Raw genomic sequence first — 114,021 nt, 5'->3', positions numbered from 1 at the left:
CACACACGGGTATGTACATGCAGACACACACACACACACACACACATTTAAACTCAGTTAACTCCGCACTTGCCTCATGTACACATTTTCAAGTTAATATTTATTTAGTGCTGGCTTATTGCAGGTGCAGTTCCAAAATATCTCTAATATGAAATTGAAAATGTAGAATGATTAACTAGATGTAACGGAGTCTACATAGGTAAGTCAGATAGACAGTTTTCCTACTGCTTTTGAACAAGGGCAGATGCCTCTCTCTGAATATATTCAGAAAAGATAGATACAGGAAATTCCATTTTTCCTGTTTTAGTAATGATGTGGTTGAAATTTGAGATGCACTTGCTTTAGTGCATCTGGGCCTGAATTGTTGGGAAAGTGAAGGTTTTTTCCAACACTTCAGTTTCAACCACCTGAACCTGAGTTTGAAGGTTATTCACAGATTAAATCTACATAGACGGAAGCAAGCACAGTAAGTTTTTTATTGTTAAATTACTATGTTATCATTCGCAGAGCAAAAAGTAAAGGGACTGATCTACTTGTGCATTCACATTTTAAATTCTTGAATAATAAACAAGTGAAGAAATAATCAGTTAGGAAAGGAAAACTGAAGCGAGGGTTTCCTTACAAGTCTTCTAATTTCTCTAATAATCATAGAAAACATGCTCAAAAATTTTAGAAAAAACTTTTTTCTACATGTGATATTATATTAATAAATAAACTGTGTTTACCTCATGAAATTGGAAAGACTTTCAATATTAGGGGCAGTCTATTTCTGGCTAATGCAATTATCATCTAGATATTAATATAGCATCAAAAAATAAAGAGGTGGCATAGTTTAAAATTTTCCTAAATGTTAACACTCTTAATGCTGAGTTTCCAGTTCCAGAATTGTCCATTCCCCTTGAGGTGAACAATCTTCAGAGGAAAAACTAGCCATGGTAATGCTCGCTGAGGAATCATCAAGTGGAGATGTTAGTTCGCTCCATCTGTTCAAAGTGTCAATATGTGCTATACCCTGAGGTTTTGAGCTGTCTCGTGCTAAAAGTAGTGTCTGATTGATTAGATACTGTGCTAAGTTTAAGTCTTCAGGAACAGAATTTATAACATCTAAGTTTGAATCCTGTTCTGAGAGCAGTTGCTTTAATAGTGTCCAATCTTGTTTTGCAAAGTGTTGATCATCTTCAAAATCCGTGTCTGTAACGTGTGTTTCTGATTCCATTTTCTGCTCAAATGCTTCTATTACATCCATCTCATATATTGGAGAGAGGGTTTTTGAAGGCCGATGGTCATACATGCAGGTTTGTGCCAGTGTGTCACAATCATTTATGTCTCCTGAAATAATTCATAATACTACACAATGTAAAAATTGCACATGTTGGTACCCCTCAGAGTTTTGTAGAACAATATTAATACAATATAACAGGGATAGTCCAAAAAAAAAAAAAAAAACCACACAGAATGGGAAAAATAACATCTATACAAAATTGACAAGATTTCTGAGGCATTTTTTTCCTATGTTAAAAAATTCAAAGGTAATGTTTAGCAGCAAAATCCAGATAGGTAACTAACAATAATTCTCCATACTTTAATTTGAAAATTTGTGATACAGAAAACAAAATAAATTGTTTAAACATAAACATAGAATGTGCACATATATCTAATTCACTACAATAGAAACTTAAAGAGAAAAAAAAGACGTAGTTATTTTATGGTGACTCTTAAGGTAAGTCAGTTCCAAAAGGGGGAATAAATACATTTTATCTAAAGGCTATTTGTATATTGCACATGCAAAGGAAGATGCAAGCAAAGACAAATAAATAAAAAAGTACAACTTTTAAAGATCTCTTTATTTTTATGATTTTGCTGAACGAGGAACTATTGATCAGTATTTTTCTTAGTTATGATACACAATAGTTACTCAATTAGCCACTATTGCATATTGTAAATGTGGGTCATTAGCTCTAATTACTATAAAAAGGAAGACAAAAACATAAAACAATAAGACAGGAAATCATCTAAGCATATGAAATAAGCCTGAGCTTTTTTCATATATTATCATTGCATCTAAATATAATCTCTTTTAGGAAATTTATCTTTTTACTTGAAAATTTTAGAATAGAATTATAGTGATCGTGAAAGTCTTAATCCCTGTAAAATGCATACAAATTGTAATAATCTAGCTGTTAAAATAATTCAGTGCTTTTTTAGTTACATATTACTATAGTTATTGCACAGCCCTCATAGATATATACTAGCAAGTCCATAAATCATATCCAATGTATAATAAAATTTCTAATAGCTAAGTATTCTTATGTTAAATTAGACATAAATAACTAAATACCAACAAACTAAGTTTTTTTCTTTATTCTTTCAAGTAAAACCTCTTAGTAGGTTAGCTCTATCTAATAAAGAACCAAAATTTTTACTAGATATTAATTCTTTACTAGGATTTTAAGTGAACAATAAAGAATGAGTAACTAGCTAATTTTTATATTATTAAGAAATTTAAGTTTTCATTTAAAATTTGAATCTGTTACATTAAGTAATTATTCTATCTAAATATAACATTTAGGGCTAGATACAACTTTAAAATTCTATAAATTCATTTCCTTATGAATTTACTGTTTCTATTTCTGTACATTACCTGCAGATAAAGCAATATTAGCTTTTTCAGTAGCTGTAGAATGGCCCTCTTTCACTTGACCTTCCTGAGGCAGAACTTGACTCCAAAAGGAGTCTAGAGATTTTGTAGAGCTGTTCTTTGGTATGTCAGAATTGGGTTCTCTTTGATGAAGCTCCAGATGACATGGTCTTTCTTGAGATTTTATATCACTATCCAAGAGTTTGCTGCATTGCTGGAAGTCATTATCCACATTGCTTTTGCTGTTTAATTTTTTATCTTCCAGAAGAGGGTGTCTGCCTCCACTGGATAGGACGTCTATTGCGTTCTTTTTTTCTGTGGCTGAAATACTCTGTTTATCTTTTCTTGAAGAATCAATACTACTAAGATTTGAGACAGTGCTTTCACTTTTACATACGCTCTTACTTTTATCTTGTTGCTTACATTCTAAAACACTATCTTCATTTTCTTGTGAGAATCTGGAATAGCAGGCCCTTCCATGATGTTCATGAGAAATGCCATCAAAAACATCAGAAGGTGAGAAAGAATCTCTAGAAGTCTGAAAGGGAGTATGGACTTCCCCTTCATCGGATCCCAGTTCTTCACATTCATCTACTGAAAGTAAAACTGACCTTTTAAACTTTTTAGTTGCAGAAAACTCACGGCTTTCATTTTCAGTTGCATCTTCAAAAGCTAAATTAATGATTCCCTGAAACTGCTGAGGAGCTGGGTTAGATATAGAAAAATTTTCTGCAACATTTTCAGCCTCAGACCTTTCATCTTCTGTGTCATCTGCTGAAGAAGAAATTTGATCTATTTCCTGAACAAATTGGACACTGCCTCGTGGAATATTTTCTTTTTCCCTAGGGTGGCCTATTGCAGATCGAGACCAATTTTCTGGCCTTTTTCTAGGAATCTCATCATCACTTGTCGAATTAACTTGGAAAAGATCATTACTGCTTTGTTTTTTCATTTTTACTTCAATTCTTAAGTTACTATCGTAAATTTTTAATTCTTCAGGAGTACTGGTATCACTACTACTTCTTCCAAGAAAATCATGGCACAGCATGGTGCCACATTTAGAAATACCTCTGTCATTTGATCCATCATCATCCTGGGACCCTCCAGCATCATAGTCTTCAGATCTGGGCTTTATGTCATCAGAGGATGTGGTAGCACTGCCAGTGTCAGATTCAGGACTCTCTCTCTGATGCAGAACACTGGTACTCAAATTCCAGTGACCCACAAATGGAGTTTCTGGAGTTTCATGGCTCTCTGGAGAGTGTGATGTTTCCATATTTTTAGGAGAATTTTTCCCTGATAGTCGTCCCGAAAAACATTTGGAGGAAATATCTGAGTCTGCTGCAGCATGTTTGTCTTCATTCATAGCAGAGTCATCAGACAACTGACTAAGAATTGTCAGTTCTTCTACATGAATTTTAGATTTTTTGTCATCTTGAACAGAATTTAAGGTACCATTTGTCCTTTCAGGAACACAAGGTGATACATCTTTTACACATTTAATACTTGGTTTTTTGTTTGTATCTTTTCTCCCTACTTGGTTCTCCCTATCTGATATTAAATGGATTTGCCCTACATTTGTTGAATCACAAATTGGATTACAGTTCAAGGAGTTTTCATTTGGATTCGAAATCATGGATTTTAGGGCAGTGGTGCTATAAAATTTTGAATCTACCTGATCATTCCCATCAGAATGACAATATATGTTAGCTGCATTGCAATGATCTGTTTGCTTGTGATTGGGAAATTTTGCTTCACTTTTATTTAAACAAATCTGTTTTGATTCCAGTTCACGTTTTAATGATTTATCCAGCTTTGAAATATTTTGGCATTCTAACACCAGTTTCTCTTTTTCTTGATTGTTTAATGGCTTTTGTGGGTCAGGTCTACATGATGACTGGAATGCTTCTGCATCACTGATTTCAGATGTGAGATTAAGTAGATGTTTGTGAGGTTTCTGTTCAGAAATATTGTCCTTGTTATTATTAGCATGTATATCATGAAGCATACTTTTTTGGACAATAGACGTTTCATTTTTTGAAGATCTTTGAGAAGAAGGCTGAGTTTTCAATGTAACCTGTCCAGGAAGCATTTTCTGTTTTGACTCTTTATTATTCAAAGTTTCACCTTTCTTTGACTCATTTAGGTTTTTAGGCACTGCCACTATTTTTGCATTAACCTTAGGCAAAGTTGTGTGTCCTTGTTTGACAATTTTTCTCTTAGGTGTTTGTTTATCTATAGTTGTACTGTGGTCCAACTTTGTCACATCAGACTGCTTTGGGGATACTGAAGATTTTACTGAATTTGATGACACTCCATGGGATCCTAAGAAAAGAAAATTCAGAAATACAATATACTCTCTAATTTGTGAGTGAAGTTTAACATTTGTTTTTAAATTACTTTATTAAAAATAAAACCAATAAAACAATGAAAGGGTAATATATCTATGATTAAATGGACAATTACAGATTAGGAATCGCATCATCACTTGTTGAATTAACTTGGAAAAGATCATTATTACTTTGTTTTTTCATTTTTACTTCAATTCTTAAGTTTAGGAATTAGTTACATGATAAAATTTAAAAAGAAAATATTTTTCTATTAAAAATGTAGAGGGACTATTCCATGGTCTTAATAAAAATTATTAAAATAAAATCTCTCTTCCTCAAATAAAGAGCCTTAATCCTTATGCCAAAATTTGATTTGCATAAATATATGAGGGTGAAAAAAATCTGATTTTCTTATATCAAAGGAGCAAGAAGGGTCTCCTTTGAAGATCCGGAGAAAAAAATTACTGTGTTCTACACAGCTGAAAAGGAGAATCAAGCTAAGCATAAAATGTAAAACAGAATTGTTGAAATTGCTATAGTTTCTTTCTTCAAACATGAATAAAACCAATTTACTTCTCATAACCAGGTCATTATTATTGTAGCTTATTAGGTTAACGACTTAGATCTGAAGTGGAAACTAGAACAGCTGACTGGAAAGAAAGAGGGATTAATTTGAGAATCCATTTGTTTACACTGGTTAAAATCTTAGAGATGATATTTTGGACATTCAAAACTGTCAACTAGAATATTTTAAATGTTTAATTTTTAGCTACTCATAGAATATGAATAATTTTTCTTGGCGTTATTGTTTAATTCATTTTAAGTATTAATTTATAATCTAAATCAACATTGTTTTTAGGATTTTACAAATAGCTCTTATATATGTGAATGCTTAATGAATAAAGCAAAGTAATTTTTAAAATCAGTTGTTAGCAAATCACGCATTCTGATCAGTACTCTTTTCTTTCTTGCAACACTGAAAAACAATGGACACAGCACAGATTTTGGAAGGAAAATTCTTCCTCCCTACATATTATAATACAACTGTATAGACTGTACCATTACTTTTTAAAGAGATCTTTAGTGCTGGTTTTACAGATGGAATTCCTATAGTCATCACCAAAACTTTTAAGAAACATGGGCATAATATATAAAAGAACCAGACATATAGATAAACTAGTGATTCTTAATTACTTATTTTACAAAAGACAATAAAAACCAACCCCACGCCCCTAAACTCCAAAATACTTGTCTAAAAAGTAAAAGTATAAATTCTTTATACTGTGAAACATATATGAGTAAAGCTGTATTTTGCTTATTTGCTACTGACGTTCAAATGAGAGTTCTGCTTAATCCAATTTAAACAAGAAAATAATATTCATGATACCCAGGACTATTTCAGCATTACCTTGAGTTTTAGCAAGGTTAGGTGGGGTGCTTTTTGTCCTCTGCTGAGCTGTAGCACATCCATTGCCGTTTCCTCTTTTCTTCAAAATTGCCTGTGGTACTGGATCACTATATCCTTTGCCACTGACCTTCTTTGGTACACTAAGAAAAATTATTTGCATCCAGTATTACACTGAGATTCCAAAACAAACTTTTTAAAGACCCATACCTGAAACAGAATTTTTCTCAAGAAATAAAAAAAAAAAAAAATCTCGTCTGAAAAATAGAAGAATCATATGTTCATAGGTCTTTAAGTTTATAAAACTATAGATCATGTATAATAAAGCAATGCATAATCATGTGGCACAAGTATAAATCAAGGTATTCTTCTAATATTTTGCCTCAACCATCATTTTGCATAAATATACTAACTTCTTTTAATAAATAAGAAAACAGTTTAAAAATATCATTGTGTAAATACATTAAAGTTTTTAACAAAGAAGGAAAGATATTTTAAAAATATTTAGCTAGAAGTCAGTATATAATTAACTTTCAGAGAAAGCTAACATATAGGTAAAACATTAAATGAAGACCTACCTGTTACTGATATTAGTGTCTTGTTCATGAATACTTTTTTTATTGGAAGTTCCATTGGTAACTCTTGAAACAGGTCGAGATTTTGCTGTTGTAAATTAAGAAAAAGTGAGTCAGGAGATAGAACACATTAAATAATGTTACGCACGTAACAATTATGTGTAAATTTATTGGTCAGACACTATAAACAAAATTGTTAAAGTAGGAAGGACTATGTTTTCTCTCAATTTGCATAAAAACATATAAATAAATATTTTTTGGCATTTGAAACTAAATAAAAGCCCAAATACAGGATCATTTTTTTCTAGGAACTGTAACTGGCAGGAGCTACTAAAAATCAGAGTGCTAGAACCCACCTAGAGTAGAAGTTTTGACACTGTCTACACTGTTTTTCACTGTTGGTCCTGGAGAATCACAAAAGGATAGTTTATGACCAGACAGCTTCTCTTCCACTGATCCATTTTGTTTTGATTCATCCAGACATTCAGTGGAAGTCAATAGTTCCATACTTGAATTTGCAGATATGCTGGAGGGTTCTGTGATGCTCAGGCATGGAGAATCTTTCCCTGTCACTTTCTTCAAAGGCTTTGCTTTGGCTTGCATGTTTAAGTTTCCAGTGAGTACCTTGGGTCTGGCACCTGTAATTTGACCTTCCTGATTTCTCACTCCTTTTCCATTTAATGAAGTTTTCTGTCCAGTTGCTGCTGCTGTTGCTGATCTTTCCATAACTTGTTTAGGTGACATGTTTTCCAACCTTGCATGATTACTGTTTTCTGTTTTGGCTTTTATTACAATTTTGGGCTTTCCAGAAACATTTTTTTCCCCAGTTTTTAATTCCTTTGTAATCTTAGATGCTATTTTTGTGCCATCCTTTTCCTTTAAAGCATCGTGCTTCAAAGTTTTGTTTATACTATTTCTATTAGTACTTGATGAATGTCCAGATGCTCCTAATCCATCGGATTTCATCTTTTGATTAGTAGAGAGAAAACTCCAACACTCTTTCTTGTTATTTCCCCTCCAAGATTTGTTTTTTATAACACCAGAGTCAGAAACTTGTCTCCTTTGCTATAAAGAAGAAAAAACTACTTTGTAATTTGACTGAAGTCTTTGACATATACTACTTTATATTTCAAAAAAAAACAGTCTTTCAAAGAAAAAAATAGCAAAGTTCATATTATGATTTAGAGCCACTCAAAACTTGAAACAGCTTTGATTATTTTGATCAAATCTTTGTCTCTGATTATATTACCTTAATCAAATCTGAAACAAAGCATAAAATATTTATTTAAAAGTCATACTATTTTAATTTATGAAGTTATAGAGAGATAAATACCTAAAGGTTCAGGATGTCTTGAGTGAATGATAACAATATCTAAGATTTCTTGAGGGCCCACTCTCAGGTTCTGTGCTAAATATTTTTCATACATTATCTCAATTAACCCTCAAAACAATCCTATGAAATTGCTCCTATGGCTATTTCCATTTCTTAGACAAGAAATTAGGGATTAAAGTAGGTGTGTGATTTACCCAAGGTCACATGCTGGTAAGGATTGGAACCAGAACTTGGGCTCATGACTACTGCCTCAAGCAGGTAGTCATCTATCTGGCATAATTTGAGGGACATTATAAAGATTTTCACCAAAAATTCTCCTTCAATCATATCCCAAATGCCAGAAACTTTATCATTAAATATTTTATCCTCTGTGGTAAGAATAGTTTGCTTCTTGGAGTCCTCATTAAAAAAAAAAAAAAAAGCTCGTAAGAAACACAACATATTACATCTGAAAAGCTTAGTTTTGGGAAAAACAAGATAGTATTAGCTGTCTATAGGCAGGGGAGGAAAAATAATCCTAAAAATAGTTGAAGAAGGTAAAAAAGGGGCAAATATAAATGGGCACTGATGATAAATGCACCTAACTTCACCATTTTGCTTAGAACCAACCTTGACATGGAAGGCAACAACAAAATTTTAAAAGTTGGTAGAAATTTTAGAAAAAAATTTTAAGATTATATTGTCATTCTTTATGTAAGTATGTAAATACTTGGTTTTTTCCCTTTGGAAAGCTGTATGAGACTGTAGAGGTATGAGGCAGAGCCTGTGCTGTCTTCATCTTTTGTATCTAAAACCCTTAGCACCATGCCCGTCACATATTGGGTACTCAAAAAAAAAAAAAAAAAAAATAATAATAATAATGTGTGATCAGTGTTGTTAAAACTGGGCACGTATAGATATATAGTTTAAGGTATACTTATTTCTAAATATGAAAAGCTTCTAATTGCATTAAAATTGTTTAAGGCAAAATAACATATACATGTATGTGTATCTACACAAGAATGTGTACAGGGACAAATACTAAATAAATAAATAACTTGGCCAAATTTAGAGAAAAGCAAGGTATGGTGACAAAGGAATCACTAGATTCTTGAACTGGCATTGTCTCTAACCGATCTGGGATACTTAAGAAGTTATTAATATCTCTGGGCATGCCTACAGAGTGGAGAGTGGTCCTATTCACAGCAGTGTTCTAGGAGTCTATCTAACATTTACAAAGTTCAAATAGGCTTAGTCCTCATTGTTTTCTTCCTGATCAAATCTGAGCCCCCAAAATAATATTTCTCTATTTTAATACCTAAAACCAGGTATTAAAAGACTTCTGCTTTTAGAACTCTTTCCCACCCTTAAAACTGATTCTACTTGATTTACTCTATCCTTGAATCTATACATTTTAAAGTATTATGCTATGGGTGAAATTTGTGTAGTATATGAATGAGGTTACTTACTACACTGTTTGAAATTGCACATTAACATAATACAGCATGATAAGGATTCAATGAATACACATTTCTAGGCAGTCTCTACCTTATATCTACAAAGTTTATGTACATTTCTTATATACAAATGGCCAACTGGGAATGATCACCACATTTCATTAACAAAAATGAAGAAAAAGAAGGTAACCCTCTAAAGCAGCAGTCCCCAACCTTTTTGGTACCAGGGACTGGTTTCATGGAAGACAATTTTTCCATGGACTGGGAATTAGCAGGGTGGGGAGAAGGTTTTGGGGTGATTCAAGCTCATTACATTTATTGTGCACTTTATTTCTATTATTACATTGTAATATATACTGAAATAATTATACAACTCACCATAATGCAGAATCTAATGCCCCTGCTGATCTGACAGGAGGCAGAGCTCAGCTGGTGATGCGAGCAATGGGGAGTGGCTATAAATACAGATGAAGCTTCGCTCGCTTTGCTCGCCTGCTGCTCACCTGCTGCTGTGGGCCAGGTTCCTGATGGGCCATGGACCAATACTGGTCTGAGGCGGCCTGGGGGTTGGGGGCCACAGCTCTAAAGCATTCCTCTTGGACTCCATTTCTATTCTAGTGCTAGTCCCTTTTTTGGTTAACTTTTTATTATAGAAAAATTTAAATATAATCAAAAAAAGAACATTATAATGAATCCCCATGTACCTAATACCTGGCTTTAAAAATTATCAATTCATGACCAATTTTGTTTTGAAGCAAACCCCAGGTATCATATTTCATCCTTAAGTATTTTAGTATTAGCACTCTTCTTAAACCTTTTTTTCTGTCTTATCTGATTAACTTTCTCCCACCCCCTAATGATCTCTCTCTGTTTGGAAAATACATTTATTCGTTTCACATTTATTGAGTATTTACTACACACCAGCTAATTGCACATAAATTATTTCACCTAATTTTCACAATAATCCTGCTAGGTTTTATTATGTCATTTTATAGATTAAGCAAACTAAGACTCACAGATGACACAGATGATAAATGTGAAGTTGAGATTTGAACTCTTCTGATTTTACATCCAGCATCCATTTCAGTATATTACTACTTTTTGGACAGAAATTATTACCCTGTTTCCTTCTCATTGTTGTTAACAGAAAAAAATCCTCAGGCAACCTCAAAGTCAGGAAAATAAGGAAGAACAATGAGATTTTGTTCTATTTTGGTGTAAGGCAAGGAAGGAGGAAAAGGCTGGTTGATAAGAGGGGAAAAGAAGGCAGGTAGGCTAATTCCCTGGGGTCTTAAACATAGGGATTAACAGGGAACTAGTACATAGAAAAAAATGTCCTGCGGTACCATTTCCTAGTGTATGCTCTGTGGAACTGTATAATATGCTTAAGAGGGGTTGAGAGGGAGCCTAGTGGTTTTCCATAGTTATAAAACTGGGGGAAATTTTGGGTGAAACAAAATTCAAATGTATTCTTTACTGTAGTGTTTCTCAACACTTTTAAGGTATAATACATTATCTTTGGTCTCTAAAAGGAGTTATGGTGTATGGCAACTCTCAAACTTAGTTGATGCTAGATGTTCTTAGGTGGAATGCATAATGGAGCTAGTATATTGTGAAACACATGCTAGAAAATAATCCTAGGAGGTTTAATCCAAGAAGTTCCAGTATCCTACAGTTTCTTACTCAAGAAATGTGGAGCTTAACCTCAAGCCATGAGAGCTCTTGGTTTGTGGCTTGGAGCTGCGTTAATCAGTTGCTTTCTGCTGGAGGATGAGGAAGAAGAGAGGATTCCCTTATCCTGTTCTGCAAGAGCAATATGTTCTTTACGTTCCAAACTGGAACTCTCTTCTTAATATTACTGTAATACATGTAGTAGGTTAGAATAATTTTGTACTTCAAATGTATTATTGGTTAAGTGAGCATCTGTAAGTTAGCTTGGAACCCTAACCATCATTAATAATTTGGGGGAAGAAAAATGTATTTCAGATTATAATGAATACACCAAGTATTCACTCACTCCCCTTATCTCCTTCCCCCTAGTCCCAACAACCATAATTCTACCTTTGTTTCTAAGTGTTTGACTACTTTAGATACCTCACACAAATACACCAAGTAACTTTTAAAGCAAAACAAAATTATACTCTTTAGTACTAATTGCTTTTTTTTAACACCAAAATATATTATGTGAATTAAAATCTTGGTGTAGGAAAGACTAGAACAACTACAACCTTCTTTTGTAAGAAGTAGGTTAATTAGAAAAATAGACATTGAATTAGGTCTAGAATTCTAAACAATTTCTAATCTACTGAAATAGCTCCAATGTTAGTTGCCAAAAAGGTTTTCAAGGAAATGAAACAAGTAGCACTTCCCATGCCAGCTGGATATCAAAAATTCACTTCATTTAAAAATTATTAAATGTTCACTTGATTTAAAAAAGACAAAATTATTTTCATAAAGAAATAGCTTTAACAAATGGATAGATTTTAAAAACTTATTCTGAAATATAAAATAATAAAATTTAAATAATTTGGTATCTTTTTTCATTTAGACCTATAAGATTTAGAAAGTTTACCTGAGAGCTACTGAATATAGGCTTTTTGCCAAGTCTTCGATCATCACCTTTGTCAAATGCAGCTGTAGGAAGAAACAGCAATTTATTTTTATATGAAGCATTATTATTACCTTACAAGTAAAGGGAAAATAGTATGCTAGCAGAAAAAAGTTACATTTCAATGGAAATAACTTAAAAAAACTGAAACCAATCTAGTACACAAAAATAATTCCCTATTATATTTTAGAATTTTTTTTAAAAAGGCTCATTTTCAATCTTATTCTCTGGTTCCTAAGATTTTATGGTATTAAAATTAATAAATATGAAATGTACAATGTCATCGAGATCATATATTTATTTTAAAAACCATAATTTTCTCAAACTGTGAAATTTTAGATAACTGGTTCCATTTAGTTTTTCAAATTTCAAAAAATTACAGATTGTGGCAAATGTAGTATTTTGTAAGCTATTAACTATAAGAAAAATGTTTATCCTATAAAATGTAAAAATATTCTTGAAATTAACTAAAATATTTTCTGGTTTTGGAGATATATCATGAGGAAAGAGGAAAGAGAAGAGAAAAAAATAAGGTTCTCTTGAAAATAAAACAAGAAACAATCCTCAAATCAGTATCATACTTTTTAGAAATAAATAAATTCATTTTATAAGATAGGGTTACATGGGAATTATTAGGACAACTCATGTTTATGCTCTTCAAGTAAGAATTTGAATAACGTCAGGAAAATATATAGGTAGGAATAATGGTACAAGAGCTATAAATATAGTTAAGCTAATCTACTTCTTTCTTTTGAAGGTTACTGGGCTTTAAAATATATTTTAAAGAAAAAAATATAATCTCCAAATATTATTTGATTTTTATTAAATCAGCTAATAAAAAATACATTAAATTTATTTACATCCACTATGCATCTTCCATGACCTCTATTCCATAGGATATATGCTATAAGACAAAGCAGGATCCTAGAAATGGTATTAAAAGGACTGATTTGCAGTAAGCAAATGACTCTGCACAATAATATACAGGAAGAAATTAAAATAAAAAATTTCTCCCAAAGGTCAGTAGTAACTCAACCAGAACATAAATGTTATAATAAAGACAACACAGAATCATTGCTTTATCTGGGTTTCCCAATGCAGTAATTATGGATAAGTCAGGACTCATTATATTTCAATGTATTTAAGATTTAAAAAAATTATTATTATACTGTTACAATGTAATAGAATGGAAAGTTCTTTTTGATGATTAGTTGCATTGCCATAAACATTTTATTTAGATATGTGTTTGTATATATGTGTATTTACATGTATTTTTAATTAGCACTTTGAAGAATTAAAGAATATTGTTTAAAGCGCAACTTAACTATCAAATCCTTTAAAATAGAGAAAAACAAAGTTTATTACCAATCAGAAGAGAGTTGAAGGACACCTACTCAAGGAATGCTGATCTTATCATATTTCTTCACATTGTATTGATTTTTTTTAGTAAAGATAAACTGTCATCTAGAAATCAGCACAGAAATAGTCACAAGAAAAAAATTCCCAATTTCTAAAGAACTTCTTCTGATGGTTTTTGTTAAAAAATGGAATTTCTTTGAAAAGTGCTCTCAGATCACTCTAGTCACACTGTCATTTTATGTTTATAACGTAAGACAGAGCAGATCATATTCTGACTATGCCACTAAAGAATTAACCATATTTATGCATTATTAAGAATATATTTTATCACACATGGCTTCCATGTCATAGCACAAAGATATATGCATCATAAAATATAGTCTCTTAACTTAAAATGTTTTTAAAGTATACTTGCTGAATATGCCAATATTTTTTCTAAGGCAACTGCTTTAACCAGAAAATAGTCATGAAGCCATTTTTAGTTATACACCCTCAAATTTTTATTTTAGTATTTTTGAAACAAACACACACTGAGCAATATACACCTTTTGTTTAATGGTAATGTTTCAAATGATACCTATTAAATGTCAGAGACCACTGCGTGGCTCCTGAGGGACACTCTGCAATAGCACACACCACATCACTGAACCAATCAATTGTGAAATAAAGCCATCTATCTAGGCAAAACCACAAGAAAGGGCATCTTATGAAAAAGATGGAAAAGCTTTATGGCGAAATATTTTTTAAAAGGAGAAGAAAGTATGTTTGTACTCTGTTCTATGTGGATTACATTTTCTTATACTTCTAATCTCTTCACAAGAATGATGTTAAGCAAATTTGGCTAGAATATTGCTGCTAATATACAGTAGGATTAAAAATTGAAATATACATACATATATAAAGGAAATGAGTTTCATTTTCTTAGAACAGCAAAACAGCATGATTTATAAAAACTGCGTAAACATACAATCACTAGTTTCAGTTACACCCTATTATTGAACAGAAGCACACAAACATTAATCTTACCACTTAACAGAATGCCCCCAAAATATCTACTGTTACAAAGATCATAATATAAGAATAAACATATCTCAAGGCTAACATACCTGCTTGGATTTTCTGTTGATTATCTGTGCTCATGAGCTTCCAGCTTTCTGTGTGACGAACAGCATAGAAAGACTGAACCAGGAAGATCCACAGCTTATCACGCAGAGCCTGGATCTTGCACGTAAAACCCTGTGTTCAAGCAACAAATCAGCAGCTGGTGAGAGCCACATTGTCATAGCAACCAGTCATTATTCCTTTCCGAATCTACTTACTCCTAAGCTAGATCAATGATGTCATCACTTAGATTTTTCAGATCGTCGGGTACATGTTATTTATGAAGCCTTACTCATTAATTACACAATTTTATAATGAACATGAAATCTAGATCTTATCCTTTCAACCAAATGTTATTTTAAAATACCAATAGCCTTTATATGAATACCTTCCACTGTCTTTTCAAATCAACTATGACATTACAAGGTCAAATACTCTATGCAATAGTAATAAATATGATAAAAATTTTTATTCTTGAACATATACAAAATGCCAGTGATTTATAGTTTCTTAATAACCATTGATTAATTACACTTAAAAATAAGTAATATTTTAATTTTGCTTTTCCCCAGCTAATCTAATTTTAGTATGATTTTTAAGAGAAAAAAGAAGTAATATATTATAAAAATAAAATATACTGATGTTAAAAACTCTAAAATACACATTTTATATCCAGAAAATTTAATGTAGTGATCAGGCACACTTAGAGTTGTGCTGTGCCAAATAATATTGCTGAGTGCCAAACTATGTTTAAAATTAACCAGCCAACGTGCCAATTTCTAAACTTTCATAAGAACTCTATATTGAAGTAAATAGAAGTTTTAAAATTTTGTATTATGAAAAATTCTAAACATATACAAAAGTAGAAACCATAATCATCCCCCAGATATCCATCACCTAGCTTCAATGATCTATACAACATTTAAAATGCACATACTTTTTTTTTTTTTTGGAGACAGAGTCTCGCTCTGTCACCCTGCCTAGAATGCAGTGGCATCATCGTAGCTCATTATAACCTCAAACTCCTGGGCTCAAATGTTCCTCCTGCCTCAGCCTCCCTAGTAGATGGGACTATAGGCGTGTGCCACCACACCTGGCTAATTTTTTCTATTTTTAGTAGAGACAGGGTCTTCCTCTTGCACAGGCTGGTCTCGAACTTCTGACTTCAAGCAATCCTCCTGCGTCAGTCTCCCAAGTGCAAGGATTACAGGCTTGAACCACAATGCCTGGCCTTAAAATGCACATACATCTTTAAAATCTTCAAAAAGTTCAAATATTACATCATTTTAATGAATTTTATTATATTCAGTACCATTTCCTTTGTACTGTCAGAGTTCACTAATGTGTCCAGAGCCATAAGAAGAGAGCAACTATTTTCAGTGGTAATGTTTTCTCCAATTGCTTTCAAAATTTTGTCCAACAGATCAGCCGTGCTGCTCATTGCTTGTGACTACAAAACACAGAAACTGATATTTAATAGGAATACATGTAAAATGTATAAGAAATATGAAAGTCTGGATAACAAAACAATCATAACTAGCTGTATGAAGCCAACCAGAAATCATATTTGTTCTTTCCCTTTCCTTTGTTAAAAAAATCTGCAATATATACCCATACACTTCGTCTTGAAGAGCCAACATAACCCTCATAACACAACCTAGAAATAAGCAATAGGAGTTCTTTACTCAATGACTAATTAGAATTAGTAAGAAATGGAATTTTGCATGGACATAATTATATTACTGACTAAAACAGTATTTTTATGACTTTGGCTTCTAAAATGTAGCTATGCTGATTGAAGGCTAGAGTTGGCCAGAATTTCATTGTGCCTTGCCAGGGCACTCAAACCTGTCCCTCCTGCCTTCCTTATCTTGTGAGCCAAAAATCCTGTCCATCACTGCTCTAAATCCTGTGTAAACATGCCATCTGCTGTGTAATTTATTTAAATCATACTAATTTAATCAATGGCAACTTGCATTTAAAAACTCTTATGTAATTAAAATCAGAACACAAAGATGGAACTAAATATAGGACATAATTTTAGACATAGTACCTGTAAGAAAAGAGCAAAATTTTCACTCTGAATAATCTTGGAGAAGTTTTCTACAATAAATGAAATACATTCTTCTTGGAGCTGAGATGCCATAGTTAGTGCTGCTTCTGTCCACTTCACTCTGGGTAAACTCATGATTAGCCTGTCACTTTCCATCAGAAGAAAAGCAGCATTCTTATCATTCTTAGAATTGAAAAAAATATTGGGAAAAAAGTTAGTGTTACTGCTCATAAAATAACCTTCTAAGCAAATCAAATACTTTCATTTTCTTGGGATAGTTCCTGCAAAAAACAAAATTCCAGGTAGCTAATGTCTTCATCATTAGTTTTGGATATAATGTTTATTTATTTGCTCACAATTATCCAAAAGGGCAAACTTTGAGCTAGGAAGAAACCACCTTTAAAAGGCAGCTAAAACAAATCTGAGAGCAAAGTTATAACTATGAAGAAAAACTTGAATTCTCTGAGATTATCACTACTTAATTTTTGTGCTTATAGATATCATTCATAGTTGCATGGCTACACTGGCATAGCCTTAATTCTTTTATGACTATAAAATACATGTTCTTTATTCCAAATTTGGAAAGGCCAAAAATTACTTATAACCTCCAGTGATTTTCTTCCTCTTCTCTAATTAGGTAAGGCTCTATTTTTATATTTTATTCATTTAATGATGATTCGTTTTTATACCACAGGAAAAAAATGTTCCCAAATATTTATCTCTGGAAAAAAATGGAATGACGACAATTCACAGATGCCATATGCTCCAAGGAAATGGAAAAAATGGCAACTATAAACTATTGTTATGTTATTCATGTTTGATTTCTAGTTCTTAATACAATGCTAAATAACTATTTACTATAAATAACTATAGTTTACCTGGTAGACTATAGCAGATTGAAAAACATAGCCAAAATTCTTTGTAGCTTCATCCATCATGAGGTAGAATCTATTTACTCATGCCTTGAATCTGGACTGGCCTTTTCACTTCCTTTAATTGACAGTGGTGGTGTGCAAGTTCCAGGGCCTAGACCTCAAGAAGCATTGCAGCTTCTGTCTTTACCTCTTGGAATCCTGGGAACACCAGGATTGGAGCAGGAGGCCCAGCCTCCAGCTGTCACCAGCTGAACGCAGTCACAGGAGTGAGCTCAGGCAAGACCAGCAGAAGAATCACCCAGTCAACCCACAGAATTATGAGAAATAATAAATTGCAGTTTTACACCACTTAGTTTGGGGGTGGTTTTTTAGACAGCAATAGATAATTAATAAATCTGGAAATGACAGACTGAAATACCCAACACGGACTGTATGATGTGGACTTCGCACACCTTCTGTTTCCTTCAGGTGTCAACTAAAGCACTAAGTTTTCCCTGATCCCTACACCTACATCAGATACCTTTCATACCTGTTATCAGAAAACCTGTCCCTTTTTGTTAGAGCACTTAATTCATTTGTAATTAATAAAACATGAACATAACTATATGATTGATGTCTGTCTCTCTCACTAGGCTGTATGTGCAATGAGTATAAAACCATGTCTGTTTTTGCTCACCATTTTAGCCCCAGGGCCCAGTATAGAACTGGGTCACAGTAGACATTCAAATATTTCTTGACCTCTCAACATGATTAGAGACTGAGAGTCTATATGTGAATAACCTAAGTTGAATCCTTGAACATCAAAATTTTAAAAATTTTACCCATTTAGCAAGAATTCTTTAAAATGTATTATATTCTTCCACTGCTTTATTAGAGTAAAAAAATCATACTTTGCTCTAATTCAAGTCTTTTATTCTTTAAGTACCATTATCTTTTCCTCCTCCAGTGACTTCCTGAGTAACCGTGCAATTACTGAAAGTTTTAGACAATAAGCCCAATTTGCTCTACTGTTGGCAGTGCTGTGGTATTGGAGCCAAACGTAGAGTATTTAAATAAATTTGGCAGATATCTACAAAGTGCTTACTATATACATAATGTGATGTGCTCTGACAGTAATATCTTTTAAAAATACAGATATGGAATATAGTTATCATAATTTAGCTTGGAATCTGTGGAAAACTCAAATATGGACACAGTTAAATAACATAGTTGCTATGTGATCTTATTCCATACTGATCTGAATATATAATAAACATTAAATGTTAGAGTATCTAGAAATTCACAGAAGAAAAAAAGGAATACTTCTAGACCAAACACATAAAATTTTAGTTTAATAGTTAACATAATCACATAGTTCACAATTTTAAAATATATGAAAGGTATTACCAGGAAAAGTCTTTCTCTCCTTCCTATCCCCAAACCTCCCATTTTATAATCAATACTATTTTTTTTTCTATCTTTCCTGAGTTAGTTTTTGCATATATAAATAACATACATATGTAGTTTTACTCATATTTTATTCAGATGGAGGCATTAATATGCATACTACTTTATATCTTGCCTTTTACACTTAGCATACATCTTGAATATTTTCCTTAATCAGTGTATAAAGAGCCCTTTTATTATTTTAATAACTATGTAATAGTCCACAATATAGATATACCATAAGTCATTTAACTAGTCTACTTATAGACATTTACATTGTTTCCAATTTTTTGCTCTTATTATGTTGTAATGAATTACTCTGTATATAACATTATTTCACATATATGTGAAAATATCTGTAGGATATATTTCTAGAAGCAGAATTGGTAGGTCAATACTTCTTGTCTTAGCTTGGGTTCTGCCTAAAAACTGAGCCTGAGAAACAGGCATATATGCAGACAGCTTATGTGGGGAAGTGATCCTAAGGGGATCTGAGGCACTGGGAGAGTGAAACACGGAAGGAAGGAAAGCCAATCCAAGTGTGCATTTTCTAGCTTCTTGTTACTCAAAGTGTGATCCACAGCCTCAGCATCAAGCAGAATTTGTTAGAAATGTAGACTATCTGGCTCCTCCCTTGACTTACTAAATTAGAATCTACATTTAAACAAGATCCCCTAGTGTTCTGTACATACATTAAAATTTGAGAATTACCGATAGAGCATTCATTCACTACTATAGGCAACTGGGGCAAATATCATTGGGAACCCTCTGAAGAGCTGTGATGGATGTACTTAGAATTATCCACCCAAGGGACAGAATAAGGAAACACTAACCACTGGCTCCCATCTCCCATTGGTCAAGACTTGTCCCCTGGGGTGTTAACTCTTTTTCACCACAAGGTTTACACAGGTTTAGAATTGCCAAGCTGCAGGTATCCCCATGTGGAGGGGCAGTGAAGCTGCAGGACAGAGTGAGAAAGGTGTGTGTGTCACATAGCTTAGGGGAAGCGCCGTCAGATTACACCTTTACATAGCTAGATAGTGCAGCAATGGTTGGAGTGCAAACATATGGGCCAAGAGGATATGAAGTGGAACACGAGCAGTATCCAAAATGCTATCAACATAACAAACAATGGAGCACTGTTTTTCAAATGGTAGATTCCTCCATAGCTATGTAGAGAAATGTATTTAGTGGTTTGCAATGAGCATTAGAAAGAAATAAAGAAGGGGAGGAGAGGAGTGAGAAAAAGAAGGAAAAAAGGGGAAAAATAGAAAACACTAGTATATCATATGTAATAAGACTAACAGTTATTTTGTGAAACTTGTGTTTCAGTTCTACAGGTGTTTTTGTACTGGGTTACAATGTAAAAAGAACTTATTCTGGGTCATAGTCAAAAAAATCGGAAAACACAGCAAAAGTTGTGTTAATTTATACCCTTCCCAGGAATAAATAAGGATATTTACTTCCTATACTTTAACAGACATTGCACAAATTTCCTTTTTATCATTATGAAAGGTAGAAAATAGTTTTAATGTCAATTTTTCTTAAATAAATGAAGATGAGGATCTGTTCATCAAATTAAGAGGTATGTGCATTTTCTCAGTGAACTACTAATTCTATCCTATCTTTAGCTTTTGTTTTTTAAAATCAATTTGTAGAAACTCTCTATATTAGGAAAATTAGTATTATAAGTATGATGTGAACAGTCATTTGTTCTTTAACTTTGTGACAGAGAAAGGAAAACCTCAAAGTTCCTCACATAAAAATATATTCTAAAATTCTCCATATATAGCCTAATGTAATACTTTCTTTTTAAAATTTTATTCATTGTATTTTATTGTTATCAAAATATTAAGGGGGTACAAATGTTTTTGTTACATGAATATACTATATAATGCTGAAGTCGGGGTTTTCAGTATGCCTGTCACCAGGACAGTGTTAACTGTACCCAATTGGTAAGTTTTTAATCCCTCATCCCCCAACCTTTCTCCCTTCTTGGTTTCCTTGACATCTCCTTGTGCCTGTGTGTACCCACTCTTTACTCCCACTTATTAGTGAGAACATATGGTGTTTGTTTTTCCATTCCTGAGATACTTCACTTAGGATAATGGTTTCCAGTTCCATCCAAGTTGCTGCAAAAGATATTATTTCATTCCTTGTTATGGCTGAGTAGTACTCCATGGTATATACCATATTTTCTTTATCCATTTATGAATTGATGGTCACTTAGGTTGATTCCATATCTTTGCAATTGTGAACTGTACTGCAATAAATATTTGAATACAGGTGTCTTTTTGATAAAGTGATTTCTTTACCTTTGGGTAGATACCCAGTAGGGAGATTGCTGGATGGAAAGGTAGGTCTACTTTTAGCTCTTTGAGGAATCTCCATACTGTTTTCCATAGGGGTTGTACTAGTTTGCAGTTTCACCAACATTCTATAAGTATTCCTTTTTCTCTTCATCCATACCAGCATTTGTTGTTTCTTGACATTTTAGTAATGGTCATTCTGACAGGGGTAAGGTATCTCATTGTGGTTTTAATTTGCATTTCCCTGATGACTAGTGATGTTGAACATTTTTTTTCATATATTTGTGGGCCATTTGTCTATTTTCTTTTTAAAAAATTCTGTTCATGTTTTTTGCCCAACCCAAAAATGTGGTTGTTTGCTTTTTTTCTTGCTGATTTGTTTAAGTTCTTTGTGAATTCTGGATATTAGTACTTTGTCTGATGTATAGTTTGGAAGTATTTTCTCCCATTCTATAGGTTGCCTGTTTACTTTGTTATTTCCTTTACTGTGCAGAAGCTTTTTAATTTAAATAAGTCCCACTTATTTTTGTTGCTATTGTATTTGCCTTTGGGGTTAGTCATAAATTCTTTGCCTAGGCATATGTCTAGAAGAGTTTTTCCTATGTTCTCTTCTAGAATTTTTATGGTTTCATGCCTTACATTTAAGTCTTTAATCCATCTTGAATTAATTTTTGTACATGGTGAGAGACGGGGTCCTGTTTCATTATTCTGCATATGGATATCCAATTTTCCCAGCACCATTATTGAATAGGAAATCCTTTCCTTGGTGTATATTTTTGTCTGCTTTGTCAAAGATCAGTTGGTCATAGCTATATAGTTTTATTTCTGGGTTTTCTATTCTGTTCCATTGGTGTATGTCCCTATTTTTATACAATTACCATGTTGTTTTGGTTACTATAGCCTTGGAGCATAATTTGAAGTCAGATATTATGATATCTCCAGATTTGTTCTTTTTGCTTAAGATTGCTTTGGCTATTTGGGCTTTTGGTTTCAAATGAAGCTTATTTTTTTCTAGATCTGTAAAATAAGATGTTGGTATTTTAATGGGAATTGCATTGAATCTGTAAATCACATTGGGCAGTTTGGACATTTTAATGACATCAATTCTACCAATCCATGAGCATGGGATGTTTTCCCATTAGTTTGTGTCATCTATGATTTCTTTCATCAGGGTTTTGTAGTTCTCCTTATAGAGATCTTTCCCCTCCTTGGTTAAGTATAATCTTAATTATTTTATTTTATTTGTAGCTATTGTAAATGGTAGCGAGTTCTGGATTTGACTCTCAGCTTGACTTGTATTAGTATATAAAAATGCTACTGATTTGTATACTAATGTAGCACTTTCTTATCTACCTTGGTATATGATAGTGTTGGGAATATCATTGATGTCCAATAAATATTTGATGGATTAAAGTGCCTGCCATAGTACATGCAGTTGAACTGAATTATAACTAAAGAATACTTAAGAAGACTGCTTGAGGAGAAGTGACATCAACAAGATGGCAGAGTAGGAAGCCCTGGACCCTCTTTCTCCAATGAACATACCAATTTAACAACAATTAATAGATAAATTCTCTTTGTGAAAAATCCAGAAACTAGTAGAGAGGCTCCTGCACCCAGGATGATCTTGAAACAACAACACATTTTGAAGCAAATACGAAAATTTGAGACACCTTCTTACCAGAATCCCTACCCATGGCAGAGTTATATGATCATGAAAAAAGCCACCAGCTTCTCCCTGGGGAGGGAAACAATTGGACCATATCTCAAATATCCCAAGTTTTCTGGGGACTGCCCAGGTGACTGGCTTCTGTCTTCCAGTCTTGGAGTGCTGATAGGACCTGGCAAACTCTAGCCATCTGTGGGTGAACAGAGATGGTGGTTTAAGCTGGCAGTCATCATATTCCCTCCTCCCAGCTCAGCACAGAGCAAATGGATGAAAAAATACTTATTCCTAGCTTCTCCCTCAGTAGGGAGAGTTAGTTTGCATGTCTAATACCCTAACTTTTCTGGGGGCTGCACACAGGACTGGCTCTGTCTTGCTTATCTCAGAGCACTGACAAGACCCAGAAAAATCTAGCCACCAGCAGGCTAGTAAGAACAGAGATGGTGGTTTGGGCTGGGAGTCAGCATGGTTTCTCACTTGGGCTTAGCACAGAGTAAGTGGACAAAAAACCCTAGTTCCCAACTTCTTCCTGAGGAAAGAAAGAATTGAAATGGGACCTGGCATGCCCTAGCCACCTGGGGGCCAGTGAGAACACAGATGGTAAATGATGTAGCATGTAACTAGTCACCACAGCCCTACCCCCCTGACTCAATGAAGAGCAAACAGTTGAAAAACCCCAAGTTCCACCTTCTTTCTGAGGAGAAAAGGAGTTGGATAGAGTGTCCAGTGATTCAACTTTTCTGGCTTCAGCCACCCACAATTGTGAACTGGAATAAGTGAGTCAGAAAATGAATGAATCAATACAAATTATTATAAAATAAAAATTCATAAATTATATGATCATCATACAAATACATGACAATAAACAATGCAGTACCAAAGCAGTTAGCCTACCATATTTGTGATTGTTTTTGAACTGTATGGTGGTAGGAGGCATTCCTTACAATTTTTGCTTTGCAAACATCTATTCCTCAATTTAATCCACCACCATGACTGTTGTCACTCACTGATTCCCCAAGAATTGGGTAAATAATTATTTTACTATTTTTATTAATCTTTCTTAAGTGTATTTATAGTTTACATTTATTTTAATGTTCAATATTAGAAGCGTTTTGGGTCTTTATTTAGAAATTTAGTAATGACCAGAAACATGCCATAGGAACTTAACTCTTGTTTTTCACAATTAGCTTGTGGTAAAATTGTTTAGTTATATGTTGCTTAACTTAATGTCGCAGTTTCCAAGAACCAATCAATGACGTTAAGTGAGGACTTATGGTATAAAGAAATCTGTTACAGGGATTTGATCTTACACAATTGTGGAAGCTGGTTAAATAGGCTTTGTGTCTGATGATGTAGTCTGAAGTTCACAGGGCAAGCAGTTGAGAAAGGAAGATGGATATAAAAGTGGGGAGAGCAAGGACAAGCTGACACCAAGAGCACCGGCTAGAACCCACATCAGTCTCAACACCACCAACCTGGGTGAAAAAGCTGTCACCTAGGAGATGCTGGCACCTTTTATTATGGTGCTAGACACATACCTGGCCCACAGGTTACAGAAGCTGAAGAAGGATACATGGAAAGGCAGAACAGTTGTAGGTCTGGCTATGGTGAGCCAGTAAATAAGCAACAACATGTGAGTCTAAATGCACCTGCCCAACCTTCCTAGTATAAAAACCAAAAAGTAGCTGTTCTTTCACTTCCATCCTCCAAATCTCATGCCAAATTATCTCTTGTGGCCATTCTAACTGGAAACAGAGAAGGAAATTTTGGGCAGCATAGTTCACCATTGACAAGCTAACATGTTACAAAGCCACTATAATCAACCCCTTGTCAACTTGGCAACCATACACACCTCTTAAAACATACTTAGTTCCCAGGTGGAGACAATAACAGTCATGCTTCCACCTAACATGATACAACTATCCCCCATACAACAACCCTTTTCCCAAAAGAGAGGATACAAAGTTCCTTTTTTTGTTTTTGGGTGATGTTCATTCTTTTTCAAATAGATTCACAATTCTCTTTGATATTTATTAATAGTAACTTCAATGTGGAGATATAAACTGCTATTAATAATAACATGTCTTACATTAGATGGTAGGGGGATGAGACAATGGGGAAAAACCCAAAAATGTTTGGTTAATTCATAGACAAACATTCATGTAAAAAAGGGATATGAATATGTTTGCATCATAACTACTGCAGTACTCATATCTGTAACTGGTCACATGATTGTAGGTGTTATTTATAACTACCTTCTTTCACCACTCACTTCATATTCCCTCCTCTGCCTTCAGCAAGTACCTCTGTTGTTCATAGTTCCTTATCTGGTTGGGTGGCCCAAACTTTCATCCCTGAAGAATCTGGGCCATTATCAGCACTGCCTAAATTGGGTTAACAGCTTTCTATTGATTTATTCATATAGCCTGGGAGTACTGCATTGCAGATGTAGTATTCCTTACTCATATTGTATAGTAGCAAGCCAATTTCCCCTTGACAGTCAAGTTCAATCTATCAATAATTTCCCTTCTTTTCCTGTGGGGTTACAAAGTGGCCAAAGGAAGGCAGTCTCAACTTTTAGTTCAATGAAATCATTATTTGTGTCCTCAGGGGGAAGCATTCTTCTCTTTGGAACTAAGACTTCTACATCAACAGAGCCTAAAGTTGCAGGGAAAGGACACAAAAAATTTGTTAGTGGATCATAAGGAATAATTGTGTCATGGAGCCACTCCCATTTCCACAACTTGATTTCTAGATCCATGAATCCTGGCTATGGGAGAAATAGCACCATAATCAAAATCTGATTTAGAGCATATATTGTATCCTAGAGGACACTGTTCCAACCCCACAAGGCCTTGCCACTAGCTGGCACAGTAACTGAGTCTTCAACAGGCCATTTCTCCATTCAAGTCAGCTGCTCCAGAATGATGGGGAACCTTGTAAGACCAAGAATTCCATGAGCATGAGCCCATCACCATATTTCAATTGCTGTTAAATGAGTTTGTTAATCAGAAGTGATGCTGTGGAGAATGTAACGATGATGGATAAGGCATTCTTTAAGTTCATGGACAGTGGTTTTAGCAGAAACATTGTGAGCAAGGGAGGTAAATCCATATCCAGAGCAAATGTCTATTTCAGTGAGAACAAAGCACTGCCTCTTCCATGACGGAAGTGATCCAGTATAATCAACCTACTACCAGGTAGATGGCTGATCCCCTTAAAGAACGGTTCTGTTAAGAATTTCAGTGTTGTGCCCAGATCCACTGTGGTGAGTGGAAGTCAATATTGCTGAGCCAACGCATAAAGCTCCATCTCTCTGAATTGGTTCTAGGTTATCTGAAATTGATTCTTTCATCTTTCTATGTTTACGTTTACACCACTGAAAGTACTATACAAAATTGAATAAACTTTTTGATAACATACACACAAAATGGTTATTTAGGTTGTACTTACTAAGGACTGAATCAACATATCAAGACAACTTTTCTGAATCTCAGGGGGTACATTTGCAAAGCTTCTTTCAGACCAAAACCTTGCAAAATGCTTTACAATCCACCTGTTAAAATCAAAGAATCCCAAGTTAGAGAAATAAAAGTATTTTTCATTATAATAGTCAATAATATTTTGGTTTTCAATTAAATAAATTGTACAAATGTATGTTTTGACTAACACTGTTAATTTTGTGAGCGCTAAGATGGACTTAACTATAATCCCTTTTCTGTAAACACATATTTTAAACCCATGTTGGGTTATGTGCACGGATTTTAACATAACTAACCATGGTTCAGCTAAAATAAAATTGATCCCAAGTATCTTGAATAACATATAAATCAATACTTCTACTCAACTGGTGGAACTAGTTAAGCATTAAGCTACTTACATTGTGCCCAAGGAAATAGGCCAACTCTAAAATTGTCCACAAAATTAGAAGAACGCAAAATCAAAATCCCTAAATTAATAGCATCAGCACTACTTAAGATAACTTACTTCATGCAGTCAGCAAAAAGACTTTCCACTCCAACTGAATGAGCAATAATCAGGCATTCTAGTATAGACACCAGCGTTCTGGGAACAGGCTAAAATTAATAGAAAACACCACATTTATTCTTTTTCTATTTACAGAGGCTAACAATATTTGGTTCACGAAGATAATCTGATTTATAATCCTAAACTACAGAATAAATACATATAATTCAAAATTCATTTTCTATATTTAATTCTGTATCTGAAATTAATTTTTGCTGGTATTTTGGCTATAGACATGTTCTAGTCAGTCTCAAACTTTTTTTTCTTAAAACATCTTTCCACACAAAAATCTGAACACAGATGTTTATAGAAGCTTTATTCATAACTGCCCAAATTTGGAAGCAACCATGATGTCCTTCAATAGGTGAATGGTTAACTGTAGTATATCCATGCAATGGAATATTCAGCACTAAAAAGAAATGAACTATCAAGCCATGAAAAGACATGGAAGAATCTTCAATCCTAAATGCATATTACTAAGTGAAAGAAGCCAATCTGCAAAGGACATATACTATATGATTCCAACTATATTACATTCTAGAAAAACCAAAACTATGGAGACAGCAAAAAGATCAGCGCTTGTCAGGGGTTAGTGGAGAAGAAAGGATGAATAAGCAGAGCACAGAGGATTTTTAGGGCACTCAAAATACTCTGTTATGATATGGTGGATATGTGTCATTATATATTTGTCCAAACCAAAGAATGTACAATACCAATAGTAAACGCTATTGTCAACTAGGGACTCTGAGTGATAATGTGTCAATGTAGGCACACCAATTGTAACAAATGTGCCACTCTGGTGGGAGATGTCAATAATGGGGGAGGCTATGCATGTTAGCAGCAAGGGAGTTTTGGAAAATCTCTGTACCTTCCTCTCAATTTTGCTGTGACTCTAAAACTGCTCTAAAAAATAAAAGTATTTTTTAAAAAAAAATCTTTTATTCTTTTAAAATCAAGTGTCACTAACAACTCTTAGTTTTACAGAACAGCATTTGAGCTTTCTTAGCTGCAAGAATGCACAAAATTCTTATTCTAATTTCTTTTAGTTTAAATATCTTTTTTTAAAGCAAAGTGGTATAATAATTTCTATCACATTACATTGTAATACAATAGTAGGGTATAATCTGCTTCCTAAAATATAAATAAACTTTTATCTGTGGTCCTACACTGACTGCAAATAAAAAGAGAGAAGTTAGTTAGATCAAAACTACATAATGTATTTTTAAAAGTATGTATACAGAAGTCTTGAATTAGAACAAACAAACAAATAAAATGTAGGCACAAGTAGTGAAAACAACTCACTGCTTTGATGTTAAGCATCTGTGCTATGTATCACCCATACCATGTATTTTCAAATTTTAGACTCTATTTCTAAGCACATACATTGCCTAATTAGGTTGAATAGAGTTTAATTTCTCTGTATACACATTAGTTGCAATTTGAGGTTTATATACTTAATAAAGACCAACAATCAGCCAATTTGTATATCTTGTCTCTAAATGTGTACTTCTTAAGATCGCCTGCTCTCAGAGAAGAGCAGAAGTTTCTTTGGAAATGTCTCCAGCTTCTCATAAGGTCAATGATTTCCAACTTTTTAATTATAAATTACTATTAATTTGATTTTACAATACCCCTCTCCTCAATATAGGTAACCTCAATGCTTGTACCCCTGTAATATCCTGAAATTAAAAAAATACCCCTCTCCTAAAAGTGGTGTGTTTGTATTTAATACATTGAATGTAAATATTTTGCTTTGCATATAACAATTTAAACAATTAAAATCCCTTTGGGATAATTGGAGAAATGGCTATCACTATATAGATTACACAGTGATAATTCTATCAAGTTAAATAATTTGGTTTTCTGACACACTTCAGATAAGAATATCAAATTAGAGTGAGAGAAGAGGCTAGTGTTACAGACATGCTTGATAGTCCAAGAGCATCCATAAGCCTGAAAAATTAAGAAAGTAAGCAAACTAGTTAAAAAGTCCAGCAGTTTAATTTTATTTAGGAATACAACATAAAATCTACCAATTGATGTATAACTTAAGAATAATTTCCATAAAAATTATTAAAATACAAAATAATTTTCTGTTTAAAGCAGGGACTGGCAAACCATATAGCCTGTGGGCCAAATCTAGCCCACCATTGTTTTTGTGAATACATTTTATTAGAACACTGTTGCAATATTTCATTTGTATATTGTCCATAGCTGCTTTTGTTCTAAAACAGCAGAGCAGTTGTGATAAAGATTGTATGGCCCACAAATCCTAAAATATTTACTATCTGGCCTTTTAACAGAAAAAGTTTGCTGACCCCTGGCTTGAAGGGGTAACTTTGGCTGTCTGAGAATTTACTTATATGGAAATGTTGACTCCCAGGTGTTTTTGTAATAGGATGTCTGACCTTTAGTCATTTTCAAAACCTGCTTACAGAATTTGTAAAGACATATATTAATATTTAAGTCATTGCCTAAAACATATTTTTAAATTGGTGACAAAAAATACATAACGTAAAGCCTACCAGAATCCTACAAAGGAAGTATAAAAATTCTAATTGTGTAAAAGGCAGGTTGTGAAGTTAATGAAATGACTGAAGCTAGCTTGCCTGGAGTTCTGGGGCCAGTTGCCCATCACATACCCAAATTTGTATTACTGTGGAATGTTATTATAAGTTTACCACATTCAAGTCATTGCCTAGTTGAGAACTAGATGTTAAAAATTATATAATTCAAAGTATATTTATAAAAATACATATTAAAACATATAAAGCAAAAAAGTTTAGAGATCAGGTCAATAAAAACAGAAATTGTTCTTTCAAATATCTGTTACCACAGCAACATAGACTATATTAAAATAAATGAAATAAAATGAAAAAAGTTTTCAACAAAATACCATACTGATAATTGAAAAGAAACTTCATTTTCAATTGCTTTAATAGACACAAATATGCCGTTTGTGTTTTTAAATTTAAGTGGATTGTTGAAAAAATGAAATACAAGAAACCACACTTAACTCATATATACTTATGCACATATCAAAAAATAGGGGCAATAGTCCAAAGGTTATCCATAAAAGAGATTATTTTTACAATGTTATACAAACGTAACTGGTTTATTGAGGAGTCTCAGCTCAGAGGAGATACTAACATAAAACTTTTTCCCAACTAGTGCTTTCAAACATTCTGTGTCAAACCCCATTTTTTTCCATCCCCTAATACATTATTGGCAGAGTCCAATACTTTCTGGTTGCTTTTGTTTTTGAAATTCAGTATAGTACTGCTCTAACATCCATCTTTAAATCTTTCCCTCCCATTACTGACTAGATTTATGGTGGGGAAGATCTGGAGTGGGGAGTAGAGCATAGCCTAGTCTTCTGCTCCTCCATCTTCCAGGTCAACCTCCTTTGGAAGAGGGCTATGGGTTGGCTATGGTCATCTTATATAATTAAGCAGAGACCAAGATGGTAGTAGGGAGATGTCCTTGACTTTGCTCTAATTCAGATGCTGGTGGCTTTTGCTGATGTGATAGGGGCAAATCAAGCTTCACCCTAGCCTCTCTGTGGATAAGGACTCTTTAAGTGGTTCATGATGTACAGTGCCTCCCTACATGGGACACAATGTCATTTGTCTCTATATCAGTCTCCTCTAACTTTCATGGAACCACTAAGGTCTCCTCCTTTACTGTAGACCATGTATAATTCAGGTGTAGTATGGACTCCCCATACTTTTTCTCTATATGACAATAACTATAGTCCCTTATCACCAGGCTAGTACTGGCTTCTCCAGCAAGCCTCCTTCTTTTAGGTTCCATGTTCAAATACATTCTCACTGGCTTCTCAAGGCATATTCCAAGTTCTCCCAAGAAATTTCTTTTCTTGGGCCGGGCGCGGTGGCTCACGCCTGTAATCCTAGCACTCTGGGAGGCCGAGGCGGGTGGATCGCTCGAGGTCAGGAGTTCAAGACCAGCCTGAGCAAGAGTGAGACCCCGTCTCTACTAAAAATAGAAAGAAATTACATGGACAACTAAAATATATATATACAAAAAATTAGCCGGGCATGGTGGCGCATGCCTGTAGTCCCAGCTACTCGGGAGGCTGAGGCAGTAGGATCGCTTAAGCCCAGGAGTTTGAGGTTGCTGGGAGCTAGACTGACGCCACCGCACTCACTCTAGCCCGGGCAACAGAGTGAGACTCTGTCTCAAAAAAAAAAAAAAAAAAAAGAAATTTCTTTTCTTTTTTTTTCTTTTTCTTTTCTTTTCTGATGGAAGTTCCAGGGTGATATGGTTTTACAGATACAGTAAAGTGGGGAATGAGAAGACACCATCTCCTCATGGTAGATATTTCCCATCTTTAATCTTTATTTGTGATTCTCTTGGATCTCCCTCCTAACTTTCACTTGACTGGGAATATGAAGGAGGCATATGAAGGAGAAGGAAAAGCCTTTCACCAGAATTCTTCACTCTCTACAAAGCTGAGGACACCACCGGCTGTCCTTCTTCCAATCCCCTTACGTAGGCCAGAGTGAATTGTTGGTTAAAGGTAGCTGAGGGGTTTAACTATTTCTCAGTAAACTTTGCGGGACTAGTAGTGGTATTGGACCCAGTTGTTCATGGCTCTTTTTATTTATTTAGCACATGGGCTGCTTCCTCAACTACAACATGTAGGGAGGTAGAAAAAGACCTACATAACACAAAAACTTAAATTTGAAGGTTATTAAAATTACCTTTAAAATTAGAATTCATACAATGCATATTATTGTTTCAACTACCCAGTAAGAGACAAATATGATGTAAACAATTTTTTCAGATTTGTTTTTGCTGATTGTAAAGTATTACATGCTCATTGTAGAAAATTTAGAAAATGTAGAAAAGCATAAATAAGAAAATAAAAATATCCTAGTCACAGAAAACATTAAAACAATGGAGAATCTAAGAATAGTGTACAAAATGGCTTTGAAATGCATAGTGTGGGATCTTCCTTTAGACAGTAAGTTTATCTTTGTATTAACTAAAAATAAAAATATTTAATATTCATATTCCACCTGGGGAGATAGGTAGAAGAGAACTATACTCCACTCCAGGTACACACTGTAAAGAGGGTCGAAGAAGAAAGAAGTATACTTTCAGAGAAAATAAGCAATAAAGCACTGTGTAGTTCTTTGGTAAATGGAGAAGGTAACCTTAATTTTTGACTTCCTTTCTCCCAGTTTCAAACCCTCAGTCCCAGCTGTACATTCTACCTTTGAATTATATAGGATACTCCTACATCCTTTCAATAAACCCTCCACATCAATTTTATTTTACTTAAAATAATTTGAGTTTGTTTCTAATTTTTGCAAGCAGACTACATGCATTATTTCTCAACTGGAGCTACCATTAGTTAAGTTGACTTAATATTTTCAATATTTAAAGCACTATTACTTAACCAAGGTTAAAAATCTAGTAGGTAATAATGGGTGACAAAGCATTGAGTAAAAGATTTCTGAGACTTAATAATTACCTTCTGAAAGAAATTACAGTAATCTCTTCTTAAAATATAGATTGCTACTTCTTTTAATCCTTCTAGTCCATACATATCAGCCATATTGAGTATCTGACTAAAATAAAAATAGATGCACTATTAAAAATCAAGGTACAATATACAGAAATTTCTTGATAATATATAGTCTGCTTAGAAAAAATAATCTGAATTATTATAACTTTCTGCCTTACATAATACATATTCTTTATGGATTATAAAAAGAATATAAGCCTAAAGTTGAAAGCACTGATATATGATTTGCTTAGTGGAGAATAGCAAGAGGTAAATTTGGAGATGTTTCAAATTCCCTTTATATGCTCTGTGATATACAGAGCAAAATTCAGGAAACTGCTTTGAAAGCTACAAGTTACAAAATTCTTTGCAACAAATTTGTACAATAAAAGTATTTTTTTGTGGTCAGGGGGCAACTCACTCATGTCTTGTCATATTGAAAATATCTGCAAATGACTCTGATTGGAAACAGGATCCAATGACCACAGTTTCCTTTGCGTCTTTCATTTGGCAAGTATTTCTGAGTACCTAACATATACTTTAGGTACTTAGGATGCCTATAAGCCTTGAAAGCATTATAAAATTTCCTATATATTGCCAGGGGATAAAACGTTAGTACTAATCTCTATGACTCATGATATGTTCTCCCCCAAAATATATTTATTCAGTTCAAAATTAAAGGAACCAAAGAATTTTTAAAATTGAAAGAGTAGCTTTCATTTGTCACATGTTAGAATAGCAAGAAGATAGGAAGACATTCAGAAAATTAAAAGAGCAAGGTGGAATTTCACTTTCCAGTGGGATTTCAGGAGCTTAGATGGCACTTCAGTATAGCGTACTTAAGAATCACATAGTTGTTGGTCTTTAGGATGGCCTATATTCTTAAACAAGTTTCAAAGTTTTTCTTTTTGTTTTTCTTTTGCTGTTTAAAAAAGATAACTTAAAATTTAAAAAATATAGGAAAATAATTTTTAAAGTTTAGTCAATTTTATTTTATAAAAACCTATGAATTATTTTCTAAACAAAAATAAAGTTCTTCTAACATAAATTAAGTCTAGTACATATTTTAAAAAATCTTATTACTGTGAGTTGCTAAATCATCTTTTCTTCTAAATAAGGTGACTTGCCTACTGTTTTTTGATATTCCCAAACATAATCAAGATATAGCAAAATAGATCACAAAAGTTAAGTTTCTACTTCATTGACACTTTGCAACATAGCTCAACAAAGCAGAACTTGCAAAATATTAATATATTTATATTTTAAATTATTAAAAAGTAATACATACCCAACATTAGCTTTGGCTGGAAAGTCCAAAGTTCCTCCATATATAAAATGCATCATAACATTCATTTCTAAATGGTTTATACTGAAAAATAAAAGAAAACTCAAATCCACAAACAATTAAAGTTTAACTGATATCAATAATACATTCTATTTCCCATAAACTTTTAGCCAAGATAAAGTTCTAATCTCACTTTTATCTGAAGAATGTATTCTTCAAATATCAAAATTCTTCAAACATCCATGCAGGTACATCATAAATATAAAATGAATTGTAGCTATGGATTTTTATATAAGCTATAAAATGTTATTAGTATGTTGTCAAATCATTGTTTATTTATTGAGCATCTTCTATCACTGTTTTTTAAAGTTAGAATGGACTTTAGAAGTCATTGTCCAACCTTTGGCTCATTAAGAAATCCTCTCCTCAGCACCTTCAACAAACCTTCACCTACAAATGTTGTGGCTGACAATATTTGTCAGTGTTGTCAGCCACTGACAACAATAGAGTTGTCAGATGGACAACTCTATTCACTAGAAAGATTCTTGTTATACTGTACAGGTTTCTTAATTTGTAATACCTGCCAGTGGCTCTAGCTTGGCCACCATCCTCATTAAACAGACGAAAAAGTAAAATGTGACTTAAGAAGTAGTTTGGAGTGGTAACCTTTATGTCCTACTGACTAATGTATCTCAAACTCTGAATTCATGACCTCCTTCCTCTTCCCCACCCCAAATTCAGTCCTCTTTCTGTTACTCCTATCTTGTTGACAGCATTGTTATAGAGCTTCTTACATCTTGCCCTATCCTCTATTCCTCTGTACCACGGGGAGTGAATTATCTGGTTGGTGGACAACAACCATTGGTCATCAGTCAGGAGGAAATCAACATGAAAGGTAATTTGATTTCTTTTCTCTTTTCTTCTTTGCTGAACCAGTAGGAAGAGGTGATGGGGAAGAGGTGCATCTGCTGTGCAGATTCAGATGATTTCTCAGGTGGGGTGTCTTAGAGGGATATCATAAGCAAGCCAACTTTGGCTCTTGTATTAAAGCACATGCTACAGTTTGAGTATCCCTAATCTGAAAATCCGAAATTCTACAAAACCCAAAACTTTTTGATAACTGACATGAGATAGTGATACCTTTTCTTTCTGATGGTTCTATGTATACAAAATTTATTTCATGTGCAAAATTATTAAAAATATTGTATAAAATTTCCTTCAGGCTATAAGGTGTTACGAAATTGATTGTACAAATTGGGTTATTCTTGTTATACCTAACTAATTCAGAGTTGAGGGGCCGGGGGGAAGCACTCATGGCATATAGCACCTGCTCTAAGAACTGAATTTTCTGCAAGCCCAGCTGTTGAAATGGCCTGCTGTAACCCTAAGACCAGTTTTAACCAGTCGCTGCTGAAATGACCTGCTAAGACTCTAAGAATAATTTTACCTATGGCCTTCACTCACCAATCAGAGTTCGCCAGCTCCCAAAAGCTTCTCTAGTGCCAATGAGCTTTCTTTCAAAATAATATATAACATTTCTCTTTCTAATAAAACCCCTGACCTTCTATTTTTTCTTTGGACATACCAAAGACCACCCTTGTCTGTGTGTATGCCCTGAATTGCAATTCTGTGATTCCAAAATAAAGCGTTTAAAAATGTCACCTCTATATTCTATTTTGACTTCAACACTGTGAATGAGACACAAATGAATTTTCTGTTTAGTGTTTGGTCCTATCCCCACTATATATCATTAAATATATGCAAATATTCCAAAATCCAAAACCATCTGAAATAAGAAACACATCTGGTCCCAAGCATTTTGGACAAGGGATACTCAATCTGTACAGCTTTAGCAGTTTTTATCGATAATAAAGGAAATGTTTTCTTACTTCACCTATTGATTCTTCTGTCTTACTCTGAGCAGGAAAGAAGTATGCTTTGTTGGAGCTTTCAGAGGGCCCTCTGAAAACTCAAACAGACATAATTGGGCCCCTAGACATTTTTCATCTAGATGCCTAAGTCAGAACCTAAGGTTCATCTTAGTCCTTTCCCTCATTATATCGTGTCATTTGTACTTTCAATAACTTCTTGAATTTAGCCTCTGCTCTCTATTTCCCTTCTCACTGCTCTGGTTCAGCCTCTCATTTTGTCCCATCTGCACTATGATAGTATCTTCTGATACAGCTTTCCGGCCTGAAATCTTCTGCTCCTATCCTGTTTCCCACATTGTTACTACAGTGACTTTTCTCAAATGCAAATCTGATATAGTCTCCCACTTTAAAAATTCTCTACTATTCTCCAAAGCCCAAAGAAAAAAGTCCAAATTCCTTAGCTTAGTGTACAAAGTCCCTCATCATCTGACCTCCAGGTCTCCCTTTCTAGCAGCTATTTCAAGATAACTGAACTTACTCATTTTCTATACCTGAACTACTTACAATTTCTTAGACATTCATACCTTAGCACATACTGTTCACTGTGTTTAAAATCAGTGAATGATTTCCTTCCCATTTATTTCATCTTTCAGACACAAGACATGTGGCTTTTTATTTCTCGTTGTTTCCTTAATGCTCCCAAGATGAAAAAAATCACAGAATGTTAAAAACAATAACCAACATCTATCAAGCACTTACGAGCCTGTCCCTGAGCTAATAAGCATTTTGAATGCTATTGGCTCATTTAATCATCATAACAACTCAATAGTAGATACTATTATTAGTTTCATTCTATAAATGAAGAAACTAACATTATGTAACTTGCCCAAGATTTAAATCCAGGCAGATTGATTCCAAAGCCTGGTCTCTTAAGCAGTATGCTACAGATACTTCCATTATCACATTCATCAAACTGACTTGCAATATTTTTGTTTACATATTCTCTCTCCTTCTAGACTGTGTTCTGTACGGGCAGGGTTTGTGTAATTTATCTTTGTATCTCTTGTACCAGCAGAATGTCAACAATGATTCAATGCCCCCAGCATCAGAAGAATTTCCTTTCCCTACATAATATAGGAGCTTTTCAGTAGACTCATGATAGGGACAGTGCTGATAAGACCCCCACCATTGATTCAGCATAGTAACTAATATCTGCTAAAGGAACAAAAGGAGGAAATCAAGAAGAAAATAATGGAGTTCCAGAGGGCAGGAATCAGAAAGGTGTTTGCTTTGATTCTATGACCTTAAATGGCATATGCTCAATAACTGTTTGATGAATGTTTAATTAATATCTTATTAGGGCACTTACAGCACCTTCCCAAACCTTCAGAAGAACAATAAGTTGAAAATACATAAATATAATATTTTTCCATTAATTTAATAAATATTTACTGGCCACTACCATGGCTAAGTACTGGTTTCTGCTGATTCAAAACTCTGCATCTTTAATACTTTGGGAAAAAAATCAAGTATCTAAATATTCTCATTTATATACTATAAATTTGACAAGATTTAATCACAGAATAATTAAGCCATATTATCAGTAGTCTGTCAATCAAAAACATTAACATAATTACTAGAATGTATACTACTCTATACACTTGTCCTCAGATTATCAATCTTAATGAGAATTGGCTACTTATGTTGAAAGAATAGTTCCTCTTAAGACTTGACATGTTTAAGCAAAAAAAAGATAATGACTAAATAAAAGTAAAAGTCATTTTATTAAAATAAACAGCAGAATCTAGACATTTGAGCCTATATATCAATATATATGATAGCTATAAAAACAGCAAGAGACCATTTTCCTACTGTCTTAACAGATGTTTTACTGAGCTGTGTTCTTGTTATTATGTTGTAAGTCATCTGTATTTTTACTAAAAGTGTTTTTAAAGACATGATCAACTGATCTAGAAAAGCAACAAATTATTCCAATTGCCCACAGTTTAAATGGAAAGATTTAAAGCACTACTCCCATTAAAATGTAATCAGAATAGAAGTCTGTAGGAGATGAAAACATTACATATACTCAAGAATTAGAAAAAAGAAAAACCAATGACAGGACAAAGATCTAAGATCAGTGACTTTCAAACATGTACCTAGTTTACTAAAATCCATGTTTCATGTGTGCTTTCTAAAGTTTCAGGATCCTATGTGTGTGGGCTAAGGTAACATAGAGACTTCATCATTCATTTATTCATCCATTCACATTTAATATTTATTGAATGACAGACTCTATTCTAGACTGTGGGGATATAAGACACATTTTAGGGGAGGATATGGACAATAAATATGTTTAAAAAATTAAAAAGATAATTTTGATAGTGGAAAGTGTCAATGAAGACAACACAATAGCATAATAAAAAAGTAACTGAGGAGTTGGGTTATAGCCACCTTAGGTAGGGTAGTCTGGGAAGGTGACACTTGATCTGATATTTCAAGCATGACAAAAAAACAGCCATGCAAAATACTAGGTAAAAAATTCTTAGGCAGAGGAAATAGCAAGTGCAAAGGCCCTGTGGCAGGAATGAGCTTACTGGAGGAAACATCAATAAGTGAGGACAAGAATGGAGAAAAATAAATGAAAAAGAAGCCAGGGGCCTGATCATATAGGGTCTTGTAGGTCATAGTAAAGAGTCTGGGTTTAATTTTAACTATGATGAGAAGACACTGAAGGAGTTTAGCCAGGAGAAAAATATAATCTCATATATATTTCAAAATCCCATACTGAAAGGCAGAGCAATCCCAGGAATCTCCCAAGGGAGATGAGAAAATCCAAATTTATGTTCCAAAGCCCAAGCCACCACTGGAAGACTTCTATTTATATAAAATGGAAATATGTGTGGTTTGTTCACAGAAGTGTTGGCTGTGGTTCAATTTTCATCATAGCATGTGGAAAATTTTCCACTTCCTTCCACTAGAACAGAATTTCCTTTCAACTATACCCTTCCATCCCCCACCTCTGGGGCATGGATAGAACTACAATTATAGGACTCTACTATTCCGACCTCATTTATTAAAGGCTGTCCTTCTTGAAAAATATCATGTGCATTAAGACTTTTAGTTACCAACTCATTAAAACACTGTGGTTCCTTCTGTAAGGACAGATAGAATTTCATTCTAATCTATTTGTAGAAAACATCCTGCAGACATGCAACGGCTACACAGTTCCAAAAGAAGCTGCTGATCACTTAAAGCAGGCATTGCTGATCTGATCTTCGGAAAGCCCTGACTTGAACCTTTTTCTCTCTAGAAAATGAGAACAATCTAACTTAGAGAAAGGAGAAACAGACACTATTAATGAGTACTATATACTATGTACCAAGCACTATGCCAGGTTCTTTCCTTACTGTATCTCATTTAATTCTTTCAATGACCACAAGAAGCTCAGGAAAGTTAAGGATCATCTGTCTCTAAAGTCATGTAACAAGAACTGGATATACAACTGCCTGTAAGGACACCAAAGTTCATGATCTTTCTACTATACTACACTCCCCATGGAAATATAAACCCAGGTTTACAATATAAGTTAATGGGAAAGCAGAAATTGTTTTATAGATTACTTTGTTTCAATACAAAAATTCCTAAAATATTTGCTTTTTTACAAAGTAAAATCCCTCAATCCCCTTTAGCCTTCTAATAGCTTTATATGCCACAATACTAATAAAATTTTAGGTAGTAATTTGAAACAATCAATTTGATACATGATACAACAGGGAAAGGCAAAATATATCATAGCATTGTATGATAATAATAATAAAGGATGTATATAAAATCATGTATCCATCAGGTGGTATTCACTTCTTTCATTTTGGTATTAACACATTAACTGCCACATGAGTTGTATTTAACTCACTCTAGTTTTGAGCCCAGGGCCTCATGAAGCATATTTAACTCACAGGTCTCTTTACCTTGGAAGTTGCATGAACTATTTTTGAAGTTTCATATAACTGACACACAGAAAACAATAAAAAGTAATAAATTTTACATTAAATTAGAAAGGATCATTTTATTTTCAAAGTTTTTATTCTATTTTTGTAATAAAACACTGTGGCCTCAAGGAAAATTTTTTTCTAGTGTGGAAGTCAATGTGTTGAAAAACCTTGCTTTATTACAGGTGAGGGAGTAGAGACCAATAGTTGATGCCACTGTTTCTTTCTTGTCCAGTGACCTCTTAATAAATAGACCTCATTTTTTAAAGCCTGGGTGTTTGAATGTTTAATCTGATCAGCTCATGAGGGGTGATTAAGGAAGACCAAAAAAAAAAAAAAACCTCCCCTTGCTTTTGTACCTACAGCTAAACTCAGAGGTCATCTTGAACTACATAAAACAGATAAAAGTTAAAGTGGTGCCCCTTTTCAAATGGCTTTCCCTGCAGTTCCCAATTCTATACAATGTGTTCCTCCTAAAGTACCTACCAGGAACTTTAGGGTTCTGTAGGACAAAGTTTGAAAAGCACTGATTTAAACAGTGGAGAAGAAGAACAATCTGAGCTAGCCCAAATATCCATGCCAATGGGAAAATTTTTAATTTCGTCAGTGCCTGTGGTGGAATGAACTCTGAATTATAAAAAAAATATGATTTATATTCAGCATAAGCACTTATTTACCAGGTGACCCTGGGAAGACATTTAATTTCTCTGATCTTGTTTTTACTCATCTATAATGTGTGAATATACCTTCTTTATTTCAAAGACTGATTCTGAAAATTAACAGGACATAGTAAAGGTAGAAGCAGCACAGAAAATCTAAAGTGTTATTGTAAGGCACTATTATTGATGAGGACAGAATCTATTTGGAGAAGGGGACAAAGGTATACATAATAGGTATCAGGTTGTAAAAATTGTCACTAACCTACAAGGAACTAAGATTTCTTCCAGGAAAAAAAATTAAGACATGTAGTCTCTGTAAATCACTTTTTTCTTCTGCTATGGAATAAGATCCCATAATCACACACTTTTTTTGACCTTTGTTTCACTACCAAGAATCACACCATTCTTTTTTTTTTTTTTTTTTTTGAGACAGAGTGTCGCTTTGTTGCCCGGGCTAGAGTGAGTGCTGTGGCGTCAGTCTAGCTCACAGCAACCTCAAACTCCTGGGCTTAAGCGATCCTACTGCCTCAGCCTCCCGAGTAGCTGGGACTACAGGCATGCGCCACCATGCCCGGCTAATTTTTTGTATATATATATTTTAGTTGTCCATATAATTTCTTTCTATTTTTAGTAGAGACGGGGTCTCGCTCTTGCTCAGGCTGGTCTCGAACTCCTGACCTCGAGCGATCCACCCGCCTCGGCCTCCCAGAGTGCTAGGATTACAGGCGTGAGCCACCGTGCCCGGCCACACCATTCTTAATGAATGTCAGAAAGTTGCATTCTGAGTCAAACTAGTGTTATTTCTCCATTTGAATTTTTCTAATGAGAATGAATGGACAGTTTTACAAAAATGATGTTTAAAACATATGAAACACAGCACAGGGACAAGTTTCAAAATTACACAAAAGTAATTATCTTTAGGATTGGTATATTTAGATTCTGGCTTCTGCTAGCACTACCGTTACTATTTTCAGTAGATATTTTAAATTCATCACCAAGGAAAAGATGTTATCAGTAGAATACATACATCTTTTAAGTTGTTTTTCAACAGTGGTGAAAAAACCTCACCAATAGATCCACCTACACATTCCTTTTACTCACAGGACAATAAACTCTTTAGCCTGGCATTTAAAATCTTCCATAATCAGAAACTACCCATTATGGACAAAATGTTCATGTTCCCTCCAAATTCATATGGTAAAGCCCTAACCCCAGTGTGGTCCCATTTGTAGATGGGTCCTCTAAGGAAGTTTTTATTATTATTTATTTAATTTTTTAAGGAGGTAATTAAGGTTAAAGGAGGTCATAAGGGTGAGCCCCTTGATCTGATAGGATTAATTTCCTTATAAGAAGAGACACCATAAAGCTCTCTCTCCAAGTGCATGCATTGAGGAAAGGTCACGTGAGCACAAAGTGAGAAGATGGCAGTCTGCAACCAAGGGGGAGAGCCCTCATCAGACACCAACCTTGTTGGCACCTTTATTTTGGACTTTTAGTCCTCAGAACTGTGAGAAAATAAATTTCTCTTATTTAAGCCACCCAGTTTTGGCATTTTGTTATAGAATCCTAAGCATATTAACACACCACCTCTATTACTAAATGCTCCCTACTTCCTCCCATTACAGAAAATGTACTTTGTTGAATACATGAGAAATATTTCACTGAACATACACAGAAATCAGATTCTTAAAAAGTGCTTTGTATGAAGTACTATTTGCAATCATCTGCAGTCAAGCTGCCTTGTAAAAATTATGCTTACCCTTGAAGAGTAACATACTCTTGGGAGCTTTCAGCCCAACAGCCACTCAGCATTGCAGCAAAATAACTCGATCTGGCACTTAAAATGGCCCTAAAGGGAAGAGGAGGGAAAAACACAGGTAAACATTTATGTATTATGCAAAATGCAATTTTTAATGAAACTCTTCATCTTTACCTCATAAAACATGATAATCTATTTGTCTTATTTGTATTCACTGGCAGGATTATTATAATAAAAATTATAAGCCTGTATTTATACCTAAGTATTTTGAATATTTGCTTAAAACATTACTTTCAATGCCCTTGCTACCTTTTAAATTTTTTTTCTCTTGAAGCCTCTTTAATTTTAAAACAATTGAAACTATTTCCATGACTAAGAGAGTAATAAAAATCACTTACAAATGGAGTGATAAAGACCAAAGATGTTACTTAACATCTTGAGGAAATATCAATAAGAAAGAGACTACAATTATTTGTCAATTTAAAAATTTTAAATTTTTAGGTTGGGTGCAGTGGCTCATGCCTGTAATCCTAGACCTTGGGGAGGCTGAGGTGGGAGGATTGCTTGAAGCTAGGAGTTGGAGACCAGCCTGAGCAAGAGTGAGACCCCATCTCTACAAAAAATAGAAAAAATTAGCTGGGCATGGTGGCCTGTGCCTATAGTCACTGCTACAGGAGGCTAAGGCAGGAAGATCACTTGAGCCCAGGAGTTCAAGGTTGCAGTGAGCTATGAAGATGCCACTGCACTCCAGCCTGGGCAATAGAGTCTCTTTCTTTTTGAGACTATAGTTCTAAAGGTCTCAAGTTCTAGCTCAAAACTCACCCTAACTTACGCTCAAGAAAGTTCATATTTTAGGTTTGAAAAAACAAAAGAAAAAATATTTTCTTTTGAATTTCTACTCTATCTTCTCAAATGAAATGTTCATTCATTCATTCTTTAATCTAACAAATATCCATTGACTTGTATTCTATGCTAAGCACTTATCTAGGTGCTGGGAATACAGCAGTAAATGGCATACACAGAACAAACAATCCCAGTAGAGGATAGAATGGAAGAGTAGAGGAAGAGAAGGAAAAGAGAAAGACATTTCTGGCAATGGTTTACTAGGCTAGCTAAGACCAATGTGCCTGCTGAAAGGAGCTAGGAAAGATGGGAAAAATACATATATTGAAAAAAGAAAAAGAAAAAAAAAATCATGCTTTGAAGGCATCAGAACACTACCATGGTGGGTAGACAAGTTAGACAAGTTGTAAGAGAAGACACAAAAAGTGACCCAAGCATTTGAGGTAACTTTTTCCACTGAGGCAATTGCTAAATCTTAAAGCAAAAGCAATGGTTGAGAAGCTTCTGGAAATCTTCATGGGCTTAGAGGGATATAAATTTGAACTTAGGGTCCCTCAAAGAGGAGGGGTTTGGATAGATAGCCCAGGATTTCATTTGGATCCTACAGGGCTTTACCCTAAAAAGAAGAGTGAACAGGAAATACACAAATCCTTATTAGGATTGAAGGCCAGTTTTTGATCATCTCAGTCCCTAACTGGAACAAAGCGATAAGCAACTAGTCTCACAGCCAGACAAAAGCCAAAGAAAATCTCATCTGCATTAAAATAATATCACCCAGAGTATCAAATTACTTCTACAAATTTTTAATAGAATATCCAACAATCACCCAAAGATAATCTGTCATAATAATAAACAATCAGAAAATAAAGGAAAAAAAATCCATTTACACTAGTATCCAAAAAGGTCAAATACATAGGAACCAATGTAATAAAAAATGTGCAAGACCTCTACACTAAAAACTATAAAACACTGCTGGGATAAATTTAAAAAGACTTAATAGATAGTTAACTGTTAACATGTCCATTCTTCCTGGTTTCTGGATTCAATACAATCCCAATCAAGCATTTTTAGGAGCAATTGATAAGTTGATTCTAAAATGTATATGGACATGCAAATGACCCACAATTGCCAAAACAACCATCAAACAGAAGAAAAAAGTTGGAAGATATGATTTCAAGCAACACAATGTTACTTATTACAAAGCAACAGTAATCAAGATAATGTGTGGCACAGATGTATATATCACTGGAACAGAATTGAGAGTCCAAAAATAGACCCATATATATATATTGCTAATTGCTTTTCACAAAGGTGCTAAGGTAAATTCAATGGGGAAAAAGACGATCTTATTAACAAAAGTTACTGGAACAATTGGATGTTTGTAGAAAAAGAAATGAACCTTGACACTTACCTCACGCTATATACAAAAATCAACTCAAAATGGGCCAAAACTAAATGTAAAAGCTAATACTATAATATTTATAGAAAAATGGATGACAAGGCCGGGCGCGGTGGCTCATGCCTGTAATCCTAGCACTCTGGGAGGCCGAGGTGGGCGGATCGTTTGAGCTCAGGAGTTCGAGACCAGCCTGAGCAAGAGCGAGACCTCACCTCTACTAAAAATAGAAAGAAATTATATGGACAGCTAAAAATATATATAGAAAAAATTAGCCGGGCATGGTGGCGCATGCCTGTAGTCCCAGCTACTCGGGAGGCTGAGACAGGAGGATCCCTTGAGCTCAGGAGTTTGAGGTTGCTGTGAGCTAGGCAGACGCCACGGCACTCACTCTAGCCTGGGCAACAGAGTGAGACTCTGTCTCAAAAAAAAAAAAAAAAAAACAAAAAGAAAAATGGATGACAATCTTTGCAACTTTGGTACAGGCAGAGATTTCTTAGGACACAAAAAGCACGAACCAGTTTTTTTTTTTTTAAATAAAAAATTTAAACGTTAACAAATTTAAAAATGTTGATCCTATGAAAGTCATATTTGAGAATGTATAAAGATAAGCAAAATACTGGCAGAAAATATTTGCAATATGTATATGTCAAATAACTTGAATTCAGAATATATAAAGAACTATAAGAACATAAAACAACCCAACTAAAAAATGGGCAACCAACAACAAAAAGTATTATCAGGTAAGAACCAATTGCTAGAAATAGGTTTACTTTAAAGCTAAACTTTATGGTTAGTTATAAAGAATGACATCCCATTATGTTTTGAGTATTAGATTAGGACTGGAAAAAGCTATAGTACATGATTCATTTTAAGGGCAAAAAAAGCATGTGTTTGTATCTCAACAGTTTACTTACATTAAGATTTATGTCTAATTACTCTAAGAGTGCTTTTTACAAAAAATCAGCAAAATATTTGGACAGGAACGTCTCCAGATATACAAATGTCCAATAAGCATATAAGAAGATACTCAACATCACTAGTGATCAAGGGAATGCAAATTAAAATCACAATATGATAGATACTACAGCACACCTATAAGAGTGTCAAAAATTAAAATGACTGACACTGTCAAGTGGTGGTGAAGATGTACATACAACAAATGGAACTCTTCAATCCAGGCAGAGTGGGAGTGTAAAATGGCACAACCTCTTTGGAGAAACGTTTGCCAATTTCATAAAAAGTTAACAGCAACTTACCATATGAGCTAGCAATTCTACTCCTAGGTATTTGCCCAAAAGAAATGAAAATATATGTCCAAAAGTGAGTCCACAAGTGTTCATACCAGCTTTATCAATAATAGCTAAACAATGGAAACAACCAATATGTCCATCGACAGGAGAATGGAGAAACTGTGGTATATCCATATAATGCAATACTAAGCAGCAGTAAAAACTGAATGAACCACTGATACACATAATATCCAAGGATGAAGCTCAAAAACATTATGCTGAGCAAAAGCAGCCAGACACAATAGTATATCTGAGTCCATTTATATGAAATTCTAGGATAGGTAAAATAACCTACAGTTTAGAGAACATAAGAATAAGAAAACAATCCAATTTAAAAATGTACAAAAGATATGAACAAAAAACTAACCAAAGATATACAGATGGCAAATAAGCATATGAAACTCAGTTGTTGCCTGGGGCTGGGGAGCGGGTGGAGTAGGGGAGTTGGGGCTGGGGTGAGGACTGATGGCATATGGGCACAAGGGAACTATTTAATCGATGAAAATTCTCTATATTTTGATTGTGGTATATAAACAGGTTTATATACGTCAAAAACTCAAACTGGACTTTTAATTATGTGCATTTGATTGTATATGCATTCTAATTCAATAAATTTAACTGTAAAATAAGAATGAAAATAAAACTTACTTAATAAGGAATAAGATGGGACTAATTGGAGGTCACAAAATTGTCCTAGCTAAAGATGGGATTAATCAGAACCTTTAAAAGCTCTGTACCTCAGTTCAGAAACAGGACATTGGTACTTTGATATGAGAGTCTGTCAACCTCCTCATTTGCTGGCAAATTAATAAAGTCTTCTTTCCTTCTCCTCAAACCACTTGTCCTCATTCTTCTGATGTGGCCTTGGGGACAAGTGCCAAGCTTTTGGTAACACTCTTACATCTGGTGTTAGGGAAAATTAAAAAAAAAAAATTTTTTCCCTTTACTTATAAAGGGAAAGGAAGCAGCTGCTTCCTCTTTCTCTCTTGAAAGAGTCCCCTTTGAAGACATGGTGGACTTGAATCCTTTTTCTAACCATGATGCTATGGATAAACTTTTTCAGGGACTAGAAAGGCCTACTCTACAGTGCAGAGATGTTTCCAAGGTCACACATCCTTAACCCCTTGAAATGCAAGAATATACAGAGTTAATATCGGAACTCATCTCCAGATGTAACTATCTTTCAGAGAGTCTCAAGGTGTCTTTGGGAGATAGGTCATTTTATCATTGTGTGAATGTACCACAGTTTATCTATTCACCTTTGAAGGACATTATGGCCACCTCTAGTTTTGGTGATTATAAATAAAGCTTAAACCACTATTCATGAATTAACAATTAGGTACTATATGGTAGATGGTGAAAGCCAAGGTTTTTCAGTGCTGTAGTGGAAGATTACAGATAAACAAGGAGGTAAAACTAGGACAGATAATAGATTAATGTTAAAGACATCAGCATGAATTCATATTTAGTTTAATATAAAGATGACTACATATAGAAATATTTATATATATATATATGTAGGTTGGTATCCCAAACATATTTCCTTGCTCTACCAGCTGAGTAGACCTACAAAAAGAGACACCCCAGTAACAAACAAGCACACCAAGCACCCAGATCTTGGTTTCTAATATCATTAGAACAAAAGGAACCAGGCTGATTCTAGGACAGATGAGTACAGAGCATCTTTTAGTGGCAAAAAGTAAGAAAATGCTCAACACACACACAAGCGTGTGCACACACACAAAAGGGAGAATGTGAAAGGGAAACAAGAACCAACTAAAAGAGCTCCCATAGCTAAAGTTGGGACAAACTGAGCAACAAAATAAATAAGCCAAAGTGTAAAATAAGACAAATTACATGCCAAAGTACTAAATACTAGCCAAAGTACAAAATAAATAGCCACAAGTCTATACTGATAAATGCAAGTGACTGAATAAATTCATAAATAGGGGAGAAGAGACAAATAAAATATAATTTATATTTATATAATAAAAATAATATGTTTGTAATGAACTCCAATACAGAATTGTATAAAGTGAAAATTTTAAGTTTTCACCCTGCTTCCTTGTTTACTTCAATTCCACTCTATAGAAATATCCACTGTTAACAGTTTATTGGATATCTTGCCAGGCCCTTTTCCATGGCAATCTTTTCTAATATATTGACTGTGCTCAATTTCAACACATAGAATCCATTTAATCTTCTGTATTTCATTCTTTATTTCTTTTTTTAATGTTAATTAGCTTGATTTAATTTTCACATTATATTCATAAATCATACCCCATAAATATATACAACTATAAACTGTCAAGTTGTAATAAAATAAAAAATACAAAAATATACAAGAGGAAATGGGCAGAAATAGTGCTAATTAGTCATTTGAAATTAATGCTTTCATATCTTGATAAAGTACATTAACAATTTAAACAAATTTATATAGAGAAGGAAATACAGAGTGAATAGTGTTTACATGCATGTGTATATGTCTGTATAGAGAGAAACTCTACATCAACGCAAGTATCTCTTTAAGTACTTATAAAACATGTACAGAAATTGGTTATATATTGGATAAAAATGAAAAATACACTTTAGGATTTGAAACTAATCAGTACACGTTCTCTAATTACAATATATTATTAAATAAAAATTAATAAAATGTGCACAAAAAAGCAGTACCTTAACAAAATATATACAACCAATACTTTATATAAAAAAGGAAAAAAGCTACAGTTATGTAATTTTAGGAAAGAATGATTTCTATTCTACTTATCAAGCCACTGGGAAGTAGACAAACAACATTCAGAAACAAATGCTTTCATTAAACCAATAAGATTATAATTGCAAATACTTAAGAAGGTTATAAAAGACCAACAAAACAATCTAAGAAAAATAGGAGGTGGAAATTAGTTAGAACAAGAGCAAAATATAATACATAAGAAAAACTAAAAAATATATATTATTTGCATAAATAAAAACACAAGTCTCTCTAAAAGATAAAAATATAGAAAAACTATTTGAAATGAAACCCAATTACATAAATTCAACGTATGAAAGGACTTATAAAAACAGGCAAAATTATTTCTAAGAGAATTTGATGCTTCCTCTTTTTTTTTTTATTTCAGCTCATTATGGGGGTACAAAAGTTCAGGTTATATATATTGCCCATGCCCCCCTATCCCCCTGAGTCTGAGCTTCAAGCGTGTCCATTCCCTAGACAGTGCACATTGCACTCATCATGTAGGTATACACCCATCCCCTCCCCCCACCCCCATCCCCCCCAGTCAGAACTTTAAGCGTGTCCATTCCCCAGGCAGTGCGCATCGCACTCCGTTCTTTATTTCTTTATGAATTTCAGTCTCAGCACCAAGCATAGTACCTGGCATATAATAAGTGCTCATTAAACAATTTCTTTTTCCCATGAACCCTATGGGCACTTAATAACTGTGTCTTTGATGAAACAGAATAATTATGTATAGAGTTCTATGATGATTAAAACTTAATTTAAAAAGGAAAATTCATATATCCAATAAAATTTGGCTTAGTAAAATGATGTATCCATTGCAAAATTATTTGATAGAGAAAAAGATCCAAATGATAATTAGAATATAAGTATTCACAAATTAAGAAATTATAATAGGAAAACATATATGTAGACCATAATTTATTAAATAGAAGATACTGGTGTTAACACATTTCAGGCTCAGTAACAATATATGATTGTTGCATTTTCATTAATTATGTCTAGTGTTTCCTTAAAACAAAAATAAAACTCCCCTTCCCCAAAATGAGAAAAAGGGGAATAATAACAATAAAAAGTGAAAGGAATGGTAAAATCTAATATGTAAGAAAATAATCCACAAAAGGTTAAAGGCTTCCTTCAAGAGCACCTAGTATTTACCAAGAGTGAATTAAATTTAAACAGAACCACATTTGATCTTAGATTTGAAATGAATAATTAAATCTAGATATTAAATAATTCTTAATGAATAAATACATAGCACATCATGATATATACGTGTGGCAGTCTTAAGAATGCACCCTTCTGATCTTTCACTGCGTAACTGATCTATAACCCCCGCTACAGCACTCTGAAATATGTACCACCTGGGTCCCAAGGCCGCCTTCTCACAAGCTATTATGTCAATGACTAAGCTCAGCAGGGATAAGACAGGTATATCCCTGGGAGAGAGGAGCTTCTCTGACGAGTAACTTTGGCTTGGAAACTTTCCAACAGCTTTATCAAACTTTCCTTAGAACTCCACTGAAATCTAAGATGTTTCCACCCAACCTAACTTCCTTCTCTTTCTCTTTCACTCACAGTCAGATCAAAGTTGCAGTCTAACAGCCCTCTCAGTCTTCTCTGGCTTCCTCCCTATCCTCTCTCACGTGCATTTACCACAAATTTCTTGCAGGTCTAATTCTATCTTTGTGTCTGCTTCTCAGAATACTTGAACTAACACAACATGTCAACCATTTCCATCTGAATAAGATTAATAGCATCTGAGGCTTAAACAATTACCTTGATCTTAAAACAGAAACTTAGAAAATACTCCTATTTAATTAGGACAAATGCCTCAGGTTAAAAAATAATGCTGTAGATGGCATTGTGTAATAAAAATCTTTGCCAAGTTTTTTATTTTACAACATGCCAAAAACTATTTTCTCCTTTTGATTAAATTTAATTTCAACTGACAGTGCTGTTTCTGGCTTGCTCAAGATGCCCTAATTTCTCCCTTGTTGCTTTTGTACACTGCTATTCAATACTTCCTAATGTTAGCTGAACTAGATTCACTACTCCAGGCAGAATAATGGCCTGAATTACTCAGAGAAGCTCTAGAGAAGGAATTTTTTTTGCTAGGACTAATTTTTTAAGCATTCTTACTCCAAGAATATTAGTTCCACATAACTGAATAAGGGTTAAACCCATGGTAGTGAATTCAAATTTTTTGAAGTTGTCACTATTATCCATTTTACTTCTTAGCAAACATTTTAGAGAACATGGCTTTATAAAAATAAAGTTAGCTTTCTCTTGAGAATTTTGTGACATCCATTCACTATAACTATCACCAGCCTTTCCTAACAAATTGGGATGTACAGTGGAAGCCCTATTATCCAACACATTCAGGACTAACAGCCATTCGGTTAAGAGAAAAAAATCAAGACCATTTTAAAAATGATTTCTATATATTATAATCATTTTATTCTAACTTAAAAAATAAATATGCACTTACAAATCTTTCACCATAAGGCCAATCTTTTTATTTTTTTTAAACATGGGTTCACTGATAAGTAGCCTCATCATTCTTGCAAAAACTATATACATATACACTATGATTTCTAGTTCAAATTTTTCTAAAGTGAAGAATTTTAAAACTTTTGTGAAGCAATCAGAGTACAGAATCATTCTAAACTTTTATAATTTCTCCTCAAACTTTTTTACATTGCTCCATTCAAACTAAATACAATAGCAATTTTAAAAGTGCCTCTCCTTTATTAGATCTTTCCAAAGTATTCACCTTAGTTTTCACAGGAAAAATAACTTCTTTTCATATTTTGTGTATCATTGGTTTATATGACATTCACTAGGTTTGGTCATCAGAATAATAAATTCAAATGGCATAAGCAGGTTTGGGAATAAACCCAAGTGATTCTTGGAAGGCACAAACTTAACTGATAGCAACAGAAATAGGTACATGTACTAGAGAATGGCCTCCTGGCCTTGAGAGTTCAGCCTAACATGTCAGCATATTCTCCCGAGGGCATCTGGAAAGCAGGTTAATTAGAATTCAATTAGGAAGCTTCTACCATAGAGGGTTTCTTTTCTTTCAGGCATGTAGTGCCCTTTGCTTTCAGTTCCCCATTGCAACCTCCTGCAAAGACCTGTGGTGCCAAGGAATTTCATCTCTTTTTCCCTCTGTTATTCCCATACCTAATTTATCATTATTTTAAACCTCTCAAGTAGACAGGGTTGATCATTTATCATTTATAAAGTAATTAATATTAAGATGTTAGTAACACATTTTATTGAACAGTAATTTATATTTATTGTATGGTATGATAATTATTTCATTTAAACTTCCTTCCTACAAATCCTATTAAGACGGAATAGAAAACATTTACTGCAAAGGGTCAGATAGTCAATATTTTAGGCTTTGCGGGTCTCTGTTGCATACTCTTCTTTGTTTTTTGTTGTCTCACACAAAAACAGGCCACTTAACACATTTGGGACATAGTTTGCCAACCCTTGCTATAAGACAAGGTAAGATAGGCAATTTTGTGCCTCTCTTACAGACATCTAATAAATACTTATAGCAACTAACATTTACTTTTGAAAGTTTACAATGTGCCAGGTACTAAGCTAAGTGCTTGGTGTACATTATCTGTCAATCCTCACAGCCATCCTATGCTATTTTTATCTGTTATAATTCTTTTTACAGATAAAGAAATTGAGACTTAGATTAAGTAACTTCCCAACAATTAACAAATGGTGGAATCATAATATAAACCCAGAAAGACTGACTTCTGAATTACTAAACCATATCACTTCAGAAAAAGCTTTCAGGTAATGTACTCAAGGCTACATAGACAATTGCTGACATGGTCCAGACCAGAACATTGACCTTATGACTCAGTGCCGATTTACTAAATATTCAGAGAAATCTACATTTTAAAGGGAGATTTGACAATATCTTAACCCAATTAATCAATGTCTAATGGTATATTATCAGGCACTGATAAGACAGGTACTTTGGAGATACCAGATCGTGAGTGTCAGGAAGCTAAAATTAGGAGTCACTGCCCTGCTTTTTCAATAGGCAGTATAAGAGAATCTTAATTATGGAACACAGAAGTGTAACAAATAAATTATATTAAAAATGTAATAGATTCAATTTCTCTTATAAAACATTAAAATAATGAATCACACTATAAAATGGGAGGTCAGCAATGAAGTGGGTCAAGTAGATCCTTGGAGGTAGACTGAAGGGGACAGGAGGAAATACAAGGAGAAAGAAATGCACCATATCCAGATGGTATTCATATGGGAACTGAGAGCGATCAAGCAGGAATGTAATGTTACAGAAGTTCACAACAAGGGATAATGTATAGTAGCATCCCAGGATACAATATTCAGAAAAGTAGTAACGTAACTAATAGAATCCATGAAGACTGATGTGTCCTCTTTTTTTTTTATAACCTCTGCTTTCCCCAGTTAAAAGAGCTCTCTTCATTTCTGCTTTGAGCGGAAGTGTTGGAGATAAACAAGGATAAAGATGGTGAGGGGTGGAAAAATTATGCTTTGGAGAGGGAAAGAACTGTGTGGAGGAAGAAGAATGGAATAAATGTGGCCTCCCTTGAAGGACTACGGCTATCCATCCCATTGCTCCTTGGATTGAGGGGAAAATGCAAGCAATTCAAACCATGTTTCTCTGCTTGCCCCACATAAGTAATGGGCATAGCAGCTGTTGCTACCACCTATACAAAAGTTTGTATCAAAGGCCTGTTCACCTGGATATGATGATGATGATAGCAAATACATATAATACTTACTATGTGCCAGGTACTGTTTGAAGTACTTTAAATGTAATAAGTGTAGTTATTTGTCACTTAACGACAGGGATACATTCTGAGAAATATGTTGTTAGATGATTTCATCTCATGCAAACATCACAGAGTATACTTACACAAAACTTAGATGGTATACCTAGGCTATATGGTATAGCCTATAAACCTATACAACATGTCACTGTACTGAATATTGTGGCAACTGTAACACACTGGTATTTGCATATCTAAACATATCTAAATATAGAAAAGGTAACGGGTTGTGCTATGATGTTATGACAGTTACAACACCACTAGGTGATAGGAATTTTTCAGCTCCATTATAATCTTATGGGACCATCATCCTATACGCCGTTCGTCATTGACCAAAACATGGTTATGGGGTGCATGGCTGTAACTTGATCCTCACAATCACCCTACTAGATGGGTACTATTATAATCCCCATCTTTTATGAAAATGCTGAAGCACAGAATGAGTGGTTAAATGACTTGCCCAAATTCACACAGCTAATGATGGTGGAGCTAGAATTAAAACCCAGGCAGATTGGCTCCACAGTCCATATACTCTCAATCACTCTGTTAAAAATGACTTCTTTGGCTTAGTTGTGCCACCACAAGCAAGAGAGTGACATCAGACTGTCTTTCAGCATATAAAGTGCTCCAGGCAGAGGATTACAGGAAAGAATGGACAGAACAATTAGAGACAATCTTGGAAGAACTCTGTTATTGGGGATGTTTTTGAGGAAGTGGCTTGAGCATGAGAGAAAGATTAATTCAATAGAATATCATATCAATATGAACATACTGAACTAGCAATCTAAACTTTTAAATGTTGAGACCTAAACTGAATATAATTCTGATCATATATCTCAGTCCTCAGTAAGTACTTATATTGATCTTTCAATATACGAGTATATATAATTTAAAAAATTAAAGCAGCCATGCTACAAATGGATTTTTAGCCACACCACTAGAAGAAATGCTGACAATGACCATCTAGAACAAGAAGCAACTTAGAAAGTTCCTATGTTGGGCTTTAGATGAATATGTGAGCTTTACATGAATATGTGTTTTCTAAACTACTGACATAATATTCCTTGAACTACATAATAAAATTGGTAAGAACCAAACAGAGAGATGTTTGAATTTGGACTAGGGAGGTAACCATGATTTAGAATTTGCTATTCTAACTCACATAAAGGCAACAAAATGGGAAAACTTAAGTCAGATCCTGAAACATATCCTCATGTTTCTAGTTAATATAAATTTCTTTTTTGTTGCTAGGTGAACAAAATAAACCAGAAATGTGAGCAAGAGCTGTCCTGGAATACAAACCTAATATTCTAGATCCAGTTCCTAAAACATAGTCCTGTTAGTCCACTGTCAAGCAGCACACAGGGAGAGGCCAAATATAGACACTGTTTGAGGCCACACATTGCAAATGGTCACAGGGTCATGCCTTCCCTGTATGACAGCAATAGCTTTAGGGCTCTATAAGTAGAACTTTGGTAGGATGCCCATATGATCTCAAGAAAAACCTGGACACAAAAAAAAAAAAACAAAATTAAATTTTTAAAATAAAATTGGATTGGCCAAAAAAAAAAAAAAAAAAGAAGGAAGGAAGGATGGATGGAAGGAAGAAAGGAGAAAAAGAAGGGAAAAAAAGGAAGGAAGGAAGGAAGCAAAAGAAAGGCAGGAAGACACATACCATGCTTTAGGAGATATAAACCCATGATACAGAAAATGTAATAATCTATATTACATCCCAAATTTTACTATACTTAATGTAAATTTCATAAGAATTAGGAATGTGTATACTTATATTTACAAAGTATATGCTCCCAGAGAGAAAAGTTTCAAATTTTGAATAGTAAACAGTCTGGTTCAAACTGGCAATCCTAGGGTTTGGCAATGTACTACTGTCAATTAACTGGTAAACTAGTATGATATCTGACAGTACAAATATCACTACTGTTTGGCTTGGAGAATTCCTATAATCTAAACCTACTGCTAATTTCATTAAGAGCTATCCACCCTGGACCCTAGAAGATAGCTTCTTGCCACTGCAAATAGTCTGGATCTTTCTCCTGAGGAATACCAGAATAACTTATCAACATTTTATTTGAAATTCAAAGAGAGGGAGGAAGAACTGTCTGGGTTTGTCAGTTTTCTGGTTCTGTTTCTAGTCCATAGTGAGGCCTTGTTGTAATTCTTTCCCTTGAGTTCCAAAAGATAATATGTATTTCTTGTTAAAATTTTTCCTTAATTTAAGCAGATTTTAGTTGCATGCAAACAAAAGAGCCTGACCAAAATAGTCAGCAGGCTTTAATTTGAAATCTAAAAGTCTAGAATGACTAAGCAACCCAATACTGAAGCAGAACAATGGTTTTTAAAAAGCACATTGAAATATTAAACCTCCTAATCAATGCTATTCATGAGTATCATCTATTTTGAATCACAGATTTTAAGCCAAAATGCATTCAGAGAAAAATACATGTCATTCATGTAGAAATAATACTTTAATAGTATAATGCCTATAAAATTAAAAACTGCATTTAACTACATTTTCTATGACAGTGGCTTTCAAACCTATTTTAGGCAGCAGAACATTTTCTTCTAATGAAGTCTTAGGTTCATACCCAATGCAAAGCATAGATGAGAGGCGATCTGCTCTGGCTGAAACATGTACACTCACATGTCTGGGTGGACCCATGCCTGCAGGCAGGAAACCATGCCTGATGGCCAACCTCTTGCCCTGCCAGAGACCCCTTGAGAGATCATCATGGAACCCCTGTGGGCTATGTGAATCAGAGCTTGAAAACCACTGTGTTAAAAAAAAAAAAAAGTAATACACTGCATTACAACCAAGAAACCAAATCAGTCACATGTCTATTTACCTGTGAGCTTTAAAACATTTTCCATCAACAAAAATATCAATATCTGGGCAACAAGGTTTCATATAAAGCTTCAATAAATCTTCTCCTAATTGAGATGCAGTTTCCAATTCATAGTTATCTTTAAAAAAAAAAAAGATTAAAAAAAGGTTTAATATTACAAACACCCAAAAATTTTGTTTTCTGTTATTAGCAAGAGTTTTTTCCACATAATTATCTGTTAGCTAGAATATTTAAGCAGTAGATTCAAAATAAAACAAAAAATTTAAAATCATCTATACTTTCTGCTTTGAAATATATATATTTCCACTTACATTCAAATATATAGTTATGTCTCACTTAAGGATGGGGATACATTCTAAGAAATGTACTGGTAGGTGATTCTCTCACTGTGCAAACGTCATAGAGTGTACTTACATAAACCTAGATGGCATAGCCTACTGCACACCTAGGTTATAGGGTCTAGCCTATTGTGCCTAGCCTACAAACCTGTACACCATTATATATGTCCATCATTGACCAAAATGTCATTATGCAGTACATGACTATATGCTTTTAGGTATAGATACACATTTAAATATAAGTAATACTATCACAAAATTATACAGCAAAAATGAAGTCACTTCATGGACATCTGAATTAGAAACTTAAAAATTTTCCCAATTTTAATATTATTTTCCTATTCCTTAAATTCCTTCCTATTCTGTACTTCATGAGTATATGACCAGGATAAGTGTGAACTGATAGAAATTCAACTGAAACCAGTGGGCATTCCTAGAGCACTTACTTTGAGTTTAGTACTGTACACAGTATGGAGAGGTGTAGAAAAAGAGTATTTTAGAAAAACTATCTCTATTTCAAGAGATTCACCATTTAGGTAGTAGAAAATGAAATATAAGACACGTATACATAAAAAAAGAAAAATACTACACTGTACATCATAGCTCATAGGTGATATATATTACTACATATCAAAGTACATATAAAAGAGAAAAATACTACACTGTGTTAAATTAAATTTGATCTGAGGTTGTCTCCATACTTTGAGTTTCTATGTAATGAACTGCAACCTAATGTGGTATGTAAATGAACCAAAACCTAACCTAACTTAGGAGTATATATTTTTGGTAATGGTTAGCCAGATCTCAGCCAATCACAAGCAGCCAAGTTTCAGCCAATCACAGGCAGCCAATTGATCACACCATGTCCAAATAAGGCAAACACCTAGCTGTAATCAATGAAGCTATTTCTGTACTGTGCTTCTAATTCTGTCTATAAATATTCATTGCCAACACTGCATAATGGAGCTCTCCGAACCTCTTCTGTTTCTGAGTGTTGCATGATCCATAAATCATTTTTTGTTCAAACTCAGTTAAATTTATTTGTCTAAAGTTTTTCTTTTAACAAAGCTAGTGTGAGAAGGAGGATCAAAAGGAGACCCTCAATAATAACCTCTGGGAGCAATGCATTAACAGGTGTAGGTACCCTGCTGAGTTCCTTGCATTCACTGCTTCTTGCTGAGCATTTGGAGGTCACCACCACTAAGTCCCTCTTGGACACAAGCTCCACAATTGTGTCGAGTTCTCCCAGTTTGAGCATTTTTTATTCAGGCTGGGTTGAGAAGTCACCACAGAAATTGGTCTGGGTCCAATAGGGAGGCCTCCAATAGGTAAGGTTATGAGAAGACAGGGAATACTGGGTTCATCTGAATCCAAGAAGACTGGGACTCTTCCACTTTAGAAACTGTCCTTTTCTAGAGAAATGGGTAAATCTTACCAAAATAATTTAGACTTTTGGTGGCCACAATGGGGAAGTTTTAATCTAAACAAAATTGCTCATCTATGGGACACACTGAAAAAAAGAAAAGGGATCTCAAGCAGCTCAGAAACAAAGGGATATATTATTGATTGGTGTGAAGAGGCTTCTAAAAGACTAAACGAATCAAAAATTGCCTCTCTAAAAGATTCCTTTATCAACCTAAGTGTCCATCAATTGATGAATGAATAAAGAAAATGTGGTACATTTATACATATACCATGGAGTACTACTCAGCCATGGAAAGGAATGAAATAATGTCATTTGCAACAACTTGAATAGAACTGGAGAACATTACCCTAAGTGAAGTATCTCAGGAATGGAAAAACAAACACCACATGTTCTCACTAATAAGTGGGAGCTAAATGATGTGTACACACAGTCATATAGTGGTGTAAAGGACATTGGAAACTAAGAATGGGGAAGGTTGGGAGGGGGATGAGGGATAAAAACTTACCAATCTGCTATGATGAACACTATTCTGGTGACAGGCACACTAAAAGCCCTGACTTCAGCAGTATACAAGTCATCCATGTAATAAGAATACTTGTACTCCCTAATATTTTGAAATAAAATTTATTTTAAAAATTAAAAGATTTCTTTAAAAAGGCAAATGAAAAACTTAAACTAATTGATGACAAAGGAAAAAAAATTATACTTTGACTGACTTAATTCTGACTTCATCTTCTCTCTATCCTTTTCTGCCTACTCTGAATCTACTAACTTTTTCATTAGTTACATTCCTACCCTGAATATAAAAAGAAATCTAGACAAATACCTTAGAAAGTTAGGCCCTCAGATCATCCAACTCTGCTTCTTTAACCACCTTTATGCCATGGTCAAAATCTTGAGTTCAGAGCAATAGTGAAAGGTTTCCCTGTCCCAAAGAACCCCAGCCCCCCGCAAGAAATTTGCTGAGAAATTTAGAATTCTCATTGGAGGATATGATTCAGGACCCTTGATCTTTACCAATTTATTCACATGATACTGGGACCTGGTGAATCCTGTAAATGGATAGCTGAAGCCAAATGGGAGGTACCTCGGAAAGGTATCACAGATCCAACCACTCAATCTTTCAGGGATGGACCAAAAAAAGGACTAGGAAAACAGCAAATGATCTCTTAGAATATATGGAAGTTGATCATATGAATCGGGTCATTCTTACCATACCCAACCAAATCAGAGTAGAGAGGCTAAGAGAAAGAGCACTCAGGGTATAGAACATTGCTCCAGAAATATGATTCTCTGGAAGTCCAACTGCTGAAACTGCTGTAACTTGAGAACAGTTTTATCTATAGCTGCTGAAACAACTTGCTGCAACTCTAGTATTCATTTTGCCCACCACCATTGCTCACAAATCAGAGCTTGCCTGCTCCCCAAAGCTTTACTAATACCAATGAACTTTCTCTCTAGACCACATATAACCTTTTTTAAATAAGACCTCCAACCTTCTCTTTGTTTTTTGGACATACTGAAGACTACTCAGGTCTGTGTGTATGCTCTGAATTGCAATTCTTTCTTCCCACATAAAACATTAAATTTAGAGATTCATCTCTATTTTTTATTTTGACTTCAACAAATCCATCCCCAAAGTATTTCCTCAAAAAAAAAAAAAAAAAAAAAAAAAAAAAAAAAAATCCTGACTGGTCTGTCATTCAATCTTATAAACAGAAAAAGGACAAACCAGTTTCTGACTATAAGATATGAACTAAAAATAAAATCTTAATACCCCCTATCTCCCCACCCCCACCCCTGCTCACTGAACAGACCCCTCTCAGCCAAGGGGACCCAAGGGAAACCTTAAAACTGAGTTCCCAGCCATGACAGGAGGGGGGAGGTTGGTCAGACATACATCATTTTATACCTCCCTTGCTAACAGCCACCAGGCTTTATTTCCTAAGTGCCAGACCAGCACTCTTTCATGAGAAAAGACCACACCAACCATGAGGTGGTTTTAACAGTCTACAGAATATGTGCAGAGAGGGTTTCCATGTCTTTGTTTCACCTTTTTGACATAGAGGGCAGCAATCTTTAAACATGGACCCCATAAAAGGACAGAAAGTCCCACTGCAGAGGCACACAGTTCTCTTTTCATAAATATTCATGACTCCTTCCATAGCTTGTTAAATGTGTGTATTTGACTACCCTGCTCAATATAAAATTCTGTTGTCTTTGTCTCTCCTTTGAAGCACATGCTCTTGGCTTGTGGCCAGGAGCCCTGTTTGTCAGCCTTCTGGAATGGCCACTGCGGGCTATAAATCCTTTACAAGAAATAAAGCTCTCCTTTTCCAAATTATAAACCTTGTTATTTTTTTCAGTTAACAAAAGGAAGATTAGAAGTAGTATTTGTAAAGCATTCTAGTCTATCCATGCCAAATCCATGCATAGGAAATGCTTTGTCTGTCCTATTCGTTAATAGGCTCTGCCCTTAACTCAGTAATCTAGTGAAAAAAAACAGAAGCTGGGTTGGGAAGCCACCTATCTAGCTGAATTAGTCTCCAAAATATACCTTTCTGGCATTCAGCCAGTTATTTTGAGACTCATTTGAGATGTAATAAAAATTTACATTTATAAAGGAAATTTCCATTTGTAAGAGTTTCTCCCTCTCCCGCACCAGGCAGAGGATTAAAATCACAAGAAACATTTTCAATGGAAAAGGCATGGCTTAAATCTATACAATAAGCCTTACCTTTTTTTCTTTTTAATTTCATATTACAGGGGTACAAATGCTTTGGTTACATAGTCTTTGCACTGCCCAAGTCAGAGCTACCAGCATGCTCAACCCCGACATATCATGCACTGTACCCATTAGGTGTGAATTTACCCATCCCCTCCACTCCCCTCCCACCTGCTCAACGCGCTATGAATGTTATTTCCATATGTGCACATAAGTGTGATCAATTAGCACCAGTTTAATGGTGAGTACATGTGGTGCTTGTTTTTAAGCCTTACCATTGTTTAAGGTGCTTTTCCTGGGCATTGGTCTTAACTGGGCCTTTAACCTATGCATTTCTTTGTTACAGGAAATAATGATATTTAAGCCTGAAGTCTAAACGCTGTGCTTTTGAGATATAAGTTGTCTACCTGGTCTTACCTAGTGCTATCCTTTTGGAAACGCAAATTTAGGGGAGATGACTTCATCAGAAGAAAAAAAAATATTTTAAATGACCCACGTGGAAACTGGCAAACAAAAAATCTTGCCTTTTCTGCAAATATTCGTAGAAATATTTGGCCATCTGAGCAGGTAGTCTTAACTTATTCCATCTGCTGGAAACATAATTTAGATACAACTCTTTTTTTATTTGTAAAGTAATGAGTTTCACATGATAGTACGAGGCACGTGACTAGAGTTTTATAGTGAAAGCTATAAGATCTGATTCTCTGTGTTTAGGTATGTTTATATATGTACATTTTAAGAAACAAAAGTGGTTCAGAGCAGTCTAAATAATGTGAGGTATGCAAAATTTATCAGGCCCAGAGAGACATGAGCATGAGACTTCTGTTACTCCCTCCCTACTCATGCCCTAGGTTAATCGCTCAAAGACATTTTGTTTTTCTTCTTTCCTTTCCTGTAGTTTCCAGACTAGCTGATAAATTATCTGAAATGTTACAAATTGTACAATGTGATCCTTACCCATTATCTTCATGTTCCTGGAATTTGTGATACAAAGAACAACTGTATAGTCAATCAATATCTTATGTTATTTTAGTGAATCAATATAAATTATTGGCAAACAACTTAAAGCACTGCCTCTTGTTTTTTCCTTTAAAAATTCACTTGTAGGCCGGGCGTGGTGGCTCACGCCTGTAATCCTAGCTCTCTGGGAGGCCGAGGCGGGTGGATCGCTCAAGGTCAGGAGTTCGAGACCAGCCTGAGCAAGAGTGAGACCCCGTCTCTACTAAAAATAGAAAGAAATTATATGGACAACTAAAAATATATATAGAAAAAAAAATTAGCCGGGCATGGTGGTGCATGCCTGTAGTCCTAGCTACTTGGGAGGCTGAGGCAGGAGGATCGCTTAAGCCCAGGAGTTTGAGGTTGCTGTGAGCTAGGCTGACGCCACGGCACTCACTCTAGCCCGGGCAACAGAGCGAGACTCTGTCTCAAAAAAAAAAAAAAAAATTCACTTGTAACTGCTGCTAATAGAAGCATATATTCAGGGCAACTTGAATCCAGGTTCCCCAGGTTGCGGCCCTCAAACTTAGCCCAAATTAATTCGCTACTTATATTAATTTTGCCTCAGTTTCTTCCTTTAGGTTGACAGTATATTGTGTATGTGTGATATTTTTCTACCTCCAGATGATCCTACCAAAATTATAAAAGAGTTCTATTTAATTGGCTTAAAGAATAATAAGTGCTTATATAAATTACGTACTCCAAAACTCTGAGAAAAAAAATAGCAACTAATCTTTTTCTAGATGTTTAAGATTGTAGAACTATGAGTTCCACCTAAGAACAAATTTGCCAGTGGAAGTACGGTGTCCATTACTTCATGTATATCAAGCACAACAGTAAAACAAAAAGCTCATATACTTGAATTTTTAGGATTCTTGCTTTTTTGATGACTGCCTTACTTGCATATGCTGTAAAAATAGCTAACAGGGAAATAATTTGATGATGGCTAGCTTTGTTTTATGTTATGTCTTTTTAAAAATAGCTTCCCAAATCTCCTTGGTAACTTAGAACCTTGGAGTTTTGCTAAACAAAATGATGGACATTTGTTGAATATTTAGATCATTTACAAATAAGATAAAATACTAAAGCATTAATTGCTAAACATAATTTGTTTCCACTTTTGGCTTCTTATTACAGAAGAACTAAAGATATCTGGGTGTGTTAGCAAACATGTCCTACACATTAAAAAATTGTACTATGAAAAAGTGCATGCGTCTAGAAACTATGATTCATAGATTTGTGAATCTATAGAATGTTGGTATGACAGGGAGTTAAAACTAAAAATAATAAGGGAAATTGTATGCTAGGAAAGACATGTTTTTGGTAATTTAAGCTGTAAGATACAAGGATGTGTTTTTTTTTTGTTGTTATTTTGTTATTAAGGGAAAAAGAATATTGTCACAGAGGCAATGGCCTGAAAAAAAAAAATGGCAAAAATACTTTGTCTCTTTAAAACAACCTCCACTCCTTTTTGAGAACTAAAACCTGGATACCTATCTCAAGCCAGTGGTTGGGAGAGTCAGGGTGGCAATCTATCCTCAGTTCTTGGTGTGCTCTTGGCCAAAGAATGACTGGGCACACCAAAGTGTCAAGTCCAGACTATTATCTTGGAAAAATCACCAGCAGGGCCAATATGACGGAGTAACCCCAGACAGGAAGCAGTTTCACAAGAGCAGCTCTTTATTGTAGAACAGGGTCTGTCTCCAAGAGTAGAGAGAGAGACTCACTGACTTACTGACCCACTCATCCATTCTCTCACTGAATTCTCGGGTTGTTTCCTTTTATTAGCCCAATCTGGGGTGAGGGCTCTCAGGAGGTGTGGGATGTCATCAAAATGATCAACAGGTGTCCTCACGGGAGTGGGGGAGTGGGTGAACCACAATGTAGATTCAAGCTAACGGCATAATAATTACCCTTAGGTTACTCTAGGTTGCTTTCTAAATTCTATCACACCTGAGCTAGGGAATTCCCAGAAGGAAGCATTCCCCTCCTTCCCCAGGTGTGGCAGTTACTCAGAATAGGATTAAGGGTGGGGCAGCACCAAAATAGAGTGCCCACCTTCATCCTTCTTCCCAGGTGGAACACTTGCAGTGAAGATAGCACCAAAGCAGGGCAACCTTGTCCCTAGAAGAGCCACAGATCCTATCTATCTATCTAACAGGAGGGGCAGGGTAATGTCTTTTGTTCTTTGTGCTATAGGAGATGGCTTGGCAGAACAGACAGCCCCGCCTGGACTAGGCAGGTGGAGTCAGGTGGAGGTCTGGGTGGGCCACCTAGGTGGGCAGAGGTCACAGGATTGTCTCAGGTGGAGATAGGACAGAGATAGAACCATCAGAATCATCAACTATAGTTGCACAGCAATTGTCTAAAGCTGAATGGCCTCCCTTTAAAAGCTCTTTATTTCTGCTTATTATGAGGATGATGGCATTATAGACAGGCGTCTCCATCCTCATTTGCCGGCAAATTAATAAACTCCTCTTTCCTTCTCCTCAAACCACTCATCCTTGTTCTTCTGATGTGGCCTTGGGGACAAGTGTTGAGCTTTTGGTAACAGTATTTTTTGTCCTAAAACAGAATGACTAATTATTCCACAATGGGAAAGGGTAAGAGTATAGGGCAAAACTAAATGAAAATAAGAAAGTTATAAAAGGTTTGTGGAAGAATCATCTTGAAAAAGGAATTTTATGTATGATCAAACTGGCTAAAATCTGAATATGTTTTTTAAAAAAAAAATTGAGACTTAATATCAAAAGTGTATTGTTACAAAGTTTTCTTGGAGTATCGGATTGCTCTCTTGCTTTATTAGGTCTTTGATTACTTAAGAAAACTGAGTCTTCCCTAATAAAAGAGCTAAAATTTTTCTACGCCTACGTAAATTTCTGTATTTGACTTTAAAGTCTTTTAATTATCACTCTGGTTAAATGAATGCCTACCGTTTCACAGTGACCTGTGATTTTACTTAATTGTTTCAAACCTTTGATATTTGTGACAAACTTTCCAAATCAAATTCTAAATTAAGTCTTTTTAACCTCAAACTAACTGTGGAACATTCCAAATGGCCTCTGACATATCAGAAAAGAATTTATTCTCTCTCTTTATAAAAAGAGAGACATTAAACTAATTAGACTTATTTGATATGTTAAATTTGCATGAGAACCATGTCAAATAAGAAATGATGTTTGTCTTTGAGTTATATTTTTATAAACGTGTTAATATGTTCCAGAAATTGTATGAAATTCCTAGAAATCTGATAGTCCTGGTATATTATCTATGTCATAATTCTAGTTATCTTAAAATGTTGTATGTCACAAAACTAACCAAATTTTCTTGTCAATTGCATCATTACAATGAATTCTCATCTTTAATAATATCTTTAATGGTCATTTTAAGACTTGTTACCCACAGTTAATTGTTTTACTCTGATACTTACCTGAAAGCTACCGCAAGAAACTATAAACCTAAATTGTTTTATCTTCAAGCAGATTCATGTAAAGGACTCCAGCAAGTACAGGTTTCTGATAACTTTACGATCATACTTTTGGACTAAGAATTTGAAGAACTCTAATAAAGAAACTGATTGATTTGTACGACTGCTAACCCAATATCAAGCAAAATGAGAATTAACTATCAAGGAAATGCCTCGGCAGATTTTCATGCTAAGTCAGCTAGTACTGAAACTTTTAGAATATGCAATCTGAATTAAACTTCGTAAGACTGATCCAAATCAAATCACCTACGATAACCTATTTAATAAACAATGTTATGCACCTAATTTGGTAAAACAAAATTGATATCTGAAAGTATGTAAATTTAATGTTAAGTGTGGACTCAAGGAAGGCCCAGATGGCCACCTGGTCCTTCCTGAGTTCTTAAAGATTCCAATATTCTGACTCATGATACAAATTATGAAAAAATATTGGTGGGATGACTGTTCTAAAATTGCTAAAAAATAGTCTATATCCACTGTTTGGTTTGTCAAACCCACAGTCCTGGGAAGACAATCAAAACTTCAGGTGGTACATTTCTGCCACCTGATGGGCCATTTGAACACTTACAGATGGATTTCAGTCAACTGCCACCTTCAATAGGATAGTAATATGTTCTTGTAATAGTCTGCATCTTTTCTGGCTGAATAGAAGCTTTCATGAGTAGGAAAGCCAATGCTATGACAATAGCTAAGAAGTTATTACATTTCATTTGGGGCATCCCTGGAGAAAGCTCCAGAAATACAGAAACCCATTTTACTAGACAAGTTATAAAGCAGTTAAATACAGTGTTATGAACACAATGGCATTACAATTGTCCCTATCATCATTGATCTTCTAGGAAGGTAAAAAGGGAAAATGGCATTTTAAAACTGAAATTGGCAGTTAACTGAATTCATTGGATTGTCTTTGCCAAAAATATTACTACTGGCCTTGACGGCAAGCAGATCCACCTCACTGGAAAAATAGATTGATCCCTTATGAAACAGTTACTGGAAGGCCTATGTTCCTAATGATAGAACCTCATGTATCTCTCCTCCCACTCTTACAAATTCTGATATGAGTAAATACTGTAAGGCTTTAAAACATTATGTCAAAGTGTATTTTCATCAGGTAAAAGCAGCCTTTCATGATCCACTGACTAAGGATAGCCAAATCTTTCACAATCCAGAACCTGGAGATTGGGTCTTCTGGAAATGGCATCAGAGAAAGACTACCCTTGAACCTCAATGGAAGGGACCATACCAAGTTCTTCTTATCACCCACCCTGCTGCAAAACTTCAGGGCCTTAAGCCTTGAGTTCACATCTCACAACTCTTGAGAGGACCACTCCAGACTCTTGAAACTGTATATCTGTTGGAGACCTTAAGGTCAAGCTGACCAGGGAAGTTTTTCCCCCAAAGCAGACAACATTCTAAACATGGACAGCTTTCTCAAGATCATGGATCAAGACTTCTCTGCCATCATGAAAACTGTATCCTCATTTCTTTTTGTTATTTCCTGCTATCCTAATCCTCTCCATTTCCTAACAAGAAAATCTATAAGGCCACAGATGTCAGTCTCTGAATGACTTTATTTTTTTAAACCACATGAACTCTGAATGACTTTAACTAAAGCGTATGACCTAGTAAAAACAAACAAAAACCCAGAGCAAACAAGAAACAATTCCGCTAACACCAATACCTCTTCATGTTCCCATGAGAATCATCCTGAAACCTCAAAGGAAGAGTGAAAATGTATCCTTGATGTTCTAAACATCACTGCTACTTGTTTTCATATGCTTACTGAAATACCTTAACCTTTCCAATTAATAATCCAATTGCTACCAAATATATTAATATATAGGAAAACCTATCCAAATGATGCCTGCAAAAGGTATGCTTCCAGACATCACATTCTTAAGACCTGGGGATATCTATGTGGGTATAAGTAATTGCTTATATAATGTCACTAAATTAAATCCAGCAAGGTCCTTTTCTACTAAATGTGGTTATATATCCTTACAACATACTATAAAGGAACCACACAAAAAAAGTAAATTTCTACTGGACCTAGTTCAGGAGTTATGCTGACCTATGGGTGGACAAATTTAACTGAACCATGCTCAAGAGCCACTAAGTGACCCTTTTTCCAAACTCTTAGGGCTGCCTATCTTGCTATTTGTCCTGGCTCACTTTTGCTTCTGAACAGCTTCCCCTGAAGTTCCCCATATTACTTCTCATAATCAGAGGCCAAAATAGTGGACAATCAAAATTAGTACCACCCTTGAAACAGATGAAGATTAACTAGTTTCCACTATGGAAAGATTCTAATGGGGCTCCTGCGGTCTCATTCTTGGTGGCAGTGGGGTGCTCGTTATATGGAATTTGAAACTAATCTATAAATTGGGAGAAAATCTTGGACTTTGTGGCCAACCAAACCTCCCAGGGGGTTAGATAAATAGAAGCCAACCTCCAAAAGGTGTATGGTAACATACATGTTCAACAAAAGCACTTAATGGGACATTATGCAGCTTTAGGTCTCCTCTTTGCCCATGTTAGGGGCTGGCATACAGTGTTGAACAAAACTGAACATTGTACCTATCGTTCACCTGATTTTGCTACCACAGAACACATAACTTAAAAGGTGGCTGATACCGCTGTTTCTTTAGATACTGCCACCAAATACATTAATTTCTTAAGGGAAAGAAACATATGTGTTTACAGGAGCAGCTAACAGTTGATTTATAAGCATCCCAAATGGTAGATGGGAAGCTTGGCTTTTCCAGGGTTTTCTAATCTTTATGTTTCTTCTAGCAGGTCTCCAGGATACTATGACCTGTTACCAGGCTAACAGCAAACTTGGATACCTTTTTAAATCAGACCATTCTGCAGTGAACTATAGTCCTTAATTGCCATCATGCCCCAAACAGATTATGACCAACTGGACTTAAATACTGTTAAACTATCTATATTACCTAAACTTGATTTGTTTGATTATGATCAGTTTAGTCTGTAGGGGTCCCTATTAAGGAGTACACTTGGTATTACCTCTTGGCATTATCCTCCTGATCGTCACCATAATAGTGTGCCATATCCTCTCAGGAGTCTTAAATACTTGTATGTAGCCATCCATTGTGTGTTAAATGGTCTCTCTTTAATTAGAACAGCAAGAATGTAAAGAATCATTCAACTGACCTTACGTTGAGACTTGTGATTTCCATTATGAGGCCAAACAAATCCATTTTGATGGTGATAAGACAGTGACATCAATACCCAAGCCTCTCAACATTGAGAGGCTGACCAAAAGGTGGGAACTGTTAAATGGAACTTGATTTAAGGCTGTCCCCATACTTTAAGTTCCTATGTAATGAACTACAACCTAATTTAGTATTAAACAAAAAAACCTAACCTAACTTAGGAGTATGTATTTTTGGTGACTGCCAGATCTCAGCCAATCACAGGCAGCCAATTGATCACAACATGTCCAAATAAGGCACACACCTAGCTGTAACCAATCAAGCTATTTCTGTACTTCACTTCCATATTCTCTCTATAAATACTTACTGCCAACATTGTAGAGCAGAGCTCTCTGAACCTCTTCTGGTTCTGAGTGCTGCATGATTCATGAATCGTTCTTTGCTCAAGTAAACCCAGCTAAATTTATTTTGCCTGCAGTTTTTCTTTTAACAACTGTTTATCATAGCTTTGCCAGTCCAGAAACTTTAGTCAGTACATCTGGTGAATATCAGTCACTGGTGATAGAGTCCCACAGGTTAAATTTGGGACAGGTTAAATTTGAGATACTGAAAGTATATTTACACAGATATGTCTAGTCAGTGGTTAAATACAAAGCTCAAAAATATTAGAGAATACCATTTATTTAAGGACCAAAAGATGATTCATCAGTAAAGGAGACTGAGGAACGGCCACAAAAAGGAAAATCAGGAAAGCATGGTGTCATAGAAGCAAGGATGGCAGCATTGACAGTATGAAGGACTTCAAAGAGGTTAATAAGATGTGGACAAAAAGTATCTGTTAAACTGGCAGCTGGAAGGTTACTGATGAACATGGGGACTTTCCATGGAGGGATGGAGAAAGTAGTGAAAGGGCAAGGTGTTGAGGGGTACATGAGCTCTTTTGCTCTTTGCTTATATTCAAAACTTGTGTGGCCACATTAAAGGGCTGCATGGGGCCCTGGCAGAGCTCTAGACCAGAGGCAGAACAAATGGATGTCAAATACCAACTCTGTTTCAATTGTTCTGTGTGGCTCTGGGAAGTTTCTTATGCTATCTGGGCCTTAGGGTCTTATTGATAAAATTAGTCTACAACCACTTACCTCTTAGGGGTATATGAGACAAAGTGAGATAAAGTATATGAACTACTCAGCCACTAAAAACAATGGTGACCTAGCACCTCTTGTATTATCCTGGATAGAGCTGGAGCCCATTCTACTAAGTGAAGTATCACAGAATGGAAAAACAAGGACCACATGTACTCACCATCAAATTGGTATTAATTGATCAACACTTATGTGTACACATAGTAGTAACATTCATTGGGTGTTGGGCAGGTGTGGGGGGAGGCGGATGGGTATATTCACACCTAATGGGTGTGGTGCGCACCGTCTGGGGGATGGGCATGCTTGAAGCTCTGACTTGGGTGGGGCAAAGGCAATATATGTAACCTAAACATTTGTACCCCCATAATATGCTGAAATTAAAAAAAAAAAGGCATATGAATGGATCTACATCAAAGCCTAGAATGTCTATTCATTCATTCACAATTAAATATGGTGAATGTAATATAAAAGGAATCTAACCAAGATAAATCAGTTTGGTGGTTATAGTTGTTGCACCAAACACCAGTAATAAGATCCTTTAGCTAACAGGTATTTTCATACACAGTCAATTCTGCCATAACATTTGTTTTGAAAACATGAGTTTGATCCAACACAATTGATATATCAGGGAACAATTTGAGCATAACATAAACTTTGCATTTGCTTAGGTGTAAATTTGTACGCAAGGAACACTAGGTCAATGCAGAAAACTGCACCCAGCTAAACTGAGCCATGTGAGAATATATAAAATACACACACACATCTAAATATCTACCAGATACCTTAGTGCATTGCATGTGTTATGAGCTGTACCCAGCTATATCTAGTGTTAAAAATTCCCATGTGATTTTAGGTAATCGACTGCTGAGAAACTATTTTCTATGAATATTTTCTTATATCTGCATTGTCTGGCCTTTTTGAGCAGAGCACTGGTAAACTTGGTTAAAGGAAACAGCAAACATGCCTTGGAAGCTAGAGATAATGTATTACTCCAAAAAGATTTAGAAACTTACTTCCCCTGGAAGCTATTTCCTTATACTTCAGGGTAGTGAAACTATTAAATACTTTCCCTTGCCCTCCCCAGAGGAGACTTATTTACCTTCCAAAGTAAAGGTCTGTCCCTCTCTCTGGGGAGGAGAATGGACAGATCTGCCAGAAGCCTATGAAAGCTTACAGTTTCCTAATTTTGGTGTTCCTCTCCTGTGGTGCAATCCCACTGCATGGGCAGGGTAACATCAGGCCCTCACTGCATTGCTTCACGGAGTTTGGGGAATGTGAATTAGCACTAAGATGCTCTGTAATAACATGGTCTATTCTCTGATCCAGAGACCTTGGGTTTCCTGTCAGAATCTATCTCTATCAATCAATGCATCCATCCACCCACGCATGCATCCATATATCTTTAATAGCCTCTTTCTACCTATTCATAATAACTCATAAGCTAAAATCCTTCTGAAACCCACTTCCACAAGCAAACTTCAGTTTTTTTTCAGGTTAAAATGCCATACGTATTATAGTATTTATGAATTTCCCAACCATTTAACATGTGTAAAACTAGGCTACCATTTTTATTAGGTTATCATTTTTATTAACGTGTCCTGATAAAGTTTTGTGTAACAGTAATTTTTGTGTTACACAGTGTTTTTTAAGGTATGGATATACTGTGTTAGAACTGACTCTGTAGTCTGCTAAAGCTTCTTTATTGGTGTAGATTAGAATAAGGACAATGACATGCAGAGGCTTAAGTGGTTAGAAAGAGAATTATGAATTATGTGTGGATTTATTCATAATAACCCTATCTCCAATTATTTGGGAAAACTGGGAGTTGACCATACTAGCATTTTCATTTCTCCATGTTTATTTTAAAAGATCAGTTGAGCAGATTTTGAAGTATGCTTTTCTCTAATTGTATCAGAATACAATTATTTTCATGGCTATAAATTTTTATAAAACTCCACAAAAAATACCTCACCATTGGAAATTAAATTGTCATCTATATCAGTGATATTGTCTGGAATTTCACGCTTCTGAAGAGAACAATCAGATGATTTTTCACACTTTTGAAAACTGAAGTCAAGTTTCTTTTGTGATATATCACTCTCCACTATCTTTTTCCTAAGAATTTCCTCTTCATTGTTTACGTCTTTGTTTGATGAATATACATTCCTGAAAGAAAAATACAAATGTTAAACAATATTGGTGATCCTTTAAAAAGAAAAAAGCAAGCAAGCTAGTTTCTCCAATGTGCTACTTTCATATATAACATATATTAAAACCTTTTTAATTTGGACTAATTGTAGAAAGGTCAATCTAAACCACAGAAAATTCAAAAAGTAGCCTATAAACTTTTTAATGTTAAAAATTAATATATAATGCCAAAAAAATTAGATAATGTAAACAAAAAATTCCAAGAAAAACACAAACTTGCACACCTGACTCAAGAAGAAACAGAGTGTCTGAATAAACCTATAACAAGTAAAGAGATAGAATTAGTAATGAAAAACTTCCCACAAAGAAAAAACCAGGACCAGGCAGCTTCACTAGTGAATTCTAGCAAATGTTTAAAGAAGAATTAACACCACTCCTTCACAAATTTTTCCAAAAATTAGAAGAGGAAGGAACACTTCCCAACGCATCCTGTGAGTCCAGTATTACGAATACAAAAGCAAAGACATCACAAGGAAAGAAAAACATGGTCCAATGTTCCTTATTAATATATTAATAAATGAAAAAAATCATCAACAAAATAATAACGGACTGAATCCACCAACATATAAAAGGAATTATATCTGTAGGCATGCTGTTGGCTAACAAAAAAAAAAAAAGGAATTATGTACCATGACCAACTGGGGTTTATCTCAGGAATTCAGGAGTGGTTAAACACAGGAAAATCAGTGTTATATACAATATCAATAGAATAAAGGACAAAAACCACATGATCATCTCAATCAATGCAGAAAAATCATTTGACAAAGTCTAACATCCTGCCATGAAAAAACACTCAACAAACTAGGAATAGAAGGGAACGTCCTCAATTTATAAAGGACATCTGTGAAAAACCCACAGCTAACATCATATTTAATGGTAAAAGACTGAAAGCCTTCCTCCTAAGATCAGCAAGGATCTCTGGTCTCATCACTTCTACTCTGCATTTTACTGGAGGTTCTGGCCAGGGGAATTAGGAAAGAAAAAGAAATAAAAGGTATCTGAATGGGAAAGGAATAAGTAAAGCTATCTCTGTTTACAGATGACAGACTTATACATAGAAATTCTGTGGGAATTCACAAAAAAAATCCTAATAGTTAAACAAGTTCAGTAAATTTGCAGGCTACAAGGATATAAGAACAATATCCAAGACTTCTGGGCCAGATGGCTGACCAGAGATACCAGCTGCCAGAGCGTCTCGGTAAGAGGAAGTTTTAGATGAAAGAGAAAAAACGAACAGACAAACATATATCGGATGTGGGTCTGAAGAAAGGGTGCCAGACTCTGGGAAACACCACAGGAAGAAGCTGCAGTGTAGAATAGGGAGCAAGGAGAGAGGTTTGGAGTCCAGTGAGAAGGTAGGTGGAGTGGTTTGTTTCTCCTTCCCTGGCATCTCTGACAGTTAGTGGGTTCTTGAGCTGCTGGAGAGACTTTCTGCCCACACAAGCCCAGAGGCTGCTGCCACCAGTGAGCTGAGAACTTCTTGTGGACAGGCCCCCCCCTGGGGCACTTCCCGCCCCCACAGGCCCAAGCCAGGACGGCAGGTGCCATATTGCTTCTCTACCCACTGTGCATCTCCGTCCTCCCCAGGGGGCTTCAACTTCTCAGGTTTCATCTTGCTTGTTCCCACACAGACATTTCCCAACTCTGGCCCAGACTGCAGGAGTCACAGGGGTCCAGTGGGTCCTAGGTGATCTGCATGACCCCAAATCCTGGACATTCTGGGAAGACCGCCTCCCAGAGAGAGGGTCGGAGACCACCAGAGTGCTAGCATTCCTCCATACAGAGTCCTTTCCTCCCCTTCCCCTCCACCACCCGTGGCTGCCTAGGGAGACAACTGAGCCACCACACTGAGGCTTCCACAGAGAGGGAGGGGGGTTCAGGTCTTTCCTCTTGGGATCCTGCAGTAGACGGGGGGTGCTCAGACTGTGAGCTCCCTGCTCACTGGCCCTCTCTGGTGCTGCTTACCCAGTAGCTCCATCACAGTGGGGTGCACCCCAAGAAGGAGGAACATCGATCCCGCTCGGGCATCCCGTGGTGGCTCAGAACCAGCGCGCTTCTCCCTGGCATGGTCAGATCTGGGGGGAGATTGCAGTGTGGGTCCCACCTGCGGCATGCTCACAGGGTATCCCTTCCCACACAGGAGGGCCGCATTCTCAGCTCAGGCCAGGATCCTAGGTGGGGAGCCTCCTGGCCCACAGCACAGTCATTGGGGAGCTCAGCTGGCTTGGGCTCCTGCCTGCCAGCAGACTCTAGTGGGAGATCGTGGAGCAGAGGAGGTGGGGGAGGAGTGAGGCCCACTGTAGACTGCCAGTTTGTGAATCTCAGATGGACCTGCCTCAACAAGCAGATTTTCTGGTTGAGTAAGGCCACTTTAGCTCCTCCCTGGCGACTATGCCCAGAAGCTCGGGGCAGACCTTTGACCCCTGCCACAAAGCTACCTTGCCAGCTTTTGTGGAGCTTGAGTTGGACAAGCTCACCCAATCCGGCCCCACCCAGCCGCACCACACCTGCCTCTGCTGTGGCACAGAATAAAGATTTACCTAAAGTTCCAGGGCCCCACCCATCACGAGGGGCATTCAAGTGCTTCTCCTGAGTGAAAGAGGTGGTCACAAGACCCCAAAACAACAATGCAGCTTGTTTCTTCTGGCAAGTGCCTCCTACTGACAAGTCGATTTGCACACCCTTTACAGCATTTACTAACTCAATTTTATAGGGTGTGTGGAGGCCCAAAGAGTGGTCATTTGGGGGAAGCGCCTACCCATCCCACAGAAAAACTGTGCTACTGGATCAAGGTGGAAAGAACACAGCCCAGGCACTTAGCATACAAGAGTTTAGCCCCCTCCCCTGTGAACAGCTCTCCCAGTTTGGAGAACCTGTCCTAGCAGCAGTTCCCCCTAGTGGCAGGAAAAGCAAATTCCAAGCCCTGCCTAGGCTTTGCAAAGCCTTTCAGGCTCCCACAACCTAGCCACGAACTGCCTTGCTCCTATCCCCACCTCAGTGGTGGTGGAGATCAAAAACCCCCCTGGGAGCTACAGGGTCCCTCCTAAAGCTTGAGGCACTCAAGTACTCCATGTGGGAGACCAGAGTCTACTATGGACACAAAAGAACATCTTGGCAGCTGGCTCTATCTCACAAACATCAATCAATGACAGGGAGAACAACAATATAGCTCATCATAGCATCTTCCAACTCAGGTAAACAGGGTGTGGCTGATTCACACTCACAAGTAACACCCACCATCACTGACAGTAAGCTGGGGGACCTAACTCACTACACACTGTTGGGAAGAGGTGAAGACAGCATGTCAGAGGTAACCCAAGAGGTACACCAAACCTGCTAGAACACCCCATACGCAACTCAGGACCAGCACTCCTCTCCCTGGCACACACAGGGATTGATCTTCAGGGACCGGATGACAGGCCCATAAACCAGAACTACCACCCCCAGGTCTGGACTGAGAACCAGATGAGAAGGAATCAGGGAAAGAACTCCAGAAACATGAAAAATCAGACTGAAAGGACACCCCCCAAAGAAAACAATAACTCCTTACCAATGGATTCCAACCAAAACAAAAAGAATGAAATGACAGATGAAGAATTCCAAATATGGATTTTAAGGAAGTTCAATGAGATACAAAACAAAACAGAAACCCAATGCAAAGACACCACAAAAATGATATAGGAAATGAATGAAAAATGTACTAAGAAAATCTCATTATTAAAAAAATCAAACAGAACTTCTGGAAATGAAAAATTCATTCAAGGAAATACAAAACACAGTGGAAAGCCTTAAGAATAGGTTATATCAGGCAGAAGAAAGAATCTCAAAGCTTGAAGACAACACAAGTCAGTCAAAGAGAAAGATCTGAGAAACAAGAGGAATGAACAAAATCCACAAGAAATGTGGGATTATTTAAAGAGGCCAAACATAAAAATCATAGGCATCACTGAAGGTGAAGAAGAAAATACACAAGGGTTGGAAAACTTACTTGAGGGAATAATTGAGGAAAATTTCCCTGGCCTACAAATCTAAATAACCAGGTACAAGAAGCTCTATGGATCCCTGGGAGATTCACTGTGAAGAGGCAATCACCACAACATATAGTCATCAGACTGGCCAAAGTAAACACAAAAGAGGCACTCCTACAAGCCATAAAGCAAAAGCAAAAGGTAACTTACAAAGGAAAACCCACCAGACTAACTGCAGACATCTCAACTGAGATCTTACAAGTCAAAAAGGATTGGGGCCCCATTCTCAGCCTTCTCAAACAGAATAATGGTGAGCCTAGATTTTTGTATCCTGCAAAACTAAGTTTCTTATACATGGGAGAAATAAAGACTTTCTCAGACAAGCAAACACTGAGATAATTTGTCAAGACCATACCTGCCCTGCAGGAAGTACTCAGAACTGCATTATACACATATCAGCACAATAGACAACCACCAGTGTAAAATCACCCAAAAGCTAAAGGTCAAAGCCCAGATACCACAATGGCTGAAAAGGTAAAACAAAGCAATAAAGTTCTACTCAACAGGATGAACAGAAATCCACCCCACTTATCAATTCTTTCAATAAATGTGAAAGGCTTGAACTCCCCACTCAAGAGACATATGCTGGCTGAAGGGATAAAAAAATACAAAGCAAGTATCTGCTGTCTCCAGGAAACACATCTAACCCACAAGGACTCATTCAGACTCAAGGTGAAGGGATGGAAAATAATATTCCAAGCAAATGGCAACCAAAAGAAAGCTTATGTAGCCACTCTCATATCAGATAACATAGACTTCAAATCAGCAAAAGTAAAGAAAGACGAAGATGGTCGTTCTATAATGGTGAAGGGAATAATTCAACAAGAAGACATACCAATCCTAAATATTTATGCACCTAACACAGCTGTACCCAGATTCATAAAGCAAACCCTACTTGATCTGAACATAATGATAGCATCATACTTCAACACCCCACTCACCCACTCACAGAACAGAACAGATCCTCCAAGCAGAAAATAAGCAAAAAAAAAAAAAGGACTTAAACAGAACTCTAGAAGAAATGAGCCTAACAGACATTTACAGAACATTCTACCCCAAAATTACTGAATGTACGTTCTTCTCATCAGCTCATGGAATATTCTCTAAGACTGGTCACATCCTAGGCTACAAAACATGTATCAACAAATTTAGAAAAACAGAAATTGTACCATGTATCTTCTCAGACCATAGTGGAATAAAATTAGAAGTGAATTCCAACAGCAACACTCAACTCTACACAAAGTCATGGAAATTAAACAACCTACTGCTGAATAGTTATGGGTCAAGGAGGAAATTAAGATGAAAATAAAAAGATTCTTTGAACCAAGTGACACAAGTTATCAAAATCCATGGGATTCAGCAAAAGCAGTCATAAGAGGAAAATTCATAGCCAAAAATGTCTACATCCAAAAGACAGAAAGATCACAAATGAACAATCTAATGAATCATCTCAAGGAATTGGAAAAGAAAGAACAAACCCACCCCAAACCCAGCAGAAGAAAAGAAATAACTAAGGTCAGAGCAAAACTAAATGAAATCAATAATAAAAGAATTACACAGATTAATGAAACAAAAAGTTGGTTCTTTATAAAGGTGAACAAAAAGGCCTCTTGCTAGATTTACCAGAAACAGAAAAGAAAGGACCCTAATAAGCCCAATCAGAAATGAAAAAGGAGATATTACATTTGATACCATGGAAATACAAAATTTCATCTCTGAATACTATAAAAATCTCTATGCACATAAACTTGAAAACATTAAGAAAATGGATGAATTCTTGGAAACACACAACCTCCCTAGACTGAATCATGAAGAAACAGAACTCCTGAACAGACAAATATCAAGTAATGAAATTAAAGCAGCAATAAAAAAATCTCCCAATGAAAAAAATCCCAGACCAGATGGTTTCACAGCCGAATTTTACTAGACCTATGAGGAAGAATTGGTACCTTTACTGCAGAAATTATTTCATAACATAGAGATGGAAGTAATCCTTCCCAACTTGTTCTATGAAGCCAATATCACCTTGATACCAAAGCCAGGAAAGGATACAACAAAAAAAGAAAACTACAGACCAATATCCCTTATGAATATATTAACGGATGAAAAAATTCTCAGTAAAATCCCAGCAAACTAAATTCAGCTGCATATCAAAAAAATAATCCACCAGGATCAAGAGGGCTTCATCTCAGAGATGCAAGGATGGTTCAACATACACAAATCTATAAATGTGTTCACCACATAAATAGAAGCAAAAACAAAGACCATATGATCCTCTCAACAGATCCAGAAAAAGCATTTGACAAAATTCAGCACCTTTTCTGATAAGAACTCTTAATAAAATAGGCATAGATGGAACATACTTTAATATTATAAAAGCCATATACTACAAATGCACAGCCAACATCATACTGAATGAGGAAAAATTGAAAGCATTCTCACCTAGAACTGGAACCAGACATGGTTGCCCATGGTCACCACTTCTGTTCAACATAGTGCTGGAAGTCCTAGCCAGAGCAATCAGGCAAGAGAAGGAAATCGAGGGTATGCAAATGGGGAAAGAAGAAGTAAAACTATCACTCTTTGCTAACGATATGATCTTATATCTAGAAAACCCCAAAAATTCTGCCAAGAGACTCCTGGAATTGATAAATAAATTCAGCAAAGTCTCAGGTTACACAATCAGTGCACACAAATCAGTAGCATTCCTATATACCAACAACAGTCAAGCCAAGAATCAGATCAAAGACTCAATAACTTTCACAACAGCAACACAGAAAACAAAATACCTAGGAATATATTTAATCAAGGAAGGAAAGACCTCTATAGGGAGAACTATGAAAGACTGAGGAAGGAAATCGCAGAAGATGTAAACAAATGGAAAAACATATCATGTTCATGGATCAGCAGAATCAACAATGTTAAAATGTCTATACTACCCCAAGTGATTGACGCATTCAATGCAATCCACATCAAAATATCAATGTCACTATATAATCACAAAGAAATTAGAAACTTCATACATGCTGGTAGTAATGGAAAGTAGTATAGCCATTTTGGAAAAGAATCTGCATATCATGCTCATGGATCAGCAGAATCAACAATGTTAAAATGTCTATACTGCCCCAAGTGATTGACACATTCAATGCCATCCACATCAAAATATCAATGTCACTGTATAATCAAAAAGAAATTAGAAACTTCATACATGCTGGTAGTAATGTAAAGTAGTATAGCCATTTTGGAAAAGAATCTGCCAGTTCCTCAAAAGGTAAAACACAGAACTACCATATGACCCAGCAATTCTACTCCTAGGTATATGAAATAAGAGACTTGAAAACATATGTTCACACAAAACCTTGTATACAAATGTTCATAGCAGATTTATTCACAACAGTCAAAAAGGTGAAACAATCCAAATGCCTATCATCTGATGAATAGGTAAGTAAAATACGGTATATCTTCTGTACGTACAGAAAATAGTTAACATAGCAGGCCTGACTGCTATTCTTTGAAAGACTTGCTTACAAGGTTAGCCCTTGGATGCTGTCTGGAATCATGGATTTCGTGAATCTTCTTAGCATTCTCTAAATGTAAGGGTGGTTCACTATGCCTAAACTGTTTAAACAAACAATATTGTTTATGCTGAAAACCTGCTTTTCTTCTGGAAGTCTGGAATTTGGGTATATGTCAGGCAGGAGTGCCTACGTGACCAATTCCCAATAAAATCCCTGGGCACAGAGCCTCTAATGAGCTTCCATAATTGGCGACATTTCAGAAGCACTGTCATAACTCATTGCTAAGGGAATTAAGCATGTCTTGTGTGACTCCACTGGGAACGGACCCTTAGAAACTTGTGCCTTGTTTATCATGGACTTCACCTTATGTGCCTTTTTCCTTTGTTTCCTTTTTCTACAATAAGTCATAGACTTGAGTATGACTATATGCTGAGTATTGTAAGTCCTCTTAGCAAATCATCAAATCTGTGGATGATCTTGGTGACCCCTGATCTATCATACAATGAAATATTCAGCCATAAAAGGAATGAACAATTGATACATTCCACAACATAGATGAATCTTGAAAATATCATGCCAAATTTAAAAAGCCAGGCATAAAAGTCCATATATTGTTATGATTCCATTTATATGAAATGCCCAGAACAGGCAAATCCAGAAAGATAGAAAGTAGGTTGTGGCTTGCCAGGGGCTGAGTGAAGAAGGAAACAAGTGGTGACTGCTAATGGGTATGGGGTTTCTTTTTGGGATGATGAAAATATTCTGGAATTAGTGATGATGGTTGTACAACATTGTGAATATACTAAAACCACTGAATTATACACTCTAAAAGGGTGAATTTTATAGTACATGAATTATATCTCAATTTTTTAAAAAGTGGTATATGGAAATAAAGGAACTGCAGAGACTGTGATAGATAATTCTTGAGGAGCTGTGATGTGAAAAGGAGTATTAGCTGGAGGGGAAGTAGGGTCAGGATAAGGTTTTGTTGTTTTTCAGGTGGAGGGAAAAAATCATGCTTATACATACTGATGAGAAGATGCAAGAAAGGAGAAGTTTTTGTGGAAAAATGAAAATTGCTGGAGCTACGTCCCTGGCTAAGTGAAAAGGAATAGGATAAGATCTAGTGGACAAATGGAGGAATTGATTTTAGAAGCACTGACAGTTCATTAAGAGTAACAGTAAGGAAGATAAAACATATGGGAACAGAGGCAAGTAAGTGAGTAGATGTGGAAGAAGTTTGTGAAAGTTCTCTTCTAAGTGCTTTGAGTTTCTCAATGAAATAGAAAGAAAGGTCATCAAAAGTGAGAATGAAGATGGGGGAAGAACAGGTTCAGGAAAAGAGCAAGGGTGAAATAATCCTCTAGGAAAGCAGGAAATCACGTGGGACTAAGGAAATATAGTTGACTGCATATAGTATGACTGACAATCAGCACTAAGCCTACTTGAAGTTCACAATGAATTCAAAGTGAGACTTGTTAGCATGGTTGTGTATTTCTTCCTGCCACATTCAGTTTTGTGGATGCAAAAGTGGAGAAGTTAAAGAGTTGGATATAAGATCTGGGGTTTTGACAAGCAAATAAATTCAAAGGGGACAAGGGAGCTGAGGCTGTATGCAAAGGGAGTGATACAATGATAGTGAAGGAATTTAAGCTGAGTAAGGAGGAAAATGAGGACATAAGAGGATAAAAGACAATAACATATGTTAAGATTAATTGCAGGTCCTGATGGAGTTGACGAATTATTAGAGTTGGAGTCCTAAAGGGAGTAAGCTAGTGGGATAAAAGGTAGAAGTTAGAGAATTGTTTGGAATCAAGATCATAGCAGGCTGCAGTTATTGGTAATGTCATGATTTAGGATTTGACATGGCAGTGAGTAGCTGAGGTAGGGTGGAGAACAAGATTACTGGAAGACAGGAATTGCAGGAACTGAGAGCACTGGTTATTGGGGAAACAACATTTATGTGGCAACTGCAATTATTAAGACTTATATTAGTAGAGAAACTGATAATAATCAGTTGGGGGCTAATAATAGTGGGGCCAAGAGGTTAGGAGACAATTGCCACTGAAAAGATAATTTGTTTCTTATAATTTGTAAGAGGGGGCACACCATGATGTGGAGGGGCAACACAGGGAAGCAAAAGTCAGCAAAAACAAGGGGAAAGCATGGACAAAAGCCTTTACTGTGATTTTCCAAGGGAAGGAATGAGCAAGGTAAGGTAAGCAATAAGCAGAATTAGGATTAGATAGTTTGAATAATGTTGGTAGGCTCTGGACTACAGAGGTGATCCCCAGTTGTTTGGTACCTAGCTGTGGGATGATTAGGGTAGAAGAATATTGCCTGCTGGAGTATAAGAATCAAATAGAGGAGGGGGGCGTATGAGTGGGTGTATGGACTCAGGACTCGTTGGTTTTCATATCATGTTCACTATCTCTAGGAATTATTATCTCTAGGAATTAGCTTAACTCTAGGAAGGGTGGTCTCTTACCAGTCAGTGAAATCTTAAATGCCAGAACATCAAGAATATAGAAAATAAGAAAATATAGTTAATACACCAAGAAAGACACTTATCTCAACCACTCCCAGCCCTAGTTCGCATAAGAGATATGGGAGAGAAAATAGCCACCACCAGAGAAAGCACGCAGAGGAAATGGAATCTTTTATTCTGTGCTATTTTATGTGTGCACCTGACTGACACTAGCATCTCCCAGCTCTTGATGTTAAACTAAAAATTCAAAGGTCCTCCTCCTCTTCTTTCCCTCTCACATGCACACATGGTCTCATAACAATAACAGGGTGAGTCTCCTTGGGAAATCAAAGATTTTTATGATCCTGAGTTGAATTTTAATCATGAGGTCATAAAAGAAAGCACTACTTTCCACTGACAATCATTTGAGCCACATCTGAAATCACTACAAAAAAAAAAAACCACTTTTCAAAGACTCTATGTCACACTCTAACTCAAGTGCACACCAAAGAACTCTATAATAAGTTGCAACATAAAAGAATATTTCAAAAGCTTTATCAGTTATTTAAAGAGAAAGGATGTGAATTAAAGATACTTAAAAGGACTAAACTTCATAAAGCAAAAACTCAAAAGATTATTTTATCAGAATTTTTACTAAAAGAAATCTTAATGTCAGTATTTCCCATTATACTTCTTTCCTTTTGCTTTCTTTTAATATAGACAATTTTCAATTAAACTGCTTTTAAAAGGGGGGAACATCACAAGCACTTTCTATCTGCAAGACACTACATAAGGTACCACCGAGGATGTGCACATCAATGAGACAGTCTAATCTCAAGGAGCTTATATAACCAGAGACATACATGCCTAACCTAATACAAACGAGAATGTGATTAAGAGCTTAAAATAGAGCACTATGAAGTGCTATGAAGCACAAAGCCAGCTACTCCAACTATTTTCTTCTAAATGAGAAAACTAAGGCTGAAAGAAATCATAAAACAAGATAATATGCAGCCAGAAGGCAGATCTGTCCTGTTGCCAAGTCCAGTGCTTCTCCACTGTTCCATATTATCTCTAATTCGATCTTTTTCCCCATCAATTTTAATAACAGATAAAGGATAACACTGGTGTAATTCACCCCTTTCTCTAATGTATAAAAATTTGACCTATCCCAAGGAATTTTTTTTTTTTTCAGAGATGGAGGTCTCGCTCTTGCTTGGGCTCATCTCAAACTCCTAACCTCAAGCAATCCTCCCACCTTGGCCTCCCAGAGTGCTAGGATTATAGGCATAACTCACTATGTCCGGCCAAGGATCTTCTAAACATACATTCAAAAGCTGAGGAAATGTATAATTTCATAGCACCTACTACTATGAATAACATATTAAAATTTATTCAGTGCCTTCTATGTGCCAGGCCACTGTGCTAAATGCTTTACAAACATCTCATTCAACCCTCACAATACTATAAGGTAGGTATTATTATGTCCACTTTTCAGATGAGGAAGCTAATAAGTGATTAGTCCAAGTTCACACACAAATAGTAAACTTGGCTTGACAGCAAAGCCCACTCTTATCACAACTTCATTATACCAACTGTTAAGGAAAAAAAGTTTACATTTTAAAATTGATACTTGGAACTCAATGATGAGACTATGATCTATACTGAAAAATGATAATGATTTCCTAAATTGTACTTAAAGAGAAATGTTGTGAAGATGGCTGACTAGAAGCAGGTAGTATGTGCCTCTTCCATGAGGAAGAACCAGAATAGTAAGTACATACTCACATTTCGAACAGATCATCTAGGAGAGAATGCTAGGATGCACCACAGAAGTGACAGGAAGCACCGAAAGTAAGTGAAGAGAGGGTTCAAAGCACCTTGCCTGGTTGGGGACTGAAAGCTGGGAAAAGCTCCTGGATACAGAGAAACAGTAAGAGAAAAATGCCCAGGGCTTCACGCTTGAAAAAGGCTTTTACAATCTTGGCTACAGGAGTACCCCTCAAGTCACCCAGGCCTCTGGCCTAACATAGGGAGCCACCTAGAGATTGCACAGAGACATTGCTCCATAATGGGAACCCCCACAGAATCCCATAGGCATCCAAGCCTAGAGCACCCCCAGCTGGGTGTCATTCTGATAGTCTAGATGCCGGAGATCTACAGACACAGCTACTGCCGCTGCAGGGCTCTGAGGTGGCAGAGTGGAAACTGGGGGCTCCCAGGCAACCCTGGGAAGGTCCCCACCACACTGCTGCAGGTTGCTATTGAGACTGAGCTGCTGTTGAGCCTGAGCCATGAGGGAATCGCACTCCTCATAGCTTCTTGCCTACGCTGCTTGCCTGGAAGGGGCCCCACCCTCTCTGGTTGCAGGTCCAAGCTGCCATTAGAGAGTTTAATGCTGGACTGCACCTGACCTCAGCCTGAATTCAGGCTGACTGGCTGCAGCCCATTCATTACCTGGTAGAGGAGAGACAGGGAAATCAGGCTCTCCTAAGCATATCTAAGACAATACCCACCGCCCTGCAACTGGCAGCTATGAGGCAAAGACATGAGTGGACTGAAATTCCCATAGTTTCTTCCTCATGCTGCTCACCAGAGTGGGTCCCTGCTTTCTGTAGTCACAGGCCCAAGGTGCCATTTTGAGAATTTAACTCCAGGTTACGCCCTGCCCTTGGGCTGACTTTGAGGCCACATGGCTACAGCTACCACCGGAATGGGGAAAGATAGTGAAGACCAAACTTTCCCAAGCACACTTAGGACCATACCCTCTACCTTGCTGCGGGACTGCAGAATAGCCCGTCCAACTCATTGCAGCTACCAGCAATGCCAACATAGACCCTTTGGGTCCCAGTGGGTTGCTCCACTCCTGCCATCACCCACATCACACTAGCCCCCTAGGGGCCTGAGAACCTGCCCACACACCCAGCCTACCGCTCCCATTATTAGCTTCTAAGCAAACCACCTGGAGACCCAAGAATTGGCCCACCAGAACCCACTAATACCAGTACCAGCACAAGCTCCTCTGGGGCCTAAAAACAGGCATACTTAGCCCACTGCTGCCACCACCAGGGCTTGAACACTGGCTCAGTTGGTGTCAAAGTCCCCAGTAAAACCTCACTCCAGACTCAAGTAGTAACCATGCACTAAGCCACCAAAGAAATCACAGATACCCCTGGACCCTGTGTACTGTTGAAAAAACCATATAAAGATCACACTACCACGTGCCTAAAATCAAAGCCCGAGTGTCCTAATCAAGGAATAACATATATGTATCTTCAGGAAAAAATTCTCCCCTATGAAAACAATATCAAAACATTGGAAGAAGTGACTACTACACCAGATGTGCAGATACCAATGGAAGGACACAGGAAATATGAAAAAGCAAAGAAATATGACACCACCAAAGGATCACAATAATTGTCTCGTAACAGATCTCAATCAAAAAGAACTCCTTAAAATGCCAGATAACGAATTCAAAATATTGATTTTAAAGAAGCTCAATGAGATGAAAGAGAAATCTGAAAAACAAAGAAAATCAGAAAACCAATTCAGGATGTGAATGAGAAATATACCAAGGAGACAGATATCTTAAAAGTAAAAAACCCAAACAAATTCTAAAACTGAAAAACTCATTAAAGGAAAGACAAAATACATTCAAAATCTTCCATAACAGACTAGAGCAAGCAGAAGAATGAATCTCAGAACTTGAAGACACATATTCTGAAATAATCCAGTCAGACAAAAATAGGGAAAATAGAATGAACAAAGCCTTCAAGACATCTGGGATTACATAAAGCAATCAGACTTATAAGTATTCTGGAGTGGGGATTTTTAAAAAGTTTAGAAAATCTATTTAAGGAAATAGTTGATGAAAAATTCCCAAGTCTAGCAAGAGAGTTAGACATCCAGGTATGGGAGGCCCAGGAAAATACATTGCAAAAAAGGCTTCACCGTGGCACATTATATTCAGAATGTCTAAAGTCAAAGTGAAAGAATGAATTTTTAAATTAGCAAAAGAAAAGCATCTAGTCACCTACAAAGGAAATATCAGACTAGCAGTGGACTTCTCACCAGAAACCTTACAGCGCAGAAGAAAATGGGATGGTATTTTCAAAGTGCTAAAAGAAAAAGAAGTAAGCCAAGAATTTTATATTCTACCAAAATAGCTTTCATAAATGAAGGAGAAATAGTCTTTCCCAGACAAGAAAACACTGAGGGAATTTCTCACCACTAGACCAGCTCTACAGGAAATGCTCAAAGGGGTCTCAAACATGGAAACAAAAGGTCGATATTCACCATCACAAAAACACATAAAAATATAACTCACAGGCCTTATAAAACAATCACATAAAGGAGAAAAAGAAAGGAATCAAATGGCAACATTACAGAATTTCATCAAAGCATAAAGACAAAGAGACAGAGGAAAAAAGAAAGAATTTACAAAACAACTAGAAAACAATTAACTATATGACATTTGTAACACCTCATATATCAATATTAACCTTGAATGTAAAAAAAACAATTCTAAAGTTCACACAGAACAAAAAAAGAGCATGAATAGCCAAGGCAATCTTCAGCAAAAAGAATGAAGCTGGAGGCATCACATTGCCTGTCCTCAAATTATACTACAAGGGTACAGTAACCAAATCAGCATAGTTTTGATATAAAAATAGATACAGAGAACCCAGAAATAAAAACACATACTTATAGCCGACTGATCTTTGACAAAGTTGACACTGAGGAAAGGACATCCTTTCCAATAAATGGTGCTGGGAAAAATTAGATTGCCATATGCAGAAGTATGAAACTAGACTCCTATCTCTCACCATATACAAAAAATCAACTCAAGATGGATTAAACACATGAATGTCAAACCTGGAACTATAAAAATACTAGAAGAAAACCTAAGGAAAACTCTTCTGGACATTGGTCTAGGCAAAGAATTCATGACTAAGATCTCAAAAGCACAGGCAACATAAACAAATAGGACTTAATTAAACTACGAAGCTTCTGCACAGCAAAAGAAATAATCAACAGAGTGAATAGACAATCTGTGGAATGGAAGAAAATATTTACAAACTGTATATCTATCAGGGGACTAATATCCAACTTTATGAGGAACTCAAACAACTCAGCAACAACAAACAGTTAACCCCATTAAAAAGTGGGCTTAGGAAACAGATACATATTTTTCAAAAGAAGACCAAAAAATGGCCAATAAGCATATGAAAAACCGTTTAACATCACTAATCATCGGAAAAATGCAAATTAAATCCACAATGAGATATCATCTTATACCAATCAGTATGGCTATTTTTAATAAGAAAAAAAATAACAGATGCTGGTGAGGATATAGAGAAAAGAGAACTCTTATACACTATTGGTGGGAATGTGATTTAGTGCAACCTGTATAGAAAATAGTATGATGATTTCTCACAGCATAAAAATAGAACTACCATATGATCCAGCAATCCCCACTCCTGGGTATCCACCCAAAGGAAAAGAAATCAACATAAAAAAATACCTGCACTCGTATGTTTATTGTGGCACTATTCACAATAGCAAAGATAGAATCAGCCTATGTGTCCATCCACAGAGTATTCAATAAGGAAAATGTGGCATATATACACAATGGAATACTATTCAGCTATAAAAAAGAATGAAATCATGTCTTTTGCTGCAACATGGATGGAACTGGAGGCCGTTATTATAAGTAAAACAACTCGGACACAGACAGATATTGCATGTTCTCACTTATAAGTGGGAGCTAAATAATGTGTACACGTGGAAGCACAGTGTGGAATGATAGACAATGTAGACTCGGAGGGGTAGGGATGGGTAGGGGGTGAATGCTGGTAGGTTGCTTGGTGGGTACAACGTGCATTACTTCAGTGATGGATGCACTGAAGGGCCTGACTTCACCAAAATGCAATATATCAATGTAGCCAAACTGCACTTGTACTCTATGAATATATGCAATAAAAAATGGGAAAAAAATACAATTAAAAATGCAGTGATTCATGCAAGATCTGTTGGAGTCTATGCTCTATTCTACTTATCATCTTCAGGGCATTCTTCCAGAGGGCTATGCTCAGAGTGCAGGGGATTTGTGAAATTCTGCTGGCAAGGGATTTTGTAAAATTTCGTTGGCAAGAAGAATGAGCAAACATGGATTCTTACATTTCCTACTTTGTCTCACACCAGTCACAAAAAGACAAATACTGTAAGACTCCACTTATATTAGGTACCTAGAAGAGTCAAACTCACGGAGACAGAAAGTAGAATGGTGGGTACCTGGGGCTGAGGGAGGGGGAATGGGGAGTTAATGTTTAATGGAAACAGAGAATCAGTTTGGAAAGATGGAAAAGTTCTAGAAATGGATAGTAGTGATGGATGTACAACATTGTGAATGTACTTTATGTCACTGACTGTACATTTAAACAATTAAAATGTCACAAAAATTGCACTTAAAGTATCTGTTTAAATTGTAGCATATCATTCTATTCTAACAAACAGGGGAAGCCAAGGTTAGCCAATTTTACATTTATGCTTATAGGAGCTTCACATAAGAAACTCTGAAATAATAAAGAAAAACAGATCACTCAAGCAACTGTTAAAGCATGAAATGAAGAATAAGCCAAACAAATCACAAAATATACTTAAAATTTAATTATCCAAAGACAATTTTCCACACTAAAGTAAATGTGATTTTGATTATTGGCAAAAGCATGCCAACAAACACCTAAAAGACTGGCATCTAAAAAACACCTGAGGCCCAGGACATAAAAACACAAAAATCCAACTTTATTTTTCATAAAAGTCAAAACTGTTAATTGGCACTGACAGAAGGACAGAAATACAGACTAATGAAATAGAACTGACAGAGCAGAAATAAGCCCTCAGATTTATGGGTGAATTAGCCTAGGCTGCCATAACAAAACACCATAGACTAGTGGCTTAAATAACAGAAATTTATATCTCACAGTTTTGGGAGGCTAGAACTCCAAGATTAGGATGCCACCATGGTTGGGTCCTGGTAAGGGCCCTCTTCTTGGCTTCCAGATGCTACCATCTCACTGTGTCCTCACATGGCAGGGAGAGAGAGAAAGCACATGTACAAGCTCTCTGGTGCCTCTTCTTATAAAGACACTAATCCTTTTGAGGACTCCCCCCTCATGAACTCATCTTAACCTAATGACCTCCCAAAGGCCCCATCTCCAACTACCATCACACTGTGGGTTAGGGCTTCAACCTATAAATTTTGGATGGAGACAATCCAGTTCACAGCATGGGCAACTGATTTTCAGCAAGGTGTCCAGATAATCCAATGAGAAAAGAACAGTCTTCAAAAAATGGTGGTGGGACAACTATATATTCACACACAAAAGAATGAAGTTGGATTCCTTCCTTAACCATACATAACAATTAACTCAAAATGGATCACAGACCTAAGTGTAAGAGCTAAAAATATAAAACTATAAGATTCTTAGAAGAAAATATAGAAGTCAATTTTCATGACCCTGGATTAGGCAATGGTTTCTTATGTTTTCAAGTAACAAAATAAAAACTAGATAAACCAGACTACATAAAAATTTAAAACTTTTGTGTCACAAATGATATCATCAAGAAAGTGAAAAGACAACCCACAGGAGAAAACTTTTTGCAAATCATATGTCTAACAAAAGTCTAGTATTCCAGAATATATAAAGAACCCTTATAACTCAATAATATAAAGATAACCCAATTTAAAAATTGGCCAAGGATATAAATAGATAGTTTTTCAAAGAAGATATAAAAATGGCAAATAAGCACATGACAATATGGTCAACATCATTAGCCATCAGGGAAAAACAAATGAGAACCACAGTGAGATACCAGTTCACATCCACTAGGATGGCTATAATAAAAAAAGACTATAGATAATAACAAGTGTTGCTGGGGATGCGGAGAAACTGAAACCCTCATACATTGCTAGGGAGACTATAAAATGCTACAGCCATTTTGGAAAAGAGTCTGGCAGTTCCTCAAACAGTTAAGCAGAGTTATCATATGACCCAGCAATTCCACCCCTAGGCATATACCTAAGAGAAATAAAACATAAGTTCACATAAAAACTTGTACATGAATGTTCATAACAGCATTATTCCTAATAGCCAAAAAGTGGAAATAAATGGCCATTAACTGATGAATGGATAAACAAAATGTTGTATCCCCATAAATGGAATATTATTTGACAATAAAAAAAATGAAGTACAGAACAGGGATTAATTTAAACTAGTTTCTCTCATTATTTAGCTAGTGACAATTCTCTAAATTTACCAAACACATTAGTCCCCAAAATTACTAAAAAGTTCAATGGATGTTCTATTTTCAAAAATTTTTCTGGCTCTACTTGAGGGTTAAAGGAAAAAAATATTTGACCACACCCAAGTTGCTGTGGTCTGAATGTTTGTATCCCCCCAAAATTCACATTTAAAACTTAGTCCCCTAAGTGGTGGTATTAAGAGGTGGAGCATTTGGGAAATAAAGGCTTCAACCTCATTAATGGGATTAGTGCCCTTATAAAAGAGACCCAAGGGAGCTTGTTGGCTCCATCTGCCATGTGAGGACACATAGAAGGTGTCATCAATGAAGAACTAGCCCTAACCAGACATCAAACCTGCTGGTGCCTTGATCTTGGACTTTCCAGTCTCCACAACTAGAAGCATTAAATTTCCATTGGTTATAAATTACCCAGACTAAGGTATTTGTTTTAGCAGCCCTAATGCCATGAAAATAAAAAGTTATGATCTTACATTTTTATAAATATACATAATTTATTTAAAGTTTTGCAGTTTCACATAGCAATAATACAGAAGTCAGTATGTAACAATGGTTCTCAACAGGGGGCAATTTGGCCCCCCAGAGGACATCTGGCAACGTCTGGAGACATTTTGGTAATCACTATTAAATATCCTAAAATGCACAGTACTGCCCCCACAACAAAGAATTACATGGCCCAAAATGTCAACAGTGCCACTATTGAGAAACCCTGGCATAGAATAATTCATTCAAATTAGCAAAGAGCACACCATTCATTTCTCTTCTTTCAGAATCAGTCTGAAATTAGAACTTAACCTCTACTAATACTAAGCCTCTAATATTAATAGTTAGCCTCTACTAATACTATTATAATTACTAAATGCATGGATTTTTCTTATCAAGCTATAAAACAGATTGTGAAAATATATGAATAAAAACATATATGTACATATATGTTTAAAAAATAAATAAATATTAGATTGAAATGTAAGAGGAAAAAAAGATAAAGAAAGCACTTACTGTAAAAATGTTCTAAATTCTGAAACTTCAACATTCTCCACAGTAACAGGCTCATGATTTGTTAAATTATTTGATGTCTGTCCAATAGTACGAAAATAGAAGTCAGGAACCCTTGCTAAAAGGACTGCTTTGTGTGCCTTGAACAAAGTACAACCGACAGAGAAAGTAACATCTGAATGGAGTTCTTCCCTTAGAAGCCTACAAGGAATAAAAATGAATCATAGTTTAATTAATGACACTAAGAAATATATACATATTTTTATAAAACAGGTTCGAAAATAACATATAAGCTAAAAAAATAGAGGCAATGTAAAATAAGTTAATAGAAAAATGAGTTTGCTCTCAGTTCATTCCAAAGAACATTGTTTAATATTGGCTTAGAATGTAATTTTCTAAAATTTATAGTGAAAACAAAGGTAACTTCACTAAAAGATTAAGAACGCTTTTTCAAAATATATTTCTTATGAATTTCTTCTAATAAAATTTATTTTCTGCTACTTATATTGATTTTCCTTTAAAATATATCTTCTTTAAATTTATTTTGAAACACAGAACACAAAGTTAACATGGTCATTAACTATCGAAAAGAATTTTTTTTAACAAATCTTACTAAAATTGGAGCAAAAAATGGTAAACAGTCAATAACACCAACAAACCAAACATAACAGTGGATAATCCAGACTAGAAACTGGTACACCTTGGTCTAACTAATGTTAATCACCAAGTCTGATGTACAGACTTGGCTGTCAAAATGGGACATTTAAACCCTTTTCCATTTCCCCCTCCCACAAATAGAATTACTCATGCTGTACTATATTATTTAAATGATGGACTCATGAGGTAAACCCATTTAAATCCCTTTACTAATGTATAGATATAGCTATGGTAAAACCCCTGATTACATGTATATTTAAGATGATGAAAGAACACAAATCAACATCATAATAGAAACTGTCATAATATAATCTTTTGTCTCTGCAGTAATTATATATTTTACTCTCCAAATATTAAATAGTACTTCGTATCACTATAGCAATAACATCAGCTAGGTATATATTCTCAGAGGACTTCTGTATTGCAGGATATAACTGGCAATGACAACAGTACACTACAGGAGGTACAAGTAATGGATAAAGATATCCATTACGGTGAAAGCTTGGGAAGTTGCCAATGACACTCACACTCCCTCAAGACCAAGTTAATGGCTCCTTCCTCCAATCCCATCACACTCAGTACATACCTCTATTATAGCACTTCTGTCATTGCATCATTATTATTTTTATGTGTCTTTCTCCCTACTAAACAATGAACTCTCCAAGGGCAAAAACTGTGTATCTTCAGTATACAGCAAGAGTTCAGTATCTGCTTGTTGAATGAGCCTATTTTACTCTAAACAAAACAAATGCTTCAGAGCACAAAAGCTTTCAGAATCTTGAAAACAATGAACAAACAGATGTATCTTAGTTTGATCAATATTTTCATCAATAAATTATTTTCATAAGTAATTTTTAAAGTTACACAAAAATGTGCTGCTATCAAACTTTAATTAAAAATAGTTGTTCAAAAACTCAATTTGTTCCTCCCTCCCACCTACCTTCTCCCTATCCTCTATTCCTCCCCAAGTGAATAAAGGAAGCACTGGAGCTGGTTAGCCAGACAACCAACAGGAGGGATTCCGCTTTGTGTCTAACAGTTCCTCATGAGCACTTGTTAAACGAAAGCACAGTTAATGTGTGTAAAAATTGTTAGTGTGAAAAATATACTTTTTTTTTTTTATGAAACTACCTGTATCAGTTTTAAGTGTATCTTGTATCTGTTACAAGTAACAGAAAATCTGACTCAGACTGGCTTTAACATTAAGGAAGGTTTATTGGCTCATCTTATAGTAAAAGTCCAGAGCAAGGACAGATTGGAGCACGGGCTCAATGATGTCAAGGCCCAGCTTCTTTCCATTTCATTTCTTTGCCAACTACTGCATTACCCTGTCTTAGTTCATTTTGTGCTGCTGTAACAGAATACCACAGATTAGGTAATTTATAATAAACAGAAACTTCTTGGCTCACAGTCTGGAGTCCAATATCAAGGTGCTGGCATTTGGTGAGGGCCTTCATGCTATGTCATCACACGGTAGAAGGCAAGAGGGTAAGAGAGAGCAAGAGGGGGCTCAACCTGCCTTTTATAACAGCGCCAATCCCACCCATGAGGGTGGAGCCCTCCTGGCCTAATCACCTCTTAAGGATCCTACCTCTTAATACTGTGGCAATAGCAATTCAATTTCAACATGGGTTTTGGAGGAAACAAACATTCAAAGCATAGCATAATTTATCTAAAGCATTTTACGTTGTTGTCAAAAACCTAATTATCGTTCAACATTTATTGAGCACATACTATGCACCAAGCACTGGGAACTAAGGATGACTAAAACATTATACCTGGCCTCAGAGAATTTATAGCATAGTAGGGAAACCAGGTCTGAACATTAAAAGGTACATTAAAGAGATATATTCTTTAAAGAGATATATTCAATAGCACAGATGAGTGAATTTTGTTCAGGGACAGACATAAGAGAAGACCTCATAGAGGACATGAAAACCAAATGGGATTTCACAGACTGAATAAGAGTTGGTTAGGGAAGCAAGGCAGGGTGGGAGAGAATGCTTGGCTCCATGTTCTTTACAAAGGTATGTGTGAGTATAGTACTACAAATTGGTCAGTATAGGGTACTCCCGAGTGACAAGTGGCAGATGAAGCTGCAGGGATAAACATGAATAAGACACAAAGAGCTTAACTATATTCTGTGGTTGAAGGAGAGTCACAAAATGGTTTGAAACACGGTGGCGTGGATGCGGTGAGACAGGAACACTCATACACTGCTGGTGAGACTGCAAACTAGTGCAACCTCTGGGGAAAGCAATATGGAGATACCTTAAACAGATTCAAGTAGACCTACCATTTGATCTAGCAATCCCATTATTGGGCATCTACCCAAAAGAACAAAAGTCATTCTATAAAAAAGACATCTGCACCCGAATGTTTATAGCAGCACTATTCACAATTGCAAAGATGTGGAAACAACCCAAGTGCCCATCAATATATGAGTGGATTAATAAAATGTGGTATATGTATACCATGGAGTATTATTCAGCTATAAGAAATAATGGTGGCCGGGCGAGGTGGCTCACGCCTGTAATCCTAGCACTTTGGGAGGCCGAGGTGGGCGGATCGTTTGAGCTCAGGAGTTCGAGACCAGCCTGAGCAAGAGCGAGACCCCATCTCTACTAAAAATAGAAAGAAATTATATGGACAGCTAAAAATATATATAGAAAAAGTTAGCCAGGCATGGTGGCGCATGCCTGTAGTCCCAGCTACTCGGGAGGCTGAGACAGGAGGATCGCTTGAGCTCAGGAGTTTGAGGTTGCTGTGAGCTAGGCTGAAGCCACGGCACTCACTCTAGCCTGGGCAACAGAGTGAGACTCTGTCTCAAAAAAAAAAAAAAAGAAAGAAATAATGGTCATATAGAATCTCTTATGTTCTCCTGGATAGAGATGGAACCCATTCTACTAAGTGAAGTATCCCAAGAATGGAAAAATAAGCTCCACATGGACTCACCATCAAATTGGTTTCACTGATCATCACCTAAGAGCACATTTGAGAATAACACTAATCGGGTGTCGGGCAGATGGGGGGGGATGGGTGTATACCTACATAATGAGTGATATGCGCACTGTCTGGGGAATGGACACACTTGAAGCTCTGACTCGGGGAGGGGGGCAAGGGCAATAAACGTAACCTAAACTTTTGTACCCCCATAATATGCTGAAATAAAAAAAAAGAAAGAAACATGGGCAAATTTATTTTTCAAAATAAATTTGTGTAGAGGAGGAGTTAGAGGAAAATGAGAAGGAAGATGAGAAAACTACTGCACAGCACAGACGAATGACATAAAGGGCCTGAGTCAGGAGAGGATCAATAGTGAAGAAAAGAGAGCATGGAATTAAAATATATTTAAGTGATAAAAATTGGCAGGAGTTGGTGAGTGGGTGTAGAAGGTGAAGGAAAGAGAATAACTTAGGATGTCTCTAATATTTGGTTTGGATAACTGGGTGCCAGTGATGCTACCAATCTTTACTATGTATCTCCTCATCCTACTTCCCTCCTCCACTTCAGACATATTTCCAATTATCTCCTGGATATAGCTTCCTGAACATTCATTATACACCTTCCTTCCAAATGTCATAAGATTTGAGACCACCTTCCATTCTTCCCTTTTTCTGTTCCCTATATGTAATCAGTCACCAAGTCTATCAATTGTTCTATTTCCATTGCCATTATGTATCCCTGGACTATTACAAAATCTCCTAACTGGTATCCTTGTTTCTAAGTTCTCTTTCCTCAAATTCAAGATCCAAATGTGTTAATATCCTATTTCAAAAACACCAATGGCTATCCACTGACTCCAGAATACATTATAAACATTTCACTGGAGAAACAAGGCCTCTGTGATCTAGTCTTATCTACCCATTCACCCTCTTCTGCTGGCACTTTGATTCCCTGCCATATCCACAATATCCTTCCAAGTAAAGCAACCGAATTCATTTATAATTTACATATGGCCCTGGTTTGTACCATAGGCCCCTACACCCTAATCACATCTGAATGGACAATGGACTGAACCAAGGTTAGCCACTGGACAATGTGGTAGTTAAGCAAGAGCACCCAAGCAGAGATGTTCTATAATAAACAGGGACCAACTGATGGCACTCTTGGAAGCATTCTAAAGCAAATCCAAGATAGGGTTAAAAAAAAAAACAACAGAAAAAGAAACTGGTAAGGCCAGAAGCAGAGATGAAGATACAAAGTTACTGAAAGATCAGTTTGCATAGCTACTGTAGAGGAGGCAGACTACTTGGGTTCACATTCTTGTTATGTGACCTTGGGCAAGTCACTTTAAAGTCCCTGGAACCAGACTGCCAACGTTCTTATTCTGATTCCATCACTTCTTTTTTTAATGCTCAGTTTTCTCATCTGTTAAATAGGAATAACAAGGCTTGTTATTCCTTCCTACAAGATTCATGAGATAAGTAAATAAAACATTTCATCTAAGCCCAGAGTATAGCAAACAGCAGGATGCCAATAAACTTTTTTTACAGTTGCCCTGAATAATGATCCATTTATCAATGAGGTTTTACTGTATAATTGGTGTCATACCCCAAGCAACTTTCCATTTCTACATCAGATCTGTCTTTTTGACTGCTGAAACTATTTTCCTGTTTCCTGTTTATCCTCACTTTTCCATGTATCTCATCACCTCAGCTAACCTGGGAGTGTCTCTGTTCCTTACTATTTGGAAGAATCTAATACAACTTGCTTTTCCAAAATAAATCAAGCTCTTTCAAATCTCTGTGCCTTTGTAAAAACCATCCCCCTTGCTTAGATGCCCCCCACCCCTCCCTTCCCAGACATTACCAGATCAATTCTTAATCAGTCCCCAAGAACACACTCAAATGTCACCCTATAAAGCCTTCCCAACTCACACACCACCACCATTACTTTTGTTTCAGCCATTCTCTCTTTCACTAGATTGTTAAGTACAAATACCCAAATAACTTTAGTTATATTTTCCATTTTTACTTCAGTCCCTCACTGGTAGAGACAAGTAGCACCACCGATAGATAATTTCAAATTAAAGGGAAATTTTTTACGTTGATAAAATTCTGTTTATAGCTACTGCAGCCTTAAGTATGGGTGACTGTCTGACAGAAAACATTTTAAATGTAGAATGCTGCACAATAATTATTAGTAATTATGGTTACTCTACTTTAGCATTCTCAAAGTGTGACCCAGGCCAGCAGCAGCAGCATCACCTGGGACCTTGTTACAAATGGAAAATCTCAGGCCCCATCCCAAATCAATTGAATCAGAGAATCATGGGCTGAGTAAACTCCTGTTTTAACAAGTCCTCAGGGTGATTCTGACGTACACTAAAGTTTAAGAATCAATCTTTGGCTGGAAATTGAAATTAGCTAGGTAATATTTCTAAGTTCATTTTCTTTGTAAACTGAAATGACTTTAGTTGGATTCCCAATAGCCTGATATGGATATCCATGAGGCTTACAAAGGTTAAGCTTCAGGACGACCCTCCATTTGCTTGAGTCCTCAAAGGAGCTGGGCCAAGTTGCTGGGAGATATAGAGTGTTCTAGGAGAGAGGAAGCCAGGTTGCAATCGGGAAGTATTTCTACATAAGCATTTCTGGTAAACTTTTAAAGAGAACTCAGAAAGAGACGTCTAAGGCTCCAGTAATTTATTCTTTCCTCATTTCAAATAAATACTTGCTTTGCTAATTTTAGTATTATTTTTAATTGTATAAGCTTATTTAAAAAATTGTGTGTGTTTCAGGACCTGGACCCACCCTGACCTTTGCGATTTGTCTTTCAAGCAACTAGTAAGCCTATCCGTGTTAAAATATTTTAGCATAAACTGGTGCTGCACAAAACTACGCTCTTAATTTTTGTTTTCCTTTTGAATCTGGTACACGATGTCCGAAGTGCTCGGGATTGGTTATTAGAGCGAGCGAAGCCGCATTCGGAGTAGTGGGGAGACTGGCAAACGTCCTGCAGTGGCCTGAGGCGAGAACTAGGTCGCGAGGGATGCGGAGACGCGGCAGGAGCAAGCCACCGCTTCGGCGGCGGAGGTGGGCGATTTAGGAACTGAAGTAGCCAGAGTTCCCGCCTCCTCCTACCTGAGCAGATCCTGGCTGAGCTGCTCCGACACCAACACCTTCAGCCGGCGCCGCTCACAGGACCCCTTCCTTTGCAACCCTCTCCTGCAAACTCCAGGGGACCCCTGAAGTACCACGGGGGCCGCGCTCGCCTCCCCACAGCGGGCCATGTCCCACTAAGGTACGGCGCCGCCCTACAGGCCCAGAGCTCGGCCTCACTTGCTCCACCCAGAAGGAAGACGGGGCGTTTCCGACCGAACACTCCGTTTCTACCCGAATCCGCGCCCTAAGGGAAAAGGTTGAAGCCTCTCGGCAGTTTGTAGGCGGTCCTTTAGAGCAGGAGGCCCACGCCGAGGGCAACCTCAGAGGCCCCGTACCCAGCCGGCACGTGACCCGGGAAGGGTGTGCGCAAGCGTACTAGCTCTGTTTATCGCTGCCTGCGGGCGCCCCGCCCCCCTATTGCCCGGGGAGCGGACAGTTCTCGGGGCAAACCAATCTTCCGGCTCCCGCCCCGCCCCTCTTCTTTGCCTTCTGAGTGGTGGTAGCCATTCTTTTAATAAACGTTTTTGTGAGGCCCAAATTCAAATCAATACGTGCAACCTTTCTATGCTGTGTCTTCCTGGCATGCCTATGCTTTGTTTCCCCACGAAAGACTGAGCGAGTCACACGCCCTAACTTACCCGTTTCTCAACTCTGAGGGATGAATATTTGGGGCAAAAAAAATTGGGAGTGGGAGGGGTAGAGGAAGAACTCAGGCAGAGTCAGAACAATTGTGAGTCCAATACAAGGGGTAGTTGACCCCTGTCCGCTTCTTATATGGGGAGTGGCTCATATAACTGCTTTTAGACTTGAGCTGAGAAAGTTTAGATTTTATGATGGGGCTTTGCATATAAAGCCCTAAAAGTTTTGACCTGGTGGGTAGAAGGCGGTAAAGTGGGAGAGGCAGAGCCTTTGAGCAGGGAAGTGGGTGGATGGATAAACTATAAAATGTTGAGTATTTTGTTTGACCAGAAGAAAGTAGCAAAAGTTACCAAGTTTTTTGCTATTTTTTATTTGATTACTTCCACCAAGAGAAGAAAACCAAGAAGCAATAGTTCTTCATTCACAAGCGCTGCACAAAGTAAAGACTATTAATTGCGTGGAAAAATACATAGACTTTGTATCATAAGGTTGGCCAAGAGGTAGCTATCTCTCCAAATAATGCCCCCTTTGAAATAATCTGGACACATTAATTCTGAAGAATCAATAAGAATTAATTGGTTCTTAATTATTCCTGTAGAAAAGGAGGGGTGTCAAAGGTAATATAATAATCGCTAACGTTTGAATGCTTATTACGTGATGGACACTGCTCTACTTGCTCTGCATGTATTAATTAATACTCACTATAACTGTTTAGGTAGGTACAGTCTTGAGCCCCAGTTTACAGATGAGGAAGCTGAAGCATACAAAGGTAGGTAATTTGGCCAAGGTTACTGAGCCAGCAAGTGGTGTGTTAACACCCAAGCTGTTTCTTGAATAGGAGCAATTGAAAGAAAAATAGTACAGGCAGTATATACCTCTTGAGTGGCAAATTAAATCAATTTACATGCACTCTTGGTGGGAATATGAATTGGTGCAGCTACTATGGAAAACAGTATGGAGGTTCCTCAAAAAATTAAAATGGCAGTAAACATAGGAGTGCAGATATCTTTTCCAAATACTGATTTCCTTTCTTTTGAATGTATAGCTAGCAGTGGAATTGCTGGGTCATATGGTAGTTCTATTTTTAGGTTTTTTTTGAGGAACCTTCATACTGTTCTCCATAGTGGCTGTACTAGTTTACATTCCCACCAACAGTGTACAAGGGTTCCCCTTTCTCCATACTCTCAACAGCACTTGTTATAGTATGTCTTTTTTTTGTAAAAGCCATTTTAACTGGGGTGAGATGGTATCTCATTGTAGTTTTGATTTACATTTCTCTGATGACTAATGATGTTGAGCATTTTTTCATATATCTTTTGGCCATTTATATATCTTCTTTTAAGAAATGTCTATTCAGGCCAGGCGTGGTGGCTCACACCTGTAATCCTAGCACTCTGAGAGGCTGAGGTGGGAGGGTCACTTGAGCTCAGGAGTTTGAAACCATCCTGAGCAAGAGACCCTGTCTCTACTAAAAATAAAAAAATTAGATGGCTGTGGTGGCGTATTTCTGTAGTCCTAGCTACTCGGGAGGCTGAGGCAGGAAGATCACTTGAGCCCAGGAGTTTGAGGTTGCTGTGAGCTAGGCTCACATCATGGCATTCCAGCCCAGGCAACAGAGTGAGACTCTTGTCTCAAAAAAAAAAAAAAAAAAAAAAAAAAAAAGAAAAGAAAAAGAAAGAAAGAAAAGAAACAGAAATGTCTATTCAGATCTTTTGCTCATTTTTTAATTAGATTATTTGATTTTTTCTTATTAAGTTGCTGGAGCTCATTATATATTCTAGTTATTGATCCTTTGTCAGAGGAGCTCCTTATATATTCTAATTATTAATCCCTTGTCAGATGGGTAGTTTGCAAATATACTCTCCCATTCTGTGGGTTGTCTCTTCACTTTGTTGATTGCTTCCTTTGCTGTGCAGAAGCTTTTCAGCTTGATGTGATCCTATTTGTCCGATTTTGCTTTGGTTGCCTGTGCTTTGACGGTATTACTTGCCCAGACTGATGTCTTAAAGCATTTACACAATGTTTTCTTTTAGTAGTTTCATAGTTTCAGGTCTTAGATTTGACTCTAATCCATCATGATTTAATTTTTGTATATGGTGAGAGATAGGGGTCTAGTTTCATTCTTCTGCATATGGATATCCAGTTTTCCCAGTACCATTTATTGAAGAGACTGTCCTTTCACCACTGTATGTTCCTGGCAACTTTGTCAAAGATAAGTTCACGATAGATGTGTGGGTTTATTTCTGGGTTCTCTATTCTGTTGCATTGATCTATGTATATGTTTTTATGCCATTACCATGCTGTTTTGGTTACTACAGCTCTGTGGTATAATTTAAAGTCAAGTCATGTGATTCTTCCAGTTTTGTTCTTTTTGCTCAAGATGGCTGTGGCTATTCTGGATCTTTTGTGGTTCCATATAAATTTTAGGATTATTTACTCTATTTCTGTGATGAATGTCATTGGTATTTTGATGGGGATTGCATTGAATCCCCATCATTGGGGATTCCTTTGGGCAGTATGGACATTTTAACAATATTGATTCTTCCAATTCATAAGCATGGAATATCTTTCCATCTTATGTGTCCTCTTCAATTTCTTTCATCAATGTTTTATAGTTTTCATTGTAGAGATATTTCACTTCTTTCATTAAGTTTATTCATAGATGTTTTAGTTTATTTGTAGCTATTGTAAATGGGATTATTTTCTTGGTTTCTTTTCAGATTTTTCTAGTTGGTATACAGAAATACTACTGATTTTTGTATGTTGATTTTGTATCCTGCAACTTTACTGAATTTGTTTATCTGTTCTAATAGTTTTTTTGAAGTCTTTATGTTTCTCTAGATATAAGATCATATCATCTACAAAGAAGGATAACTTGACTTCTTCCCTTCCAATTTGTATGTACTTTATTTCTTTCTCTTGTCTGATTGCTCTAGCTAGAACTTCTAGTACTGGTTGAATAATAGTGGTGAAAGTGGGCATCCTTGTCTTGTTCTAGATCTTAGAGGAAAGGCTTTTAGTTTTTTCCCATTCAGTATAATACTTGCTGTGGGTCTGTCATGTATGGCTTTTATCGTGTTGAGGTAAGTTCCTTCTATACTCAGTTTTTTGAGAGTTTTTATTGTGAAAGGATGTTGAATTTTATTGAATGCTTTTCTGGCATCAATTGCAATGATCATATCCTGGCCTGTAAGGTTTGAAGTCTGGTGCCAGATGTATTGCAGTTCCTTTATGTGTTATTTTTTTTTTCTTTTTTCTTGCTTCCCTAAGACCATTTATTTATCCATGACCTTTGGGAGCTTGGTTATTAAATGCTTCAAGGTAGTCTTATTTGGGTTAAATCTGCTTGGTGTTCTATGACCTTCTCATACCTGAATATTGATATCTTTCTCTAGGTTTGGAAAATTCTGTTATTATTTCTTTCAATAAATTTTCTACTCCAATCTCTCTCACACCTCCTCTTTAAGGCCAATAAGTCTTAGATTTGTCTTTCTGAGGCTATTTTCTTTATCTTGTAGGTGTGCTTTATTCTTTTTTACTGTTTTTTATTTTTTCTCTTTTGACTATGTATTTTCTTTTCTTTTTTTTTTTTTTTTTTGAGACAGAGTCTCACTCTGTTGCCCAGGCTAGAGTGAGTGCCGTGGCATCAGCCTAGCTCACAGCAACCTCAAACTCCTGAGCTCAAGCGATCCTCCTGTCTCAGCCTCCCGAGTAGCTGGGACTACAGGCATGCGCCACCATGCCCGGCTAATTTTTTCTATATATATTTTTAGCTGTCCATATAATTTCTTTCTATTTTTAGTAGAGGTGGGGTCTCGCTCTTGCTCAGGCTGGTCTCGAACTCCTGAGCTCAAACGATCCGCCCACCTCGGCCTCCCAGAGTGCTATGACTATGTATTTTCAAATAGCCTGTCTTCAGGTTCACTAATTCTTTTTTCTGCTCAATCAATTCTGCTGTTGAGAGACTCTGATACATTTCTCAGTTTGACAATTGAATTTTTCAGCTCCAGAATTTCTGTTTGATTTTTTTCTATTTCAATCTTTTTGTTAAATTTCTCTGATAGGCTTCTGAATTTCTTCTCTATGTTGCCTTGATGTTCATTGAGCTTCTTCAGAATAGCTGTTTTGAATTCTTCATCTGAAAGGTGACATCTCTCCATCACTCCAGGTTTGGTCCCTGGTACCTTATTTAGTTTGTTTGGTGTGTTCATGTGTTCTTGGACTTCTTGATGCTAATAGATGTTCGTTGATGTCTGGGTATTGAAGAGTTGTGTATTATTCTAATCTTAAAAGTCCTGTCTTATTCAAACCTGTCCTTAAGATGGCTTTCTAGATATTCAAAGGAAATTGAGTGTTGCGATGGCCACTGCAGCAGTTTCAGCACTGGGGATGCCCCAAGCCCAGTAATGCCATGACTTTTGCAGACTCCTGGTGGTACTACCTTGGTGGACTTGGGTAAGATACAGGAGAAGTCCCCAGATTACCAGGCAGTCTCTCACTCTCTTCCCTCACTTTCTGTGCTGGGCTGCTGGAGTTGGAGGAGGAGTGATCTGCGCACTCCCTTGTGGCCACCAGTGCCAGGTTACACCTGAAGCCAGCCCAGTCTCATCCAAAGCTCATGGTGACTATTGCCTGGCTACCTCTGATGTTTATTCAATTCTCAAGGGCTCTTTAGTCAGCAGGTGGCAAATCCTGCCAGGACTGGGTCCTTCCCTTCAGGGCAGCATGTTTCCTTCTGGCCCACATTGGGTCTAGAAATGCCATACAGGAACTAAGGTCTGGAATCAGGGGCTTTAGGAATCTGCTTAGTACTTTATTTTACTGTGGCTGAGCTTATATTCTTAAGTTGCAAAACAAAGTCCTCTACACTCTTCCCTTTCCTTTCTCCAAGCAGAAGGAATTGGGGAGGGGTGATATAGGCACTGGCTTGGCTGCCACCACTGGTGTCTCACTGGGTCACATGCAGCCCAAATCCACTGGCTCCAAGCCAGCACGGAGGCAGGAATTGTGTAAGGACTGCATCCTTTGCAGCCTGACTGCCTTACAAATTTATTTCAGGTCCCAGGCTGCTTTTTTAACAGCACTGGTGGAGCAGTGGGGCTAGCCAGAACTCAGATTTCAGGGTGGAGGATTTCCCTCCGTCTGGGCTGGTCTAAATATACCCTCTGTGGGCACCAGCATTATTCCACCCTGTGCTGTGGTTCCCTGTGACAGGGCAGCCCTGAGTTCCAATGCAAAATTCCATAATTACTTCACTCTCCCGTGGGCACACAGATTCTCTCTCCACCCAGCATGTTGGCATAGCATTGCCAGGGAATGGGGGAGGAGTGCTGTAGGCAATGCAAGATTGTCTTTTCTGCCCTCTTCAATGCCTCTGTCCTTGATATAATGTTAAAACCAGGTACTGTGATTGCTCACCTGATTTTTGCTTCTTCTGAAGGTGCTTCCTTGTGTGGATAGTTGTTGAATTTGGTGTTAGTTTGGAGGGAGTATTGCTGGAGGTTTCTATTTGCCCATCTTGCTCCACCCCCTCTCATAACATCTCTTTTTAATGTTGCTAAAATGAATCATTCATTTTCATCTGATAGTTTTATCAGTTGATGATTTTTGCTTGAATCAATTAACCACAGGTTATAAAATGACTTTATAATTCTATCATTCCTTTCGCATTTGTTTGCCAGAATTCTTCTATAAAGAGCTTTCCTTGAGCAATTAGAAATATTTGGATATCCAGAAATACAGTTCACACTACAAAGGCAGGAAAAATGCTTAATTCTCTTATTTAAATTATCATTTTTTCCACTAAAATAAGTTAGTACTTTAGTTAATTCTAATGTGTCTAGTTTATTTTTAGTATCTTTATGAACTCATAAATTTTTTACATATGCAAAATATTTTAGCCAATTGCATTCATTATGCTTTTTGATATTTAAATGATCCTATCTGGCCATTGGGAGTTCCTTCATGTTGGCTCCTGTGTCCTTTTGACAAGATCCTTCAATCTTTGATAGCTTCCTTGCTTTTTAGCACAACCAGATGTCCCAGGCTCATCTTGTATATTTCCCCATCCCAGCTATCCCTCCAAGGAGCTGTAGTTCCTTTTAGTATGGAATGGTATTTAGAACACACAGTTTGGGTGCTAAGTGTGTTCATCGTTATTGGGCTGTCATTGTTTCTAAGCAATATACATTTTTATAAGAAAAAATTAATACTAATATTTCCAATTCAAATTTAACATTACAAGATTTTTAGATCCTGCTTTAATCTGTTCCTGCCAATATAACAAAATGCCTTAGACTGAGGTGTTTATAAATAATAGAAATTTATTTCTCATAGTTCTGGAAACTAGAAAGTCCAAGATCAAGGTGCTGGCACATTCAGTGTCTGGTGAGGGCTCCCTTTCTTCTAACGTGGCACCTTGTTGCTGTGTCTTCACAAGTGGAAGGAATGAACAGCTGTTTGCATCTCTTTTATATCTTATATCTAATCCCATTCAGGAGGGCTCCGCTCTCGTGACTTAATCACCTCCTAAAGGCCTCACCTCTTAATACTATCACATTGGTGATTAAGTTTAAACATATGAATGGGGGGGGGGACACATTTAGACCATAGCAAATTCTTTAAGTTCTATTCTCTTTATTCTTGCACTGAGAAACTCTTGGTTCCTAACAACATTAATAAAATTACTTATTTGTATTATGCTATAACAGTTAGTAGAGTTTCAAAACAATACCAGTATCACTACTAACAATTAGACTATTTATATTCAGTTTAGGGTATTTTGCATCTTCAATTGTATATAGTATAAATTGCACTAAGGCTGTATAGTCAAAATATTATTCTAGGCTGGACACGGTGGCTCATGCCTGTAATCCTAGCACTCTGGGAGGCAGAGGCAGGAGGATAGATTGAGCTCAGGAGTTGAAGACCAGCTTATACACGAGAAAAACCCTGTCTCTACTAGAAACAGAAAAAATTAGCTGGGTATGGTGGTGTGCACCTGTAGTCCCAGCTACTCAGGAGGCTGAGGCAGAGGAATCACTTGAGCCGAGGAGTTTCAGGTTGCGATGAGCTATGATGACCCCACTGCACTCTAGCCAGGACAACAGAGCAAGACTCTGTCTCCAAAAAAATATATATTATTTTAAAGTTATTTGAAATAATTTGTTTTTCTGTATGTGGTTATATCACCACCTGGATATATAAATAGGTTCATTTGTTTCTGTTTTATTTTTAGGAATATCTTTTTAGCTTTTTGGCTTAATTTTAATTTTGAATATGTAAAACATTTATATATTACCAAAATTAAAACTGTATCAGAGAAGTCTCACTTCCTTCTCTGTTCCCTCCATTCTGTTACCCTAATGCCTCCCTTTCCCATACATAATCATTTTTATTAGCTTTTGGTTCATCCTTCCAGTATTTGTTTTGGGTAGAACTATATATAAAAATTCTAATGGATCAGATAGTTAAATGTAAAAAGTGAAACTACATATTATTAGAAACAAAGTGGATAATTTCCTTTATTACCTGGGCAATAAAGGGGAAAAAAAAGATAAATTTGTGTGCATTTGTTTGAGTGTGTGCTCCATATATCCCATATATTCATGTCCTCCTTCTTAAATGTAAGGTAACGTGTACTATATGTACTATTCTGCATGTATAGATTACAAAGACTTTAAAAACATTTCAATTCTTCATGGGCTAGAGAGTGTAGGGAAAAAAACATATTGAAAGTCAAAAATGAGCATGAATAAACTATAGGGTCTAGGATATGGATAGGATCTATATTAGTCAGGGTTCTCCAAAGAAACAGAACCAAGAGGAGATCTATATTTATATCTATAATCTCTCCTTATGTATATATATTTATATAGAGAGAGATTAATTGATTTTAAGGAATTGGCTCATGTACTTGTAAAGGCTTGGTGACTCCAAACTCTGCAGGGTGGGCTTCTAGGCTGGAGACCCAGGGAAAAGTTGTACTTTCCATCTACGATACAGTCTGCTGGCAGAATCCCTCCTCTTTTTCTACTGAGGCCTTAACTGATTGGACAAGGCCACCCACATTATGGAGGCAATCTGCTTTACTCAAAGCCTACTGATTTAAATGTTAATCTCATCTAACAAATACTTTCACAGAAACATCAAAAATAATCTTTGACCAAATATCTGGGTACCATGGCCTAGCCAAGTTGACACATAAAATTAACCATCGCAGTATCAAAATATGCCATTTGGATAATAAACATATAAAGATATACAGGAATGAAGCTATAAAAGTCAGGAAAGCAGTTTAATCTGGGGAGGAAGAGGGAGTTTGTAATCATGGTAGGGGTGTGAGGGGCTTGTAAGGTGGCTGGACAAGTTTTATTTCTTGATCCAAGTGTTGGTTGTGAGAGTATTCATCTTAAAATAGATTCTATTTAGAATATATAATATAGATTATATTTATTAATATATAATACTGATTATTACCTACATATTTGTTTGGTGTGGTTTTCTGTATCTGTATTTATTCACAGTAAAAAGATTTTTTAATGTGTTATGTGTTAAAGATGGTTTAAACAAAGCTATATTAAATATTTGAGGTTAAATGATAGACTATAATAATGATGCTGATTTTTTGTATAGCTATTTAATTAGAAACAATTTCAACTTATTGAAATGTTTTTAAAAATCTTAATTTAAAAAAGTTTTTAAATTTAAAAAAGAAAAAATTTCAAAGGAGTTCTGTGCAAACGTTTATGTAACAGTATCACTGTTTGAATAAAGATATAATATACCCTTGTAGCTACTTTAAGTGAAAATTCTTATTTAAATAAATAATTTATAGTACATTTTTAAAAATCATTGTATTGAATTACATATACAGGTGGTCCCCAGTTAGGGACAAGATACATTCCTGAGAACGTCTTTAGGTCAGATTTATATGTAACTTGGATCCCTGATGAACAGTGCATATATGGTAATAATAATAATAATACCAATACTGTAATGGCTCATATGTGGTAATCATAATACAGTGTAATGCTGTAATAATAATAATACCTCAGTATTGCAATAATAAGTTACAGAAACTATGGTACTCTTTCTTTTAATTCAAACAAACAGAATATAAAAACAAACTCATATAAAACGTTTAGATAGGAGAAATTTCAAAAAAGAATATTAAAGGTTAACACTACCCCAATGTTGCATCAATGCTAGACTAATAGGAATGTTATGCTTATTTTGATATTCTAACCAAATCAGTAATAACCTTTTCCATTTCAATAATTAATCCACTACACTGCTTAGTAATAATTGATGCTTTCGTTGGAGCACTGCCTTCCACATGTTCCATTCTTCTCACTTTATCCTTCATAATTGTTCCCATAGTGGAGCAGCTGAAGCCTAACGCTTTCCCTATGAACAATGGCATCTGGCCTTTCTCTGAACGCTTAATTATTAATATTTCTTTTTTCATTTCCATTGTAATCACCTTTCTTTTTGCTTCAGGTTCACTCGGACTTGCAGTGGACTTTCCCTTTGGAGGCATGGTCATAAGGGTAAACACAGACTCACAAAATCCAATAAAAAAGTTAAGACGTAAGTGATGCTGTGTGTAAGCTACCATATGAACAATGAAACTAGCCGCTAGGGAAAGATGCCGTGGGGAGGAACCACTCACACTATGTGGGTTTGTTTACATGTTCAGAAGGAACTAGTTCCCAAATTATTTATTTAATTATTTAATTATAAATTATCCTTATGGGGAGCCTTGGGAGCCCGTTCGTAAGTACAGAATGCCATAAGTCAGGTCATCCATAACCCGGGGACTGCCTGTATATGCATTTATTATCATGAAAATATTGTGCTGGATGGAGATTATGAAATATCAGTTATCCACTTCATTTTCTCAGGGCAGAACTGCATGGAAGTTATCTCAAAACAATATTTGATTTTTTCCTTTCCTTTTCCTTGCCTCCCCCATCTCCTTACTTTTCTCCCACCCGTCTATTCTTCTTTTCTACTCTCAAACTATTAGGAAGCTAACGAAGTCTAAGCTTTAGGGGCCCCGTTTCCATAAGCCCCTTCCAATGCTCTGGTTGGGTCCCTAGCAATGTGTTTATTTGAGTATGTTTTCATAAAGTTGTCAAAAGTAAGAGATTTTGACCTCAGCTGGTGAAGATTCTGTGTTTCTTTACCATTGATCAAATGTTCCCTCCCATCTGGTGGTACTGAGTGACTACAGGCATTTTGGGGATTCAGCCACAATGAAACTAAGTTGGGGGGATGCAGAACTTTGGGTTAATGAGGCATGTTTATTATTGGTTCATGTTCCCTTCCATATCTAGATAGGTTGGTGCTCCCTGCCCGGGGATAGGAAGGGTTTCCAGGAATATTTTGCTGATTCATCCTGCACAAGATCACATCACTATGTGAAAATATCTTACAACAACAGGTATTGGAAATATATGTGCAAGTAAGCAGAGGCTTCAGTTTTCATTGATGCCTCATCAGGAACAAAACGAATATTCTTAGTAATGCAGAATATGTGATTATAAACACAAATTTGTGTGTGTGTGTGTTTGTTTTGTTTTTGTTTTTTGAGATGAGATCTTGCTCTGTCACCCAGGCTTGAGTGCAGTGGTACAATCATAGCTCACCGTAACCTCCAACTCCTAGGCTCAAGCGATCCTCCTGCCTTAGCCTCCCAAGTAGTTGGGACTACAGGCACACACCACCGTGCCCAGCTAATATTTAAAAACTTTTTTTTCGAGTCAGGTCTTGCTATGTTGCCCAGGCTGGTCTCAGACTCCTGGTCTCAAGTGATACTCCTGCCTCAGTCTCCCAAAGTGCTGGGGTTATAGGCGTGAGCCACCACACCCCACCTTTTTTATGTTTTAATGAGACTCATACAAAATAAAATTCGTCAGAATTCTTGTATTCATAACCTATGTTTATGATAGTAGCCAGCTTTTCAGAAATTGTAATGTGTTGTGATTTCTTTTCTCATTCTAAATAATCACTTTTATACTTTAAAAATGTCAGGAGGGGGTAGACATACCATACCAATACTATATCTTCCTGATATTTATTTTTATTTTGTCTTGAAAAATAAGAAAATTTGGGCTACGTTGTGAATGAGCAGAGGTATTTATCTAGCAGATCTTTTTTAAGAGGAGATACAAATGGTAATTTAATGTATTTTTTTACTGCCAATAGAGCTCTTAATGAGATATTTCTTCTGCAAAAGTGAGGGAGAGGTGATGGGTTATGATTTTCCTCTGGCCTTATTTTAGCATTAAACAAAATAAAGGCACTAACTAGAACCCTGCTGAGTGAACAAGGTTTATGACTAGATCACTTATTCTTCCACATTTAGGTCAGATCAAAACAAATTTTATCTTAAGAAAGAATAAAAATGGACACTATAAAATGCAATTGAAATATTCCTCAAGCATATTTGCCCATGCCACTTAGAGTGAAAACCATTAAGTTCTTCCTCAAAGAATAATTTTCATTTCAATCATAGTTCCTACCTAGAAGGCACTTTCACCATTTTCTGAGCTGACTTGTAACATTTGAATACAGTGATTAAAACTGTACTTCTTGGGGTAATATTATGTATAGGCTGCCTGGAGGTCTAGATATGAATTAAATAACTTGGCGTATACTGGATACTTCAAGAAAAATTTCTTAAATGTCTTGTATGAAATGTGCACTGAGTTCTGTCCAGCTATTTCCTGAAAGAGTCTGGAAACATCAAGATCATTCCAAAAGCTGCCTGAAGTACAGCAGTGAACTCCTGTTCTGTTATTAAACCATTCTCATCAATATCAAAAAGCTTACATGACATTTGCAGAATCTTTCCAATGTTGGCAGGATTGCACAGGACAGTTAGACCTATGACATACTCTCTGAAGTCCATGCTGTCATCATTATTCCTGTCGAAGAGGGCAAAAAGTTGTTTGAAGGGCTCTGAAACTGGGAGCTTTAAATAAATTGAAAATTCTTCAATTCCTGTCTGCCCTCCTTTTGAGGCAACTGTAGTTGCAGCATTTTCATCCAAATGCTTATGAATATTATCCCAATCTAATTTCAATTTCTGGCTAAGTTTTGTAAAATCCACCAAACCAGTATCCACGGGTAGATGAAGTTTACCAACAAAAATCATCAGTCTGCAGTTTTCATAAGTGTGCTCTGTAATAGGCACCCCCCAAAGCATTTGCCATGTTGATGCATGCTGTATTGGCAAAAAGAATGGGGTCTTTTTTTTTCCTTCAGCATTTGGGATATAAACAGGCATAAACTCAACTTCCACCCTGACGAAGGGTTGACTCAGGGTCAGCATACAAGCCTGCCAGGTCCAGGTCACACCATGTCCAGGGTGTTTGGACTGGCTGCACAGGAACACCTGGAGAGAAGGCCTGTAATTTAAAAGTGACTAGACAAGAGTGATTGGTGCACAGTCCTTCTGGGAAAATCAGGATCTGTGGCCACTTCCTGTGGATGTCACTGCCTTCAGGATTTCATTCCAGGTATTGCTCCTGGAATTGTGGTCTTCTCGGGTCACAAGCACTGGCTGCATTAACAGTAGGAATTTCCCAGCCTATGGGATATGTGCATTTTAACTTGCAGAGACCACCGAGGGTAACCCCGCCATGACACAGGCGATTGCATGGAAGAAAGTGGAGCATGATGCTTTAACAAAGATGGAGGCCTGGTTCCAGGTGGCCTTTTTCCCTTTCACTTTCACCAAGAATCCAGTGAAAAAGATAGCCGCCAGAAGCAGGAGCTTGAGGGCTGGTTTCACCAGTTTCCTTCTCCAAGTCTTGGCGGGCTTGGCAGGTTGAGCCGGACGGCCAAAGGGGGAAAGCGTGGCCACCGGCCAAAGGAAGATGAAGAGGAACGTGATGAAGGGCCCTCGCTCTGGCACCAGCACAGCCCCCATGAGGATGATGTAGGCCCAGCGCCACGCACTGATGCGTGTCTGCTGAAGGAAGGGGTTGGCCACCGCCGGAGAGTATAAGGACTTGATCACCTACAGGGCGACTGCAGACTCCATCACCTCCACGTGAGACTCCCTTATCTCCACGTCGGAGTCTGTGGACGACTGAGCCATGAAGCCCACTTCTCAGTAGAAGCGGGATGTGGGTGGCCTGGATCTGGGGACAGCCTCTGGCATGCACCCCTTCCCCAGGTTCAAATGCTTTTTTAGTTTGCACATAATTACAACTCTTAGAGGCAACTGTGGATTAATAGGAAATGATGTGTTACCTTTAAAATAAGAAAAATCAAAGATGGTATATTATGTAACAGGAGAATTAGAATCATATCAACAGAACAATCTTTTTCCTGAGTTTATGTGTATTTTGAAGTTAAAAAAAGAATAATCTCTTTTGTTTTTTGTGAACATCTTGCTTTTGACATATATGCTTAATAAATTATTCTCACATAATTTCTGACGTTTATATTATGCATATATTATATACCTAGTAGGGATATATTAATTTGAATAGATGAATATTAATTACAACTTATTAATTTAGGTGCCATTACTAGTAATGTTTACTTACTGTGATCCGTTTTGAGAGTAAGTCAAATTCATTGCTTCCCTACACATTGATTTCTACGGAGACAGTAATATCTCTTTATCCTAGAGGCTTAACTGATGGCACCCTTGAGCCTTTACATCTGTTACAAGTACTTTTCCATATCCATTGAAAATTAGAGTACATTCATTATGATTGGCCAGAATTGGCCATGGCAGATTTGATTTACAGTCTTAGCATTAGTCCACATGAACCTGTCAGCATTCCAAACTGACATAGGTTGCAAAAGCAACGAACCTAAAAATCACCTTTGTCAGTAACAGGTTTTCATTAAAATAAGTCAGGATTACTCTATTGTGTCAACACGCAGGAAGTCCTATTCCTTCCTTGGGTGCTGCCCATCAGAAATGATCCAGGAGGGAAGCACAAAGTTGGTGTGAAGCAGGCTTTCTTCTATCCTTGTAGCATTTGCAACCCTGACAATGCTCTATAGCAGCAGTTCCCAACCTTTTTGGCACCAGGGACCAGTTTCGTGGAAGACAATTTTCCCACTGAAGGGGGATGGTGGATGGTTGGGGGGGTGGGTAGGCAGAGCTCTGCAGCCAGGTCCCTAACATGCCACCAACCGGTATTAGTCCGAGGTCTGGGGGTTGGGGACCACAGCTCTGTGGAATATTCCTACAGAGGAATTGCTAATTTGAATTCCTTTTCCCAGAATTAAAGGTAAAGTTGTAGGTTTCCGAGAGATGTTTCCATCTATTGAAACACACCAATTTACTGCTAAAACAGGAAGAGTGTTGTGGATACCAAAGTCTGTTAAATGGAATTGATGTAAGTAGAAAGATCATAGCCTTTCCAGCCAGATGGATCTAGGTCAGATCCTGGCTCCAGCACTTACACTGGGGCATTGGCAAAGTTATTCATTAAACCTCATTTTTACCATCTACAGATTGGTGGCACTCTCTACCTTGCAATGTTGTTATGAGGGGCCAGTATACTGTATAGAGAGAACTGGGCTTTTATTGTAAATACAAGTTGCTATGACACAATAATGAGAATTCTTAGGGACATTCCACTTTCCTGTCACTATCAGAACTGTGCTTAGTGAGGGAGGCATTCCTTTCACCAAGGTAGGGCTTATTTGGAAAAACTGTAGTCTCCAAGGTGCTGTTATTTGGCAATGTTACTGGCTGTCTCTTATGTCCAAGGAGAACAACCCAAGAGTAGTAGTCCCTTGAGCTGGTATTGTTCTCTATTCTGTAACTCTTTTCCCACTGTTATTAATAATGTTCACTTCTACTGTTGAATACCTGTTTAACTGCATTCTGTGTATGCTTAACAGAAACTTTCATGTTGCCATGTCATCTTTTTTTAATATTTTCCCCACAGTGCCTAGCAGTATGTCAGATATATTATGTATTCATTAAGAAAATATTTACTTATTGTAGGCCTACAATGTGCCAGGCCCAGACTTTCGGTATATATCAGTTAACAAAACAATAAAAAATCCCTGCCCTGTGGAACTTAGATTCAAGTAGTGCAGATAGTAAGTACAGTATTCAATTCTTGTTGCATTGAATGGGGCAAAAGGACATTTTGATCCTTTTTCTAAATCTCTCACCAATTAAGCTGGAGAATCGAGGCAAGTAATTTAATAAATATGCTTCCCTACTTTGTAATGTTTAAAATTATATATGTATAAATATGATATATATATGAGAATCTCCACATCATCTCTTTTTTTTTTTTTTTTTTTTTTTTTTTTTTTTTGTTGAGACAGAGTCTCACTTTGTTGCCCAGGCTAGAGTGAGTGCCGTGGCGTCAGCTTAGCTCACAGCAACCTCAAACTCCTGAGCTCAAGCGATCCTACTGCCTCAGCCTCCCAAGTAGCTAGGACTACAGGCATGCGCCACTATGCCCGGCTAATTTTTTCTATATAGATTTTTAGGTGTCCATATAATGTCTTTCTATTTTTAGTAGAGACGGGGTCTCGCTCAGGCTGGTCTCGAACTCCTG

The 114,021-nt window shown here is 36.3% G+C and overlaps 1 protein-coding gene across 1 annotated transcript; it reads right to left on the bottom strand.

Moving 5' to 3' along the window:
- Positions 1-453: 453 nt before the first annotated feature.
- Positions 454-98,184, bottom strand: BTBD8 (BTB domain containing 8). Its single transcript, XM_069478206.1, has 18 exons — positions 97,805-98,184; positions 91,065-91,262; positions 71,495-71,688; positions 56,230-56,347; positions 42,239-42,328; positions 33,961-34,041; positions 32,640-32,736; positions 27,101-27,189; positions 26,567-26,669; positions 16,839-17,021; positions 16,098-16,235; positions 14,791-14,920; positions 12,290-12,351; positions 7,305-8,013; positions 6,952-7,036; positions 6,377-6,516; positions 2,642-4,963; positions 454-1,329 (listed from the first exon to the last, which is right to left on the bottom strand). The coding sequence occupies exons 1-18, from the start codon at positions 97,951-97,953 to the stop codon at positions 860-862; spliced, it is 5,358 nt and encodes a 1,785-aa protein (XP_069334307.1). The 5' UTR covers positions 97,954-98,184; the 3' UTR covers positions 454-859.
- Between the last annotated feature and the right edge of the window lie 15,837 nt (positions 98,185-114,021).

Source organism: Eulemur rufifrons, chromosome 8 (genome assembly GCF_041146395.1).
Source record: "Eulemur rufifrons isolate Redbay chromosome 8, OSU_ERuf_1, whole genome shotgun sequence".
In the NCBI taxonomy this organism is placed as follows: domain Eukaryota; kingdom Metazoa; phylum Chordata; class Mammalia; order Primates; family Lemuridae; genus Eulemur; species Eulemur rufifrons.
This window is presented reverse-complemented; position numbering and strand designations above follow the sequence as displayed.

Coding starts and splice junctions, on each gene's coding strand:
- BTBD8 (XM_069478206.1), bottom strand. CDS start 97,953: ATGGCCCGCTGTGGGGAGGCGAGCGCGGCCCCCGTGGTACTTCAGGGG. Junction 56,348..71,494: donor TGACAATTTAATTTCCAATG/GTGAGGTATTTT, acceptor TTTTTTTTAAAG/ATAACTATGAATTGGAAACT. Junction 14,921..16,097: donor CTGACAGTACAAAGGAAATG/GTACTGAATATA, acceptor GCTTGAACACAG/GGTTTTACGTGCAAGATCCA.